General features: G+C 45.4%; 1 protein-coding gene across 1 annotated transcript; it reads left to right on the top strand.

Annotated features, from left to right (window-relative positions):
• Positions 1-36,000: 36,000 nt before the first annotated feature.
• On the top strand, positions 36,001-124,260 carry LOC143929841 (C-type lectin domain family 2 member B-like). The gene is made up of 6 exons (XM_077453816.1): positions 36,001-36,022; positions 39,338-39,391; positions 78,538-78,633; positions 102,614-102,780; positions 117,996-118,105; positions 122,811-124,260. Exons 1-6 carry the CDS (start codon positions 36,001-36,003, stop codon positions 122,932-122,934), a joined length of 573 nt encoding a protein of 190 aa, XP_077309942.1. The 3' UTR covers positions 122,935-124,260.
• The last annotated feature ends 19,919 nt before the right edge of the window (positions 124,261-144,179 follow it).

Below are 144,179 nucleotides of genomic sequence, written 5' to 3'. Positions count from 1 at the left end.
GAAAAAAGTGAATCAATACCATCTATGGTTCAGGAAATATGACCGTTTCAAGTTGAGCTCCAATTGAACCAACTTTTGAACTTTGAACTCCCATTACAGGGAAACCTTCTATACTGGTGTACCATCGAGTTGCGGGTGGACCCCCCACCTCGGCACCCCCCCCCCCCCTGAGGGGGGGGGGTGCTGAGGTGGGGAGTCATGCCAGACAGATCTCTGGCCAGCTAGAAGCAAAATGTGATCAAAGTGACTGACATTGAGCTCCTGTTTCTGGGGAACCACGTGGTGAAAACCAGCCAAAACTTTGCACACTTGCAGGGGAGACTCTTTAGCACCTATGGTGCAAATTTTGAGCCCCAATAACCTAAGGCTGACCTGTACTGACTTCCCAAAAACGGTACCCCAGGACATCAAATTTTAGCATTGGTTTCTATGTGAAAACTGGCCATGTTTGGGACCCGATTGCTCCCCCGTTTTAGGTCCCATGGGCCCAAAACTTTGCATGCATACTCCCAAGACCCTCGACTACATGGAGCCGAAAAAAGTGAATCAATACCATCTATGGTTCAGGAAATATGACCGTTTCAAGTTGAGCTCCAATTGAACCAACTTTTGAACTTTGAACTCCCATTACAGGGAAACCTTCTATACTGGTGTACCATCGAGTTGCGGGTGGACCCCCCACCTCGGCACCCCCCCCCCCTGAGGGGGGGGTGCTGAGGTGGGGGGTCATGCCAGACAGATCTCTGGCCAGCTAGAAGCAAAATGTGATCAAAGCGACTGACATTGAGCTCCTGTTTCTGGGGAACCACGTGGTGAAAACCAGCCAAAATTTTGCACACTTGCAGGGGAGACTCTTTAGCACCTATGGTGCAAATTTTGAGCCCCAATAACCTAAGGCTGACCTGTACTGACTTCCCAAAAACGGTACCCCAGGACATCAAATTTTAGCATTGGTTTCTATGTGAAAACTGACCATGTTTGGGACCCGATTGCTCCCCCGTTTTAGGTCCCATGGGCCCCAAACTTTGCATGCATACTCCCAAGACCCTCGACTACATGGAGCCGAAAAAAGTGAATCAATACCATCTATGGTTCAGGAAATATGACCGTTTCAAGTTGAGCTCCAATTGAACCAACTTTTGAACTTTGAACTCCCATTACAGGGAAACCTTCTATACTGGTGTACCATCGAGTTGCGGGTGGACCCCCCACCTCGGCACCCCCCCCCCCCTGAGGGGGGGGGGTGCTGAGGTGGGGAGTCATGCCAGACAGATCTCTGGCCAGCTAGAAGCAAAATGTGATCAAAGTGACTGACATTGAGCTCCTGTTTCTGGGGAACCACGTGGTGAAAACCAGCCAAAACTTTGCACACTTGCAGGGGAGACTCTTTAGCACCTATGGTGCAAATTTGGAGCCCCAATAAACTAAGGCCGACCTGTACTGACTTCCCAAAAACGGTACCACAGGACATCAAATTTTAGCATTGGTTCCTATGTGAAAACTGACCATGTTTGGGACCCGATTGCTCCCCCGTTTTAGGTCCCATGGGCCCCAAACTTTGCATGCATACTCCCAAGACCCTCGACTACATGGAGCCGAAAAAAGTGAATCAATACCATCTATGGTTCAGGAAATATGACCGTTTCAAGTTGAGCTCCAATTGAACCAACTTTTGAACTTTGAACTCCCATTACAGGGAAACCTTCTATACTGGTGTACCATCGAGTTGCGGGTGGACCCCCCACCTCGGCACCCCCCCTGAGGGGGGGGGGGTGCTGAGGTGGGGAGTCATGCCAGACAGATCTCTGGCCAGCTAGAAGCAAAATGTGATCAAAGTGACTGACATTGAGCTCCTGTTTCTGGGGAACCACGTGGTGAAAACCAGCCAAAACTTTGCACACTTGCAGGGGAGACTCTTTAGCATCTATGGTGCAAATTTGGAGCCCCAATAAACTAAGGCCGACCTGTACTGACTTCCCAAAAACGGTACCACAGGACATCAAATTTTAGCATTGGTTCCTATGTGAAAACTGGCCATGTTTGGGACCCGATTGCTCCCCCGTTTTAGGTCCCATGGGCCCCAAACTTTGCATGCATACTCCCAAGACCCTCGACTACATGGAGCCGAAAAAAGTGAATCAATACCATCTATGGTTCAGGAAATATGACCGTTTCAAGTTGAGCTCCAATTGAACCAACTTTTGAACTTTGAACTCCCATTACAGGGAAACCTTCTATACTGGTGTACCATCGAGTTGCGGGTGGACCCCCCACCTCGGCACCCCCCCCTGAGGGGGGGTGCTGAGGTGGGGGGTCATGCCAGACAGATCTCTGGCCAGCTAGAAGCAAAATGTGATCAAAGTGACTGACATTGAGCTCCTGTTTCTGGGGAACCACGTGTTGAAAACCAGCCAAAACTTTGCACACTTGCAGGGGAGACTCTTTAGCACCTATGGTGCAAATTTGGAGCCCCAATAATCTAAGGCCGACCTGTTCTGACTTCCCCAAAACGGTACCCCAGGACATCAAATTTTAGCATTGGTTCCTATGTGAAAACTGGCCATGTTTGGGACCCGATTGCTCCCCCGTTTTAGGTCCCATGGGCCCCAAACTTTGCATGCATACTCCCAAGACCCTCCACTACATGGAGCCGAAAAAAGTGAATCAATGCCATCTATGGTTCAGGAAATATGACCGTTTCAAGTTGAGCTCCAATTGAACCAACTTTTGAACTTTGAACTCCCATTACTGGGTAACCTTCCATACTGGTGTACCATCGAGTTGCGGGTGGACCCCCCACCTCGGCACCCCCCCCTGAGGGGGGGTGCCGAGGTGGGGGGGTGATGCCAGACAGATCTCTGGCCAGCTAGAAGCAAAATGTGATCAAAGTGACTCACATTGAGCTCCTGTTTCTGGGGAACCACGTGTTGAAAACCAGCCAAAACTTTGCACACTTGCAGGGGAGACTCTTTAGCACCTATGGTGCAAATTTGGAGCCCCAATAATCTAAGGCCGACCTGTTCTGACTTCCCAAAAACGGTACCCCAGGACATCAAATTTTAGCATTGGTTCCTATGTGAAAACTGGCCATGTTTGGGACCCGATTGCTCCCCCGTTTTAGGTCCCATGGGCCCCAAACTTTGCATGCATACTCCCAAGACCCTCCACTACATGGAGCCGAAAAAAGTGAATCAATGCCATCTATGGTTCAATGCCATCCAATTGAACCAACTTTTGAACTTTGAACTCCCATTACTGGGAAACCTTCCATACTGGTGTACCATCGAGTTGCGGGTGGACCCCCCACCTCGGCACCCCCCCCTGAGGGGGGGGTGCTGAGGTGGGGGGGTCATGCCAGACAGATCTCTGGCCAGCTAGAAGCAAAATGTGATCAAAGTGACTCACATTGAGCTCCTGTTTCTGGGGAACCACGTGTTGAAAACCAGCCAAAACTTTGCACACTTGCAGGGGAGACTCTTTAGCACCTATGGTGCAAATTTGGAGCCCCAATAATCTAAGGCCGACCTGTTCTGACTTCCCAAAAACGGTACCCCAGGACATCAAATTTTAGCATTGGTTCCTATGTGAAAACTGGCCATGTTTGGGACCCGATTGCTCCCCCGTTTTAGGTCCCATGGGCCCCAAACTTTGCATGCATACTCCCAAGACCCTCCACTACATGGAGCCGAAAAAAGTGAATCAATGCCATCTATGGTTCAGGAAATATGACCGTTTCAAGTTGAGCTCCAATTGAACCAACTTTTGAACTTTGAACTCCCATTACTGGGAAACCTTCCATACTGGTGTACCATTGAGTTGCGGGTGGACCCCCCACCTCGGCACCCCCCCCTGAGGGGGGGTGCCGAGGTGGGGGGGTCATGCCAGACAGATCTCTGGCCAGCTAGAAGCAAAATGTGATCAAAGTGACTCACATTGAGCTCCTGTTTCTGGGGAACCACGTGTTGAAAACCAGCCAAAACTTTGCACACTTGCAGGGGAGACTCTTTAGCACCTATGGTGCAAATTTGGAGCCCCAATAATCTAAGGCCGACCTGTTCTGACTTCCCAAAAACGGTACCCCAGGACATCAAATTTTAGCATTGGTTCCTATGTGAAAACTGGCCATGTTTGGGACCCGATTGCTCCCCCGTTTTAGGTCCCATGGGCCCCAAACTTTGCATGCATACTCCCAAGACCCTCCACTACATGGAGCCGAAAAAAGTGAATCAATGCCATCTATGGTTCAGGAAATATGACCGTTTCAAGTTGAGCTCCAATTGAACCAACTTTTGAACTTTGAACTCCCATTACTGGGAAACCTTCCATACTGGTGTACCATCGAGTTGCGGGTGGACCCCCCACCTCGGCACCCCCCCTGAGGGGGGGGGGTGCCGAGGTGGGGGGGTCATGCCAGACAGATCTCTGGCCAGCTAGAAGCAAAATGTGATCAAAGTGACTGACATTGAGCTCCTGTTTCTGGGGAACCACGTGTTGAAAACCAGCCAAAACTTTGCACACTTGCAGGGGAGACTCTTTAGCACCTATGGTGCAAATTTGGAGCCCCAATAATCTAAGGCCGACCTTTTCTGACTTCCCAAAAACGGTACCCCAGGACATCAAATTTTAGCATTGGTTCCTATGTGAAAACTGGCCATGTTTGGGACCCGATTGCTCCCCCGTTTTAGGTCCCATGGGCCCCAAACTTTGCATGCATACTCCCAAGACCCTCCACTACATGGAGCCGAAAAAAGTGAATCAATGCCATCTATGGTTCAGGAAATATGACCGTTTCAAGTTGAGCTCCAATTGAACCAACTTTTGAACTTTGAACTCCCATTACTGGGAAACCTTCCATACTGGTGTACCATCGAGTTGCGGGTGGACCCCCCACCTCGGCACCCCCCCCTGAGGGGGGGTGCCGAGGTGGTGCCGAGGTGGGGGGGTCATGCCAGACAGATCTCTGGCCAGCTAGAAGCAAAATGTGATCAAAGTGACTCACATTGAGCTCCTGTTTCTGGGGAACCACGTGTTGAAAACCAGCCAAAACTTTGCACACTTGCAGGGGAGACTCTTTAGCACCTATGGTGCAAATTTGGAGCCCCAATAATCTAAGGCCGACCTGTTCTGACTTCCCAAAAACGGTACCCCAGGACATCAAATTTTAGCATTGGTTCCTATGTGAAAACTGGCCATGTTTGGGACCCGATTGCTCCCCCGTTTTAGGTTCCATGGGCCCCAAACTTTGCATGCATACTCCCAAGACCATCCACTACATGGAGCCGAAAAAAGTGAATCAATGCCATCTATGGTTAGGAAATATGACCGTTTCAAGTTGAGCTCCAATTGAACCAACTTTTGAACTTTGAACTCCCATTACTGGGAAACCTTCCATACTGGTGTACCATCGAGTTGCGGGTGGACCCCCCACCTCGGCACCCCCCCCCCCTGAGGGGGGGTGCTGAGGTGGGGGGTCATGCCAGACAGATCTCTGGCCAGCTAGAAGCAAAATGTGATCAAAGCGACTGACATTGAGCTCATGTTTCTGGGGAACCACGTGGTGAAAACCAGCCAAAATTTTGCACACTTGCAGGGGAGACTCTTTAGCACCTATGGTGCAAATTGTGAGCCCCAATAACCTAAGGCTGACCTGTACTGACTTCCCAAAAACGGTACCCCAGGACATCAAATTTTAGCATTGGTTTCTATGTGAAAACTGGCCATGTTTGGGACCCGATTGCTCCCCCGTTTTAGGTCCCATGGGCCCCAAACTTTGCATGCATACTCCCAAGACCCTCGACTACATGGAGCCGAAAAAAGTGAATCAATACCATCTATGGTTCAGGAAATATGACCGTTTCAAGTTGAGCTCCAATTGAACCAACTTTTGAACTTTGAACTCCCATTACAGGGAAACCTTCTATACTGGTGTACCATCGAGTTGCGGGTGGACCCCCCACCTCGGCACCCCCCCCCCCCTGAGGGGGGGGGGGTGCTGAGGTGGGGAGTCATGCCAGACAGATCTCTGGCCAGCTAGAAGCAAAATGTGATCAAAGTGACTGACATTGAGCTCCTGTTTCTGGGGAACCACGTGGTGAAAACCAGCCAAAACTTTGCACACTTGCAGGGGAGACTCTTTAGCACCTATGGTGCAAATTTTGAGCCCCAATAACCTAAGGCTGACCTGTACTGACTTCCCAAAAACGGTACCCCAGGACATCAAATTTTAGCATTGGTTTCTATGTGAAAACTGGCCATGTTTGGGACCCGATTGCTCCCCCGTTTTAGGTCCCATGGGCCCAAAACTTTGCATGCATACTCCCAAGACCCTCGACTACATGGAGCCGAAAAAAGTGAATCAATACCATCTATGGTTCAGGAAATATGACCGTTTCAAGTTGAGCTCCAATTGAACCAACTTTTGAACTTTGAACTCCCATTACAGGGAAACCTTCTATACTGGTGTACCATCGAGTTGCGGGTGGACCCCCCACCTCGGCACCCCCCCCCCCTGAGGGGGGGGTGCTGAGGTGGGGGGTCATGCCAGACAGATCTCTGGCCAGCTAGAAGCAAAATGTGATCAAAGCGACTGACATTGAGCTCCTGTTTCTGGGGAACCACGTGGTGAAAACCAGCCAAAATTTTGCACACTTGCAGGGGAGACTCTTTAGCACCTATGGTGCAAATTTTGAGCCCCAATAACCTAAGGCTGACCTGTACTGACTTCCCAAAAACGGTACCCCAGGACATCAAATTTTAGCATTGGTTTCTATGTGAAAACTGACCATGTTTGGGACCCGATTGCTCCCCCGTTTTAGGTCCCATGGGCCCCAAACTTTGCATGCATACTCCCAAGACCCTCGACTACATGGAGCCGAAAAAAGTGAATCAATACCATCTATGGTTCAGGAAATATGACCGTTTCAAGTTGAGCTCCAATTGAACCAACTTTTGAACTTTGAACTCCCATTACAGGGAAACCTTCTATACTGGTGTACCATCGAGTTGCGGGTGGACCCCCCACCTCGGCACCCCCCCCCCTGAGGGGGGGTGCTGAGGTGGGGGGTCATGCCAGACAGATCTCTGGCCAGCTAGAAGCAAAATGTGATCAAAGCGACTGACATTGAGCTCATGTTTCTGGGGAACCACGTGGTGAAAACCAGCCAAAATTTTGCACACTTGCAGGGGAGACTCTTTAGCACCTATGGTGCAAATTGTGAGCCCCAATAACCTAAGGCTGACCTGTACTGACTTCCCAAAAACGGTACCCCAGGACATCAAATTTTAGCATTGGTTTCTATGTGAAAACTGGCCATGTTTGGGACCCGATTGCTCCCCCGTTTTAGGTCCCATGGGCCCCAAACTTTGCATGCATACTCCCAAGACCCTCGACTACATGGAGCCGAAAAAAGTGAATCAATACCATCTATGGTTCAGGAAATATGACCGTTTCAAGTTGAGCTCCAATTGAACCAACTTTTGAACTTTGAACTCCCATTACAGGGAAACCTTCTATACTGGTGTACCATCGAGTTGCGGGTGGACCCCCCACCTCGGCACCCCCCCCCCCTGAGGGGGGGGTGCTGAGGTGGGGGGTCATGCCAGACAGATCTCTGGCCAGCTAGAAGCAAAATGTGATCAAAGCGACTGACATTGAGCTCCTGTTTCTGGGGAACCACGTGGTGAAAACCAGCCAAAATTTTGCACACTTGCAGGGGAGACTCTTTAGCACCTATGGTGCAAATTTTGAGCCCCAATAACCTAAGGCTGACCTGTACTGACTTCCCAAAAACGGTACCCCAGGACATCAAATTTTAGCATTGGTTTCTATGTGAAAACTGACCATGTTTGGGACCCGATTGCTCCCCCGTTTTAGGTCCCATGGGCCCCAAACTTTGCATGCATACTCCCAAGACCCTCGACTACATGGAGCCGAAAAAAGTGAATCAATACCATCTATGGTTCAGGAAATATGACCGTTTCAAGTTGAGCTCCAATTGAACCAACTTTTGAACTTTGAACTCCCATTACAGGGAAACCTTCTATACTGGTGTACCATCGAGTTGCGGGTGGACCCCCCACCTCGGCACCCCCCCCCCCTGAGGGGGGGGGGTGCTGAGGTGGGGAGTCATGCCAGACAGATCTCTGGCCAGCTAGAAGCAAAATGTGATCAAAGTGACTGACATTGAGCTCCTGTTTCTGGGGAACCACGTGGTGAAAACCAGCCAAAACTTTGCACACTTGCAGGGGAGACTCTTTAGCACCTATGGTGCAAATTTGGAGCCCCAATAAACTAAGGCCGACCTGTACTGACTTCCCAAAAACGGTACCACAGGACATCAAATTTTAGCATTGGTTCCTATGTGAAAACTGACCATGTTTGGGACCCGATTGCTCCCCCGTTTTAGGTCCCATGGGCCCCAAACTTTGCATGCATACTCCCAAGACCCTCGACTACATGGAGCCGAAAAAAGTGAATCAATACCATCTATGGTTCAGGAAATATGACCGTTTCAAGTTGAGCTCCAATTGAACCAACTTTTGAACTTTGAACTCCCATTACAGGGAAACCTTCTATACTGGTGTACCATCGAGTTGCGGGTGGACCCCCCACCTCGGCACCCCCCCCTGAGGGGGGGGGGGTGCTGAGGTGGGGAGTCATGCCAGACAGATCTCTGGCCAGCTAGAAGCAAAATGTGATCAAAGTGACTGACATTGAGCTCCTGTTTCTGGGGAACCACGTGGTGAAAACCAGCCAAAACTTTGCACACTTGCAGGGGAGACTCTTTAGCATCTATGGTGCAAATTTGGAGCCCCAATAAACTAAGGCCGACCTGTACTGACTTCCCAAAAACGGTACCACAGGACATCAAATTTTAGCATTGGTTCCTATGTGAAAACTGACCATGTTTGGGACCCGATTGCTCCCCCGTTTTAGGTCCCATGGGCCCCAAACTTTGCATGCATACTCCCAAGACCCTCGACTACATGGAGCCGAAAAAAGTGAATCAATACCATCTATGGTTCAGGAAATATGACCGTTTCAAGTTGAGCTCCAATTGAACCAACTTTTGAACTTTGAACTCCCATTACAGGGAAACCTTCTATACTGGTGTACCATCGAGTTGCGGGTGGACCCCCCACCTCGGCACCCCCCCCCTGAGGGGGGGTGCTGAGGTGGGGGGTCATGCCAGACAGATCTCTGGCCAGCTAGAAGCAAAATGTGATCAAAGTGACTGACATTGAGCTCCTGTTTCTGGGGAACCACGTGTTGAAAACCAGCCAAAACTTTGCACACTTGCAGGGGAGACTCTTTAGCACCTATGGTGCAAATTTGGAGCCCCAATAATCTAAGGCCGACCTGTTCTGACTTCCCCAAAACGGTACCCCAGGACATCAAATTTTAGCATTGGTTCCTATGTGAAAACTGGCCATGTTTGGGACCCGATTGCTCCCCCGTTTTAGGTCCCATGGGCCCCAAACTTTGCATGCATACTCCCAAGACCCTCCACTACATGGAGCCGAAAAAAGTGAATCAATGCCATCTATGGTTCAGGAAATATGACCGTTTCAAGTTGAGCTCCAATTGAACCAACTTTTGAACTTTGAACTCCCATTACTGGGTAACCTTCCATACTGGTGTACCATCGAGTTGCGGGTGGACCCCCCACCTCGGCACCCCCCCCTGAGGGGGGGTGCCGAGGTGGGGGGGTGATGCCAGACAGATCTCTGGCCAGCTAGAAGCAAAATGTGATCAAAGTGACTCACATTGAGCTCCTGTTTCTGGGGAACCACGTGTTGAAAACCAGCCAAAACTTTGCACACTTGCAGGGGAGACTCTTTAGCACCTATGGTGCAAATTTGGAGCCCCAATAATCTAAGGCCGACCTGTTCTGACTTCCCAAAAACGGTACCCCAGGACATCAAATTTTAGCATTGGTTCCTATGTGAAAACTGGCCATGTTTGGGACCCGATTGCTCCCCCGTTTTAGGTCCCATGGGCCCCAAACTTTGCATGCATACTCCCAAGACCCTCCACTACATGGAGCCGAAAAAAGTGAATCAATGCCATCTATGGTTCAATGCCATCCAATTGAACCAACTTTTGAACTTTGAACTCCCATTACTGGGAAACCTTCCATACTGGTGTACCATCGAGTTGCGGGTGGACCCCCCACCTCGGCACCCCCCCCTGAGGGGGGGGTGCCGAGGTGGGGGGGTCATGCCAGACAGATCTCTGGCCAGCTAGAAGCAAAATGTGATCAAAGTGACTCACATTGAGCTCCTGTTTCTGGGGAACCACGTGTTGAAAACCAGCCAAAACTTTGCACACTTGCAGGGGAGACTCTTTAGCACCTATGGTGCAAATTTGGAGCCCCAATAATCTAAGGCCGACCTGTTCTGACTTCCCAAAAACGGTACCCCAGGACATCAAATTTTAGCATTGGTTCCTATGTGAAAACTGGCCATGTTTGGGACCCGATTGCTCCCCCGTTTTAGGTCCCATGGGCCCCAAACTTTGCATGCATACTCCCAAGACCCTCCACTACATGGAGCCGAAAAAAGTGAATCAATGCCATCTATGGTTCAGGAAATATGACCGTTTCAAGTTGAGCTCCAATTGAACCAACTTTTGAACTTTGAACTCCCATTACTGGGAAACCTTCCATACTGGTGTACCATTGAGTTGCGGGTGGACCCCCCACCTCGGCACCCCCCCCTGAGGGGGGGTGCCGAGGTGGGGGGGTCATGCCAGACAGATCTCTGGCCAGCTAGAAGCAAAATGTGATCAAAGTGACTCACATTGAGCTCCTGTTTCTGGGGAACCACGTGTTGAAAACCAGCCAAAACTTTGCACACTTGCAGGGGAGACTCTTTAGCACCTATGGTGCAAATTTGGAGCCCCAATAATCTAAGGCCGACCTGTTCTGACTTCCCAAAAACGGTACCCCAGGACATCAAATTTTAGCATTGGTTCCTATGTGAAAACTGGCCATGTTTGGGACCCGATTGCTCCCCCGTTTTAGGTCCCATGGGCCCCAAACTTTGCATGCATACTCCCAAGACCCTCCACTACATGGAGCCGAAAAAAGTGAATCAATGCCATCTATGGTTCAGGAAATATGACCGTTTCAAGTTGAGCTCCAATTGAACCAACTTTTGAACTTTGAACTCCCATTACTGGGAAACCTTCCATACTGGTGTACCATCGAGTTGCGGGTGGACCCCCCACCTCGGCACCCCCCTGAGGGGGGGGGGTGCCGAGGTGGGGGGGTCATGCCAGACAGATCTCTGGCCAGCTAGAAGCAAAATGTGATCAAAGTGACTGACATTGAGCTCCTGTTTCTGGGGAACCACGTGTTGAAAACCAGCCAAAACTTTGCACACTTGCAGGGGAGACTCTTTAGCACCTATGGTGCAAATTTGGAGCCCCAATAATCTAAGGCCGACCTTTTCTGACTTCCCAAAAACGGTACCCCAGGACATCAAATTTTAGCATTGGTTCCTATGTGAAAACTGGCCATGTTTGGGACCCGATTGCTCCCCCGTTTTAGGTCCCATGGGCCCCAAACTTTGCATGCATACTCCCAAGACCCTCCACTACATGGAGCCGAAAAAAGTGAATCAATGCCATCTATGGTTCAGGAAATATGACCGTTTCAAGTTGAGCTCCAATTGAACCAACTTTTGAACTTTGAACTCCCATTACTGGGAAACCTTCCATACTGGTGTACCATCGAGTTGCGGGTGGACCCCCCACCTCGGCACCCCCCCCTGAGGGGGGGGTGCCGAGGTGGTGCCGAGGTGGGGGGGTCATGCCAGACAGATCTCTGGCCAGCTAGAAGCAAAATGTGATCAAAGTGACTCACATTGAGCTCCTGTTTCTGGGGAACCACGTGTTGAAAACCAGCCAAAACTTTGCACACTTGCAGGGGAGACTCTTTAGCACCTATGGTGCAAATTTGGAGCCCCAATAATCTAAGGCCGACCTGTTCTGACTTCCCAAAAACGGTACCCCAGGACATCAAATTTTAGCATTGGTTCCTATGTGAAAACTGGCCATGTTTGGGACCCGATTGCTCCCCCGTTTTAGGTCCCATGGGCCCCAAACTTTGCATGCATACTCCCAAGACCATCCACTACATGGAGCCGAAAAAAGTGAATCAATGCCATCTATGGTTCAGGAAATATGACCGTTTCAAGTTGAGCTCCAATTGAACCAACTTTTGAACTTTGAACTCCCATTACTGGGAAACCTTCCATACTGGTGTACCATCGAGTTGCGGGTGGACCCCCCACCTCGGCACCCCCCCCTGAGGGGGGGGTGCCGAGGTGGGGGGGTCATGCCAGACAGATCTCTGGCCAGCTAGAAGCAAAATGTGATCAAAGTGACTGACATTGAGCTCCTGTTTCTGGGGAACCACGTGTTGAAAACCAGCCAAAACTTTGCACACTTGCAGGGGAGACTCTTTAGCACCTATGGTGCAAATTTGGAGCCTCAATAATCTAAGGCCGACCTGTTCTGACTTCCCAAAAACGGTACCCCAGGACATCAAATTTTAGCATTGGTTCCTATGTGAAAACTGGCCATGTTTGGGACCCGATTGCTCCCCCGTTTTAGGTCCCATGGGCCCCAAACTTTGCATGCATACTCCCAAGACCCTCCACTACATGGAGCCGAAAAAAGTGAATCAATGCCATCTATGGTTCAGGAAATATGACCGTTTCAAGTTGAGCTCCAATTGAACCAACTTTTGAACTTTGAACTCCCATTACTGGGAAACCTTCCATGCTGGTGTACCATCGAGTTGCGGGTGGACCCCCCACCTCGGCACCCCCCCCTGAGGGGGGGTGCTGAGGTGGGGGGTCATGCCAGACAGATCTCTGGCCAGCTAGAAGCAAAATGTGATCAAAGCGACTGACATTGAGCTCATGTTTCTGGGGAACCACGTGGTGAAAACCAGCCAAAATTTTGCACACTTGCAGGGGAGACTCTTTAGCACCTATGGTGCAAATTTGGAGCCCCAATAAACTAAGGCCGACCTGTACTGACTTCCCAAAAACGGTACCACAGGACATCAAATTTTAGCATTGGTTCCTATGTGAAAACTGGCCATGTTTGGGACCCGATTGCTCCCCCGTTTTAGGTCCCATGGGCCCCAAACTTTGCATGCATACTCCCAAGACCCTCGACTACATGGAGCCGAAAAAAGTGAATCAATGCCATCTATGGTTCAGGAAATATGACCGTTTCAAGTTGAGCTCCAATTGAACCAACTTTTGAACTTTGAACTCCCATTACAGGGAAATCTTCTATACTGGTGTACCATCGAGTTGCGGGTGGACCCCCCACCTCGGCACCCCCCCCCCTGAGGTGGGGGGTGCTGAGGTGGGGAGTCATGCCAGACAGATCTCTGGCCAGCTAGAAGCAAAATGTGATCAAAGTGACTGACATTGAGCTCCTGTTTCTGGGGAACCACGTGGTGAAAACCAGCCAAAACTTTGCACACTTGCAGGGGAGACTCTTTAGCACCTATGGTGCAAATTTGGAGCCCCAATAAACTAAGGCCGACCTGTACTGACTTCCCAAAAACGGTACCACAGGACATCAAATTTTAGCATTGGTTCCTATGTGAAAACTGACCATGTTTGGGACCCGATTGCTCCCCCGTTTTAGGTCCCATGGGCCCCAAACTTTGCATGCATACTCCCAAGACCCTCGACTACATGGAGCCGAAAAAAGTGAATCAATACCATCTATGGTTCAGGAAATATGACCGTTTCAAGTTGAGCTCCAATTGAACCAACTTTTGAACTTTGAACTCCCATTACAGGGAAACCTTCTATACTGGTGTACCATCGAGTTGCGGGTGGACCCCCCACCTCGGCACCCCCCCCCCCCTGAGGGGGGGGTGCTGAGGTGGGGGGTCATGTCAGACAGATCTCTGGCCAGCTAGAAGCAAAATGTGATCAAAGCGACTGACATTGAGCTCCTGTTTCTGGGGAACCACGTGGTGAAAACCAGCCAAAATTTTGCACACTTGCAGGGGAGACTCTTTAGCACCTATGGTGCAAATTTGGAGCCCCAATAATCTAAGGCCGACCTGTACTGACTTCCCAAAAACGGTACCCCAGGACATCAAATTTTAGCATTGGTTCCTATGTGAAAACTGACCATGTTTGGGACCCGATTGCTCCCCCGTTTTAGGTCCCATGGGCCCCAAACTTTGCATGCATACTCCCAAGACCCTCCACTACATGGAGCCGAAAAAAGTGAATCAATGCCATCTATGGTTCAGGAAATATGACCGTTTCAAGTTGAGCTCCAATTGAACCAACTTTTGAACTTTGAACTCCCATTACAGGGAAACCTTCTATACTGGTGTACCATCGAGTTGCGGGTGGACCCCCCACCTCGGCACCCCCCCCTGAGGGGGGGGTGCCGAGTTGTGGGGTCATGCCAGACAGATCTCTGGCCAGCTAAAAGCAAAATGTGATCAAAGTGACTGACATTGAGCTCCTGTTTCTGGGGAACCACGTGGTGAAAACCAGCCAAAATTTTGCACACTTGCAGGGGAGACTCTTTAGCACCTATGGTGCAAATTTTGAGCCCCAATAACCTAAGGCTGACCTGTACTGACTTCCCAAAAACGGTACCCCAGGACATCAAATTTTAGCATTGGTTTCTATGTGAAAACTGACCATGTTTGGGACCCGATTGCTCCCCCGTTTTAGGTCCCATGGGCCCCAAACTTTGCATGCATACTCCCAAGACCCTCGACTACATGGAGCCGAAAAAAGTGAATCAATACCATCTATGGTTCAGGAAATATGACCGTTTCAAGTTGAGCTCCAATTGAACCAACTTTTGAACTTTGAACTCCCATTACAGGGAAACCTTCTATACTGGTGTACCATCGAGTTGCGGGTGGACCCCCCACCTCGGCACCCCCCCCCCTGAGGGGGGGGTGCTGAGGTGGGGGGTCATGCCAGACAGATCTCTGGCCAGCTAGAAGCAAAATGTGATCAAAGCGACTGACATTGAGCTCCTGTTTCTGGGGAACCACGTGGTGAAAACCAGCCAAAATTTTGCACACTTGCAGGGGAGACTCTTTAGCACCTATGGTGCAAATTTTGAGCCCCAATAACCTAAGGCTGACCTGTACTGACTTCCCAAAAACGGTACCCCAGGACATCAAATTTTAGCATTGGTTTCTATGTGAAAACTGACCATGTTTGGGACCCGATTGCTCCCCCGTTTTAGGTCCCATGGGCCCCAAACTTTGCATGCATACTCCCAAGACCCTCGACTACATGGAGCCGAAAAAAGTGAATCAATACCATCTATGGTTCAGGAAATATGACCGTTTCAAGTTGAGCTCCAATTGAACCAACTTTTGAACTTTGAACTCCCATTACAGGGAAACCTTCTATACTGGTGTACCATCGAGTTGCGGGTGGACCCCCCACCTCGGCACCCCCCCCCCTGAGGGGGGGGGTGCTGAGGTGGGGAGTCATGCCAGACAGATCTCTGGCCAGCTAGAAGCAAAATGTGATCAAAGTGACTGACATTGAGCTCCTGTTTCTGGGGAACCACGTGGTGAAAACCAGCCAAAATTTTGCACACTTGCAGGGGAGACTCTTTAGCACCTATGGTGCAAATTTTGAGCCCCAATAACCTAAGGCTGACCTGTACTGACTTCCCAAAAACGGTACCCCAGGACATCAAATTTTAGCATTGGTTTCTATGTGAAAACTGACCATGTTTGGGACCCGATTGCTCCCCCGTTTTAGGTCCCATGGGCCCCAAACTTTGCATGCATACTCCCAAGACCCTCGACTACATGGAGCCGAAAAAAGTGAATCAATACCATCTATGGTTCAGGAAATATGACCGTTTCAAGTTGAGCTCCAATTGAACCAACTTTTGAACTTTGAACTCCCATTACAGGGAAACCTTCTATACTGGTGTACCATCGAGTTGCGGGTGGACCCCCCACCTCGGCACCCCCCCCCCTGAGGGGGGGGGGGGTGCTGAGGTGGGGAGTCATGCCAGACAGATCTCTGGCCAGCTAGAAGCAAAATGTGATCAAAGTGACTGACATTGAGCTCCTGTTTCTGGGGAACCACGTGGTGAAAACCAGCCAAAACTTTGCACACTTGCAGGGGAGACTCTTTAGCACCTATGGTGCAAATTTGGAGCCCCAATAAACTAAGGCCGACCTGTACTGACTTCCCAAAAACGGTACCACAGGACATCAAATTTTAGCATTGGTTTCTATGTGAAAACTGACCATGTTTGGGACCCGATTGCTCCCCCGTTTTAGGTCCCATGGGCCCCAAACTTTGCATGCATACTCCCAAGACCCTCGACTACATGGAGCCGAAAAAAGTGAATCAATACCATCTATGGTTCAGGAAATATGACCGTTTCAATTGAGCTCCAATTGAACCAACTTTTGAACTTTGAACTCCCATTACAGGGAAACCTTCTATACTGGTGTACCATCGAGTTGCGGGTGGACCCCCCACCTCGGCACCCCCCCCTGAGGGGGGGGTGCTGAGGTGGGGGGTCATGCCAGACAGATCTCTGGCCAGCTAGAAGCAAAATGTGATCAAAGCGACTGACATTGAGCTCCTGTTTCTGGGGAACCACGTGGTGAAAACCAGCCAAAATTTTGCACACTTGCAGGGGAGACTCTTTAGCACCTATGGTGCAAATTGTGAGCCCCAATAACCTAAGGCTGACCTGTACTGACTTCCCAAAAACGGTACCCCAGGACATCAAATTTTAGCATTGGTTTCTATGTGAAAACTGGCCATGTTTGGGACCCGATTGCTCCCCCGTTTTAGGTCCCATGTTCCCCAAACTTTGCATGCATACTCCCAAGACCCTCCACTACATGGAGCCGAAAAAAGTGAATCAATGCCATCTATGGTTCAGGAAATATGACCGTTTCAAGTTGAGCTCCAATTGAACCAACTTTTGAACTTTGAACTCCCATTACTGGGAAACCTTCCATACTGGTGTACCATCGAGTTGCGGGTGGACCCCCCACCTCGGCACCCCCCCCCTGAGGGGGGGGGTGCCGAGGTGGGGGGGTCATGCCAGACAGATCTCTGGCCAGCTAGAAGCAAAATGTGATCAAAGTGACTGACATTGAGCTCCTGTTTCTGGGGAACCACGTGTTGAAAACCAGCCAAAACTTTGCACACTTGCAGGGGAGACTCTTTAGCACCTATGGTGCAAATTTGGAGCCCCAATAATCTAAGGCCGACCTGTTCTGACTTCCCAAAAACGGTACCCCAGGACATCAAATTTTAGCATTGGTTCCTATGTGAAAACTGGCCATGTTTGGGACCCGATTGCTCCCCCGTTTTAGGTCCCATGGGCCCCAAACTTTGCATGCATACTCCCAAGACCCTCCACTACATGGAGCCGAAAAAAGTGAATCAATGCCATCTATGGTTCAGGAAATATGACCGTTTCAAGTTGATCTCCAATTGAACCAACTTTTAAACTTTGAACTCCCATTACAGGGAAACCTTCTATACTGGTGTACCATCGAGTTGCGGGTGGACCCCCCACCTCGGCACCCCCCCCTGAGGGGGGGGTGCCGAGATGGGGGGTCATGCCAGACAGATCTCTGGCCAGCTAAAAGCAAAATGTGATCAAAGTGACTGACATTGAGCTCCTGTTTCTGGGGAACCACGTGGTGAAAACCAGCCAAAATTTTGCACACTTGCAGGGGAGACTCTTTAGCACCTATGGTGCAAATTTGGAGCCCCAATAATCTAAGGCCGACCTGTTCTGACTTCCCAAAAACGGTACCCCAGGACATCAAATTTTAGCATTGGTTCCTATGTGAAAACTGGCCATGTTTGGGACCCGATTGCTCCCCCGTTTTAGGTCCCATGGGCCCCAAACTTTGCATGCATACTCCCAAGACCCTCGACTACATGGAGCCGAAAAAAGTGAATCAATACCATCTATGGTTCAGGAAATATGACCGTTTCAAGTTGAGCTCCAATTGAACCAACTTTTGAACTCCCATTACAGGGAAACCTTCTATACTGGTGTACCATCGAGTTGCGGGTGGACCCCCCACCTCGGCACCCCCCCCCTGAGGGGGGGGTGCTGAGGTGGGGGGTCATGCCAGACAGATCTCTGGCCAGCTAGAAGCAAAATGTGATCAAAGCGACTGACATTGAGCTCCTGTTTCTGGGGAACCACGTGGTGAAAACCAGCCAAAATTTTGCACACTTGCAGGGGAGACTCTTTAGCACCTATGGTGCAAATTGTGAGCCCCAATAACCTAAGGCTGACCTGTACTGACTTCCCAAAAACGGTACCCCAGGACATCAAATTTTAGCATTGGTTTCTATGTGAAAACTGGCCATGTTTGGGACCCGATTGCTCCCCCGTTTTAGGTCCCATGTTCCCCAAACTTCGCATGCATGCACTGGTGTACCATCGAGTTGCGGGTGGACCCCCCACCTCGGCACCCCCCCCTGAGGGGGGGGTGCCGAGGTGGGGGGGTCATGCCAGACAGATCTCTGGCCAGCTAGAAGCAAAATGTGATCAAAGTGACTGACATTGAGCTCCTGTTTCTGGGGAACCACGTGTTGAAAACCAGCCAAAACTTTGCACACTTGCAGAGGAGACTCTTTAGCACCTATGGTGCAAATTTGGAGCCCCAATAATCTAAGGCCGACCTGTACTGACTTCCCAAAAACGGTACCCCAGGACATCAAATTTTAGCATTGGTTCCTATGTGAAAACTGGCCATGTTTGGGACCCGATTGCTCCCCCGTTTTAGGTCCCATGGGCCCCAAACTTTGCATGCATACTCCCAAGACCCTCCACTACATGGAGCCGAAAAAAGTGAATCAATGCCATCTATGGTTCAGGAAATATGACCGTTTCAAGTTGAGCTCCAATTGAACCAACTTTTGAACTTTGAACTCCCATTACTGGGAAACCTTCCATGCTGGTGTACCATCGAGTTGCGGGTGGACCCCCCACCTCGGCACCCCCCCCTGAGGGGGGGGGGGTGCCGAGGTGGGGGGGTCATGCCAGACAGATCTCTGGCCAGCTAGAAGCAAAATGTGATCAAAGTGACTGACATTGAGCTCCTGTTTCTGGGGAACCACGTGGTGAAAACCAGCCAAAATTTTGCACACTTGCAGGGGAGACTCTTTAGCACCTATGGTGCAAATTGTGAGCCCCAATAACCTAAGGCTGACCTGTACTGACTTCCCAAAAACGGTACCCCAGGACATCAAATTTTAGCATTGGTTTCTATGTGAAAACTGGCCATGTTTGGGACCCGATTGCTCCCCCGTTTTAGGTCCCATGTTCCCCAAACTTCGCATGCATACTCCCAAGACCCTCGACTACATGGAGCCGAAAAAAGTGAATCAATGGCATCTATGGTTCAGGAAATATGACCGTTTCAAGTTGAGCTCCAATTGAACCAACTTTTGAACTTTGAACTCCCATTACTGGGAAACCTTCCATACTGGTGTACCATCGAGTTGCGGGTGGACCCCCCACCTCGGCACCCCCCCCCTGAGGGGGGGGTGCCGAGGTGGGGGGTTCATGCCAGACAGATCTCTGGCCAGCTAGAAGCAAAATGTGATCAAAGTGACTGACATTGAGCTCCTGTTTCTGGGGAACCACGTGGTGAAAACCAGCCAAAACTTTGCACACTTGCAGGGGAGACTCTTTAGCACCTATGGTGCAAATTTGGAGCCCCAATAATCTAAGGCCGACCTGTTCTGACTTCCCAAAAACGGTACCCCAGGACATCAAATTTTAGCATTGGTTCCTATGTGAAAACTGGCCATGTGAAACTGGCTATGTGAAAACTGGCATGCATACTCCCAAGACCCTCCACTACATGGAGCCGAAAAAAGTGAATCAATGCCATCTATGGTTCAGGAAATATGACCGTTTCAAGTTGAGCTCCAATTGAACCAACTTTTGAACTTTGAACTCCCATTACTGGGAAACCTTCCATGCTGGTGTACCATCGAGTTGCGGGTGGACCCCCCACCTCGGCACCCCCCCCTGAGGGGGGGGGGGGTGCCGAGGTGGGGGGGTCATGCCAGACAGATCTCTGGCCAGCTAGAAGCAAAATGTGATCAAAGTGACTGACATTGAGCTCCTGTTTCTGGGGAACCACGTGGTGAAAACCAGCCAAAATTTTGCACACTTGCAGGGGAGACTCTTTAGCACCTATGGTGCAAATTGTGAGCCCCAATAACCTAAGGCTGACCTGTACTGACTTCCCAAAAACGGTACCCCAGGACATCAAATTTTAGCATTGGTTTCTATGTGAAAACTGGCCATGTTTGGGACCCGATTGCTCCCCCGTTTTAGGTCCCATGTTCCCCAAACTTCGCATGCATACTCCCAAGACCCTCGACTACATGGAGCCGAAAAAAGTGAATCAATGGCATCTATGGTTCAGGAAATATGACCGTTTCAAGTTGAGCTCCAATTGAACCAACTTTTGAACTTTGAACTCCCATTACTGGGAAACCTTCCATACTGGTGTACCATCGAGTTGCGGGTGGACCCCCCACCTCGGCACCCCCCCCCTGAGGGGGGGGTGCCGAGGTGGGGGGTTCATGCCAGACAGATCTCTGGCCAGCTAGAAGCAAAATGTGATCAAAGTGACTGACATTGAGCTCCTGTTTCTGGGGAACCACGTGGTGAAAACCAGCCAAAACTTTGCACACTTGCAGGGGAGACTCTTTAGCACCTATGGTGCAAATTTGCCCCAAACTTTGCATGCATACTCCCAAGACCCTCGACTACATGGAGCCGAAAAAAGTGAATCAATACCATCTATGGTTCAGGAAATATGATCGTTTCAAGTTGAGCTCCAATTGAACCAACTTTTGAACTTTGAACTCCCATTACAGGGAAACCTTCTATACTGGTGTACCATCGAGTTGCGGGTGGACCCCCCACCTCGGCACCCCCCCCCCTGAGGGGGGGGTGCTGAGGTGGGGGGTCATGCCAGACAGATCTCTGGCCAGCTAGAAGCAAAATGTGATCAAAGCGACTGACATTGACATTGACATATGGTGCAAATTTTGGACATCAAATTTTAGCATTGGTTCCTATGTGAAAACTGGCCATGTTTGGGACCCGATTGCTCCCCCGTTTTAGGTCCCATGGGCCCCAAACTTTGCATGCATACTCCCAAGACCCTCCACTACATGGAGCCGAAAAAAGTGAATCAATGCCATCTATGGTTCAGGAAATATGACCGTTTCAAGTTGAGCTCCAATTGAACCAACTTTTGAACTTTGAACTCCCATTACAGGGAAACCTTCTATACTGGTGTACCATCGAGTTGCGGGTGGACCCCCCACCTCGGCACCCCCCCCTGAGGGGGGGGTGCCGAGTTGGGGGGTCATGCCAGACAGATCTCTGGCCAGCTAAAAGCAAAATGTGATCAAAGTGACTGACATTGAGCTCCTGTTTCTGGGGAACCACGTGGTGAAAACCAGCCAAAATTTTGCACACTTGCAGGGGAGACTCTTTAGCACCTATGGTGCAAATTTTGAGCCCCAATAACCTAAGGCTGACCTGTACTGACTTCCCAAAAACGGTACCCCAGGACATCAAATTTTAGCATTGGTTTCTATGTGAAAACTGGCCATGTTTGGGACCCGATTGCTCCCCCGTTTTAGGTCCCATGGGCCCCAAACTTTGCATGCATACTCCCAAGACCCTCCACTACATGGAGCCGAAAAAAGTGAATCAATGCCATCTATGGTTCAGGAAATATGACCGTTTCAAGCTGAGCTCCAATTGAACCAACTTTTGAACTTTGAACTCCCATTACAGGGAAACCTTCTATACTGGTGTACCATCGAGTTGCGGGTGGACCCCCCACCTCGGCACCCCCCCCTGAGGGGGGGGTGCCGAGTTGGGGGGTCATGCCAGACAGATCTCTGGCCAGCTAAAAGCAAAATGTGATCAAAGTGACTGACATTGAGCTCCTGTTTCTGGGGAACCACGTGGTGAAAACCAGCCAAAATTTTGCACACTTGCAGGGGAGACTCTTTAGCACCTATGGTGCAAATTTTGAGCCCCAATAACCTAAGGCTGACCTGTACTGACTTCCCAAAAACGGTACCCCAGGACATCAAATTTTAGCATTGGTTTCTATGTGAAAACTGGCCATGTTTGGGACCCGATTGCTCCCCCGTTTTAGGTCCCATGGGCCCCAAACTTTGCATGCATACTCCCAAGACCCTCGACTACATGGAGCCGAAAAAAGTGAATCAATACCATCTATGGTTCAGGAAATATGACCGTTTCAAGTTGAGCTCCAATTGAACCAACTTTTGAACTTTGAACTCCCATTACAGGGAAACCTTCTATACTGGTGTACCATCGAGTTGCGGGTGGACCCCCCACCTCGGCACCCCCCCCCCCTGAGGGGGGGGGTGCTGAGGTGGGGAGTCATGCCAGACAGATCTCTGGCCAGCTAGAAGCAAAATGTGATCAAAGTGACTGACATTGAGCTCCTGTTTCTGGGGAACCACGTGGTGAAAACCAGCCAAAACTTTGCACACTTGCAGGGGAGACTCTTTAGCACCTATGGTGCAAATTTGGAGCCCCAATAAACTAAGGCCGACCTGTACTGACTTCCCAAAAACGGTACCACAGGACATCAAATTTTAGCATTGGTTCCTATGTGAAAACTGACCATGTTTGGGACCCGATTGCTCCCCCGTTTTAGGTCCCATGGGCCCCAAACTTTGCATGCATACTCCCAAGACCCTCGACTACATGGAGCCGAAAAAAGTGAATCAATACCATCTATGGTTCAGGAAATATGATCGTTTCAAGTTGAGCTCCAATTGAACCAACTTTTGAACTTTGAACTCCCATTACAGGGAAACCTTCTATACTGGTGTACCATCGAGTTGCGGGTGGACCCCCCACCTCGGCACCCCCCCCCCTGAGGGGGGGGTGCTGAGGTGGGGGGTCATGCCAGACAGATCTCTGGCCAGCTAGAAGCAAAATGTGATCAAAGCGACTGACATTGAGCTCCTGTTTCTGGGGAACCACGTGGTGAAAACCAGCCAAAATTTTGCACACTTGCAGGGGAGACTCTTTAGCACCTATGGTGCAAATTTTGAGCCCCAATAACCTAAGGCTGACCTGTACTGACTTCCCAAAAACGGTACCCCAGGACATCAAATTTTAGCATTGGTTTCTATGTGAAAACTGACCATGTTTGGGACCCGATTGCTCCCCCGTTTTAGGTCCCATGGGCCCCAAACTTTGCATGCATACTCCCAAGACCCTCGACTACATGGAGCCGAAAAAAGTGAATCAATACCATCTATGGTTCAGGAAATATGACCGTTTCAAGTTGAGCTCCAATTGAACCAACTTTTGAACTTTGAACTCCCATTACAGGGAAACCTTCTATACTGTCATGCCAGACAGATCTCTGGCCAGCTAGAAGCAAAATGTGATCAAAGTGACTGACATTGAGCTCCTGTTTCTGGGGAACCACGTGGTGAAAACCAGCCAAAACTTTGCACACTTGCAGGGGAGACTCTTTAGCACCTATGGTGCAAATTTGGAGCCCCAATAATCTAAGGCCGACCTGTTCTGACTTCCCAAAAACGGTACCCCAGGACATCAAATTTTAGCATTGGTTCCTATGTGAAAACTGGCCATGTTTGGGACCCGATTGCTCCCCCGTTTTAGGTCCCATGGGCCCCAAACTTTGCATGCATACTCCCAAGACCCTCCACTACATGGAGCCGAAAAAAGTGAATCAATGCCATCTATGGTTCAGGAAATATGACCGTTTCAAGTTGAGCTCCAATTAAACCAACTTTTGAACTTTGAACTCCCATTACTGGGAAACCTTCCATACTGGTGTACCATCGAGTTGCGGGTGGACCCCCCACCTCGGCACCCCCCCCTGAGGGGGGGGGTGCCGAGGTGGGGGGGTCATGCCAGACAGATCTCTGGCCAGCTAGAAGCAAAATGTGATCAAAGTGACTGACATTGAGCTCCTGTTTCTGGGGAACCACGTGTTGAAAACCAGCCAAAACTTTGCACACTTGCAGGGGAGACTCTTTAGCACCTATGGTGCAAATTTGGAGCCCCAATAATCTAAGGCCGACCTGTTCTGACTTCCCAAAAACGGTACCCCAGGACATCAAATTTTAGCATTGGTTCCTATGTGAAAACTGGCCATGTTTGGGACCCGATTGCTCCCCCGTTTTAGGTCCCATGGGCCCCAAACTTTGCATGCATACTCCCAAGACCCTCGACTACATGGAGCCGAAAAAAGTGAATCAATACCATCTATGGTTCAGGAAATATGACCGTTTCAAGTTGAGCTCCAATTGAACCAACTTTTGAACTTTGAACTCCCATTACAGGGAAACCTTCTATACTGGTGTACCATCGAGTTGCGGGTGGACCCCCCACCTCGGCACCCCCCCCCCTGAGGGGGGGTGCTGAGGTGGGGGGTCATGCCAGACAGATCTCTGGCCAGCTAGAAGCAAAATGTGATCAAAGCGACTGACATTGAGCTCCTGTTTCTGGGGAACCACGTGGTGAAAACCAGCCAAAATTTTGCACACTTGCAGGGGAGACTCTTTAGCACCTATGGTGCAAATTTTGAGCCCCAATAACCTAAGGCTGACCTGTACTGACTTCCCAAAAACGGTACCCCAGGACATCAAATTTTAGCATTGGTTTCTATGTGAAAACTGACCATGTTTGGGACCCGATTGCTCCCCCGTTTTAGGTCCCATGGGCCCCAAACTTTGCATGCATACTCCCAAGACCCTCGACTACATGGAGCCGAAAAAAGTGAATCAATACCATCTATGGTTCAGGAAATATGACCGTTTCAAGTTGAGCTCCAATTGAACCAACTTTTGAACTTTGAACTCCCATTACAGGGAAACCTTCTATACTGGTGTACCATCGAGTTGCGGGTGGACCCCCCACCTCGGCACCCCCCCCCCTGAGGGGGGGGTGCTGAGGTGGGGGGTCATGCCAGACAGATCTCTGGCCAGCTAGAAGCAAAATGTGATCAAAGCGACTGACATTGAGCTCCTGTTTCTGGGGAACCACGTGGTGAAAACCAGCCAAAATTTTGCACACTTGCAGGGGAGACTCTTTAGCACCTATGGTGCAAATTTTGAGCCCCAATAACCTAAGGCTGACCTGTACTGACTTCCCAAAAACGGTACCCCAGGACATCAAATTTTAGCATTGGTTTCTATGTGAAAACTGACCATGTTTGGGACCCGATTGCTCCCCCGTTTTAGGTCCCATGGGCCCCAAACTTTGCATGCATACTCCCAAGACCCTCGACTACATGGAGCCGAAAAAAGTGAATCAATACCATCTATGGTTCAGGAAATATGACCGTTTCAAGTTGAGCTCCAATTGAACCAACTTTTGAACTTTGAACTCCCATTACAGGGAAACCTTCTATACTGGTGTACCATCAAGTTGCGGGTGGACCCCCCACCTCGGCACCCCCCCCCCTGAGGGGGGTTGCTGAGGTGGGGGGTCATGCCAGACAGATCTCTGGCCAGCTAGAAGCAAAATGTGATCAAAGCGACTGACATTGAGCTCCTGTTTCTGGGGAACCACGTGGTGAAAACCAGCCAAAATTTTGCACACTTGCAGGGCAGACTCTTTAGCACCTATGGTGCAAATTGTGAGCCCCAATAACCTAAGGCTGACCTGTACTGACTTCCCAAAAACGGTACCCCAGGACATCAAATTTTAGCATTGGTTTCTATGTGAAAACTGGCCATGTTTGGGACCCGATTGCTCCCCCGTTTTAGGTCCCATGTTCCCCAAACTTCGCATGCATACTCCCAAGACCCTCGACTACATGGAGCCGAAAAAAGTGAATCAATGGCATCTATGGTTCAGGAAATATGACCGTTTCAATTTGAGCTCCAATTGAACCAACTTTTGAACTTTGAACTCCCATTACTGGGAAACCTTCCATACTGGTGTACCATCGAGTTGCGGGTGGACCCCCCACCTCGGCACCCCCCCCCTGAGGGGGGGGGGTGCCGAGGTGGGGGGTTCATGCCAGACAGATCTCTGGCCAGCTAGAAGCAAAATGTGATCAAAGTGACTGACATTGAGCTCCTGTTTCTGGGGAACCACGTGGTGAAAACCAGCCAAAACTTTGCACACTTGCAGGGGAGACTCTTTAGCACCTATGGTGCAAATTTGGAGCCCCAATAATCTAAGGCCGACCTGTTCTGACTTCCCAAAAACGGTACCCCAGGACATCAAATTTTAGCATTGGTTCCTATGTGAAAACTGGCCATGTTTGGGACCCGATTGCTCCCCCGTTTTAGGTCCCATGGGCCCCAAACTTTGCATGCATACTCCCAAGACCCTCCACTACATGGAGCCGAAAAAAGTGAATCAATGCCATCTATGGTTCAGGAAATATGACCGTTTCAAGTTGAGCTCCAATTGAACCAACTTTTGAACTCTGAACTCCCATTACAGGGAAACCTTCTATACTGGTGTACCATCGAGTTGCGGGTGGACCCCCCACCTCGGCACCCCCCCCTGAGGGGGGGGTGCCGAGTTGGGGGGTCATGCCAGACAGATCTCTGGCCAGCTAAAAGCAAAATGTGATCAAAGTGACTGACATTGAGCTCCTGTTTCTGGGGAACCACGTGGTGAAAACCAGCCAAAATTTTGCACACTTGCAGGGGAGACTCTTTAGCACCTATGGTGCAAATTTTGAGCCCCAATAACCTAAGGCTGACCTGTACTGACTTCCCAAAAACGGTACCCCAGGACATCAAATTTTAGCATTGGTTCCTATGTGAAAACTGGCCATGTTTGGGACCCGATTGCTCCCCCGTTTTAGGTCCCGTGGGCCCCAAACTTTGCATGCATACTCCCAAGACCCTCCACTACATGGAGCCGAAAAAAGTGAATCAATGCCATCTATGGTTCAGGAAATATGACCGTTTCAAGTTGAGCTCCAATTGAACCAACTTTTGAACTTTGAACTCCCATTACTGGGAAACCTTCCATACTGGTGTACCATCGAGTTGCGGGTGGACCCCCCACCTCGGCACCCCCCCCTGAGGGGGGGGGTGCCGAGGTGGGGGGGTCATGCCAGACAGATCTCTGGCCAGCTAGAAGCAAAATGTGATCAAAGTGACTGACATTGAGCTCCTGTTTCTGGGGAACCACGTGTTGAAAACCAGCCAAAACTTTGCACACTTGCAGGGGAGACTCTTTAGCACCTATGGTGCAAATTTGGAGCCCCAATAATCTAAGGCCGACCTGTTCTGACTTCCCAAAAACGGTACCCCAGGACATCAAATTTTAGCATTGGTTCCTATGTGAAAACTGGCCATGTTTGGGACCCGATTGCTCCCCCGTTTTAGGTCCCATGGGCCCCAAACTTTGCATGCATACTCCCAAGACCCTCCACTACATGGAGCCGAAAAAAGTGAATCAATGCCATCTATGGTTCAGGAAATATGACCGTTTCAAGTTGAGCTCCAATTGAACCAACTTTTGAACTTTGAACTCCCATTACTGGGAAACCTTCCATACTGGTGTACCATCGAGTTGTGGGTGGACCCCCCACCTCGGCACCCCCCCCTGAGGGGGGGGGTGCCGAGGTGGGGGGGTCATGCCAGACAGATCTCTGGCCAGCTAGAAGCAAAATGTGATCAAAGTGACTGACATTGAGCTCCTGTTTCTGGGGAACCACGTGTTGAAAACCATGCCAAAACTTTGCACACTTGCAGGGGAGACTCTTTAGCACCTATGGTGCAAATTTGGAGCCCCAATAATCTAAGGCCGACCTGTTCTGACTTCCCAAAAACGGTACCCCAGGACATCAAATTTTAGCATTGGTTCCTATGTGAAAACTGGCCATGTTTGGGACCCGATTGCTCCCCCGTTTTAGGTCCCATGGGCCCCAAACTTTGCATGCATACTCCCAAGACCCTCCACTACATGGAGCCGAAAAAAGTGAATCAATGCCATCTATGGTTCAGGAAATATGACCGTTTCAAGTTGAGCTCCAATTGAACCAACTTTTGAACTTTGAACTCCCATTACAGGGAAACCTTCTATACTGGTGTACCATCGAGTTGCGGGTGGACCCCCACCTCGGCACCCCCCCCAGAGGGGGGGGTGCCGAGTTGGGGGGTCATGCCAGACAGATCTCTGGCCAGCTAAAAGCAAAATGTGATCAAAGTGACTGACATTGAGCTCCTGTTTCTGGGGAACCACGTGGTGAAAACCAGCCAAAATTTTGCACACTTGCAGGGGAGACTCTTTAGCACCTATGGTGCAAATTTTGAGCCCCAATAACCTAAGGCTGACCTGTACTGACTTCCCAAAAACGGTACCCCAGGACATCAAATTTTAGCATTGGTTTCTATGTGAAAACTGGCCATGTTTGGGACCCGATTGCTCCCCCGTTTTAGGTCCCATGGGCCCCAAACTTTGCATGCATACTCCCAAGACCCTCCACTACATGGAGCCGAAAAAAGTGAATCAATGCCATCTATGGTTCAGGAAATATGACCGTTTCAAGTTGAGCTCCAATTGAACCAACTTTTGAACTTTGAACTCCCATTACAGGGAAACCTTCTATACTGGTGTACCATCGAGTTGCGGGTGGACCCCCCACCTCGGCACCCCCCCCTGAGGGGGGGGTGCCGAGTTGGGGGGTCATGCCAGACAGATCTCTGGCCAGCTAAAAGCAAAATGTGATCAAAGTGACTGACATTGAGCTCCTGTTTCTGGGGAACCACGTGGTGAAAACCAGCCAAAATTTTGCACACTTGCAGGGGAGACTCTTTAGCACCTATGGTGCAAATTTTGAGCCCCAATAACCTAAGGCTGACCTGTACTGACTTCCCAAAAACGGTACCCCAGGACATCAAATTTTAGCATTGGTTTCTATGTGAAAACTGGCCATGTTTGGGACCCGATTGCTCCCCCGTTTTAGGTCCCATGGGCCCCAAACTTTGCATGCATACTCCCAAGACCCTCGACTACATGGAGCCGAAAAAAGTGAATCAATACCATCTATGGTTCAGGAAATATGACCGTTTCAAGTTGAGCTCCAATTGAACCAACTTTTGAACTTTGAACTCCCATTACAGGGAAACCTTCTATACTGGTGTACCATCGAGTTGCGGGTGGACCCCCCACCTCGGCACCCCCCCCCCTGAGGGGGGGGTGCTGAGGTGGGGGGTCATGCCAGACAGATCTCTGGCCAGCTAGAAGCAAAATGTGATCAAAGCGACTGACATTGAGCTCCTGTTTCTGGGGAACCACGTGGTGAAAACCAGCCAAAATTTTGCACACTTGCAGGGGAGACTCTTTAGCACCTATGGTGCAAATTTTGAGCCCCAATAACCTAAGGCTGACCTGTACTGACTTCCCAAAAACGGTACCCCAGGACATCAAATTTTAGCATTGGTTTCTATGTGAAAACTGACCATGTTTGGGACCCGATTGCTCCCCCGTTTTAGGTCCCATGGGCCCCAAACTTTGCATGCATACTCCCAAGACCCTCGACTACATGGAGCCGAAAAAAGTGAATCAATACCATCTATGGTTCAGGAAATATGACCGTTTCAAGTTGAGCTCCAATTGAACCAACTTTTGAACTTTGAACTCCCATTACAGGGAAACCTTCTATACTGGTGTACCATCGAGTTGCGGGTGGACCCCCCACCTCGGCACCCCCCCCCTGAGGGGGGGGGTGCTGAGGTGGGGGGTCATGCCAGACAGATCTCTGGCCAGCTAGAAGCAAAATGTGATCAAAGCGACTGACATTGAGCTCCTGTTTCTGGGGAACCACGTGGTGAAAACCAGCCAAAATTTTGAACACTTGCAGGGGAGACTCTTTAGCACCTATGGTGCAAATTGTGAGCCCCAATAACCTAAGGCTGACCTGTACTGACTTCCCAAAAACGGTACCCCAGGACATCAAATTTTAGCATTGGTTTCTATGTGAAAACTGGCCATGTTTGGGACCCGATTGCTCCCCCGTTTTAGGTCCCATGTTCCCCAAACTTCGCATGCATACTCCCAAGACCCTCGACTACATGGAGCCGAAAAAAGTGAATCAATGGCATCTATGGTTCAGGAAATATGACCGTTTCAATTTGAGCTCCAATTGAACCAACTTTTGAACTTTGAACTCCCATTACTGGGAAACCTTCCATACTGGTGTACCATCGAGTTGCGGGTGGACCCCCCACCACGGCACCCCCCCTGAGGGAGGGGGTGTGCAGAGGTGGAGGGGTCATGCCAGACAGATCTCTGGCCAGCTAGAAGCAAAATGTGATCAAAGCGACTGACATTGAGCTCCTGTTTCTGGGGAACCACGTGGTGAAAACCAGCCAAAAATTTGCACACTTGCAGGGGAGACTCTTTAGCACCTATGGTGCAAATTTTGAGATCCAATAACCTAAGGCCGACCTGTACTGACTTCCCAAAAACGGTACCCCAGGACATCAAATTTTAGCATTGGTTCCTAGGTGAAAACTGGCCATGTTTGGGACACGATTGCTCCCCGTTTTAGGTCCCATGGGCCCCAAACTTTGCATGCATACTCCCAAGACCCTCCACTACATGGAGCCAAAAAAAGTGAATCAATGCCATCTATGGTTCAGGAAATATGACCGTTTCAAGTTGAGCTCCAATTGAACCAACTTTTGAACTTTGAACTCCCATTACTGGGAAACCTTCCATACTGGTGTACCATCGAGTTGCGGGTGGACCCCCCACCTCGGCACCCCCCCTGAGGGAGGGGGTGTGCAGAGGTGGAGGGGTCATGCCAGACAGATCTCTGGCCAGCTAGAAGCAAAATGTGATCAAAGCGACTGACATTGAGCTCCTGTTTCTGGGGAACCACGTGGTGAAAACCAGCCAAAACTTTGCACACTTGCAGGGGAGACTCTTTAGCACCTATAGTGCAAATTTGGAGCCCCAATAACCTAAGGCCGACCTGTACTGACTTCCCAAAAACGGTACCCTAGGACTTCAAATTTTAGCATTGGTTCCTATGTGAAAACTGGCCATGTTTGGGACCCGATTGCTCCCCCGTTTTAGGTCCCATGGGCCCCAAACTTTGCATGCATACTCCCAAGACCCTCGCCTAAGTGGGTGCCTAAGGCCCAATTTTTCTGCCCCTGTTTAACAGGGACATGTAATTACAATTCTTGATATAATATTTCACAGGAGGGCCCGTTCCTGTGCCCACCCAGAGTAACTGTGAGGACCACAACCACCAAAGGTCAATTTTTCTACCACTGTTCAACAATGGCATGTAATTACAATTCTTGATATAATCGTTCACAGCAGGGCACTCCAGCACCCACCAAGAGTCACTTTCAGGGCTTACAATGTTGTGGCAAAACCAACACCTTGTTCCGCCATTTCTGCAGTGCATATAGGGCAGACCCCTACTTTCAAACATCCAACTTACAAACATCTCCTACTTGCAAACGGAAGGAGACAACAGCAAGTGAGATGAAAAAAGATGGACGACAAAACAAATTATTCAGGGGTGATAACTAGGGGTGCACCGAATGGGTTTTTTGGTGCCGAAACCGATACCGAAAATGAAAAATACACTAGGCCGAAAACCGAAACCGATACCGAAACAGCACCGATACCGAAAATGACTGTTTTTAAAAAATATTTTCATACATCAGATGGTCAGAGACTGAGGACATATTACAGGAGCTGGTCAGAGACTGCAGGCATGGTACAGGAGATGGTCAGAGACTGCAGGCATGGTACAGGAGATGGTCAGAGACTGCAGGCATGGTACAGGAGATGGTCAGAGACTGCAGGCATGGTACAGGAGATGGTCAGAGACTGCAGGCATGGTACAGGAGATGGTCAGAGACTGCAGGCATGGTACAGGAGATGGTCAGAGACTGCAGGCATGGTACAGGAGATGGTCAGAGACTGCAGGCATGGTACAGGAGATGGTCAGAGACTGCAGGCATGGTACAGGAGATGGTCAGAGACTGCAGACATGGTACAGGAGATGGTCAGAGACTGCAGGCATGATACAGGAGCTGGTCAGAGACTGCAGACATGGTACAGGAGATGATCAGAGACTGCAGACATGGTACAGGAGATGGTCAGAGACTGCAGACATGGTACAGGAGATGGTCAGAGACTGCAGACATGGTACAGGAGATGGTCAGAGACTGCAGACATGGTACAGGAGATGGTCAGAGACTGCGGACATGGTACAGGAGATGGTCAGAGACTGTGGACATGGTACAGGAGATGGTCAGAGACTGTGGACATGGTACAGGAGATGGTCAGAGACTGCAGTCATGGTACAGGAGATGGTCAGAGACTGCAGACATGGTACAGGAGCTGGTCAGAGACTGCAGGCATGCTACAGGAGCTGGTCAGAGATTGCGGACATGCTACAGGAGATCAATGCAGCCTTACTGTGCCAGCAGCCTACCAGTGCCCGCCATGTAGCCTGCCTGTGCCTCACCAGTGCATATAAACATACACATATAAAAACGCGTGCACACACACACACACACACACACATATAAAACATACAACACACATATAACACATACATGCGCACATACACACTTAACACACATACATATAAACATGCACACACAACATACATACATACATATAAACATGCACACACAACATACATACATATAAACATGCACATACATACATACATATAAATATGCACATACATACATATACACATGCACATACATACATATACACATGCACATACATACATATACATATATATATATATATACATACATACATACATACATACATGCACACATATAACACACATACATACAACACACACAACACACAGGCATACAGGCATACAAACATATATAGACAGTCTTTTTTTTAAATTGGCAGCTGCAGCTCTTCATTAATCTCCATGCTGGGTACTGCACTCTAGGGGGAGGCAGAGAGCACAGTACACACTGCTAGACGCCTCTGCTTTGGTTTCACTTTCACAGTGAAGTGAACATCGTGCCCAGCTCCTGCACAGCCGATTTACACATCGGCTGAGGAGACATATGCAGCCACCGCTGTGGAGAGGGGGACTTTAGAGCGAGACCCCACAGGCTGACTGCAGCATAGGTGAGGAGGGAGGGGAGCAGGAGAGCTAAAGATAGAAGGACACCCCCCGTGATGGGTGGCACCGGGGGCGGGGCCAAGCCCCGCAAGCCCCGCCCCATTTTCAGCACCAGTATCGGCGGAAATTCTCTTTCGGCTTTTTGCCGAAAGGGCCATTTTCGGCCGATATGTTTCGGCGGCCGAAATTTCGGTGCATCCCTAGTGATAACCCTTCCCTATGTTTTCCAAAAAGCGTAAAAATAGTTTTTTTGACTGGAGCTACACTTTAAAAATGTACCAGTTGAAAATTACAAACAGATTCAACTTAAAGCGGAGGTCCACCCTAAAATGGACCTCCGCTCATCGGAATCCCCCCCCCTCCGGCGCCACAATCGGCACCTTTCAGGGGGGAGGGGGGGTGCAGTTACCTGGATAATCCAGGTAACTGCACCCACTTCCGGGTTAGCTCTCTGCGGAAAGGGGCGTACGTTACGCCCCTTTCCGCAAGCGCCCGCCCCCTTCAGCAAGTGCCCCGCTGCCTGCTGGGAAACACACAGCTCCCAGAGGCAGCGGGGACCGTCCGGATTGCGCCGCGCGGCTCGCGCATGCGCAGTAGGGAACCGGGAAATGAAGCCGAAAGGCTCCATTTCCTGATTCCCATACCCAAGATGGCGGCAGGACCCGATAGACGAGCGAGCGAGCGGCTTCGGGTGCCGACATCGCGGGCGCGCTGGACAGGTAAGTGTCACTGTTTAAAAGTCAGCAGCTGCTGTATTTGTAGCTGCTGGCTTTTAAAAAAAAAAAAAACGCGGCGTCCCGGTGGACTCCCGCTTTAACACAACAAACCTACACAGTCCCTGTCTTGTTTGCACCGCCTGTATACTGCTGTTCTGAGTATATTGGGCCTGGGGGCCACACGCATTTCCTTTTTTTAATATGGGTACGGGGTTCCCCTTAATATGCGTACAAGATCCAAAGGGGCTGGTAATGGGCAGGGAGGGCTACCCATACCATTTTTCTCAATGATTTTCAACCATATTGCAGGAACCAGATATAACTTTAAAACTGCAAGCAGTTTTCAATGATGTTATTTCTGTTAAATGTCATTTTGTGCAGGGACTGTTCTAAACACAGGAAACACGTGGCACTTCACAGGCATACTACAGACACCCCCCAGGCACCATATTTAAAGGAATATTTCACTTTTTTTTTCACTTTAATCGTCATTAAAATCAGTGCTCCTGCCAAAACTGCCATTTTTAAAAACATTTTAGGCATTGACCCATGTCCCCTGGGGCAGGAGCCAGGTCCCCAACCCCTTTTTAGGACAGTATCTTGCATATTAGCCGTTAAAATTAGCACTTTTAATTTCGAAAGTTCGAGTCTCATAGACTTCAATGGGGTTCTAAAGTTCGTACGAATTTGGGGACCGTTCGAAAGTTCTGGTGCGAAACCAAACCAGGGGGTGTTTGGCTCATCCCTAATCAGGAGCATTTCCTCACATGCTCATGATGGGATCCATAGTGTAGACACAAAAAATAAGACCGCTATCTACAAGCACACCGCGCTCTCTCTGTTGCTTTCTCTTCTCTCACAGAATGACTGAAATAGTTAATACTACTTGTTTATCATGCATGTGGGCATTTGGGAGGGTCTCCTGAGGTTATCTTTAAAAAACGCTTCTAACCTCAAACGCTCCTAACTTCTGCTAAACTCATATAAACTCGATATGTAAAAGCTGTAAAACAAATGTTTTTCACCGTCGTCAGTTTCCACCGGTCGAGTTTCCAGCATTCAGAAAAGGTTTTCAACTGCCCTGTATACATGAGGCTTTATGAAGATTTTTTCCATGAAAGGTGATGTTTTAGTTGTGCGGCCAACCAGAAAAATGTTTTCTTTCCTGGGGCTCGCAGGCTGTTTTTATGATAAAGTTTCATGTGGCACATTATGATTGGTTGTCAAGACATACGTCAATGTAATTCTATCCCAATAAAATTTCTTCCAGTAAATTTGTGTCTGTCATAAACAAAACAAAAAAAAAAGTACCACTAAGGGCCGGTTCACACAGGGGGCGACACGAGGCGACACGACTTGCCGTGACGCGACCTGACAAGTCGCCCCCGTTCTGTACAATGGAACCGTTCTAAGAGGAGCGACTCGAGTCGCTCCGACTCAGAAAAAAGGTTCCTGTACTACTTTTGGGCGACCTCGGGGCGACTTGCATTGACTTCTATACAGAAGTCATTTGCAAGTCGCCGCTGAGGTCGCGGCAGGTCGCGGCGAGGCAAGTCGTGTCGCCTCGCATCGCCCCCTGTGTGAACCGGCCCTAAGAAGTAAGAGAGGTCACCTAAAATTCAACTTTTAAATGTACACATACAGTTATGCCCTGTACACACGGTCAGACACTCCGACCACAAAATCCGTCAGATTTTTCAGACGGATTTTGTCCAAAACTTGTGTTGCATACACACGGTCGGACAAAGTTTTCGGGAAAATCCGATCGTTCAGAATGAGGTGACGTTCGTTGCGTACGACGGGACAACGTAGAGGCTAGTAACAAATAGCTTTGGTCTCGTAATTTAATCTGAGCATGCGTGGCACTTTGTCCATCGGAATTCTCTACAAACGATTGGAAAAAGTCAGATCGGATTTTTTGGTCGGAAAATTTTAGATTCTGCTCTCAAATTTTTTCAGACGGAAAAGCTCCGATAGAGCCTACACACAATCGGATTTTCCTACAATATAATCCAATAGGACCTTTTCCGTCGTGTGTAAAAAGCATAAAACCTTGGATTGCGAGCATAATTCATTCCAGAAACATGGTTAATGTACTAAAGTGGGGTAATTGGCGCTACCTGGTAGATGGTCATATAACTTATGTCCTAGACTTTTCCAATAAAGCACAGTGGGATTAGAGGTTATATATATATATATATATATATATATATATATATATATATATATATATATATATATATATATATATATATATATATATATATATATATATATATATACACTGTAAGGGATCTTCCCGGGGTAGGGTGTGTTTGGACACAGTTCACAGCAGACTTGGAATTTATAAAGCAGATCTTGGCGTTTATTCGTGGTACAAACAGTCCAGCAAACAAAATATACAGCAACACCGTGCTTTCTAAGTACAACAAAAATAAAAGTCCTAGCCCGGCTGGGCGCTTACTAACAGGTTCTGCTCACCTATCTGACACTTACAAACACAGCGTCTTTCGCCTGGATATCGCAGGGTGAGTTTTAGCTCCAGCAGTGACTGTGCTTGCAGCTTCCTTCAACACACAGATTGTTCATTCCCTGGCTGAGAGCAATCACCTGCAGACCCTGCAGATCCTTTAGCTTCCCAGGCTAATTAGGATCAAAGCTCACCTGATCCCAAACCCAGAACTGGATCGGGGGATGTGGAATGACAGGTCCCTCTACCAAACCTACCTGCCATTCCATATAAATCCAGGCCCGGCAAAATTAAATAACAACTCAGCAGCATATCGCTGCTGAGAAACTGATCCATCCTGGATTTACCATCTCACACTGTGTAGCAACCTAGGTGAGATGTACACCCGCTCAACCACTTCTCCAGTGACATGTCTACAACACAGATTAATCTGATTTTATAAAGAGTATTTTACCTGGCAGTATGGGGGTCCAGGGTCTATTTTATACCATATATATATACACGTCTCAATGTTTACAAAAGTATATCAAAAATTCCTTTGTTCCCAAGGGGTTGCACTTGAACCTACTATGGATATATTATGGCTATTGCAGGTGCCAGATTATTCTCCCAGTCAGGGGCTATTATACTATCTACTTGCTATTATATAGTGGAATACCTTCATGTACATATACTAGGTCATACAGCTCCAGTTTCTGTACCTCCACTAATGTATATTACAAAGGCCGTTTATGTAAGAAGGTCAGTGATATCCAATTGTATATAATTAATATTAGAATATAATTAATATCAGTGTTAATATAATTAATATTCTATGATAGAGTGCAAAAAAAAAAGCTTAAAAGTGATTGATGATAAAGTGCAAATAGTGCTTGAAAATCTTATGTACCCTGTACGTGCTAAAATATAGTGCAATGATCAAATAAGAACAATAGTAAGAGCCCTAGCTCAAAAGATATATATGTGAGTGCCCTATAGGACCATTAATAATAAGTAATCAAAAACAATAAAAACAAAAAAATAATAAAAATAATAAAAATAATGAAAGGGCAAGCAGAACAAAAATAATGATAACATTAGGTTAATGTCCACAACACAGTTCTTTGATTGTGCAAAATCCAGCAAAATAATATTTTCATAAAGTGACTTTCGTACTCATGTACTCTTCAAGTGACTCGAGTGCTCCTCCACAAGGGTCCCCACTCACCAGATGTCCCTGCAGGGGTAGTGTGCATGTAAATCAGCTCCTTTAAGTGTATCTCAGCTTCAAGTACCATGCGATTCCGGGGGTCAGATCCAAGAAAGGTATATTCCTTCTTTATAAATATCAAGCTCAATAGTCTCCAGTGTTTTTCTGGCAATGTCTGCACACATGTTCCCACCAGGCCATAAATATTCTAATCAGTTTTGTTCTGTAAAGGCAAGCTAAAATGGGCTTGCGGCTGTTAGTCCCGCCAGGGCCTTGATTCAAAGAGATGGCGGCTCCCAAATGCTTGCTATAATGAAGCAGGAACACACAGCAAGCAGCCAAGGGGACTCGATCATTCAATGGTCTCGATTGAGATCACAGTTCGAGAAAGTACTCATTGATTGATGCTTGTAATCCAAAGCACTCGTATATAAAAGCAAATTTCCCTATAAGAAATAATAGAAACTCAGATGATTCGTTTCACAACCATTTATTCATAAGTGCTTCAGTTTATATTCCATATAAAAAGATTATAGCAATGTGACCAGGTTGTGTAACCATAAAATGTCCATCCACAAATGGAAGCCTCCACAAGGGGATTAGAAGAAAAATTCAGCAGGAACTACAGAGTATAAAAGAGAAGAGAGGAGCCTCTAAGTATAACAATATGGTTAAATTTAATGAAGGTACAACATTTAGCAACTCACATGGTTGATGATTAAAAGAGGCACATCAAGTATCCGGGGTAAAGCTGTCCAAATAGACCATCCCACGCACCGCCGGCTCTCACCGCTGTCACTTGCAATTGTGACCGGGAAGACTACCCTGCAGTAGAGCGATCTGAAAGCGAGGTTTGAAGCGCTCGTGGATCGTAGTGTGGAAGGGATGACGTCGATGGTGGTGAGGAGGCCAATCTATGTGGACTGCTTTACCCTGGATGCCTGCATCCTTAGATGCACCTGTTTTAATCATCAACCATGTGAGTTGTTAAATGTTGTAACCATATTGCTACACTAATGCCCTGTACACACAATCGGAAATGCCGCCAGCAAAAGACTGATGTGAGCTTTTGGTCGGAAAATGCGACCGTGTGTACGCTCCATCAGACTTTTGCTGGCGGCATTTCCGCCAGCAAAAGATTGAGAGCAGGTTCTCTATTTTTCGGTCGGAAAAAGTTCCTATCCGAAAATTCGTTCGTCTGTAGCAATTCCGACGTGCAAAATTCCTCCTACTCATGCTCGGAAACAATTCAACGCATGCTTTGAAGCACTGAACTTCATTTTCTCGGCTTGTCGTAGTGTTGTACACGTCACCGCGTTCTTGACGGTCGAGAACTTTTGTGTGTCCGTGTGTATGCAAGACAAGCTTGAGCGGAATTCCATCTGAAAAACTATCCAAGATTTTTCTGACGGAAATTCTGCTCGTGTATACCGGGCATTAGAGGCGCCTCTCTTCTCTTTTATACTCAGTTGTGATGTGACCCTACTCATATATCAAGGCATCGCTTGTATATCAAGTCAAAATTTCTAAAAATAAATAATTTGCTCGTCTTGCAAAACACTCGTAGACCAAGTTACTCTCAATCCAAGATTTTACTCTACATCTGAACTCATTATTTGGAGAGATATCCACAAATGTTTGGCCATATTGCGTAGTTGTGTACTTTTCTTTGCTGCTCCTATACTGTACATTGATATATTGCTGACCTAACAGTAGATAATTTATGTTTTTATGAAATTTTTTTTTTTCTCTCTCTGTACAGGAGATGCATTGATCCAAACATACATAGATCCCAAACGTGTTACAACTGAACAAGGTATGAAAAAAGTGTACGTATGTATGACTGTGTACTGAGCTGTATGGATGTTCCTTTGCTGAGTGTTTGTTTTAGGCTGGGTTCACACCAGTGCGAATTGAATGAGGGTTTCCCCACATCCAATTTGCATAGCAGGAGATTGTCACCAGCTCTCTATGGAGCCGGTTCACACATCTCCGGGTGGCTGCGGAGAAGCTTGCACAGGAGTCCTGTGCGTCTTTGGCTCAGTTTCAGGGCCGGGTTCAGGCAAAAAATTGGCCCCGATTCCTCCTTAAAGTTGGGAACAGGGATGCACCAGACCTAGGGTTGCCACCTTTTTTCAAGCCAAACACTTTAGCAGCGCACAGCAATTTTATTTTTAAGGGGAACACTGTGGACTCTGGTGTAAAGGGGAACTCTGATGTAAAGGAGTTACTGCTCACCAGACCTCCAACTTACATCAGAGTTCCCAGCAGTCCCCCTTAAATTAGGGTCCTTGAAGCCCCCCTTGCATCAGAGTCCACAGGGCACCCCTTACCTTAGTGTTCTCCCTTGCTTTGAGGCAGGAGTGAGCTCACTCACCTGAGGATGGAGGCTCAGGCATCGACACCTTCCATCCACCATGTATCTGAGCGGAGTTGTTGAGCTTCAAACTTCCAGCCCACACATCCCTTTCCTGAGGCACAGAACACTGGGGGTTGGAGCGTGGATGGGCAGGCAGAGGGGTTAGGGGTGGGAAGGGGAGCAGCAGATCAAGCCCTCTCTCCTGTCTGTGTATGGGAGTGGGGCCCCTGTGTGCACTTGGCATTTGTGATACTTGATTGCTTGGGGAGCCACAGTCCATTCAGAATATTGTGTCCAGGTTTCAGATGGTCTGAAATCCGGACACATGATTCAAAACTCAAACTGTCCAGGCGAATCCCGGACAGGTGGCAACCCTAACCGGACCCCCTGCTGCATCTGGCTCTAGTGTGAACCCAGCCTTAGTTTGGGATGGTTCTGTTTTAACATGCCTAGCTATTTCCATTGAAACTATACAAAAATGGCAACCACCCCAATTTCTACCTAGATTTTGAAGTAAGGTGCGCATGGAAGGGTGTTTCAGCATATTATTTTATATTTACATTTTTTTCTGTAGCCCAAGAGATATGTAAACCAGTATATCCTGAAAACCTCTATCTCTTTGTGATGTGAAAAAGGAAAAACAAAAATAAGTAAAGTGACTTTCCATTAACTACAGATCATGAACTGTTGTTCTGTCAAACATTTCCATCAGGAATTATTATCACTATATCAATCCAGCCAATGCAGTTTTAAAATGGCAAATCCCTACCTCCAATCAGATCCCTACACACAATTTGTTCTGAAGAGAGGGCGATAAGGGAGTCATGTGGAGGGGCCTGTCAGGTCTGGAGTAGTAAGATGGCACTTGTTCTAAGTTCCTCCTAATATGGAACCGTGACAGAAGGGGGCAGTTGGATCGCCATCAAGGCAAACATTGGCCGGGAATTTGAGAGCACAGGATCATCACTACTTTGAAGCTGATAAGTGTGCTAATATTAAAACAGATTTCATATGGTGGTTCACATTAATGGCTTCCTCCCAGAACACTTCTTAGCCCTTGTACACACGGTTGGACATTCCGATGGACAATGTCCGATAGGACCGTGTTGTCGGATAATCCGACAGTGTGTGGGCTCCATCGGACTGTTTCCATCAGAGTATCCGACGGACCAAGTTTTCCAGCTGAGCTATAAAATTTTCAAACAACATGATCCGATCGGACTTTGTCCGATCATGTGTAGAGAATTCCGATCAGACAAAGTGCCACGCATGCTCAGATCAAATTCCTAGACCAAAGCTATTGGCTACTAGCCTGAGCGTAATCCCGTCCTAACGAAATAACGTCATCACGTTAAGTACGATCGGATTTTCTGACAACTTTGTCTGACTGTGTGTATGCAACAGTTTTGGACAAAATCTGTCAGACAAAATCCAACGGATTTGGTTGTCGGAATGTCCGACCGTGTGTACAAGGGCTAATAGTCCATCGGGCTTCTTATTATACATTACTGTAGATATGATGGGAAAAAAATTCAGCATTCAAAAGCACAAATTTTCAGAATGTTTCAGTGAAGAACTTCTTAATGACTTCAATGCAGGGCCATCTTAAGAGTATTATAGGCCCCCAGGCAATACAGTGCACTGGGGCCCTGTCTATACAATCACGCACGAGAATAAAAATGCAAATTATCAATCAATCCAGTGTAATCCAGCTAGATTGGTACTGAAACCATCATTTGGCAAAAAATTAGCCCTAAAACCTAACTATGGCTTTAGGAATATTAATTTTCAAACATATAGCCCGTGCTCGTCAGAAGCCGGCGCTCCACAAGAAATTACAGATTGAAATGAGACAGTACAAAAGCACTAATTATTTATTAAATTTGCGATACTTCTTTGTAGAGAATTCCTTTATAATTGGCTTGAAGTCAATGGTTTCTCTATACATGGGTGAAAGCCAGTTCAAACACTGCTGCCCCATTGTGCTTTTGATGGGCACAGTGGGAGCGTTTGATGAGCACAGTGGCTGCTTTTGATGGGCACAGTAGCTGCTTTTGATGGGCACAGTGGCAGCTTTTGATGGGCACAGTGGCTGCATTTGATGGGCACAGTGGCAGTGTTTGATGGGCACAGTGGCAGAGTTTGATGGGCACAGTGGCAGCTTTTGATGGGCACAGTGGCTACGTTTAATGGCACAGTGGCTACATTTAATGACACAGTGGCAGTGTTTGATGTTTGATCTCCTTTCGCTTTCCACAAGCACTGCTGACAGACAGCACTAACCAGGTAAGCATGGAAATGTTGACACCAGGTATGTTTATACTTACACCCTCTAGTGGTAAACACAGGCATGACATCATCCACTCATTTAAAGCGGGGTTCCACCCTAAATGGAACCTCCGCTGATCGGAACCCTCCCACCCTCCGGTGTCACAATTGGCACCTTACAGTGGGGAGGGGGGTGGAGATACCTGTCAAAGACAGGTATTTACACCCACTTCCGGGCATAGACTCCCGTGGGAGTCTATGTCATATCCTGTCCTGCCGCGCTGTCTGCTGGTACACACACGGGTCCCAGTGACAGCGCGGAGAATTTCTATTGAGCTGCGCGACTCGCGCATGCGCAGTAGGGAATCGGGAAGTGAAGCCGATTCGCTTCACTTCCTGATTCCCTCACCTAGAATGGTGACGGCAGCAGCCGAGGGCCGAGCGATCGATCGGCCTCGGCTGCCGGCATCGCTGGAACCCGGGACAGGTGAGTGTCCATTTATTAAAAGTCAGCAGCTGTAGTATTTATAGCTGCTGGCTTTTAATATTTTTTTTTTAGGTGGAATCCCTCTTTAAGAAGTCCATAAGAGTTTCTCAGGATCTTCTTTAACTTACCATTCCCGCCGCAGAATACTGCTGGAAAAATCGCAGACAGACCCAATTTTCTTCACCCAATCATGGCGGGTCCTGTCATGACAGACCTCCAAGGACCAGCTCCCCTTTGCATATAGGGTCCACTCCCTTCTTTGTTTCTGGTTCTTTGAATGGATCCGATTGCATAGCCCCCTGTTCCTTATCCAGGATCACCTGTGGAGCTCTTCTTAGCACTTTATTAACCGTGACCAACACCTTAGACACTGTCGAAAAAACGGAGGTACTCCCTGTATGGTTTTAAATAGAGGGGGACTTCCTGTCTTTGATTATGACAGTGTCCAGTCACCTATAGGTGGCGTATAACCCACATAGTAATGACTATGGTGCACTGTGTCCCATGATGTACGATAAAGAAATATGGTTTTGTGGGTCTTTCACAAATTCTGAAAACTGTTAGGGAAAAATGAAAACCTTCAGATTTTTTGAGAAATTTGGATAGTTCCCATTTTGCGTACGTTAGATTTTCACCATTTTGCAAAAAGGCGTAATGTATTTATTTATTAACTCCATAAGTGTTAAGCTTTTGTACTTGGTAAGACATTAGTAGAAATTTTTATCTGCTAATAATGGTTTTAGTGTATTTTTTGCAAATATATTGGTTTGATAAACATTTGCGCAAATACAGCGGGGTCTAAAAAATCAGTAACACCTCCTTTTTTTCACTGGTCATGTGCTTTCTGAAAATATATAGTTTGGGGGGTCTTTTACAAACTTTGAAAGCTGTGAGTGAAAAATAAAAAAGCAAAAGGAAGAATTTCAAAAATGGTCTGGCCACCTGTACAAAATAGAGCACAGGGCCTGGCAGTGAAAGGGTTATATCAACTTTGCTTTGTTTTGGAGATATTGCAGGTACGAGATACACACATACATGCAGGGCATCTGTCAAGCTTCAACAAAGCTTCAAAAGAGCATCACGAAAACATCACTGATGCTTCAGCGAAGCATCACCAAAGCTTAATCGAAGCACCACCGAAGCATCAAAAACACATCATAAAAGCATGTTGAAGGTAGGTGCTTTAGTGTACGTTGAAGTCAAAGCAAGTGTAAATGATCCCTTCCCAGATATCAAGCAATTATGCTGCAAGTTTAAAAATGACTTGTTAAAGGGGAGGGCCACCCTGAAAAACAAAAAAATGTTAAAAATTACAAAAAATCTAAAAAAAAAAAATGAAAAAAAATATTTTTTTTACTTACCAGAAATGCCTGTTGCTAGGCACTTTCTCCTAATCTTCCTCTTCCTCCTCCGCGGAGATCTTCTGTCTTCTGTCTTCGTCGCGGCGTCTTCTGGGTAATGAGTCGCGCTGTGTTCTGGGAACTGTGTGTTCCAGAACACAGCGCGTCCCATTCAGAAAGCGCTGCGGGACTCGTGCATGCGCAGTAGCTGCGGGACTCGCGCATGCGCAGTAGGAAACGGGCAGTGAAGCCATAAGGCTCCGCTGCCTGTTTCCCTTACAAGGGATGGCGGCGCCGGGACCCGAGAGCCGAGGGACGGGTCGGCCTCGGGCGGCCGACATCGCGGGTGCCCTGGACAGGTGAGTGTGTTTATTAAGTCAGCAGCTGCAGTGTTTGCAGCTGCTGACTTTTTTTTTTTTTTTTTTTTTTTTTTTTTATAACCGGCCCTCCGCTTTAAGCTATTGCTAGACTTGCCAGGCTTCACAAGTTTGTTGCACAATTGCAGCAAGTCCACATTGCGTGACTCCAGATCAACATTCATTGCAAACATTCTGCATGTTCTGGTTCAGTTATGTTGTGCAATAGTCATCCCACAACAGGGGTCACTGTGGCTGAATTTTCATGCTGTAGTCTTGCAGAGCTCTTGCTGTAGACTCAACACTGCAACTTTGCTTTTGCTAGAGACTTGCCACGCAAATGTTCTACAAATTGTAAAAGTGCTAGAACTTGTGCTGCTTGTGCTCTGCAAGTGTACAACTTATGGCAAGTTATCCCTGGGTTATTCCTCATATCACTTAAAGTGTTAATTGTTGAAGTGTTAATTGCCGTAATTCAATCACATAAGTCATATATACCATTCCACTGTATTTTTATTTTATTTTTTAAATCCTCTAAGTACATTATTGCTGCAATGATGTTGTGTGGTCACGTGACCATTCCTTGTTTTTTTATCATCTGCAGGGAAAGATCCTCAGGGGAGGGGCTTCTATTACTCTGCTGATGTATGCTCTCCACATTGTGAGTCTATGTCTGGCCAGCCCTAATTGGTGCTGGTCACATGACTAAAAAATAAAACCAGAAGAGCAATTCAAATTAGACTATAAATATTAACCACTTCCCGTCCACCCTAAAGCTACTTTTGCTACTACCACTGCTGCGGCTCACTTTCGCTGTCATTACACACAGCGGAAGCTGAACGGCCAGTGCCAGGTACTGTTTACAGTTCCCTATAAACCTAATAAACCCAAATGTAAGTAACCCACATAGTGTTTAGCAATAGGAGGACATGGAGGAGGGACAGAGGAGAGTGTTATTTACCACTGTATATACACCCACATGTGTGACTTCATAGTCACGTGGTCTGCATAGATAAGAAAAAGGAGGAAATTAAGAGCTTAGAAAGGAAATGAAGCTAGGAGCATGCTCAGTAGAGGACAACAGCTGATCAACACAATCTCAGGCTGCTATGGGGACACAGAAGATGGGAGGGACAGCTGAAGGCAGGATCAACCAGGCATATTTCACTCTAAACAAAACAAATGCTTTAGTGGCTTTGTGAGTATGCACACTCTGTTATATAGCATGTAATGAGAGTTTTTCATAGTCTGGGTTTAATGACAGCTTGCGGCATGCAGTTGAGAAGGTGAAGTGAGCATTAACTTTGCACTGCAAGTGCACTTGGAAGTGCAGTCGCTGTAAATCTAAGGGGTAGATCTGAAATGAGGGGAAGCTCTGCTGATTTTATCATCCAATCATGTGCAAGCTAAAATGTTTTTTATTTTCCTTGCATGTCCCCCTCTGATCTACAGCGATTTTACTTCCAAGTGCATGACATCTGTAGGACTCTAAGCCCAGTGTATTATAAACCTTTTACTCCTCCAAATACCCTTAACCACTTCCCGTAACCCAACTTAAACAAACGACTGGACTACATATGGATTAAATGGCCATCCGGCCGTATTTTATTTAACAAATCTGTTTCATAAATAACATAAATAACTTTAAAATAACCGTAAACCTTCCCAGCCTTTCAACGGGTCATGGGTAGTAGCATAATAACATACTGGTCACTGCGAACGACTTTTGAACTTTGACCTCTTGACCTCCAGACAGAAACCCCTGTCTCGGAGGCTATACCTAAATCGTCGCAGTGACCTACCCCTTTTAACCCTTCCAGGTTAACCCCTCGTAACCTGGAAGTACCAATAAACCACCCCCATCCATGGATGGGTACAACAGTTTACTACCCGTACCTCCCATTATTACTTTAAAACTGCCAAAGAACCGCCTGGCTCCCCTTGGAGCACCCAAAAAACCTCCCAACAAACGACCCTCACTCCACAACTAGGGAGGGTGGGTGGGGATCACTTCCTCCTCCGCTCTGTGACTGAGCGCAGCACGTCCTGGAATCACGGAGCTACGCGCTGGCTCCGCCCCCTGGCTCCGCCCACCTGGCCTCCTTAAAGCGGCCCTGATTTTCCTAAAAACGGCGACTGTGCAGTCCAGCACATGTCATGCCGTCCCTGCGCCCACCCCCTACGGCTGCTAGCTCCGGGACTCTCTATTCTGTGCACTTTCAGTGCAAAGTGGATTTGCCTTTAGTAAATAACTCCCACTGTCTGCTAACACCTTTTCCTTCCCAGTACTAAAGTGAGACTCAGACTGCACTGTTTGATATTCTCTTAGGCCCCTTTCACACCGAGGCGGTTTTCAGGTGCTACAGCGCTAAAAATAGCGCCTGAAAAAAAAACTACCTACCCAGCGTGATTATACCGCCGGCAAAGCGGCGCTGCATTGGCGCTTTGCGGGCGGTTTTAACCCCACTAGCAGCCACATACCGCCGCTAAAAATAGCGGCACTTTACCGCCGACGCCCCACCGCCCCAGTGTGAAAGGGGCCTTACTAGTTGTGACAGGAGTACTAATAGTATACAATGCAATACTGTCTGCAGCCATGAATGATACAGCCACAGCACCTGTGAAACTCAGTGTGATCAGCAGCATGATAATAATGATCACATGTGCTGTGGCTGTATCATTCATGGCTGCAGACAGTATTGCATTGTATACTATTAGGGCCCTTTCACGCGGGCGGATCTGTTTTTAGACATCCGCTTGCTGAGGGGAGATCGCTCAGTTGATCCCCGCTAAGCCAGCGGATGACAAGTCCATCTCCGCTCACTGTGCAGAAATGGACCTGTCAGAGCCCAGCTCTCATCTATGGGGGGGGATTGGATGAAAACGGACTGCCTGTCCATTTTCATCTGATCTGATTTGATCCGCCAGATGGATGGAAAATAAGGTTTCCATCCGTCTGGATTTAGTGGAGCGGGTTGGATCGGGGCAGATCGGGTGTCAGCGGACATGTCAACGCTGACATTCATCGCTCCATAGAGATGTATAGAGCGTCTGTTCAGGTCCACCTGACCTGACAGGCGGATCTGAACTGTCCAACCATCTGAAAGAGCCCTAACTCAGGGTTTCTTTTTTCAGCTGAAATGTAGTACACCCTAAACCCTGGACCCTGTACGTAGCACACCCTGGACCCTGTACCCTGTGCGTAGCACACCCTGGACCCTGTACCTAGCACACCCTGGACCCTGTGCATACCACACTCTGGACCCTGTGCATACCACACCCTGGACCCTGTGCATACCACACTCTGGACACTGTGCATACCACACCCTGGACCCTGCGCATACCACACTCTGGACACTGTGCACACCACACCCTGGACCCTGTGCATACCACACCCTGGACCCTGTGCATACCACACCCTGGACCCTGTGCATACCACACTCTGGACTCTGAGCATACCACACCCTGGACCCTGTGCATACCACACTCTGGACACTGTGCATACCACACTCTGGACCCTGTGCACAGGGCCGGACTGGCCTACCGGGATACCGGGAAATTTCCCGTTAGGCCGTCTGTACTCGGTGCCCTGGGGCCGCTTTTGTCCCTGTGCTGGCTGGCGTCAGCCCAATAAACTGCAACTTCTGATCTGGCTCCGCCTCCGTCCATTGATATGCCTGAGAGTGAGGGGAGGAGCATGAGAACGCTGACTCCTAATTGAATTTCAGCCCGTGCGGCGCCAGCACCGCTGATTTCTTCTGCTTTGACTCGGCCCGCCCACTAGACGTCTGCACGAGGAGAATAGGAGGACGGCCGCCCCTGGATCAGAACAGAAGAACCCCTGCCCTGAGCACTGTGTCACTCTGTCTCTCTCCCTCCCCCTGTCTCTCTTCTTTCTCTAATTTTTTGCAAGTAAAAAAGAGTGCATTTTTTCAATTGTTTTTGCAGTTTTTTTTGGGGGGGGTGCAAAGTACTGAAAAGACAAACAAATATCAATTGCCACCACTGTACCCATCAAACGCAGACACTATGCCAAACGCAGCCACTGTGCCCGTCAAACGCAGCCACCGTGCCCTCCAAACGCAGCCACCGTGCCCTCCAAACGCAGCCACCGTGCCCTCCAAACTCAGCCGCCGTGCCCGTCAAACGCAGCCGCCGTGCCCGTCAAGCGCAGCCGCCGTGCCCGTCAAACGCAGCCGCCGTGCCCGTCAAATGCAGCCACCGTGCCCATCAAATGCAGCCACCGTGCCCATTAAACGTAGCCACTGTCTCTCTCCCTGTCTCTCTCCCTGTCTCTCTCTCTCTCTCTCTCTCTCTCATTTTTTGCAGCTAAAAAAGTGCTTTTTTAAATATATTTTTGCAGTTTTTTTTTGGGGGGGGGGGCGCAAAGTACTGAAAAAATAAAATAAAACTCAATTGCAGCCTCACTGTGCCCATAATTTGCCACCACTGTACCCATCAAACACAGCCACTGTGCCCTCAAACGCAGCCACCGTGCCGACCAAACGCAGCCACTCTCTCTCTCCCCGTCTCTCTCCCTGTCTCTCTCTCTCTCTCTTTCTCTCTCTCATTTTTTGCAGCTAAAAAAAGAGTGCTTTTTTAAATATGTTTTTGCAGTTTTTTTTGGGGGGGGGCAAAGTACTGAAAAAATAAAATAAAACATCAATTGCAGCCTCACTGTGCCCATAAATTGCCACCACTGTACCCATCAAACTCAGCCACTGTGCCCGTCAAATGCAGCCACTGTGCCCTCAAACGCAGCCACTGTGCCCTCAAACACAAACATTGTGCCCTTCAAACTAAGCCACTGTGCCCTTCAAACTCAGCCACTGTGCCAAACGCAGCCACTGTGCCATCAAACGCAGCCACCCTACCCATAAATTGCCGCCCCTGTGCGCATCAAACGCAGCCACTGTGCCATCAGACGCAGCCACCGTATCCATAAATTGCCAACACTGTGCCATCAAATGCAGTAACTGTGTCATCAAACATAGCCGCTGTACCATCAAACACAGCCATTGTACCCATAAATTGCCACCACTGTGCCATCAAGCGCAGCCACTGTGCCACTGCCATCAAACGCAGCCACTGTAACCATCAAATGCCACCAGTTTGCCCCATCAAATGCTGCTAGTGCCCCCCCCACCTGGCACTTACCTCGGGTCAGCGCTGTCCTCCACGCTCCCCACCTTCCACGCTCCCTCCAAGTCCTCAATGTCTTCTCCCGTCCTCTCTTGCTATGATTGGACGCCTGATAGGCATTCAATCACAGCGCCTGTCGCTTCAGCCAATCAGGTGACAGGTAACCAGACCCGATGCACCTGATTGGCTGAGAGGCGGGTCAGTGTTAGGGAACCAATTTATTTGATTCTCTAACACAGTGCTGTGTCATCAAACGTAGCCGCTGTATCATCAAACACAGCCACTGTACCCATAAATTGCCACCACTGTGCCATCAAACGCAGCCACTGTATCCATAAATTGCCATCACTGGGCCATCAAGCTCAGCCACTGTGCCACTGCCATCAAATGCAGCCACTGTGTCATCAAACGTAGCCGCTGTACCATCAAACACAGCCACCGTACCCATAAATTGCCACCACTGTGCCCATCAAACGCAGCCACTGTGCCATCAAACACAGCCACCGTACCCATAAATTGCCACCACTGTGCCATCAAACGCAGCCACTGTTCCAAAAGCAGCCCTTGCGCCCGTCAAAAACGCAGCCCTTGCGCCCGTCAAACTCAGCCACTGTGCCCGTCAAACGCAGCCACTGTGCCCGTCAAACGCAGCCACTGTGCCCGTCAAACGCAGCCACTGTGCCCGTCAAACGCAGCCACTGTGCCCTCAAACGCAGCCACTGTGCCCGTCAAATGCAGCCACTGTGCCAAACGCAGTTTTTTTGGGGGGGGGGGCGCAAACTGAAAAAAATAAATAAATAAAACATCAATTGCAGCCTCACTGTGCCCATAAATTGCCACCACTGTACCCATCAAACGCAGCCACTGTGCCCTCAAACGCAGCCACTGTGCCAAACGCAGCTCTTGCGCCGTCAAACGCAGCCTCTGTGCCTGTCAAATGCAGCCTCTGTGCCTGTCAAACGCAACCACTGTGCCTGTCAAACGCAACCACTGTGCCTGTCAAACGTAACCACTGTGCCTGTCAAACGCAACCACTGTGCCCATCAAATGCGGCCACTGTTCCAAACGCAGCCACTGTGCCCGTCAAACGCAGCCACTGTGCCCCTCAAACGCAGCCACTGTTCCCCTCAAACGCAGCCACTGTGCCCCTCAAATGCAGCCACTGTGCCCTCAAACGCAGCCACTGTGCCCGTCAAATGCAGCCACTGTGCCAAACGCAGTTTTTTTTTGGGGGGGGCGCAAACTGAAAAAAATAAATAAATAAAACATCAATTGCAGCCTCACTGTGCCCATAAATTGCCACCACTGTACCCATCAAACGCAGCCACTGTGTCCTCAAACGCAGCCACTGTGCCAAACGCAGCCCTTGCTCCGTCAAACACAGCCACTGTGCCCGTCAAACGCAGCCCTTGCCCATCAAACGCAGTCACTGTGCCAAACGCAGCTCTTGCGCCGTCAAACGCAGCCTCTGTGCCTGTCAAATGCAGCCTTTGTGCCTGTCAAATGCATCCTCTGTGCCTGTCAAACGCAACCACTGTGCCCTCAAACGCAGCCACTGTGCCCTCAAACGCAGCCACTGTGCCCTCAAATGCAGCCACTGTGCCCATCAAACGCAGCCACTGTTCCAAACGCAGCCACTGTGCCCGTCAAACGCAGCCACTGTGCCCGTCAAACGCAGCCACTGTGCCCGTCAAACGCAGCCACTGTGCCTGTCAAACGCAGCCACTGTGCCCTCAAACGCAGCCACTGTGCCCGTCAAATGCAGCCACTGTGCCAAATGCAGTTTTTTTTGGGGGGGGCGCAAACTGAAAAAAAAAAATCAATTGCTGCCTCACTGTGCCCATAAATTGCCACCACTGTACCCATCAAACGCAGCCACTGTGCCCTCAAACACAGCCACTGTGCCCTCAAACGCAGCCCTTGCCCATCAAATGCAGCCACTGTGCCAAACGCAGCCCTTGCTCCGTCAAACACAGCCACTGTGCCCGTCAAACGCAGCCCTTGCCCATCAAATGCAGCCACTGTACCAAACGCAGCCCTTGCGCCATCAAACGCAGCCCTTGCGCCATCAAACGCAGCCTCTGTGCCTGTCAAACGCAGCCACTGTGCCTGTCAAACGCAGCCACTGTGCCCTCAAACGCAGCCACTGTGCCGTCAAATGCAGCCACTGTGCCAAACGCAGTTTTTTTTGGGGGGGGGGGCGCAAACTGAAAAAAAAAAATCAATTGCTGCCTCACTGTGCCCATAAATTGCCACCACTGTACCCATCAAACGCAGCCACTGTGCCCTCAAACACAGCCACTGTGCCCTCAAACGCAGCCCTTGCCCATCAAATGCAGCCACTGTGCCAAACGCAGCCCTTGCTCCGTCAAACACAGCCACTGTGCCCGTCAAACGCAGCCCTTGCCCATCAAACGCAGCCACTGTACCAAACGCAGCCCTTGCACCATCAAAGGCAGCCCTTGTGCCATCAAACGCAGCCTCTGTGCCTGTCAAACGCAGCCACTGTGCCTGTCAAACGCAGCCACTGTGCCCTCAAACGCAGCCACTGTGCCGTCAAATGCAGCCACTGTGCCAAACGCAGTTTTTTTTGGGGGGGGGGGGGCGCAAACTGAAAAAAAAAAATCAATTGCTGCCTCACTGTGCCCATAAATTGCCACCACTGTACCCATCAAACGCAGCCACTGTGCCCTCAAACACAGCCACTGTGCCCTCAAACGCAGCCCTTGCCCATCAAATGCAGCCTCTGTGCCTGTCAAACGCAACCACTGTGCCCTTAAACGCAGCCACTGTGTCCATCAAATGCAGCCCTTGCCCATCAAACGCAGCCACTGTTCCAAACGCAGCCCTTGCGCCATCAAACGCAGCCACTGTGCCCGTCAAATGCAGCCACTGTGCCCTCAAACGCAGCCACTGTGCCAAACGCAGCCCTTGCACCGTCAAACGCAACCACTGTGCCCATCAAACGCAGCCACTATGCCCGTCAAACGCAACCACTGTGCCATCAAACGCAGCCACTGTGCCCTATGTATATATATATAATGCACTTTTCAAATGTGCTTTAAAATGTATGGTTTTCTTTTTATGAAGAAGAAAATAATGACGTTATGCTGCTGGGCTGGTATAATAATGCTATGGGGCTGGTATGAAATTATTTCCAGGGCTGGTTTTCATTCCCAGTCTGGCCCTGCCTGTGCATACCACACTCTGGACCCTGTGCATACTACACTCTGGACCCTGTACCTAGCACACCCTGGACCCTGTACCTAGCACACCCTAAACTCTGCACTCTGTACGTAGCACACCCTGAACCCTTCACTCTGTACGTAACGCTTCCTGAATTCCATAGATTGCACACCCTTAACCCTTCACTCTGTATGTAACTGGGTACTCAAGGCTGAACCCCCCACCCAGACTTTTTTTTATCTACAGCCCTACGCAAACCTTCTGCTGCACTGGACAGTGAATAAATAGGGAGTGCTCTGTGCTAAGCGACTTCCTGTTCATTCACAAACTGAAGCAAATTAAACATATTTTACTATGCTTCAGTTATGATTAAACACAGTGGGGGTTATTTACGAAAGGCAAATCCACTTTGCACTACAAGTGCAAAGTGCATTTGAAATCGCACTGAAAGCGCACTTGGAAGTGCAGTCGCTGTAAATCTGAGGGGTAGATCTGAAATGAGTGGAAGCGCTGCTGATTTTATCATCCAATCATGTGCAAACTAAAATGCTGTTTTTTTATTTTCCTTGCATGTCCCCCTCGAATCTACAGCAACTTTACTTTCAAGTGCACTTGCAGTGCAAAGTGGATTTTCCTTTAGTAAATAACCCCCACTGAGTGGGATCATTGTGTTCATTCAGAAAAGGAAGGGGCTAGTAAATGGCATATTGATTAGCCCCTTCTCCATCCTGAATTATCCCAGCAGCACTGTGGTGGGGGGCACAATACGCGTTGAAGCCCAGGCAGTAGGGCTAATTGGCACTGCCCAGAGTGAACAAGGTGTGCCCAGGCAAACCTGGAACACCCCCTGAACACTCCTATGGTAGTTGTGCTCTCACACGTGCTGCTCAGGGATCATGAGCCTTGTTGATTAGAGCACGGTACACAGGGTCGGATTTATAAAGGGACAGTGTATGAATCAATCGGTTCTGATGACGCAGGTTTACTAACCTGACAGCTGAGTATTCTAAATAGGAAACCTTAAATTTTGTTTGTAAATATTAAAGATTCTAACTACCAGCAAGAATAAGTCCTTACATTTAAAGAGCATCTGTCATTTCAGATCCATCCTGGCAGCACCTGTTAGCGGGCGTCCACTCACCCGCTGCCACCACATCCCTCACCTTGTTGTGTCACCACCACATCACCAGCCGTCCCATTAAAGTGAATGGGAATGTCGGTGAGTCCCCAGCGGGACAGAGGAGGAGCTACTGTGGGACAGAGATGACAGTTGCTCTTCAAAAATTATGATTTAAAATCGAGTTGATTTAAATCAAGCCTTTTTACTAGTGATTTAAATCAAATCCACCCTGGCCAGTATGGTATGTCCCTTGGCGGGAATGTCGCTCAGGCGGTTTTCAGGCGTTTTAGCTCTAAAAATAGCCTCTACATAACATCTGAAAACCGCCTCTAATTCATTTCAGTGTGTCTTTTCACACCGGGGCGGTGCGCTTGCGGGACGTTCTGAAAAGTCCTGCAAGCAGCATCTTTAGGGTGGCTCGGGGGGGCTGTATAAAGCTCTCCCAAACCGCCCTGTCCATTGAAATGAATGGGCAGCACTGCCAAAGGGCCTACAGAACGCTTCGGCAGCGCCACAACATGGGCGCTTTTAACCCCTTCTTTGGGATTAAAAGCGCCCCGCTACCGCCCGAAAAGCCGAGCTGGAAAAGCGCAGCCAAAACAAGTGGCGCTTTACCCCGACCGCTGGGTGGCCCTACTGTGAAAGGGGTCTAACTCAGTCTAGCCTGACTATGAGCCTGACCATTAGGAGGAGTTTTCAGAAGGAGGTTAGCAACAGTGTTCATTTTGTCCACTAAAACCGACTAAAACATTTTATTCGACTAACTTAGGTTCGGTTCACACTGAGGCAGCATGACTTGCAGTGCGACTGCCTCAGGTGACCTGCATCCATCTTCAGCGGCGGCTTGCAAATCGACTTCTGTATAGAAGTCAATGCAAGTCGCCTGAGGTCGCCCCAAAAGTAGTACAGGAATCTTTTTCTAAGTCGGAGCAACTTGTGTTGCTCCTATTAGAACGCCTCCACTGTACAGAATGGAGCGCGACTTGTCAGGCGGCTAAGTCGCCTGACAAGTTGCCCCAGTGTGAACCGAATCTGAAAGTGATACTATAGGTTCACATTTAAAAAAAAAAAAAAAAAAACATACATATACTTACCTCCACTGTGCAGTTAGTTTTGCACAGAGTGGCCCTGATTGTCCTCTTCTGGGGTCCCATGGCAGCTCTTGCGGCTCCCCGCATTAGATAACCCCCTTTGGGAAGCTCTCTCCCGAGGGGGTTACCTTGCAGGCATGCTCCCGTATCATACACTCGGAGTACATAGCCACCGAGTTTATGACTCAGCCTAGCCCCCCTGCATTTGATTGACAGAAGCGGGAGCCAATGGCTGCGCTGCTATCAATCTATCCAAGGAAGAGCCGAGAAGTCGTGGGGAGAACGACACTGGATCGCTCCCACAGAAGTTCTGGGTTCAGGTAAGTAAAATGGGGGCTGGGGGGGGGGGCAGAAAGTGCAAGGTGTTTTTTCACATTAATGCACAGCATGCGTTAAGGTGAAAAAACACAAGGCTTTACAACCCATTTTAATACCATTTTAGTCGACTAAAACTAAAACAATTGAGATGATTAAATAGGATTAAAACTAAAATGGCATTTTAGTCAAAAGACTAAGATTAAAACTAAATTGAAATTTGACGTCAAAAACTAACACTGGTCTGTAGTGCATGTTCACACCTCAATACCATAAATAATAACATATTACATGTTTCACTCCAGCAGTATATAAAGAGTTTGGAAATTGTAAAGAAATGCTTAAATAATGCATTACAACTTAACTGCACCCATTAGATTTTAGATGACTAAAATGTCCTGAAGATTTAGTCGACTAAATACGACTAAAACTAAATTGCAGAAGACTAAAATGGGACTTAGGACCCTTTCACACAGGCCTAAGACCGATTCAGGTCCGCCTGTCAGTTTTCTAGGTGGACCCGAACGTATGCCCCATACAGGTGTCAGCAGTGACATGTCCGCGGCCTTCTGACCCGCTTCGATTGGATGAAAACGGACTCTACGATCGGTCTTCATCCGATCCCCTATAGAGGAAAGCGGTGCTCTGACAGGTCGGTCCTTTGCACAGTGATCGACAGAGCAATCCCCCACTGAGCAGAGCGGAGCCCGTACACAGGCACGTTTTTGTGAAAGGGTCCTAAGGCTGCATGTACACGGGACGTTTTTACAACCTCTCCTGAACAATTTAAATTGACAAATAGTACCTCACATTTAAAACGTCCGTTTTGCTGCGTTTAGAAGCATTTAAAAAATAATAATTTATATATATTTTATATATATATATATATATATGATGAGCAGACGCTATTGTTTTTTTCTTAAATTTAATTACCTGAAGCTGTAGTTTGGCTCAGACTAATTTCTCTAAAGTTCTGGTTTCTGTACCAGTCCAGCTGGGTTGCACCGGTTCCCACCTGACCGTAGGTGTTGCTGTCACTGTCGGTGGGTGTGGAACAGCAGCAGGCTGGATGCATTGAATGCCACCTCTTGCTCAGAAATGGTTCAGTGGGTGTGATTTCCCTACTGTGCATTCTAGGAGAGGGTATTTAAGGTACAGACGCAATTTGTTTAGGTTCGTCCGTTGTTTCTGGGGTCCGTGATCCCAACCCCAGGACCCTCCTGGCCTGGGGTCTGTGTCGCATGGTCTTGCGCCTCGGGGCCAGCTGGTCCAAGGTTCTGCAACTGAGAGTGTAGGCCCAGGAATGTCTTGGGGCCTGCTGATCCAGGGGTGGTCCTGTGCTGTCTCGCCTGCAGGGAGAAGCCGAGGAAAGCTGAAGGATCCAGGGGAGGACTTTTCCAGTGGAGGACCGAGTGCAAGGCTGGTGTCTCTGGAGGAGCCTGGAAACTCAGTTTGAGGACGCAACCCGGATCAATATCCTTACAGTATCGCCGGGTCGGCTGAAAGAATCTGGTACTGTATGGTAGTTCTTCCTAAAAACTCTCAAGAATGTCTAAGTTCAACTAACAAGCCTGTGGCAGAGACTTTGTTTGGCATATCATCGGCTGCTGGGTCAAGTGAGAGGGGCCTATAAGGTGACTGTTGGATCCAGTCTGTGGAGCTGTTTGTCCTCTGGATCTGACTGATACCTCTAACCTGCAATTACCAGGTGCCTTAACTCCCCCTTATCCTCTAACCCTCTATTGAAGGGCTGTGTCTTGTGTCTTTCTTTGGTGTTACCCCTAAATAAATCTTCAAAAAAAACGCGTGTCTGATATATCTTAATTTGGGCTACTTTCCATGGGACCCCCTTTGATGAAGAGGCGAGCAGAAGAGGTAACAGTAAGCCCGAATAAAACCAGCAGCTCCTTCGGGGGTTAGTGGTACATATTCATATATATATATATATATATATATATATATATATATATATATATATTGAGCGGGTAAATGGAATCGCCGTTTATTTATATACAATTTTGTCATGATTATCAAAAACATGTATTCTGATTAAGCAAGTGTATTTGTTTCAAATACACAGGATGTGTTTTCAAAGCTGTCTTGATAGTGTCTAAATGCCAATCACACCTCCAGCTGTGAATGGCATTTTCCCAGAGAATCTGGAAGTGACACCTAGGTGCGAAGTGACCATCCCTTTGTGAATATAAATACAATTACAACTTGATTAGACCTTCAAAGAGACGCACAAGACTTCCCCCCCCCCTTTTTAGAATGTATAAATATAGTCAGATGCCTAGCTTGTGTCAGAACAACATATTTGAATGTATACCATGCACTGTACAAAGTTTGTTCTCCCTGCCTATGGCTAAAACCATAGGCTTGAATATTAAATACATCTTTTATAATGTGGTTCAGCAGTCAACATGTTATTGGAATCCCCTAACTTCTGGGGGTTCCCTAGCAATTGGTCCTTCGAGCCGGAAATAAAACTCTACAGACATCGCAAAGAAATGGAGCAGCACAAGCTGGGAATTAACTTCTGCTGGTAAAGGTAAGCTAATTTTTTGCTTACTGCAACTTCACCTTGTGCTGTGCCTATTTCTGTAAGTTGGTGTCATGTAGAAGTACTCTTTCCAAGAACCTTGACTGTTGAATTTTGTTATGTTTCTTTTTACTTTCCATACTATCTGTACTTATTACTGTCCTTGCAAGTGTGTGTTCTGTGTGAATGACTTGCCCTATTTCAGGTGCAATGTGTGCTTAGCTAGGATTTTTGCATTTCCTGCGTCTGGGTGACCAGCCAGGTCAAGAATCGGGTCTTCGGACTCAAGGGATCATTCATAGGCTGTGGCTGATAAGGTACTATGTGTGGTGAGGCCCTGGTTTATTGCTGAGGGTGACGACCTGCTTAAAAAACAGTGCTGCTTGAAACCATAGTACCAGTTTTGAATGAAATTCTATTTTTCGTTTCGCGTCTGCGTAGTTCTCCATAAAACGACACCATGAGCAGATGTACTATCTCTCCTATTCTGCACAGTGCCTATAAGCTGATGTGGAAGACTTTAGGAAGCAGAACTATCAGATTCTATACTCTAGAATTTTCTCCTATTGACATGTTTTTGTTACTGTACTGCCCCATTTGTTGGAATATGTGATGCTGTGTGACCTGCATGAGTGGCTTGTCTAAAGGAGTGCTTGTTACATTTGTGAACTGTTTTAATCTGTCTGTGTGACCCTATTCAGTTGTGTGCCTATCATATGTGCTGCCATGTATCTTGCATATAAGTGAACTGTTTCCTTTTTAGAAAGGAGTGTGTTACATCTTCCTTCTTTTTTTTAGCAGCTTCTGTGACTAACACCCCCCCTCAGTTGTGTGCCTGTCGGTCTGTGTGACTGATTAGTACAGTGTATAGTCTGGTACATATCCTTGGCCAGGATTGGAGGCCAGATATACAGTTCCTGCTATTATTAAGTAAAATTGTGTCTGTGTGACCATTGGATTTAATAATAGATGAATTCTTGAGGAAGTCTCACCACCGTGTGAGATGGGGAATTGTACCACCGAGTACACCTCAGATTGGGGTCTGTGTGATCCCACAGCTTCTCCTGGATTGCCAAAGATTCACCTTGGGAACAGGAGTGGCTGAGTCCCTCAAGGAATGGAACAAAAGCACACAGGGGTGTTGTACCACTAAAAGGCTATAAAAAAAAAAAGAGAGGAAATGAAAGAAACTTATTGTCCTGCATAATATTTTTGTCTACAGGGTAAATGTGAGAGTTATGTTTGTTGTATATATGTGTATGAGATCCATGGATTGTTATGTCATGTTAGTTGTATTAACATGCCCAAAGTTCTGTATCAGCAAAACAGTTGATTCAAACCACAACTTTACCTACATGGAGTTTGTGTGTTCTCCCTGTGCCTGCATGGGTTTCCTCCGGGTACTCCAGTCTCTTCCCATACTCCGGGGAAATGCTGGTAGGTTAATTGTATACTGTCTAAATTGTCCCTAGTGTATGTATGAATGTGAGTTAGGGACCTTAGGATTGTAAGCTCCTTGAGGTTAGGGACTGATGAATATGAAATAATAGTAACACAGTATGAATATGGATGGCATGATGATTTGTTTTGATGTTTGTGATGTATGTTTTAAAGTGACGGGACATTGCCACAAGGGCAATTCCAGGTAACAAGTCACTGAAACATTTAGAAGCAAGAAAAATATTTTGTCAGTAAAGTGTAAAAATTTATTAAAATTATAGAGACTAAAATTTTTATTTCTAACTTAAAATCGTGAACAATTTGATCTATATAATTTGGGTAAATATTGACTTAAAATTGTAAAACCATGTGCACTGTGTAGTTATTTTGCACTGTGGTAAATTTAATATGAAAACAAACGTAAAAATATTATATTTGCTTATTCTAAAAGAAAAGGTAATCTATATACTGTGAGCTAAAAATCTTTAATTTAAAATGCTTGCTGGGTGGCTAATAATGTGGTCATTGAAGCCACACCAAATACACTTAATAAAATTGATAAAAATAATTAAAGTAAAATGTTAAAAAGATTAATGACGTAAAGAAAGCCTTTTACTGATCATTAAAGTTTAAAAACAAGGGAGGTGATTGGGCTGGTCTATTACAAACAAGCCAGGGTGCGAATGAGACATGTGATATGTTCTTTCAAAGGATGAGTGAGCAAGTTGCTGCATGTTGTCAGAATGCAAATGAGGAAGTGATTGATGGTATCCTTAGAAGTGCTTTGATGAGTGGGTTTAACAAAAAAGTGAGTGACAGAATAAAGATAAGACCAGAATGGAGGTCAATGGGGTCCTTTTCTGTAATGGATTTGGCTAGAAACATAGAAAAGAGAAAGCCAGACCACAGAGAGTAATGTATGTATGGTAAATTTGTACCTGAAAATAGTGGTCATAAAAAAAATCAAGAATGATCAAGCTAAACCTCAAAATGAACCTGAACTAGAACAAAGGGAGTCCTCTTACCTGGGTAGATATTGACAAGAAGGCCAACCAGTGTCTAATAAAGCTTTTGAGAAAATTATGTATGCTGATGTTTCTCTCAAAGGTAATAACAGTCAAGATGCTTTTGTACCCCTTACTTTTTCTAATTTTCCACATGTTAATTTTGACTGTTTGGTGGATTCTGGGGCGGCCAAAGCGGTTCTAAAAGCAGAAAATATACCTTCTAGTATACTGAGAGGAAAAATAATTAATGGAATTGGACTGGGAGGAGTTCCATGCCCACTTCAAGAAACCAAACCTGTTAAACTGAAATTAGGAAACCAAACAGAGATCATTACTAGTCTCTTAGTGTCCTCATCTACTCCTGAGAATCTTCTAGGGTCGGATGTCACAAATACAGGCCTGCATTCAGTATACACCTGATGGAATTAAAGTAACAACCCCCCTATCTGATGAGGTGTTAAATCAAGCTTCTGCTGCCATACTACTAGCTAAATGTGTAGATACAGCTGACATTCCTGGCTTGAGTCAAGTACCTAAGACTCTATGGGCAATTGACAGGTATGATGTTGGATTGTTGAATGTGACACCTGTACATGTCAAACCTAAAGGAAGGAGCTCACCTTCCACGTAAGCCGCTGAATCCACAACAGATAGGAGGGATACAATCAAAACTTGACCGATATCTGGAAAAGGATGTAGTTGCCAAATGTACTTCACCTGCAAATACTCCTCTACTTCCAGTTAAAAAAAAAAAAAAAAAGGGGTGAACCAAGACAACCAACTGTATATCGGTTGGTACATGATTTAAGGGAGGTAAATAAGCTAATAGAAGAAGATACCCCTATTGTTCCAAATCCACACACTCTGCTGACTCAAATTCCTCCCACAGCTACCTGTTTTTCTGTTATTGATTTGGCTAATGCATATTTTTCTGTTCCTATTACCATAGAGTGTCAGCATTATTTTGCATTTACTATGGCCGGCTAGCAGTATACCTGGAAGAGGCACCCTCTGGGTATGATCCAAACTCAGACCCAGGAGCTCATACTCTAAACCCAGGAGATTGGGTGGTGGTAAAGAAACACGTACGAAAAGGGCTTGAACCCAGGTACGAGGGCCCATTTCAGATGCAACTAGTGACACACACAGCAGTGAAACTCTAATCCAAAGACTCCTGGATACACACTAGCCATTGCAAAAAGGTCACAGAACCTGCAGAATGAAGGTGGTATTACTCTCATGTTGTTTTTACAACACTAATCTCTGCTTTACATGTTGATCAAAATCATTATTTCTCCTTACTTAATGTAACTGCCTTTATGCTAAACAAGACCAACTGTTGGATTTGTGGGGCACAGCTAGAGCATGGTAAGCAAGGCTATCTGCTGACTACAACTCCATTTTACTGGGATAATGAGACTAGTGAGTTTAACATTAATATTAGAGATGTATGTAAAGCCAATTTTTCTATTGAACAATATAGATTAACACTCCAATATCCAGGTAAAGGGAAATACTGCTATAGGAGAACAGACGAGAGTACATTTGTACCGGGGAGTAATACTACAATCACAGTTAGAGGTAAACAAAAAAAAAAAAACAATCGTAATTCCTGATAAAAATACTACTGTGTATCAACTAGGGCATGGCAAATGTCAATATAAATTGAAGAATTGTACTAACACACCATCTAACTGCCAGTGTGTGAATGAATGAATGAATGAATGAAATACTTATATAGCGCACAATGCGAACTGAATCGCCTCTAGGATTGAAGATCAATCAAGAAGAAATAAATTACACTGTTAATTGGACTTGTATGAATGAGCCCATGGAGGCATGGATGGAAAATGGTAATGTCGAAGTAAACGTATATGATTGTCTTCAATGTCTGAATATAAGTGATAATCAGACTCAGAAAAATATTGTATTCCAGGCCCATTTAATGCTAAAATACTATGAGTGCACCATACTCCCCTTAAACGTATTCTTTATATGTGGAAATAATGCTTACCGATTTATCCCTAAATAATTTCAAGGCACCTGTTATTTAGGATATGTGCCTCCACAAGTAAGCTATTTTAAGCACCTCCCAACAGGAAGTTCCCAAAGGCACTCTAGAAAACATAGAGATGTACCTGTCAGCAATCATCTCCTTAAAGGGACTGATGGAGTCTGGGAAGACGGATATGTACCAGACCATTTTGATATTAGTGAAGGTGATAGATTAGCAGCTATAATACTTCCCATGTATGGCCCAGCCAGAGCTATACAAATGATAAGGAGACTGGCACGAATAATGGAAAAAAATAGTGAATGAAACGACCGAAACTGTTATCCTCCTAAATGAAGAACAAAAACAGCTTCGGATAGTGGCCCTACAAAATAGAATGGCCCTCAATTACTTGTTAGCTGAACAAGGAGGAGTATGTGCATTAATTAATGACACTTGCTGTACGTATATACCGTATATACTCGAGTATAAGCCGAGATTTTCAGCCTCTTTTTTGAGGCTGAAAGTGCCCCCCTCGGCTTATACTCGAGTCATCGCTGTCTGCCTGCTCGATCAGCGTGTCGAGCAGACAGACAGCGGCCATTCTATAATTCAAAAGCCGCGCCTCCGGCTCCGCCTTCGCCTGTGATAGGCGGAACACTGAATTTCCCAGCAGCCTGTGTTCCGCCTATCACGGACATCGTCTCATCCTCGTACTACGGACGAGGATGAGACGATGTCCGTGATAGGTGGAACACAGGCTGCTGGGAAATTCAGTGTTCCGCCTATCACAGGCGAAGGCGGAGGCGCGGCTTTTGAATTTTACAATGGCCGCCGAGGCGCCGACGAAGAGCAGCGATCCTGGCAAGGCACGGGACGGAGGCAAGGCAAGGCACGGCACGGGACGGGATGGAGGCAAGGCACGACACGGGACGGAGGCAAGGCACGGCACGGGACGGAGGCAAGGAGGCAAGGCACGGGACGGAGGCTCGGGACACAGGCTCGGGACACAGGTAGGCTGGACACACACACACACACACACACACACACACACACACACACACACACACACATGGACACACACACACAGGGATGGATGGATGGAGACACACACACACAGGGATGGATGGATACACACACACACAGGGATGGATGGATGGATGGAGACACACACACACAGGGATGGATGGAGACACACACACACAGGGATGGAGACACACACACACAGGGATGGATGGATGGATGGACACACACACACACAGGGATGGATGGATGGATGGACACACACACACACAGGGATGGATGGATGGATGGACACACACACACACAGGGATGGATGGACGGACACACAGGGATGGACGGACACACAGGGATGGACGGACACACAGGGATGGACGGACACACACACAGGGATGGACAGGCATGTCTCACCCTCGGCTTATACACGAGTCAATAAGTTTGCCAGTTTTTTTGGGGGTAAATTTGGGGGCCTCGGCTTATATTCGGGTCGGCCTATACTCGAGTATATACGGTACCTGACTATAGTATTAATATAACTGATCACATCAATAAGGTAAAAGAAGCTGTGGCAGCCTTAAGGAGAAGGTCTAAATCCATGCTTGATGGTATTTCTGATAGTATCAAGGGCTGGTTTAACAATCTTTTTGGTAATCTCGGTAAATGGCTTTCTGATATTCTGTATTCTATTGGAACTGTCCTCTTCTATGTCATGGGTTTCTTCCTGGCAATATATGTTTCTTATCATTGTCTTAAAATATGTATTACTAAACTCCTTAGATGTGCTACTAAACCAGCTTCTAATCCAAGGTTGGTGCCTTCCTCCTCATATCAGCACCTCCAGGATCCACATATGGGTAAGCCATACATGCTTTTAATAGTTACCAAAAGTGAATGTGATGTGGAATCACCACACGGGAACAGCGTAACGGAAACCGCTACACTGTCAATGGTCAGAGGCTTAAGTGTTCAACACAATTAGTGTGAAATATAATATTGCTTAAAGGTTAAATACCTCCTAATAATGTTTATTTACATGTTTGTGTGTATTAATGGTAATCTTTGTTTCCATAGACTGTTTTTGAAGAAGTTTTCCAATATGCTCAGTATGGTGATGTATAACTGTCGACAAAGAGGAACTTATAAAAAAAAAAAAAAATAATCAGTTTTTTTTTTTTTTTTGAGCTGCTCATTTTTTTTTTAACCATGGTGAATAATAGTTTTTTTTATAGTAATGGTATACCATACATAAAATCCACGTGGTAACATTTAGTTTGACATCAAACAATTTTTTTGGGGTATGAGAAAAAGTGCACTGGTAAAATATCTAAGAAAGAAAATGTTAAATATCTCTAATGTTTGTTTTATTTTTAGGAGGAAAATATAATGTGTTTTGTTACTAAAATGTTGATGCTTATTCCTCAGATTAGTTCTATGTCCTGAGTTGATTTATTTAAGGTCTTCAGAACAGGAGACCACAGCCTTCAAAGACAATTCAACAATGGAAGTATTGTTCTAAAATGTTTTTTTATTTTCATATGTAAACATTTATGGGTTTCACTCCCCCCACTAGCTAAATATTGGTGCAGCCATCTGAGTCTATACTGCCCAGTTTCTTGTTCCTATTTACAGTATGAAGTGTTAAATCTTTTTTTGTTGTGTTATGATCTGACGTATATGAGTTTTGAAATTTTAAGAGTTTCAATGCCCTAGATCACAGGTGTCAAACAAGGCCCACGGGCTGAATCCGGCCCTCCAGGCCATTTCATGTGGCCCTCGCACCTCTCCTGCAGCTGCAGGAGAGCTCCAGCCCTCCTCTAGTCCTCCTTCAGACCCTGTACTTTCTGCTTTCAAGCAATGCATGCAGCTTCTTCCCAGCAGTAGCATAAGGAAAAGGGTTGCACTGTGATGTTAGGGAGAGTAGAGGACTCAACTTCTTATGGTGGGGTGGCTCTTGACATCTAATGTAAGGGGAGGGGATGTGTTGGACATCTAATCGTACAGATACAACCGGCCCTTTTGAGGACAATCATAATGCTGATGGGGCCCACGATGAAATTGAGTTTGGCACCCCTGGCCTAGATAATTAAGCATCTCCTGTCTTAGACTACGTTTCCACTATAGTGACCCCCAAAGTCACGTAATTCAGAGACTCTGGAGTGTGACTTTGATTCATCTCCACAGTCTCTAGATCAGAGTCGCATCAAGGTAGCGCAAGAACCTTTTCAAAGTTTCTGCAACTTTAAGTCGCAATAGTGGGAACTGAGCCTTATATAGTTTTTGTATATTATTTTTATGATGAAAAGTTTTTATTAAGATTGAATTGAATAATTGCTGCTCTAGTTTAACCACTACAATACAGGGCACTTTCACCCCCTTCCTTCCCAGCCCAATTTTCAGCTTTCATCACTCTCGCGCGGTCATGCTACACTGTACCCAAATGAAATTGTTATCATTTTGTTCGCACAAATAGAGCTTTATTTTGGTGTTATTTATTCACGACTCCGTTTTTATTTTTTGCGATATAAGCGCAAAAAAAGCGGAAATTTGGAAAAAAAACAATATTTTCTTTTTTCTATTTGAAAAGAAATCCAATAAAATCAAATTTTGTCATAAATTTAAGCCAAAATGTATTCTGCTACATGTTTTTGGTAAAAAAAATTCCGATACCGGATAATAATTGGTTTGTGTGATCACGGACATATGTACGCAAATGATCATGTACATATGTGTGCAGATAATCATTGGGACATGTGATTTTAGTGGGACATATGTGGGGGACATGTTTTTATTATTAGGGACATGTGTTTTTATTATTTGGGGACATGTATGTTTTGGGGACATGTGTGGTTTGGGGACATATGTGGGGACTGTGTTTGTACTGTGTGGTGTGTTGTGTGTTGACACTAGACTGATGATCAGTGAGTAAAAAGCTGTAAAAAGCAGCCCATACTCACTGATCATCAGCCGGCTGCAGCGTTCTGCTCTCCTCTCCTCAGCGATGACTTCCGTGTGAGGAGAGGAGAGCCGATTGCCTAGCAACCGGCTGTTTGTTTACATCACATGACGGCCGTGATTGGACACGGCCGTCATGTGATCAGGAGGGCCAATCACAGAGCCCTCCTGCCGATCTCAGATGTGCCGTGTCCGGGTGACACGAGCACATCGGGATCGTGCCGCTGCGCGGGCACGCGCGCGCGCGATCCCGCTACTTCTGAATGACGTTCAGGAACGTCCTATCAGGAGTAGACGGCTCCCACCCGGCCGTATGTATGCATTGGCCGGGTGGGAAGTGGTTAAACAACTATGATGACAAAAAAAAAAAAAAAAAAGTAATGAATGTATTATTACTACATGTATGTCAGTATTACTACATTGAGTGTTAACATTACTTGGGTATTATTAAGATTTTGAATCAGACCTGTCACAGATCTTCTGCTTTTCTATAGATCTGTCCCCTCTATTCTCAAAGATCAGTAGGTATGCTGGCATTACATAGTAGGTGAGGTTGAGAAGTCCATTAAGTCCAACCTATGTGTGTGATGTATTACTATTGGCATTTAGTTCCAATGCTTTAACTTATAAGGTCTGCGGTTGAGATTAGACCTCCTGTTAATTGAATTAGCTACTTGCCCAGCCAGTACTGCCTTTTCAAGCTGAAGCAGATTGCCTTAGCCTTTGAATAATAATGTCCCAAGCAAGTCTGCCTTTGTGTCTCCAAGTCTATTTTAAGCTAGTTTCCTGTTCGGTGACACCATGCAACTTCACTTATAGATTCCTGTGTGACTGTTTGCATGGCTATTCATTTCTAGCCGTCTTATGTGTCTTTGTGTATCTGTCCCCAATGTCTGTGTGTGTGTCCAGGCACAAACCTGGGTGAGTAAGAGGGCCACAACCGGGGAACTGTTTGCAGCACAACCCATCTCTACCATTAAGAGCTCTGGAGAAGACAAGGCAGTTCCTTAGACTCTGCGCCTCGGCTCTTTCAAGGGCCCTCACCATTCTTGCATGTGCGGACATGCTGTGTTCTCCCCAGATAGTACCATTAGGTATTCTTCCTGCCTTAGAACCCTTGTATATCAACTGTATCTTGTGAAACTGACTTCCTGTGAACCCTGAACCCCAGTACTGCACTATACCCCTGTCATTCTTGTAAATCCTGTATTCTGTGCTCTCTTTTCTACGTTCCTGTAGGATCACTGATCCAAGATGTATATGATAGCAGCCCCCCTCTGAGAAGCCTATTGTTCATGATAAATGTTTCATTGAATTCAGGATAGTCTAGATTAAATGACAGTTGAATAATATTTTATACTGAATGATAATGGTTTACGTTTTTCTTTTTTCTAGATCGTATTTGCCTCTAGAACATAAATTTACTTCAGCAGTAAAAAACTCAACGGCTTTATGGGCATTTTTGTTAAATGATCAAATGTTGGACTAACAATCTGAGTGACGCCATCTTCATAAATTTCCTCCCTGATTTCGTGGCTTTTTGACATCAGCCACAAACAGCATTGATGGAAAAGAGTGCTTTCAAAAGCTTTGTAAATGTCTGAAGAACTTTGATACTTATCATGTCAGCTGTCTAAGAAGAAAATCAAAAAGATCTGCACACCTACCGGAAGTTTCTTGTCATGTGGACTGCGATAGTCCTGAAGAAAAGAAGATTATGCGTTCTTAAGGTGTTGCAGTGGAGTCTTATAGACTAGCTGTCAAAGTTACAGCGGAGGAATCAACTAAAGACCTGGCGTTCTTCATACATTGTTAGATCAACGTGTAATTTTTATTTTAGTCATTTTTTTGTATTTTTACATTTTTGTTTAGCCTTCAAAAAGCAAAATGAGGTTTTTCTGCAGAAGTAAATTGCGTACATAAATTAGGAGAAATATGAACTAGAAAAATATATATTTCAACTAAGATTAGGCAGTTAGAGAGATGTTGGAGCGATTGATAGGAATTGTAGTTGTATCTGCTTTTCTTTAAAATGCCATTTGTGTTAGGTTTTATATGTGTTATGAGACTTCGTTTTTTCCATCTTCCCCATTATCTTGACAATTAATATTCACATCTAGTTAGGCCCTACACAGCTTTAACTGTCACCAAAAGAATCTCTACACTGAATAGTCAAGAACCCAACTGTCCACAACCACTATGTGAATTGTTTGGTTTAGTGCTGTTATCTTATGTTTTGTTAGTTATGTGGTCAATTTTTAATTTGACCAAAAGATGGGATTGAGCGGGTAAATGGAATCGCCATTTATTTATATACAATTTTGTCATGATTATCAAAAACATGTATTCTGATTAAGCAAGTGTATTTGTTTCAAATACACAGGATGTGTTTTCAAAGCTGTCTTGATAGTGTCTAAATGCCAATCACACCTCCAGCTGTGAATGGCATTTTCCCAGAGAATCTGGAAGTGACACCTAGGTGCGAAGTGACCATCCCTTTGTGAATATAAATACAATTACAACTTGATTAGACCTTCAAAGAGATGCACAAGACTTCCCCCCCCCCCTTTTTAGAATGTATAAATATAGTCAGATGCCTAGCTTGTGTCAGAACAACATATTTGAATGTATACCATGCACTGTACAAAGTTTGTTCTCCCTGCCTATGGCTAAAACCATAGGCTTGAATATTAAATACATCTTTTATAATGTGGTTCAGCAGTCAACATGTTATTGGAATCCCCTAACTTCTGGGGGTTCCCTAGCAATATATATATGTATATATATTTTTTTTTTTTATGGGCAAAAACAAAAAGCGCCTATTTTTGGGTTACGGCGTTTAGAAGCGTTTGGCGCTTGAAATGCCTCTAAACTCAGCGTCTGAACTCATTTTTTTGCTTTCCAAAAAAAGCCTCTAAACTCAACTGCCTAGAAACGACTATAAGCGGCCCTGTGTACATGCACACATAGGATAACATTGAATGAGTTCAGGGGCAGGTGAAAAAAGCGTCCAGCTGCCTCTGAATGTCCGTTTAGCAGCAGCCGTGTACATGAGGCCTAAAACTAAAATGCCATTTTAGTCCTAAGACTAATGGCCCATACACATGATCCGAATATCGCACAACCTTTTTTCGCTTAATAGTCGCAAGTGGAAATTGAATAGGTAAATAAGAAATGAAAGAAAGGGGGTAGGTCGCGCTATGGAATTTTTTGTACTAAAAGATATAATGTTGGTAAGAGCAGCCTCAATTAATTTCCACCCAATGTATGGAACAGTAAGACAGATAAGAAAAGGAAATAGATTTGGCGCTATACCGTTTAAACCAACTAAAAAATAGAAAAATGTATACATTTTCCAGCGTGCTGGCAGATAATTTAAAGTAGAGATATAAAATCAGTAAAAGATAAAAGAATAATGGTGTAATACTCTAAAATGATATTAATCAATCAATCTTGAATAGTGAATACAAAAAATATATATATAAGCAAGTATGCTATTTCTTTACATGCAACTGCTAAGGTGCTAGTGACTGTGACAAAAACAAGTGTCTTTGTTTAAATACACAAAACCAAAACAAATATCCAATCATGAAGTAAGTGTCCAGCCATAAAATGAAAAAAATGAAAAATGAAAAAATGAAAAAAAGTGAAAAAATGAAAAATAGTGAAAAAATGAAAAATAGTGAAACAAGAAAAAAAAAAGTAATTTTTATGTTGATTGAAATAAATTGATATTTTAAACATACTACACCATGGATAGTCCTCTTTCCTGTCATATGTAAACGAGGTACAACACACCCACGGAGGAATGAGGGAACCCCCCCCCCCCAGCACCACAGCAGAGGCAGCCCAGGAAGCGACACAGTGGCTTATACTGTGAAGGCTGATCCACCCCGGATGGGGTCATACCTCTGGTGAGAGCAAAATTCATAAATGGTCACCGGGCACTGGGAACAGAAATTGAAGTCACCCCCTCCACTCCTCCCTTATACATAGAAGATTTTTTTTTCACCACTTGATTTTATTTATATTCATTTTATATTTCTATCACTGCTTTTTTTTTTATCATCACATTTTTTATCACCATATTTTTTAGCAATACTTTTCACCTTTTGGACTCAAATTTCTATAATTTTTTGCAATTTTTATAGCTTTTATATTTTTATATTTTTTTTCCACTAGTTTCCACTTGTTTCACTATTTTTCATTTTTTCACTTTTTTTCATTTTTTCATTTTTTTCATTTTATGGCTGGACACTTACTTCATGATTGGATATTTGTTTTGGTTTTGTGTATTTAAACAAAGGCACTTGTTTTTGTCACAGTCACTAGCACCTTAGCAGTTGCATGTAAAGAAATAGCATACTTGCTTATATATATATTTTTTGTATTCACTATTCAAGATTGATTGATTAATATCATTTTAGAGTATTACACCATTATTCTTTTATCTTTTACTGATTTTATATCTCTACTTTAAATTATCTGCCAGCACGCTGGAAAATTTATACATTTTTCCATTTTTTAGTTGGTTTAAACGGTATAGCGCCAAATCTATTTCCTTTCCTTATCTGTCAATAGGTAAATAAGGTCCCGAAAATTCTCATAAGACAGGAAAAAAAAATCAGAAGTGATGTCGTGTGTTGTAATGTATTTGTATTGTATTTTCGGATGGCAACTAAACTGATTACCGTATTTATGGGCATATAACACGCAACCCAAGTTTAGGAGGGAAGTTTAAGGTAAAAAAACTTACCTTTTAAAGGCCCATCAATGCAGCCCTGCACACTGTCCACTTGCAGCCTTCCCCAAAATTGCAGCATGTTTTCATTTTAAATTTAGCGCCGCTGCTGCCGAGATCTTCGGCTCCTCTCGCCGCCGACACAGACCGAGCCAAGCCAAATGTACTTGTGTATTCGGCCACTCGGCTCCACTCACAGTAACGCCCCCGTCCCGCCCCTTGGCCCGACTCCTATAATGGACACAACAGCGGTCCAAAGGAGGGACGTAAAGGCTAGGAGGTGGGACTGGGCATGACTGCGAGCGGAGCCGAGTACACAGTACACTTGGCTCGGCTCGGTAAATGTCAGCGGCGCTCCACAGACAGCGCAGATCAGCGGGGGATTGGCATATAACACGCACCCACGATTTCCCCCTGATTTTAAGGGGAAAAAAGGTCATGTTATACGCCGATAAATACGGTAAATGAAAATAATCTCACCATTTGGAATCATACAAGGAAATTTTGCGTGCTTGTCCGATTTAACAATATCAGATGAACTGTCGTGATTGGCTGTCGAAAGTAGTGTACACACAATCCGAAAATCGTACGATTCTTCCTCGGATGACAGTTTTCGTACTAAAACTAAATCGAAATTTGCTGCCAAAATTAACACTGGTTAGCAATACAGCATCTGTGCTTCACTCGGTGTGGGTTTCTTGTGAGCAAGGAAGTGAAGCTCCAGCAGTTACTGTAGGAGAATGCAAACAATTTGGCTACAATGGAAAAGAGAAAAGCCCAGGAGCCAAAGCAGCATTGTGTGATTACATTGTCATATACCAACCTCTACTCTGGAGAACAGTGTACAGATTTATAAATGTGTGCCTGTAACAATTTCCTTACTACTGTGCTCCCTTAAGGACCCCGTTCAGTGGCGACTGGTGAAGTTTTAAGATGGGGGGGCGCTAAACCCTCCCACTTCTCATAAGCCACACCCCTTATAGAATCCACCAACTCCGTCCACTGTAGTACATCATATACTAGGCTGTACATTATACACAGGGCTCTGTACATCATATACCAGGCTGTACATTATACACAGGGCTCTATACTTCATATACCAGGCTGTACATTATAGACAGGGCTCTGTACATCATATACCAGGCTCTACATTATACACAGGGCTCTATACTTCATATATCAGGCTCTACATTATACACAGGGCTCTATACTTCATATACCAGGCTCTACATTATAGACAGGGCTCTGTACATCATATACCAGGCTCTACATTATACACAGGGCTCTATACTTCATATACCAGGCTCTACATTATACACAGGGCTCTATACTTCATATACCAGGCTCTACATTATAGACAGGGCTCTGTAAATCATATACCAGGCTGTACATTTTACACCGGGCTCATTACATCATATACCAGGCTCTACATTATACACTGGGCTCTGTACATCATATACCAAGCTCTACATTACACACCAGGTTCTAATGACACATCAATCTGTCTGACAGCCCAGTCACACTCCTCGTTCCGCAGAGAAAAAAAAACAGGAAACACAAAAAAAGGTGCTCGGGAATAGGCAGAGGTCACCGCAGACAATGAAGTACAAGAAAGCCTAATAAAATAAAACAAATACAGTCATCACATTCAGGGACTGCAATAATGCAATATCTTACATGTTTGCCTTTGGTGGTGGGATCAGAGGGATGGTGGTGATCAGGGACAGAGGAATGGAGGTGGGGTGGGGAGTTGGATCAGGAACAGAAGGATGGTGGGTGGGATGGGATCAGGGACAGAAGGATGATGGCTGGGGTGGGATCAGGGACAGAAGAATGGTGGGTGGGATGGGATCAGGGACAGAGGGATGGTGGGTGGAATGGGATCAGGGACAGAGGGATGGTGGGTGGAATGGGATCAGGGACAGAGGGATGGTGGGTGGGATGGAATCAGGGACAGAGGGATGGTGGGTGGGATGGGATCAGGGAAAGAGGGATGGTGGGTGGGATGGCATCAGGGACAGAGGGATGGTGGGTGGGATGTGATCAGGGACAGAGGGATGTTGGGTGGGATGGGATCAGGGAAAGAGGGATGCTGGGTGGAATGGGATCAGGGACAGAGGGATGGTGGGTGGGATGGGATCAGGGACAGAGGGATGGTGGGTGGTATGGGATCAGGGACAGAGGGATGGTGGGTGGGATGGGATAAGGGACAAAGGGATGGTGGGTAGGATGGGATCGGGGTAGGGGGGATGGCGGGTGGGATGGATCAAGGACAGAGGGATGGATCAGGGACAGAGGGATGGTGGGTGGGATGGATCAGGGACAGAGGGATGGTGGGTGGGATGGATCAGGGACAGAGGGATGGTGGGATGGATCAGGGATAGAGGGATGGTGGGTGGGATGGGATCAGGGACAGGGGCAGCTAGCACAGTGAAGCTGATGGCAGATTAGCCTGGTGTTAGGTTTCCTGGAGAGATCGGCTCGGCTGTGTCAGCTGCAGCTGTTCTGTGACTGAATGGCTGTGACAGGGATGCTCAGTAGTATGCACAGATCTCCTGTTCACTGAGTTAGGCCGCGTACACACGCGCGGACTGTTTGCCCAACCTTGTTCGTCAAACAGTTTCGGCAAACAGTCCGCTCAAAATTTGCATGAGCGGACTTGCCCACACACGAGCGGACTGTTTGACGAACAAGGTTGGGCAAACAGTTCGCTCAACTTTTGAAATGAACGGACTCGCCCACGTAAGGAGGAGGCAAATCCGCCCATTTCGAGCGCGTGTACAGGTAGGCGGGGCCCGCGAAGGAGACGTCGCGGGCTCCGCCGCCTGGAATGGGCTTAAAGGGGAACCCCAACGCCGAAAAAAATCGGCGTGGGGGTTCCCCCAAAGTCCACACCAGACCCTTGTCCGAGCACGCTACCCGGCCGGCCAGGAAAGGGGGGCGAGCGAGCGCGCCCCCCCTCCTGAGCCGTACCAGGCCGCGTGCCCTCAACATGGGGGGGTGCCTTGGGGAAGGGGGGGCCGCGCGGCCCCCCCACCCCAAAGCACCTTGTCCCCATGTTGATGAGGACAAGGGCCTCTTCCCGACAACCCTGGCCGTTGGTTGTCGGGGTCTGCGGGCGGGGGGCTTATCGGAATCCGGGAGCCCCCTTTAAGAAGGGGGCCCCCGGATACCGGCCCCCCACCCTATGTGAATGAGTATGGGGTACAATGTACCCCTACCCATTCACCTGTGAAATAAAGTACAAAAAAAAACACAACACAGGGGAAAAAATATTTTATTGCACAGCTCCGGGGGTCTTCCGTCTTCGGGGGTCTTCTCGCCGGACTCCTCCGCTATGTGTGTGTAGCTCTTTTACTAGCGGAGGAGTCCGGCTTTCTTCCTCCCCGCCGCCGGCCTCTTCTCCCGACTTCGGGGGTCTTGTCCCCCTCTTCGGTTCTTCTGCCGGGCCACCGCGCCTTCTTGTAGCTCTTTTGCAGGCGGTGGCCCGGTCTTCTGTCGCCGCTGCCTTCCGTTCTTCTGTCGCCGCCTTCGGTTCTTCTGCCGGGCCACCGCGCCTTCTTGTAGCTCTTTTACAGGCGGTGGCCCGGTCTTCTGTCGTCGCCGCCGCCGCCGCCTTACGTTCTTGTTCTTCTTCTTCTTCTTCTTCTTCTTCCCCAGGAGATGTTGACACGTTGCTCCCTCCGGCCGGAATGCCAGAGCCGCGCTGTGCGGTCACTTATATAGTGACAATGGGGCGGGGTCACATGGTATATGTCACATGGGTTGGTCACATGGGTTGATGTCACATGGGGACTATGACATCGTAAGGGGGCGGGGTCACCATGTGACCAACCCATGTGACATATACCATGTGACCCCGCCCCATTGTCACTATATAAGTGACCGCACAGCGCGGCTCTGGCATTCCGGCCGGAGGGAGCGACGTGTCAACATCTCCTGGGCAAGAAGAAGAAGAAGAAGAAGAACAAGAAGAAGAACAAGAACGGAAGGCGGCGGCGGCGGCGGCGGCGACGACAGAAGACCGGGCCACCGCCTGTAAAAGAGCTACAAGAAGGAGCGGTGGCCCGGCAGAAGAACCGAAGAGGGGGACAAGACCCCCGAAGTCGGGAGAAGAGGCCGGCGGCGGGGAGGAAGAAAGCCGGACTCCTCCGCTAGTAAAAGAGCTACACACACATAGCGGAGGAGTCCGGCGAGAAGACCCCCGAAGACGGAAGACCCCCGGAGCTGTGCAATAAAATATTTTTTCCCCTGTGTTGTGTTTTTTTTTGTACTTTATTTCACAGGTGAATGGGTAGGGGTACATTGTACCCCATACTCATTCACATAGGGTGGGGGGCCGGTATCCGGGGGCCCCCTTCTTAAAGGGGGCTCCCGGATTCCGATAAGCCCCCCGCCCGCAGACCCCGACAACCAACGGCCAGGGTTGTCGGGAAGAGGCCCTTGTCCTCATCAACATGGGGACAAGGTGCTTTGGGGTGGGGGGGCCGCGCGGCCCCCCCTTCCCCAAGGCACCCCCCCATGTTGAGGGCACGCGGCCTGGTACGGCTCAGGAGGGGGGGCGCGCTCGCTCGCCCCCCTTTCCTGGCCGGCCGGGTAGCGTGCTCGGACAAGGGTCTGGTGTGGACTTTGGGGGAACCCCCACGCCGATTTTTTTCGGCGTTGGGGTTCCCCTTTAAGCCCATTCCAGGCGGCGGAGCCCGCGACGTCTCCTTTGCGGGCCCCGCCTACCTGTACACGCGCTCGAAATGGGCGGACTTTCCGAGCGGGAACAGTCCGCTCATTTCGAAAGTACAGCGGACAAGCCCACACACGGGCGGACTGTTCGCTCAAACACAGTTTCAGCGGACAGTTTTTCGGAATTTCCGAAAGACTTTGTCCGTCCAACTGTCCGCTGAAACTGTCCGCTGAAAGCCCACACACGAGCGGACTGTCCGCCCAAACACTGTTCAGCGGACAAGGTTGGGCGAACAGTCCGCCCGTGTGTACGCGGCCTTAGTGATATTCAAAGCTGCTCTCCTACCTGACAGCTCCACCCCATGCAAAGAAAGGAGCTGCCGACGTCACTTTCGGTTTTAATTTAGTCCACGAATTCCGGAAGTAACCTCTAAATGTAAACAACAATGCTCTCGCCCGTAGTTATTTTACGGGCGGAAGCTAATTGGCGCTTTGCATTGCGCCACAAGGCGCAAATGAAGCGCCATGGATGCAATCTTGTGATTGCATCGACGTGGCGCTCCTCATAGTGCACTGTGACCGGCGCCACAGTGCACTTAAATTACTTTCTTTTTTTTTTAAACGTCTTAAAGGGACCTTTTTTTTTTCTGACACTACAGGAATGGGAGCAGGGCCCGGTCGCCCCCTATGGACAGGCCGCCACTGCTTATAAAATGCTCAGCTCTGAAGCTCCAAAACACCCAACAAGCAAAATCTTATTCATTTCAATGTCCCCTTGTTAACATCTGAGTGTTCTGTTGCCTGAAGCAAAATGCCTGAAGCTCCAAAAATTGCATGACCAGTGTAGTTCAGAGGTAGCCAACCTGCCTCATACTGCTATACCACTTGTACTCCAACATCCTCATTTCTTACCCTTCTAAAATGATGAGACCACACCTTAATTTTGGAGTATAAATGGCCACAGCAGCCTATTTATTATTCACACCATATAAATAAATCCAATATCAAATATATACCAAAATATCATCTCCGGGACAACTTGTTTAACTCCAATCTGTTGGTCTTGGACGGCACCCCCGAAATCCAACACATATTCCACCAATGCACTGCAGGACCTTTTTCCACATGATAGGCCTCCAGTGGATAATCAGCTCGGAGACTGGCAGCTTCTTCAGCCGCCCCGATGCGGAAGGAGTGTGAGGTGCATTCTGCACCATCCAATAGATGCAAGGAGTAAGCCCCTGTGTTTTCGATGCCTGCAACATGAATAGCATATAGAAAATGTTCAACTGCACCTAACGCAACACAAAACGGCGTAGCCACCGTATGACCAGTTGTGACAACGCGGACATGTGGTTGACCACATAAACCACACCCACATAATCACAATTCAGCTCCATGTCAGGTTCCTGCATGACCCTTACCCCAGCTCCAAAAATTCCAATAGTACCCGTTTACGAATGAGCACCCCACTTCCACCCAACAAAACTGGGGCCAAAGTTCCTCACTCTATTGCCCCTGAAAGAAAAATTTCCCCCAAACCTGTTTACCCCGCCTTGTTCGTGACCTCTTTTTCCATCGACCTTACTCACATACAACACGTATGACGGACTAGAAAAAGGAAGTTCAATAGCCAGTAGCCAATAGCTTCTGTCTCGTAGTTGAATCTGAGCATGCGTGATTTTTGGCGTGTTCGGAATTGCATACACACGATCGGAATTTCCGATAGAACGTTTTTCCATTGGGAAAATTGAGAACATGCTGTCAATTTTTGGCTGGCGGAAATTCGGACAGCTAAATTCTGATGGAGCGTACACACGGTCGCATTTTCCGATGAAAAGCTCTCATCTGTCTTTTTCTGCCCGGAATTCCGATCGCGTGTACGCGGCATTAGGCTAAACACCAAAAAATACACCAATTGTGGGGTTTACTAGGTGGTAAGTGCCTTGGGAAATATTTTGTTTGTAGTGTGCAATGCCCTTCTATCTGCACCTTACTTCAACAACTAATGCCGCGTACACACGATCGAACTGTTTGAGGTACTTAGTCCGTTGAAACACATTTCAGCGGACAATCCGCTCGTGTGTGGGCTTCAGCGGACTTTTTCAGCGTGCAGTCCGGAGTACTAAGAATTTCGGTTTTTCCAAAAATCTGTCCGTCGTACTTTGGTTTCAGCGGACAATACGGTCGTCAGTAAGCTAGTCCGACGGACTAAGAATGGCGCATGCCCAGAAAGGATTTACAGGGCTTTGCTGTGTCTTGGACTTCCTATTTCTAGTCCCGTCATACGTGCTGTACGTCATCGCGCAAGCTTTCGTCGGACTGTTTGGGTATCCGTGTGTGGTCAAGTCCGTTCAGTGGAAAGTACGTCGGATTGTATAACGGACTAAGTACGTCAAACAGTTCGACCGTGTGTACGCGGCATAAGTTATACGTTTGGGTGATTGCCATACTTGTATTAATGCAGATTTCTATTCATTTATACATAGTTTTTTTTTAATGGGAGCAATGTAAATACCTGAATATGACCTGATATCAACCCGTTGAAGTCCCTGTACAGCAGAGTACAGACTGTGGGAGGAAGAAGCAGAAAAAGGAACCAATCAGTTGTTCTCATGTGCTGACAAGAAGAGGCCGGTAGTAACGTCAAGGGGGGGGGCAATAAAATCTTGCTGGTTGGGTGTGATGGCTCACTGGGTGCCCCAACCCCTAGGCACTATATATTTAGCAGCAGGACAGGTTGATTTTCTCCATGAAGCAGTGGACACTCAACTCCCTTCACTCTGAGCTCTTCTATAAGATATAGAAGATGATCAGATGTGTTATATTCATCTGTGACTCCATTATGTTCTGTTCTAATTTCTACACCAATTATAAACATCAGACTTTATGAACCGCTAATGTCTGATCTCTGTATTGTTTTTAGGAATTCGTCAGAAAGTAACAGTTCTTTTACTCAGTGCTCTAGTTGGATTATTAGCAATTGTGGTAATCATCCTTGTTGCTCTTCTGTCTCAAAGAGGTAAGTCTTGCTATGAACGCTACAGAATTTTTATTAATACATTTTTATGTATAATAATTATAATAATAAGAAAAAAGAAAACCAGGCAGATCTGGCAAAAGAAAATCAATGATTCAAAGAACAATCCTTACAAAATTGTTATTGTTAATAGTAACACTGTGTTTGTATACTTGTTTATGTCAAGACAGAAGAGGAAAGCCTAAGCCCTTGTACACACAGTCGGAGATTCAGACGGAATGTGTCCGATCGGACCTTTTTGTCGGATATTCTGACTGTGTGTGGTCTGCATCAGACTGTTTCTGTTGGAGTATCCGACGGACTAACTTTTCCAACTTGCCGGTAAAATTTTCCGACAAAATGCTCCAATCGGACATACTCCGATCATGTGTAGAGAATTCCAATCGGACAAAGTGCCACGCATGCTCAGATCAAATTCCTACACCAAAGTTATTCGCTACTAGCGTGAACGTAGTCCCGTCGTAACGAAATAACGTCATCACGTCGGATTTTCCGACAACTTTGTCTGACAGTGTGTATGCAACAGTTTTGGACAAAATCCGTCTGACAAAATCCGACGGATTTGGTTGTCAGAATCTCTGACCGTGTGTACAAGGGCTAGTCTGAATAAAACGGCCCCAAGTTTGCATGCAAGCTGGCAGATTGTGCCACCTTTTTTTCATTTTTCCTAGCTTCGGGGTCTTTAACCACTTGCTTACTGGGCACTTAAACCCCCTCCTATCCAAACCAATTTTCAGCTTTCAGTGCTGTCGCACTTTGAATGACAATTACTGAGTCATGCAACACTGTACCCATATGAAATTTCTGTCCTTTTTTTCACCCAAATGGAGTTTTCTTTTGGTGGTATTTAATCACCGCTGGTTTTTTTTTCTTTTGTGTGCTATAAAAGAAAAAATGCATTTTTCTTCGTTTCTGTTATAAAATTTAGCAGATTACTAATTTTTCTTCATAAATTTTGGCCAAAATTTATACTACTACATATCTTTGGTAAAAATAAGTACAAATTGGTGAATATTATTTGGTCTTTGTGAAAGTTATAGAGTCCACAAGCTATGGTGCCAATATCTGAAAATTGATCACACCCAAAGGACTGACGGCCTATCTCATTTCTTGAGACCCTAACGTGCCCGAAAAGTACAAATACCCCCCAAATGACCCTTTTTGGAAAGAAGACATTCTAAGGTATTTAGTAAGAGGCATGGTGAGGTTTTTGAAGTTGTCATTTTTTCCTACAATTCTTTGCAAAATCAAGATTTTTTTTCCTTTTTTTTCTTTTTCACAAAATTGTCATATTATCAGGTTATTTCTCACACACAGCATATGCATACCACAAATTACACCCCAAAACACATTCTGCTATTACTCCCGAGTACGGCGATACCACGTGTGAGACTTTTACACATCGTGGCCACATACAGAGGCCCAACATGCAGGGAGCGCCATCAGGCATTCTGGAGCACCCAGGACAATTCTGACATTTCTCTCCTGCATGTAAAAATCATCATTTATTTGCTAGAAAATTACATAGAACCCTAAAACATTATATATATATATATATATATATATATATATATATATATATATATATATATTTTTTAGCAAAGACCCTAGAGAATACAATGGTGGTCGTTGCAACTTTTTATCCCGCATGTTATTTGCGCAGCAATTTTTCAAACTGTTTTGTGCTTAAAAAAAAAAAAAAATAGTAAAGTTAGCCCAATGTTTTTGCATGATGTGAAAAATGAAGTTTTGCTGAGTAAATAGATACCCAACATGTCACCCTTCAAAATTTCACATGCTCGTGGAATGGCACCAAACGTCGCTACTTAAAAATCCCCATTGGCGAGGCTTTACATTTTTTTACTGGTTACATGTTTTGAGTTATAGAGGAGGTCTAGGGCCAAAATTATTGCTCTCGCTCTAACGTTCACAGTGATACCTCACATGTGGGCGGGACTTACGTATGCGTTCACTTCTGCATGCGAGCACATGGGGACAGGGGCGCTTTAAAAAAAAATTATTTTTTATTGTTCATTTTACTTTATTTTAGTTTGACATTTTTTTCCCCAAAAATACATTTTTTGATCACTTTTATTCCTATTAAAAGGAATGTAAACATCCCTTGTAATAGGAATATGGCATGACAGGTCCTCTTTATAGTGAGATGCAAGGTCAATAAGACCCCACATCTCACCTCTAGGCTGGGAAGCCTGAAATAAAAAATTAAAAAATGGCAGGGTATTGCACAATATTGGCAGAGTATTGCAGAGTATTGGCAGGGTATTGGCAGGGTATTGCAGAGTATTGGCAGGGTATTGGCAGGGTATGGCAGAGTATTGGCAGGGTATGGCAGAGTATTGGCAGGGTATTGCAGAGTATTGGCAGGGTATTGCAGAGTATTGGCGGGTATTGCAGATTATTGGTGGGTATTGCAGAGTATTGGCAGGGTATTGGGTATTGCAGAGTATTGGCAGGGTATTGCAGAGTATTGGCAGGGAATTGAGGGGTTAAATTTCGGTGAACAGCGATGTGGGCACTGCAGATGCAGCCCACAGTGCTGCTGACACCGATCTCTTCCCCCTCCGCTGTACCGATCGGTACAGAGAGGGGAGGGAGGTTTGTTTACAAGTGATCGCTCCGTCATTTGACGGAGCGATCGTGTGGTAAACGGCACCATGAGCAGCTGTTTACCATGATCCGTGATGCGCAGGGTCCTGTGGACCCGGCGGTCACGGATGCTCTCGAGTGCGCGCCCCAGGGGACGTGCGAGAGCGGAATTCTGGGAGGCCGTTATTTAATGGCCTCTCAGAGTTAAACAACTGCCCTTAAGCCATTATTCGGCTATGGGCCGGTTGTTAAGTGGTTAACTTAAAAAAAAAAAGAAAAAGTTAATAAATTCAAACTGTGTTAGACCCTCTGGAATATATGGAAAAAAACTGAAATTTAAAAAAGAATTATAAAATAGAAATTAAATTGTGTGCTTATGTGTACGTGATGGTTATATAAGTTAAACCTAGCTCGTGCTCCAAAACTTCTAATGAATCCGGAGTGAAATACAAGCAAGAGTAAAAGGCGATTACAACCGAAAAAATATATAAATTCAATTAAAGTGCTTACGTTTTTGCTCAATATAAAAAAAAAACCTTTGTGCATACAGTATATACAAAAAGATAAGATATAAAATATATATATATATATATATATACAATGGTGGTCGTTGCAACTTTTTATCCCGCACGTTATTTGCGCAGCAATTTTTCAAACTGTTTTGTGCTTAAAAAATAAAAAAAATAGTAAAGTTAGCCCAATGTTTTTGCATGATGTGAAAGATGAAGTTTTGCTGAGTAAATAGATACCTAACATGTCACCCTTCAAAATTTCACATGCTCGTGGAATGGCACCAAACGTCGCTACTTAAAAATCCCCATTGGCGAGGCTTTACATTTTTTTACTGGTTACATGTTTTGAGTTATAGAGGAGGTCTAGGGCCAAAATTATTGCTCTCGCTCTAACGTTCACAGTGATACCTCACATGTGGGCGGGACTTACGTATGCGTTCACTTCTGCATGCGAGCACATGGGGACAGGGGCGCTTTAAAAAAAAATTATTTTTTATTGTTCATTTTACTTTATTTTAGTTTGAAATTTTTTTCCCCAAAAATACATTTTTTGATCACTTTTATTCCTATTAAAAGGAATGTAAACATCCCTTGTAATAGGAATATGGCATGACAGGTCCTCTTTATAGTGAGATGCAAGGTCAATAAGACCCCACATCTCACCTCTAGGCTGGGAAGCCTGAAATAAAAAATAAAAAAATGGCAGGGTATTGCACAATATTGGCAGAGTATTGCAGAGTATTGGCAGGGTATTGGCAGGGTGTTGCAGAGTATTGGCAGGGTATGGCAGAGTATTGGCAGGGTATTGCAGAGTATTGGCAGGGTATGGCAGAGTATTGGCAGGGTATTGCAGAGTATTGGCGGGTATTGCAGATTATTGGTGGGTATTGCAGAGTATTGGCAGGGTATTGGGTATTGCAGAGTATTGGCAGGGTATTGCAGAGTATTGGCAGGGAATTGAGGGGTTAAATTTCGGTGAACAGCGATGTGGGCACTGCAGATGCAGCCCACAGTGCTGCTGACACCGATCTCTTCACCCTCCGCTGTACCGATCGGTACAGAGAGGGGAGGGAGGTTTGTTTACAAGTGATCGCTCCGTCATTTGACGGAGCGATCGTGTGGTAAACGGCACCATGAGCAGCTGTTTACCATGATCCGTGATGCGCAGGGTCCTGTGGACCCGGCGGTCACGGATGCTCTCGAGTGCGCGCCCCAGGGGGTGTGCGAGAGCGGAATTCTGGGAGGCCGTTATTTAATGGCCTCTCAGAGTTAAACAACTGCCCTTAAGCCATTATTCGGCTATGGGCCGGTTGTTAAGTGGTTAACTTAAAAAAAAAAAGAAAAAGTTAATAAATTCAAACTGTGTTAGACCCTCTGGAATATATGGAAAAAAACTGAAATTTAAAAAAGAATTATAAAATAGAAATTAAATTGTGTGCTTATGTGTACGTGATGGTTATATAAGTTAAACCTAGCTCGTGCTCCAAAACTTCTAATGAATCCGGAGTGAAATACAAGCAAGAGTAAAAGGCGATTACAACCGAAAAAATATATAAATTCAATTAAAGTGCTTACGTTTTTGCTCAATATAAAAAAAAACCTTTGTGCATACAGTATATACAAAAAGATAAGATATAAAATATATATATATATATACAATGGTGGTCGTTGCAACTTTTTATCCCGCACGTTATTTGCGCAGCAATTTTTCAAACTGTTTTGTGCTTAAAAAATAAAAAAAATAGTAAAGTTAGCCCAATGTTTTTGCATGATGTGAAAGATGAAGTTTTGCTGAGTAAATAGATACCTAACATGTCACCCTTCAAAATTTCACATGCTCGTGGAATGGCACCAAACGTCGCTACTTAAAAATCCCCATTGGCGAGGCTTTACATTTTTTTACTGGTTACATGTTTTGAGTTATAGAGGAGGTCTAGGGCCAAAATTATTGCTCTCGCTCTAACGTTCACAGTGATACCTCACATGTGGGCGGGACTTACGTATGCGTTCACTTCTGCATGCGAGCACATGGGGACAGGGGCGCTTTAAAAAAAAATATATTTTTTATTGTTCATTTTACTTTATTTTAGTTTGAAATTTTTTTCCCCAAAAATACATTTTTTGATCACTTTTATTCCTATTAAAAGGAATGTAAACATCCCTTGTAATAGGAATATGGCATGACAGGTCCTCTTTATAGTGAGATGCAAGGTCAATAAGACCCCACATCTCACCACTAGGCTGGGAAGCCTGAAATAAAAAATAAAAAAATGGCAGGGTATTGCACAATATTGGCAGAGTATTGCAGAGTATTGGCAGGGTATTGGCAGGGTGTTGCAGAGTATTGGCAGGGTATGGCAGAGTATTGGCAGGGTATTGCAGAGTATTGGCAGGGTATGGCAGAGTATTGGCAGGGTATTGCAGAGTATTGGCGGGTATTGCAGATTATTGGTGGGTATTGCAGAGTATTGGCAGGGTATTGGGTATTGCAGAGTATTGCAGAGTATTGGCAGGGTATTGCAGAGTATTGGCAGGGAATTGAGGGGTTAAATTTCGGTGAACAGCGATGTGGGCACTGCAGATGCAGCCCACAGCGCTGCTGACACCGATCTCTTCCCCCTCCGCTGTACCGATCGGTACAGAGAGGGGAGGGAGGTTTGTTTACAAGTGATCGCTCCGTCATTTGACGGAGCGATCGTGTGGTAAACGGCACCATGAGCAGCTGTTTACCATGATCCATGATGCGCAGGGTCCTGTGGACCCGGCGGTCACGGATGCTCTCGAGTGCGCGCCCCAGGGGACGTGCGAGAGCGGAATTCTGGGAGGCCGTTATTTAATGGCCTCTCAGAGTTAAACAACTGCCCTTAAGCCATTATTCGGCTATGGGCCGGTTGTTAAGTGGTTAACTTAAAAAAAAAAAGAAAAAGTTAATAAATTCAAACTGTGTTAGACCCTCTGGAATATATGGAAAAAAACTGAAATTTAAAAAAGAATTATAAAATAGAAATTAAATTGTGTGCTTATGTGTACGTGATGGTTATATAAGTTAAACCTAGCTCGTGCTCCAAAACTTCTAATGAATCCGGAGTGAAATACAAGCAAGAGTAAAAGGCGATTACAACCGAAAAAATATATAAATTCAATTAAAGTGCTTACGTTTTTGCTCAATATAAAAAAAAAACCTTTGTGCATACAGTATATACAAAAAGATAAGATATAAAATATATATATATATATATATACAATGGTGGTCGTTGCAACTTTTTATCCCGCACGTTATTTGCGCAGCAATTTTTCAAACTGTTTTGTGCTTAAAAAATAAAAAAAATAGTAAAGTTAGCCCAATGTTTTTGCATGATGTGAAAGATGAAGTTTTGCTGAGTAAATAGATACCTAACATGTCACCCTTCAAAATTTCACATGCTCGTGGAATGGCACCAAACGTCGCTACTTAAAAATCCCCATTGGCGAGGCTTTACATTTTTTTACTGGTTACATGTTTTGAGTTATAGAGGAGGTCTAGGGCCAAAATTATTGCTCTCGCTCTAACGTTCACAGTGATACCTCACATGTGGGCGGGACTTACGTATGCGTTCACTTCTGCATGCGAGCACATGGGGACAGGGGCGCTTTAAAAAAAAATTATTTTTTATTGTTCATTTTACTTTATTTTAGTTTGAAATTTTTTTCCCCAAAAATACATTTTTTGATCACTTTTATTCCTATTAAAAGGAATGTAAACATCCCTTGTAATAGGAATATGGCATGACAGGTCCTCTTTATAGTGAGATGCAAGGTCAATAAGACCCCACATCTCACCTCTAGGCTGGGAAGCCTGAAATAAAAAATAAAAAAATGGCAGGGTATTGCACAATATTGGCAGAGTATTGCAGAGTATTGGCAGGGTATTGGCAGGGTGTTGCAGAGTATTGGCAGGGTATGGCAGAGTATTGGCAGGGTATTGCAGAGTATTGGCAGGGTATGGCAGAGTATTGGCAGGGTATTGCAGAGTATTGGCGGGTATTGCAGATTATTGGTGGGTATTGCAGAGTATTGGCAGGGTATTGGGTATTGCAGAGTATTGGCAGGGTATTGCAGAGTATTGGCAGGGAATTGAGGGGTTAAATTTCGGTGAACAGCGATGTGGGCACTGCAGATGCAGCCCACAGTGCTGCTGACACCGATCTCTTCACCCTCCGCTGTACCGATCGGTACAGAGAGGGGAGGGAGGTTTGTTTACAAGTGATCGCTCCGTCATTTGACGGAGCGATCGTGTGGTAAACGGCACCATGAGCAGCTGTTTACCATGATCCGTGATGCGCAGGGTCCTGTGGACCCGGCGGTCACGGATGCTCTCGAGTGCGCGCCCCAGGGGGTGTGCGAGAGCGGAATTCTGGGAGGCCGTTATTTAATGGCCTCTCAGAGTTAAACAACTGCCCTTAAGCCATTATTCGGCTATGGGCCGGTTGTTAAGTGGTTAACTTAAAAAAAAAAAGAAAAAGTTAATAAATTCAAACTGTGTTAGACCCTCTGGAATATATGGAAAAAAACTGAAATTTAAAAAAGAATTATAAAATAGAAATTAAATTGTGTGCTTATGTGTACGTGATGGTTATATAAGTTAAACCTAGCTCGTGCTCCAAAACTTCTAATGAATCCGGAGTGAAATACAAGCAAGAGTAAAAGGCGATTACAACCGAAAAAATATATAAATTCAATTAAAGTGCTTACGTTTTTGCTCAATATAAAAAAAAACCTTTGTGCATACAGTATATACAAAAAGATAAGATATAAAATATATATATATATATACAATGGTGGTCGTTGCAACTTTTTATCCCGCACGTTATTTGCGCAGCAATTTTTCAAACTGTTTTGTGCTTAAAAAATAACAAAAATAGTAAAGTTAGCCCAATGTTTTTGCATGATGTGAAAGATGAAGTTTTGCTGAGTAAATAGATACCTAACATGTCACCCTTCAAAATTTCACATGCTCGTGGAATGGCACCAAACGTCGCTACTTAAAAATCCCCATTGGCGAGGCTTTACATTTTTTTACTGGTTACATGTTTTGAGTTATAGAGGAGGTCTAGGGCCAAAATTATTGCTCTCGCTCTAACGTTCACAGTGATACCTCACATGTGGGCGGGACTTACGTATGCGTTCACTTCTGCATGCGAGCACATGGGGACAGGGGCGCTTTAAAAAAATATATATTTTTTATTGTTCATTTTACTTTATTTTAGTTTGAAATTTTTTTCCCCAAAAATACATTTTTTGATCACTTTTATTCCTATTAAAAGGAATGCAAACATCCCTTGTAATAGGAATATGGCATGACAGGTCCTCTTTATAGTGAGATGCAAGGTCAATAAGACCCCACATCTCACCACTAGGCTGGGAAGCCTGAAATAAAAAATAAAAAAATGGCAGGGTATTGCACAATATTGGCAGAGTATTGCAGAGTATTGGCAGGGTATTGGCAGGGTGTTGCAGAGTATTGGCAGGGTATGGCAGAGTATTGGCAGGGTATTGCAGAGTATTGGCAGGGTATGGCAGAGTATTGGCAGGGTATTGCAGAGTATTGGCGGGTATTGCAGATTATTGGTGGGTATTGCAGAGTATTGGCAGGGTATTGGGTATTGCAGAGTATTGCAGAGTATTGGCAGGGTATTGCAGAGTATTGGCAGGGAATTGAGGGGTTAAATTTCGGTGAACAGCGATGTGGGCACTGCAGATGCAGCCCACAGCGCTGCTGACACCGATCTCTTCCCCCTCCGCTGTACCGATCGGTACAGAGAGGGGAGGGAGGTTTGTTTACAAGTGATCGCTCCGTCATTTGACGGAGCGATCGTGTGGTAAACGGCACCATGAGCAGCTGTTTACCATGATCCATGATGCGCAGGGTCCTGTGGACCCGGCGGTCACGGATGCTCTCGAGTGCGCGCCCCAGGGGACGTGCGAGAGCGGAATTCTGGGAGGCCGTTATTTAATGGCCTCTCAGAGTTAAACAACTGCCCTTAAGCCATTATTCGGCTATGGGCCGGTTGTTAAGTGGTTAACTTAAAAAAAAAAAGAAAAAGTTAATAAATTCAAACTGTGTTAGACCCTCTGGAATATATGGAAAAAAACTGAAATTTAAAAAAGAATTATAAAATAGAAATTAAATTGTGTGCTTATGTGTACGTGATGGTTATATAAGTTAAACCTAGCTCGTGCTCCAAAACTTCTAATGAATCCGGAGTGAAATACAAGCAAGAGTAAAAGGCGATTACAACCGAAAAAATATATAAATTCAATTAAAGTGCTTACGTTTTTGCTCAATATAAAAAAAAAACCTTTGTGCATACAGTATATACAAAAAGATAAGATATAAAATATATATATATATATATATACAATGGTGGTCGTTGCAACTTTTTATCCCGCACGTTATTTGCGCAGCAATTTTTCAAACTGTTTTGTGCTTAAAAAATAAAAAAAATAGTAAAGTTAGCCCAATGTTTTTGCATGATGTGAAAGATGAAGTTTTGCTGAGTAAATAGATACCTAACATGTCACCCTTCAAAATTTCACATGCTCGTGGAATGGCACCAAACGTCGCTACTTAAAAATCCCCATTGGCGAGGCTTTACATTTTTTTACTGGTTACATGTTTTGAGTTATAGAGGAGGTCTAGGGCCAAAATTATTGCTCTCGCTCTAACGTTCACAGTGATACCTCACATGTGGGCGGGACTTACGTATGCGTTCACTTCTGCATGCGAGCACATGGGGACAGGGGCGCTTTAAAAAAAAATTATTTTTTATTGTTCATTTTACTTTATTTTAGTTTGAAATTTTTTTCCCCAAAAATACATTTTTTGATCACTTTTATTCCTATTAAAAGGAATGTAAACATCCCTTGTAATAGGAATATGGCATGACAGGTCCTCTTTATAGTGAGATGCAAGGTCAATAAGACCCCACATCTCACCTCTAGGCTGGGAAGCCTGAAATAAAAAATAAAAAAATGGCAGGGTATTGCACAATATTGGCAGAGTATTGCAGAGTATTGGCAGGGTATTGGCAGGGTGTTGCAGAGTATTGGCAGGGTATGGCAGAGTATTGGCAGGGTATTGCAGAGTATTGGCAGGGTATGGCAGAGTATTGGCAGGGTATTGCAGAGTATTGGCGGGTATTGCAGATTATTGGTGGGTATTGCAGAGTATTGGCAGGGTATTGGGTATTGCAGAGTATTGGCAGGGTATTGCAGAGTATTGGCAGGGAATTGAGGGGTTAAATTTCGGTGAACAGCGATGTGGGCACTGCAGATGCAGCCCACAGTGCTGCTGACACCGATCTCTTCACCCTCCGCTGTACCGATCGGTACAGAGAGGGGAGGGAGGTTTGTTTACAAGTGATCGCTCCGTCATTTGACGGAGCGATCGTGTGGTAAACGGCACCATGAGCAGCTGTTTACCATGATCCGTGATGCGCAGGGTCCTGTGGACCCGGCGGTCACGGATGCTCTCGAGTGCGCGCCCCAGGGGGTGTGCGAGAGCGGAATTCTGGGAGGCCGTTATTTAATGGCCTCTCAGAGTTAAACAACTGCCCTTAAGCCATTATTCGGCTATGGGCCGGTTGTTAAGTGGTTAACTTAAAAAAAAAAAGAAAAAGTTAATAAATTCAAACTGTGTTAGACCCTCTGGAATATATGGAAAAAAACTGAAATTTAAAAAAGAATTATAAAATAGAAATTAAATTGTGTGCTTATGTGTACGTGATGGTTATATAAGTTAAACCTAGCTCGTGCTCCAAAACTTCTAATGAATCCGGAGTGAAATACAAGCAAGAGTAAAAGGCGATTACAACCGAAAAAATATATAAATTCAATTAAAGTGCTTACGTTTTTGCTCAATATAAAAAAAAACCTTTGTGCATACAGTATATACAAAAAGATAAGATATAAAATATATATATATATATACAATGGTGGTCGTTGCAACTTTTTATCCCGCACGTTATTTGCGCAGCAATTTTTCAAACTGTTTTGTGCTTAAAAAATAACAAAAATAGTAAAGTTAGCCCAATGTTTTTGCATGATGTGAAAGATGAAGTTTTGCTGAGTAAATAGATACCTAACATGTCACCCTTCAAAATTTCACATGCTCGTGGAATGGCACCAAACGTCGCTACTTAAAAATCCCCATTGGCGAGGCTTTACATTTTTTTACTGGTTACATGTTTTGAGTTATAGAGGAGGTCTAGGGCCAAAATTATTGCTCTCGCTCTAACGTTCACAGTGATACCTCACATGTGGGCGGGACTTACGTATGCGTTCACTTCTGCATGCGAGCACATGGGGACAGGGGCGCTTTAAAAAAAAATATATTTTTTATTGTTCATTTTACTTTATTTTAGTTTGAAATTTTTTTCCCCAAAAATACATTTTTTGATCACTTTTATTCCTATTAAAAGGAATGTAAACATCCCTTGTAATAGGAATATGGCATGACAGGTCCTCTTTATAGTGAGATGCAAGGTCAATAAGACCCCACATCTCACCACTAGGCTGGGAAGCCTGAAATAAAAAATAAAAAAATGGCAGGGTATTGCACAATATTGGCAGAGTATTGCAGAGTATTGGCAGGGTATTGGCAGGGTGTTGCAGAGTATTGGCAGGGTATGGCAGAGTATTGGCAGGGTATTGCAGAGTATTGGCAGGGTATGGCAGAGTATTGGCAGGGTATTGCAGAGTATTGGCGGGTATTGCAGATTATTGGTGGGTATTGCAGAGTATTGGCAGGGTATTGGGTATTGCAGAGTATTGCAGAGTATTGGCAGGGTATTGCAGAGTATTGGCAGGGAATTGAGGGGTTAAATTTCGGTGAACAGCGATGTGGGCACTGCAGATGCAGCCCACAGCGCTGCTGACACCGATCTCTTCCCCCTCCGCTGTACCGATCGGTACAGAGAGGGGAGGGAGGTTTGTTTACAAGTGATCGCTCCGTCATTTGACGGAGCGATCGTGTGGTAAACGGCACCATGAGCAGCTGTTTACCATGATCCATGATGCGCAGGGTCCTGTGGACCCGGCGGTCACGGATGCTCTCGAGTGCGCGCCCCAGGGGACGTGCGAGAGCGGAATTCTGGGAGGCCGTTATTTAATGGCCTCTCAGAGTTAAACAACTGCCCTTAAGCCATTATTCGGCTATGGGCCGGTTGTTAAGTGGTTAACTTAAAAAAAAAAAGAAAAAGTTAATAAATTCAAACTGTGTTAGACCCTCTGGAATATATGGAAAAAAACTGAAATTTAAAAAAGAATTATAAAATAGAAATTAAATTGTGTGCTTATGTGTACGTGATGGTTATATAAGTTAAACCTAGCTCGTGCTCCAAAACTTCTAATGAATCCGGAGTGAAATACAAGCAAGAGTAAAAGGCGATTACAACCGAAAAAATATATAAATTCAATTAAAGTGCTTATGTTTTTGCTCAATATAAAAAAAACCTTTGTGCATACAGTATATCCAAAAAGATAAGATATATATATATATATATATCCCTCGTGCAATAACCCACTCCTTAAATATAAACAAGTGAATAAAGTCACTGGTGCTTAGTAGAATGAACAAAGTTTTGTGCTCAAAAAAAGGGCCCCGGTTTAAACAACTTTTTTCAGGAAAAATTTCTTCTCATATGAGTGGTGCTTAGTGCTGTGGTTCTTATCCGTGCTCCTATTACAAATGCACTCACCGGAGCCCCTCACCCCTCCAGGGGTACTTCACATTCACAGTATGTGCCACTGTGTAGCAATCTGCGGCCCCTGAGCTCCTGTGTGATGGCGCTGATTTTACTAGTATCTCATTTAGTCACCACATGAGAGAAAAAAGGGGATGCCCATAGTGTGAATCCATTTTAAATAGTATAGGATTAGAGGGCTTAGGTGAAAAGTCCAGGTACTCTTAATGTCAAAGACAGTATAGGAGAACTCTCTTACTTTGAACAAATCCAGAGAATAAACATTCACAGCTAGATCTTCACCCTAATTGGATAGTCCTTCTCTCACCAGGCCTAGCAGCCAACAAGGTGCTTGAGTCAGGAACAAGTCTCTGCCACAGACTTTGTTAAAGAACAGTGTAGCGGCCATAACCCTTGGCAGGGCGGCCTTAACTTTTGGGCTTACAGGTTACCTCCGCTTGGCTGGTTCTTCCACGTCTAGGGGTTCCCAAAGTTAGTACCCAACAACTTTGGACGCTGACACCATAAAAGTCCTTTAGAAAAGGTTTTTATTTGCAGGGATAACATCCAACAAACACAGTCTCGTATGGGAACAGAGGGCAAGGGTGAAGAAACTCAGGCACCTTGAACCGCTAATATCAGAAAGTCTCTAATACTTTCTGAGTAGCAGAGAGTAGCCACTCGCAGCTGTGAGCTTCAAGGCTGAACAAATCTCTAGCCAGAGATTATGGCAGTCAGCACTTTGATCCAGAACTTGTGAAATCTTTCACCTTGAGAAACTGGTAACAGAAGTGAACAGGAAGCTTTTTCCTCAGTACCTGGAATGTTCTCTGCCTCCTTGGCAGTACTGTAAAAAGTGTGAATTTGTCAGTGTCCTTCACAACTCAGCAACCAGGCACTTCTCAGGATGCCAGCTTGTTGGCCCTCCTCCAAAGAGTCCTCCCCCAGTCACTTACACGAGCTGCGGTGCCCCTCCAAGCCGAGAGCACACCGGGACTTCTTGAATCCTCCCTCAGTTACTGCGCCTCGGACCAGCCGGTTCCGAGACTTGGGAACAGACAGATCCCTACCCCAGACCAGGCGGGTTTATTGGGGTTAGCCAACCGAAGCATGTTGCGGAGCGACGAACGCTACCGTGACCGGGTCCCCTCAGGGGGCTACCCCGGTCCAGAATCAGGAACAGACCGCTAAGGCCTCATGAGCGAACCTAGAACACGTGACTTCCACATCTTAAGTACCCTTCCCTCCTCAGCGGGGCCCGGCGCACCCACTAATTGGCTCCGGGAAAGCTGATACCTAAAACGTTCAAGGAGGCCTGGTTCTGAGCCTGTCATATGCACCTAACTGTACACATGACAAGGCAGAACTCTAACACAGCCCAGACAAACTGATGTCAAAGTTAAACCTACACAATTAACCCTGAGAACCCCTTTACTGTTCTGAGGCAAAAACTAAATTTGTACATCACAGACACTTTGTCCAAAGTGTCATCGCTACAACAGGAAAAAGGAAACTTGAATACTTGTAGAACACTCGTGTGGTACCAGTATCTTGGAGCCAGTCCGACGATACCACACGAGATTGGATTCGCTTAGGTCCTACAGCTTTACCAGGCTCTTGTTGAGAAGCCAACCCTTGCGTGGACTTCTCCGGAAGAGTCCTCCCCTGGATAACTTCGAAGTTGCTGGGCCTCTCCACAACCTGAGACGGCACCAGACCACCTCCGAATCCTTCTTTTAGTTTCCTCGCCTTGGGCTAGCCAGCCCCGAGACGTAAAGTCTGGTGGATCCGCACCCCAGGCCATAGGCGACCTGGGGGCTGGTCAGGACGACCAGGACCATGCAGTCAGAACATACTTCTGGACCGGAAACCCCAAAACACGTGACATCCGCATCTTAAGTACCCTCTCCTACAAGGCACAGCAAGAGTGACACTCCCACTGGGCTGACTCCGAGAGAAAATAACCTTAAAGCACCCAACCAGACTGTGCTACCATGCCTGCCAGAAGTGACAGTGCCCCCCATGGCCAGGCAGAACATCTTGTAGCTTAGTCAGACTGATACTGAGTTCACAATTTGGAGTAATCAAACCCAAACCAAACTGCGGTTCAGATTAAACATTAAATTTCAAAAACACATAGCTCTTCAGGAGCCGGCACTACATATACATACACACACACACATACATATATATACAGTGGTGTGAAAAAGTGTTTGCCCCCTTCCTCATTTCCTGTTCCTTTGCATGTTTGTCACACTTAAGTGTTTCGGAACATCAAACCAATTTAAACAATAGTCAAGGACAACACAAGTAAACACAAAATGCAATTTGTAAATGAAGGTGTTTATTATTAAAGGTGAAAAAAAATCCAAACCATCATGGCCCTGTGTGAAAAAGTGATTGCCCCCTAAACCTAATAACTGGTTGGGCCACCCTTAGCAGCAACAACTGCAACCAAGCGTTTGCGATAACGTGCAATGAGGCTTTTACAGCGTCCTGGAGGAATTTTGGCCCACTCATCTTGCAGAATTGTCCTAATTCAGTTACATTAGAGGGTTTTCGAGCATGAACGGCCTTTTTAAGGTCATACCACAACATCTCAATAGGATTCAGGTCAGGACTTTGGCTAGGCCACTCCAAAGTCTTCATTTTGTTTTTCTTTAGCCATTCGGTGGTGGACTTGCTGGTGTGTTTAGGATCATTGTATAACTGGGGGGTGGGTTGCGCTATGGATCCTTAAGAGTGAATGTAGAAAGGAAAAGAAAAGAAAAGTTAAAAGGTAAGAGCAGCCTCTATTGATTTCCACCCACGGGTGGAACGATGCAAAGACAAAGGGGGGTAATAGATATGGCGCTTATACCTATATGTGGGGACTAGTAGTGTGTTGGTGTATAAAAATGTATTGTATTGTATAGGTCAATTTTCACATGTGTGGCAATATATAATTCTTAAAGTGCTGACTAATTTTGGGCCAAAGTGTATATAATATATATTTTCCAGCGTGCTGGTTCAAAACCCAAAATTTTAAAATTAAATGAAAATTAAATAAAAATACAATAAACTCAAAGTGCACGCCAATGGCAACAGGTTACAATGTAGCAAACCATATAACTTATTAATCTAAATAGCAATATGCAGTTATTAAAGTATTAATCTAAATGGCAATATGCAGTTATTAAAGTGCGCGTGCAAATAAATTCTTACAGACCTATAGGTGAAGACTAATTGTGATAGCTGGTGGATTAGTCGTGAAAAAAGAATATTAAAGTATATTACGTATACTGTGGTGCCAAACTATAATAAATAAACATATATGAAATATCACGGTGGTAGCATAAACTGGTCTGATAGTGATGCTTTACATAAATTAGTATAAAATTAATAAAAATTAAAAATTAAAATACCATCTACATGAAGCATAAATGTGCTAAAATGATAAAACACAGAAAAATTAAATAAAATTAAAAAATCCAAAAAAACGTGCAAAATTAGTGCAAGAAAATGTGCAAACAATGCAGGCAAATTTTAAACATTGGACGTGATGGAGCAAGTCTCTATTGGGTGGCGGAAAAAACCGCAGGTGCAGAAAAGGAGGGGGGTGATGTTTTCCAACTGTGTTCTTCACATTCGGTGGCTTAAAAGGGTGTTAAAATTATTATGCTCTCACCAGAAGGAGGACCCCATCCGGGGTGGATCAACATTCACAATATTAGCTATTGTGCGGCTCTCTGGCTTCCTTCCACTTTAAAGATTAGGGATCCCTCGTTCCTCCGTGAGTAGCAATAAGCCCCGTTTATATGGAGTAGAGAAGAGGCACAACCATAGTGTGATACCGTTTTTAAAGAATTTTATTGCAGAAAATAGTTAAAAAATTACTCACAAACAACTGGTTTAAAAGTGCGGTGTGTACAGCTTTTAAAATTCCCGCTGAATTCCCGCGGGAATTTTAAAAGCTGTACACACCGCACTTTTAAACCAGTTGTTTGTGAGTAATTTTTTAACTATTTTCTGCAATAAAATTCTTTAAAAACGGTATCACACTATGGTTGTGCCTCTTCTCTACTCCATATAAACGGGGCTTATTGCTACTCACGGAGGAACGAGGGATCCCTAATCTTTAAAGTGGAAGGAAGCCAGAGAGCCGCACAATAGCTAATATTGTGAATGTTGATCCACCCCGGATGGGGTCCTCCTTCTGGTGAGAGCATAATAATTTTAACACCCTTTTAAGCCACCGAATGTGAAGAACACAGTTGGAAAACATCACCCCCCTCCTTTTCTGCACCTGCGGTTTTTTCCGCCACCCAATAGAGACTTGCTCCATCACGTCCAATGTTTAAAATTTGCCTGCATTGTTTGCACATTTTCTTGCACTAATTTTGCACGTTTTTTTGGATTTTTTAATTTTATTTAATTTTTCTGTGTTTTATCATTTTAGCACATTTATGCTTCATGTAGATGGTATTTTAATTTTTAATTTTTATTAATTTTATACTAATTTATGTAAAGCATCACTATCAGACCAGTTTATGCTACCACCGTGATATTTCATATATGTTTATTTATTATAGTTTGGCACCACAGTATACGTAATATACTTTAATATTCTTTTTTCACGACTGATCCACCAGCTATCACAATTAGTCTTCACCTATAGGTCTGTAAGAATTTATTTGCACGCGCACTTTAATAACTGCATATTGCCATTTAGATTAATACTTTAATAACTGCATATTGCTATTTAGATTAATAAGTTATATGGTTTGCTACATTGTAACCTGTTGCCATTGGCGTGCACTTTGAGTTTATTGTATTTTTATTTAATTTTCATTTAATTTTAAAATTTTGGGTTTTGAACCAGCACGCTGGAAAATATATATTATATACACTTTGGCCCAAAATTAGTCAGCACTTTAAGAATTATATATTGCCACACATGTGAAAATTGACCTATACAATACAATACATTTTTATACACCAACACACTACTAGTCCCCACATATAGGTATAAGCGCCATATCTATTACCCCCCTTTGTCTTTGTTTAGGATCATTGTCCTGCTGCAGAACCCAAGTTCGTTTCAGCTTGAGTACACGAACAGATGGTCGGACATTCTCCTTCAGGATCTCTTGGTAGACAGCAGAATTCATAGTTCCTTTTATCACGGCAAGTCTTCCAGGTCCTGAAGCAGAAAAACAGCCCCAGACCATCACACTACCACCACCATATTTTACTGTTGGTATAATGTTCTTTTTACGAAATGCAGTGTTCCTTCTACGCCAGATATACTTGGACACACACCTTCCAAAGAGTTCCACTTTTGTCTCATCGGTCCACAGAATGTTGTCCCAAAAGTCTTGGGGATCATCAAGGTGTGTTGTGGAGAAATTGAGACGAGCTTTGATGTTCTTTTTGCTCAGCAGTGGTTTTCTCCTTGGAACTCTGCCATGCAGGCCATTTTTGCCCAGTCTTTTCCTGATGGTGGAGGCATGAACGCTGACCTTAACTGAGGCAAGTGAGGCCTGCAGTTCCTTGGACGTTGTTGTGGGGTCTTTTGTGACCTCTTGGATGAGTCGTCGCTGCGCTCTTGGGGTAATTTTGGGCGGCCGGCCACTCCTGGGAAGGTTCACCACTGTTCCATGTCTTCGCCATTTGTGGATAATGGCTCTCACTGTGGTTCGCTGGATTCCCAAAGCTTTGGAAATGGCTTTATAACCCTTTCCAGACTGATAGATCTCAATTACTTTCTTTCTCAATTGTTCCTGAATTTCTTTGGGTCTCGGCATGATGTGTAGCTTTTAAGGATCTTCTGGTGGACCTTACTGTGTCAAGCAGCTCCTAATTAAGTGATGCCTGGATTGTGAACAGGTGTGGCAATAATCAGGCCTGGGTGTGGCTAGAGAAATTGAACTCAGGTGTGGACAACCACAGTTATAGTATGTTTTAAAAAAGGGGGGCAATCACTTTTTCACACAGGGCCATGATGGTTTGGATTTTTTTTCACCTTTAATAATAAACACCTTCATTTACAAATTGCATTTTGTGTTTACTTGTGTTGTCCTTGACTATTGTTTAAATTGGTTTGATGTTCCGAAACACTTAAGTGTGACAAACATGCAAAGGAACAGGAAATGAGGAAGGGGGCAAACACTTTTTCACACCACTGTATATATATATATATATATATATATATATATATATATTTTATAGTCAGGTCCATAAATAAAATATTGGGACATTGACACAATTCTAATATTTTTGGCTCTATACACCACCACAATGGATTTTAAATTAAACAAACACGATGTGCTCTTTAACTGCAGACTTTCAGCTTTAATTTGGAGGGTATTTCTATCCAAATCAGGTGAACAGTGTTGGAATTACAACGGTTTGTATAAGTGCCTCCCACTTTTTAAGGGACCAAAAGTAATGGGACAATTGGCTGCTCAGCTGTTCTATGGCCAGGGATGCGTTATTCCCTCATTATCCCATTTACAAGGAGCAGATGAAAGGTCCAGAGTTCATTTCAAGTGTGCTATTTGCATTTGGAATTTGTTGCTGTCAACTCTCAATATGTCATCCAAAGAGCTGTCACTATCAGTGAAGCAAGCCATCATTAGGCTGAAAAACAAAACAAATGCATCAGAGGGATAGCATAAACATTAGGTGTGGCCAAATCAACTGTTTGGAACATACTTAAAAATAAAGAACACAGTGGTGAGCTCAGCAACACCAAAAGACCTGGAAGACCACAGAAAACAACTGTGGTAGATGACCAAAGAATTCTTTCCCTGTTGAAGAAAACACCCTTCATAACAGTTGGCCAGATCAATAACGCTCTCCAGGAGGAAGGTGTATGTGTGTCAAAGTCAACAATCAAGAGAAGACTTTAGAATATAGAGGGTTCACCACAAAATGTAAACCATTGGTGAGCCTCAAAAACAGGAAGGCCAGATTATAGTTTGCCAAACAACATCTAAAAAAGCCTTCACAGTTCTGGAACAACATCCTATGGACAGATGAGACAAATATCAACTTATACCAGAGTGATGGGAAGAGAAGAGTTTGGAGAAGGAAAGGAACTGCTCATGATCCAAAGAATACCACCTCATCAGTGAAGCATGGTGGTGGTAGTGTCATGGCGTAAGCATGTATGGCTGCCAATGGAACTGGATGAATTCTGGAGTGTTTTGGGCAATATTATCTGTTCATATTCAGCAAAATGCTTCAGAACTCATTGGACGGCACTTCACAGTGCAGATGGACAATGACCCGAAGCATACTGCAAAAGCAACCAAAGTTTTTTAAGGGAAAGTAGTAGATCGTTACGCAATGGCCAAGTCAATCACCTGACCTAAATCCGATTGAGCATGCATTTCACTCGCTGAAAACAAAACTGAAGGAAAATGCCCCAAGAACAAGCAGGAACTGAAGGCAGTTGCAGTAGAGGCCTAGCAGAGCATCAGCGGGAATGAAACCCAGCATCTGGTGATGTCTATGCATTTCAGACTTCAGGCTGTAATTGACTGCAAAGGATTTGCAACCAAGCAGTAAAAAGTGAAAGTTTGATGGATGATTGTTAATCTGTCTCATTAATTTTGGTCCCTTAAAAAGTGGGAAGCACATATACAAACTGTTGTAATCCTTACACCGTTCACCTGATTTGGGTGTAAATACCCTCAAATTAAACCTGAAAGTCTTGACACCATTCACTGCCACATACCACCCACCCCCTTCCCCAGGAGCACTGTGGCAAAATATTAAAAAGGTTGGGGGATGGTTTGCGGGCGCGAAGCGCCACCTCCCTGAAATGAGTTTTTCAGGTTGGGGTGTGTATATATATATATATATATATATATATATATATATATATATATATATATATATATATATATATATATATATATATATATATATGCGTTCCAAAAGTTTTACCGCAATACAGAGCAGTGAAGCCGTCAGATAATGTCACGGAGGTGACGTTACACACAATACAAACATTGCGGCGGGAGCGCGCACGGCTACAGCTTAATGAAATTATGTCAAATCAAATGAACATTAGTAAGGAGCTTGCACATATAATGTTATTACATAGCACCAGTGGTCATGTTGAGGGGAGGTGCAATTTAATCCTGCTAAACACACACAATCTATTACAATTAAACATCTGATTGCTGTCTTGCAGCAGTGGGTGTCTCGCTGCGGTGGCTGTCTCTCTGTCTCGCTGCAGTACTTGTCTGGCTGCCGTGGATGTCTCCATGAGCAGCTCTTCTGTAAATGGTGCAGAGACAAAATCACCAGTGCCGTTGCTACCAGTGATGAAGGGCTGCTGTGAAAGGGGGATCACGGCCTACCAAGGGGCACATCGTTTGCAACTCCAGCCCGGAGGAACAGATTGTCCATGCTGGAGAAGGATGCCCTGCAGTAACTCAGAGACTGAGCGCCACTGCGACTCACCTGTATCCAAGAGTGACGATCAATTGTCTGTCTGAGGATCGCTGATTGCATACAGGATCTGGGGAGAGGGCTGTGCCCAGGAACCTTTATTGCTTTTCATAAGACACCACATCTAAATAACGTGCACATGCGCCTGTTATCTGGATCACACAGAGAACTACTACATCACAGCATCAGCTATTCCACATTCTTTCTCATCACCCCGTTGTATTGAGGGATCCTTTTTCACAGAGCTCCTACATTGCCGGTGAATACGGAAAGCTTTGCTCATAGAACATTGTTGCTGTTGCTCTTAAAGGGAACACACCACGGGTATTGAAATTACTTCATTGCGTGTAATAGAGACATCATAGGCTGGCCTGGGGTTCCCCTTTAGTCATAGCATTTCACATACATCAAAAGCTTGTTATAGGAGCCTATTTAATCTGTGCATATTGTCCTTTATTTCTTTTATTTTTGCATAGCGTTGCTGACTGTTTTCTTTGAACTGTTCCAGTCTTGGGTATTTACACAGGTCTTGACTGATTGAAAACTTGAAATACAGCATTGTGTTGTGTCTTGTTATCAGGTTATCCTGTTTACCACCAGCTAGGTGTGCCAGAGGGGCTGGGATGGTTGGCTGGGGTTGAGAGGTGAGAACAGTGGATTGAACCAATAATCAAAAGCAGCTCCTCCGGGGTATATATATATATATATATATATATATATATATATATATATATAGTCATGGCCGAAATTGTTGGCACCCCAGAAATTGTTCCAGAAAGTCAAGCATTTCTCACAGAAAAGTATTGCAGTAACACATGTTTTGCTATACACATGTTTATTCCCTTTGTGTGTATTGGAACAAAACAAAAAAGGGAGGAAAGAAAGCAAATTGGACATAATGTCACACAAATCTCCAAAACCGGGCTGGTCAAAATTCTTGGCACCCTTTCAAAATTGTGGATAAATAAGATTGTTTCAAGCATGTGATGCTCTTTTAAACGCACGTGGGGCGAGTAACAGGTGTGAGCAATATAAAAATCACACCTGAAAGCAGATAAAAAGGAGAGAAGTTCACTTATGCTGGCCATACATTATACAATGTTATTCTATAGATTTCCTTTAGATTTACCAAAACCATATAATATGAGGTCAAATCTAAACACTTTCAATTTGTGCTCAATCAGACAGGTCCTTGTACCACACAGTTGAAGGTAAATCTAAAGGAAATTGAATAAGAAAATTGTATGGTGTATGGCCAGCTTTAGTCTTTGCATTGTGTGTGCCACACTAAGCATGGACAACAGGAAGAGGAGAAGAGAACTGTCTGAGGACTTGAGAACCAAAATTGTGGAAAAATATCAACAATCTCAAGGTTACAAGTCCATCTCCAGAGATCTAGATTTGCCTTTGTCCACAGTGCGCAACATTATCAAGAAGTTTGCAACCCATGGCACTGTAGCTAATCTCTCTGGGACGTGGACGGAAGAGAAAAATTGATGAAAGGTTGCAACGCAGGATAGTCCGGATGATGGATAAGCAGCCCCAAACAAGTTCCAAAGAAATTCAAGCTGTCCTGCAGGCTCGGGGAGCATCAGTGTCAGCGCGAACTATCCACCAACATTTAAATAAAATGAAACGCTATGGCAGGAGACCCAGCAGGACCCCACTGCTGACACAGAGACATAAAAAAAGCAAGACTACAGTTTGCTAAAATGTATTTGAGTAAGCCAAAATCCTTCTGAGAAAACGTCTTGTGGACAGATGAGACCAAGATATAGCTTTTTGGTAAAGCACATCATTCTACTGTTTACAGAAAACGGAATGAGGCCTACAAAGAAAAGAACACAGTACCTACAATGAAATATGGTGGAGGTTCAATGATGTTTTGGGGTTGTTTTGCTGCCTTGAATGTGTGCAAGGCATCATGAAATCTGAGGATTACCAAAGGATTTTGGGTTGCACTGTAGAGCCCGGTGTCAGAAAGCTGGGTTTGCGTCCGAGATCTTGGGTCTTGTAGCAGGACAATGACCCCAAACATATGTCAAAAAGCACCCAGAAATGGATGGCAAAAAAGCGCTGGAGAGTTCTAAAGTGGCCAGCAATGAGTCCAGATCTAAATCCCATTGAACACCTGTGGAGAGATCTTAAAATTGCTGGGAAAAGGCGCCCTTCCAATAAGAGAGACCTGGAGCAGTTTGCAAAGGAAGAGTGGTCCAAAATCCTGGGTGATAGGTGTATGAAGCTTATTGATGGTTATAGGAAGCGACTGATTTCAGTTATTTTTTTCCAAAGTGCGTGCAACCAAATATTAAGTTAAGGGTGCCAAGAATTTTGGCCAGCCTATTTTTGGAATTTTGTGTGAGATTATGTCCAATTTGCTTTTTTACCTCATTTTTTTGTTTTGTTCCAATATACACACAAAGGAAATAAACATGTGTATAGCAAAACATGTGTTACTGCAATACTTTTCTGTAAAAAAATACTTGATTTTCTGGAAAAATGTCTGGGGTGCCACCAATTTCGGCCATGACTGTGTGTGTGTGTGTGTGTGTATATATATATATATATATATATATATAATTTTTTTTTTTTCTTTTAAAACTATTGTTAATTTACATATTTGTCTAATAGTTAAGCACAAAACTGGTAAAATAAACTCATCTCATCTATTTGTAGGAAAGACATCTGAAGAAAAAGCGGTTGTTCAGTGTATGGATGACTGGATCTTATACAGGGGGAAATGTTACTATATGTCACACAAGATTGATACATGGAACAAAAGTCAGAACTTCTGCAAATCACACAATTCATCCCTGGCAATTATTAATGATGAAAAAGAAATGGTAAGTAATGATAAACCCATTTCCACCCATCACCTAACCCAATGTGATCATAATACAATTCCGCTATGTAATATACCAGAATAGAACCTTAAAAGATAAGTACACCTTTTTGGGCAGAATTTCACTTTTCCTGACCCAACCCTCCCAATGTGCTTTTCTCTCTCTTACCTCATTCACATGACATTTAGAATCTTGTCATTTTTGTTGTATCTTTGAATGGATTTTCAGATGACATCACTTCCTGTTGGGTAATCTCCCAGGAGCCTTCACTTCCTTGTTGCATCACAGAAGGCGACCGGGTGTGTTCTCTGGGCCACATCTCCCTCATTATAATACCACCCTCCACCCACTTTCTATACAATCTGATTGTATAATTTCCTTTAGATCTCCCATCAGCTATGTAGTACAAGGGCAGGGCTGGTGCTACCACTAGGCAGCCACCTAGGGCGCCCTGCTACAAAAAAACAGGGGTTTGTAGCGCTGTTGCCGAATGAAATAAAAACTCAGAATGTCCACTTAAAATCAGTCTATGAGGTATATTAATGAGGAACAATATTTATGGGGTAAAAGTGAGGGGAAAAAAAACCTTTTGTGTAAACGAACCGACAGTCCATACTCCAGGGCAAGCTTTTCAGGGGAAGCCAGAAGCCAGCTCCAAAAACATGTAAAAACAGACAGAAAAAAGCGCCACCAGGTCAGGATAGATCAAGTTTAACCACTTAACAACCGGCCCATAGCCGATTAACGGCTTCAGGGAGGTTGTTTAACTCTGAGAGGCCGTTAATTAACGGCCTCCCAGAATTTCGCTCAAGAGCATCCGTGACCATCGCAGCCGTTTACCATGTGATTGCTCCATCAAATGACGGAGCGATCACTTGCAAACAAACCGGCGTCATGTTTTACGACGCCGGTTCCTCCCTCCCCTCTCTGTACCGATTGGTACAGCGGAGGGGGAAGAGATTGGTGTCAGCAGCGCTGTGGGCTGCATCTGCAGCATCTGCAGTGCCCACATCGCTGCTCACCGAAAATTAACCCCTCAATTCCCTGCCAATACTCTGCAATACCCTGCCAATACTGTGCAATCCCCAATACCCTGCCAATACTCTGCAATACCCTGCCAATACTCTGCCAATACCCTGCAATACTCTGCAATACCCTGCCAATACTCTGCAATACCCAATACCCTGCCAATACTCTGCCAATACTCTGCAATACCCTGCCAATACTCTGCCAATACCCTGCAATACTCTGCCAATACCCTGCAATACTCTGCCAATACCCTGCAATACCCTGCCAATACTCTGCAATACCCTGCCAATACCGTGCCAATACTCTGCAATACCTTGCCAATACTCTGCAATACCCAATATCCTGCCAATACTCTGCCATACCCTGCCAATACTCTCCAAAACCCTGCCAATACTCTGCAATACCCAATATCCTGCCAATACTCTGCAATACCCAATACCCTGCCAATACTCTGCAATAACCCGCCATTTTTTTTATTTCAGGCTTCCCAGCCTAGAGGTGAGATGTGGGGACTTATTGATCCCATATCTCACTGTAAAGAGGACCTGTCATGCCATATTCCTATTACAAGGGATGTTTACATTCCTTATAATAGGAATAAAAGTGATCAAAAAATGTATTTTTTGGGGAAAAAATGTCAAACTAAAATAAAGTAAAATGAACAATAAAAAAGAAAAAAAAATTAAAGCGCCCCTGTCCCCATGAGCTCGCATGCAGAAGCAATCACATAAATAAGTCCCGCCCACATATGAAAACGGTGTTCAAACCACACATGTGAGGTATCGCTACGAACGAGAGCAATAATTTTGGCCCTAGACCTCTGTAACTCAAAACATGTAACCAGTAAAAAAAATTCAAGCGTCGCCCATGGAGATTTTTAAGTAGTGACGTTTTGGTGCCATTCCACGAGCGTCTGCAATTTTGAAGGGTGACATGTTGGGTATCTATTTACTCGGCGTAACATCATCTTTCACATTATGCAAAAACATTGGGATAACTTTACTGTTTTGTTTTTTTTAAACGCGTGATAAAAAGTTGCGACAACCCCCATTGTATTCTCTAGGGTCTTTGCTAAAAAAAACCCATATATAATGTTTTAGGGTTCTATGTAATTTTCTAGAAAATAAATGATGATTTTTAAATGTAGGGGAGAAATGTCAGAATTGTCCTGGGTGTTCCAGAACGCCTGATGGTGCTCCCTGCATGTTGGGCCTCTGTATGTGGCCACGCTGTGTAAAAGTCTCAAACATGTGGTATCGCCGTACTCAGGAGTAATAGCAGAATGTGTTTTGGGGTGTAATTTGTGGTATGTATATGCTGTGTGTGAGAAATAACCTGATAATATGACAATTTTGTGAAAAAAAAAAGTAAAAAAAATCTTGATTTTGCAAAGAATTGTAGGAAAAAATAACAACTTCAAAAACCTCACTATGCCTCTTACTAAATACCTTGGAATGTCTTCTTTCCAAAAAGGGGTCATTTGGGGGGTATTTGTACTTTTCTGGCTTCTTAGGGTCTCAAGAAATGAGATAGGCCGTCAGTACTCCGGGTGTGATCAATTTTCAGATATTGGCACCATAGCTTGTGGACTCTATAACTTTCACAAAAACCAAATAATATCCACCAATTTGTACTTATTTTTACCAAAGATATGTAATAGTATAAATTTTGGCCAAAATTTATGAAGAAAAATTCGTAAGCTGCTAAATTTTATAACAGAAACTAAGAAAAATTCATTATTTTTACAGAATTTTCTGTCTTTTTTCTTTTTTAATTTCTTTTTTTATAGCACTAAAAATAAAAAACCCAGCGGTGATTAAATACCACCAAAAGAAAGCTCTATTTGTGTGAAAAAAGGACAAAAATTTCATATGGGTACAGTGTTGCATGACTGAGTAATTGTCATTCAAAATGTGAGAGCACCGAAAGCTGAAAATTGGTCTGGTTATTAAAAGTGACCAGTGGTCAAATGGTTAATTAATACACAAAAGTATATGTTCACTTACATAGTGGTTAAAATGAGTTCAGCGCTATAGATCCTCCATTAGTGGCATCTCCCAGCGTGGTGCTAGGTCAATGTTGTATCCGTCCATAGGCAAACAAAACAGAGTCCCATCCAGCAGGAAGTTATAATGCAGACCAATGGAGCTGAGAGTGAGACTTGGCTCTCAGTCAGCTGTGAGTAGCAGAGGCCCAGCGCAGTGAGGTCACTAATGATGCGACAATGTTTCGGCGCATGAGCACCACAGGAGCGCGCCTTCCTCAAGCATAGAGAACCAAGGCTACTACAGGCCTTATATGTGCTGATGTTGGGCGCCATCTGGTGGAGGCAGTGTATAACACGATCACATGCAAACACACTAGATGGACGCCTAATGGGGCTAAAAATGTAACATGAGATAGTGGTCTGAAACAAAAAGAATAAACTAAACAATAAATGGAATCAATTCACCAGCAACCACCCCGCCAGACCCCGGTAGCCATTGCAATCCCAAACATATATAAAAATCTATAAAAATAAATCATATTTATTTAACCACTTTCAGACCGGACCATTTTGCTGGCTTAAGACCAGACCACTTTTTGCGATTCGGCACTGCGTTGCTTTAACTGACAATTGCGCGGTCATGCGACGTGGCTCCCAAACAAAATTGATGTCCTTTTTTCCCCACAAATAGAGCTTTCTTTTGGTGGTATTTGATCACCTCTGCGGTTTTTATTTTTTGCGCTATAAACAAAAATAGAGTGACAATTTTGAAAAAAACGCATCATTTTGAACTTTTTGTTATAATAAAGATCCCCCAAAAATATATAAAAAAAATGTTTTTCCCTCAGTTTAGGCCGATACGTATTCTTCTACATATTTTTGGTTCAAAAAAAATCGCAATAAGCGATTATTGATTGTTTTGCGCAAAAGTTTACAAAATAGGGGACAGTTTTATGGCATTTTCATAATTTTTTTTTTACTAGTAATGGCGGCGATCAGCGATTTTTATTGTGACTGCGACAATATGGCGGACACATTGGACATTTTTGACACATTTTTGGGACCATTGTCATTTATACAGCAATCAGTGCTATACAAATGCATTGATTCCTGTGTAAATGACACTGGCAGTGAAGGGGTTAACCAGGGGGTGGCAGTGTAAGGGTTAAGTGTTCCTAGGGGCGTGTTACTAACTGTGGGGGGCTGGGCTTTGTTTTAGTGAACACTGATCTCTGCTCCAATCACATGGAGCAGAGATCAGCATCACTTGTTGCTAGGCAGAACGGGGAGATGCTGTTTACAATGGCATCTCCCGGAGAGATGACGTGTGTGTGTGTGTACATATCAAAAAAAAAAATACGTTGTCGCATCATTAGTGACCTCACTGCGCTGGGCCTCTGCTACTCACAGCTGACTGAGAGCCAAACCTCACTCTCAGCTCCATTGGTCTGCATGGATTCATGAAAGACAGAAGTTGTCAGACAAACCTGATTTCTTTTTTGAGTCCACCAGCTGGAAGGCTTGGGCCAAATTTCTTTCGACGGTTTAGCAATTGGGGTAGGGAAATTTGCCTGTTAAAAACGGATGATCGCGTACCGCTAGTAGATTGGCCGGAAGTACTTGGGACACCTATTTCTATACCTTCATTCCTCTAAGTGCAGGTTTCTGAGAGGACTGGAGGTATAGTGGGGTTGGAGATCACAGCTGATGAAGAGCAAGGAGAGGTCCACCTTGTTCTTTCATGTGGGTTTTTTAAGTGCTGTTGCCAACGGACTGCATGGGAGGTCGTCATATGTCTGGTCAAGCATGTGGTGCCCAAGCGGATGCTGTTTTGGCCACGCTTGATACGCCTTCAGGCATATGTTGCAAACAGCAATGGTGTGATTTCCTGCACACGTGCCAAAGGCCCACACCAAAGAACCTTTCAAAATATGCGGGGAGTCAGCAGCGCCCTGCACCTGCTTAGCTCTGTGGTGTGATGCAATAGGGTGGCTGCCCTTAAGGGCATCCTGCCTCGTTGATGTGCCTCCTCCTCTCTCCTATGAGGCACCCAAGTAGAGTCAGTGACCTCATCATCCCCTCCCTCCTTGTCACTGGAGCAAACTTGGCAGTATGCTGCATCTGGGGGAACATGACTGCCAGTTTCTTGTCCTTCTTGGGAACCCCTCTCTCTAGGCTCACGTTATTCCCTTCCTCAACCTAGATACCACCATCAGAGCCTTCAAATTTCTGCGCATCCTCCTGCAGCACGTACCTGACACTGTGGTCGAATAGTTCGGGAAGGATTGGCTGTTGACATGGAGCCGATGGAATAGGCTGCTTTGGCAGGCAAACTACTCTAAGCCTGGGTGACAGAGGATGATGACGGCTTTGTTATCCATTTCACCAACTCTTCTGCATGTGTGGCTCAATAACACGGCCAGCTGCAGAAAAAAGAAAAATCGTGCCCCGTGGCAACGTGCTGAGGATGCACCGTGTCCACGACCAGCACTGTTGACTGTAGACACAGAGCCTGCTTGCCCTCTTTTAGTGGCCTGTGAGAGTCTGCTTCTCCTTGGTGGCCTTCCAGACATACTGTAAATTTTGGTTAGCAAAACCACACTACACTGTATTGTGTACTGTGTGCAACTCCAGAAAAGTAGTAGCAACTGCCCTAGGGGTGCACGGTACTGTGTACACCACCATAGGTGTAATAGCAACTATGGGTGCACTGTATTGTGGACTGTGCACACCACCAGAAAAGTAGTAGGAACTGCACTATGGGTGCATGCTACTGTGTACACCACCAGATGTGTAATAGCAACTATGGGTGCACTGTATTGTGTACACCGCCTGAAGTATATTATAAAAAGAAAAGTGCACCAGGAATTGCCTGCAGTCAGATATAGGCTACACTGGATGTAGTGTGTATATGTGTGTATATATATATATATATATATATATATATTTCCTGGACCTCCCCATGTCAGCCTACTATGGGTCAGCTCCACCCCCTCTGACCCCTCCAGGACCACCTTTTTCTTAGCCCATAAAGGGTGGTTGTCTGCCCACGCCAGTCTTCTTTTTTCGTCCTCGCTCCGGACGCCTTTTAACGTTTATTTATTTATTTATTTTTTTCTCCATCCACCATCCATCCTGCTCGGGTTCAGTCTCTCCCGGATCAGAAGACCCCCCCCCCATATAGGCTGTAAATCTCCTGAGGAGGTGGGTTCCTGTGGTGCTGGGATTGTATGGTACAGTATAAATGTCTGTGTATTACTGGCAAAGGTCACTGGCAGTATAAATGACTGTATATACCTTTGTTAGGCAGGTGCTGACACTCTCTCCTTCCATGTTTTTGTGTGTTCGAGCAGTGGTTTGGCTCACTGGGACTTGTAGTTCACCACCTCCACATGTATTCCTTTCAGGAAGCTCAGAGTTGAGCAGGTGAGGTCAGAGGTAGCTTCCTCTTGGATTGCCTAGCAAACACCAGAATGCTCTCTGCTGATTTGCAGCAGGCTCTGTCCTCTAGGTTAATCTCAGCCTCCAGCTGATCAATCTGCTACTCTTCTCTGGTAAACCTGATTTCCAGGACTCTGATTACTTCTGTGTTACTTGTCTGTCAGGGTGTTTTTATTATCCTGTGCCTTTATATCTGGGGAGTTTTGCCTGCCTGCCTGCTTAGCTGCCTTAGCACTGAAGATTTGGATGGAGAAGTTTTATTTTATATATATATATATATATATATATATATATATATATATATTATATTATTTTTATTTTAAAATAGAGCACGTCCTCTGTTTTACAGAGAGAAGGTCCCAGTGTGAGCTAAACACCCGCAAAGAGGTTCCTAATCAGCATTCCAGCCTTAAAGGAATAAAAAAGGGACTAGACATGACAAATCGCAGAGTCGCATGCAGCTGGATAGACGCCTGGTGTCACAGCATTCCAGCTCTCCCTCACCTCACTTTAGTCGCTCGGACCTGAGCCAAGAGAGGTCAAGACATCAGAAAGCCTCTAGAAAGAGCAAATCCGGGTGTAGACAGAGAAGAAGATCCTCTTCTTCGGATAGGTCTTTATCGCCAGCCCAGGCAGAAGAAGGATCCTGTTGCGCTTGCTCAGTTGAGGTCATCAGAGGAAAGCGGGTGTGCATCTTGTGTCTAGGAGGCGACTCAGGAAAATGCTGTGAATGCACGCTAGGTTAAATCCTACATTGGGCGGTTTAGTGGAGACATTATTACAGGCTCGTAAGAGGTCCACGAATGTAACCTATCACCAGATCTGGAATACTACAGAAAGGGGTTGGGACCTTGGATCTCCTTCAGTATTTAACATTTTGGAGTTTCTGCAGAGTGGTCTCAAAGGGTTAGCTTATAATTCCCTGAAGGGTCAAATCCCTGCTTTGTCGGCTATGTCATGTACAAGATATGCAAGATATTTTTTTTTTTTTTAGAACCTAACCCTGACTTGTACTTCTCAACGAAATTGTCCCTTGCTTGTTTGGAGAGTCTTTATGGTAGTGTTTGGTTAGTGGTGCCTCTTTTTTAGGTGTTGCAGCCTCTGGGGCCTTTCAAAAAGGTGTGTCTATGTAATGACAGATTATGTGACACTTAGATTGCACACAGGTGGACATCATTTATGTGACTTCTGAAGGTAATTGGTTGCACCAGAGCTTTTTATGGGCTTAATAACAAAAGGGATGAATACATACACACATGCCAATTATCAGTTTATTTCTGAAAAAGTTTTCTGTATATATTTTTCTAATTTTACTTCCCCAACTTAGACTATTGTGTTCTGATTAGGGTTGAGTGAACCGAACTCAAACAATTGACTGTATGTTCAGGTTCGGGTCCGGTGTTCGGGAACGTAATGGCGCATTTTAAAAAGCTCTGCAGCGGCCAATCAACATTCGTTTAACTGGTGTGCCCTTAGAAGCCATCACAGCCATGCCTACTAATGGCATGGCTGTGATTGGGCAGTGCAGCATGTGACCCAGCCTCTATTTAAGCTAGAGGCACACAGCACAGCACATCACTCTGCTTTAGTCAGTGTAGGGAAAGGTTCCTGGCTGCTGCTGCTGTGAGGGAGAGAATAACATGATAGGAGTGTGTTAGTTGTGTTTTACACTGCACTGAGAGAAAAGATAGACAGTGTAGGGCAAGGTTCCTGTTGCTGCTTTGAGGGAGAGAGAAAAGATCCTGGCTTCGATCATATCGGCGAGTTGGTAGAAGCACCGGAGGGCAGCGGGAGGGGGGGGATGTCCCCTCTCGCCTACCGTAAGAATGATCAAGCAGTGGAACAGCTGCTATGATCATTCATATGGTGTAGGGAATCGCCGGCTGAAAAAGCTGATATCTGAATGGTGCCTGTAGCTGCACCCATCATTCAGATATGCTTGCATAAATTCAAGGATGTCATATGACGGCCGGCGGGAAGTAGTTAAAATGCATTTATTTTTTTTAACAAATAGATGTCCATTTATACAATATTTCTAACATATAGCATGTACATACCAAAAATGACACCCCAAAATAGATTCTCCTACTCCTCTTGAGTACGGCGATACCACATGTGTGAGACTTCCACAGCCTGGCCACATACAGAGGCCGAGTACAGCCGAGCATGGCTGCCACGATCTCTCCCCTCTCACACTGTACCGATCGGTATAGAGAGGGGAGGGAGGAACCGGCGTCATGACATGACACCGCTTTGTTTACAAGTGACCGCTCCATCATTTGACGGAACAATCACATTGTAAACAGCCGCGATGAGTGATCCATGATCACGGATGTTCTCGGGTGGGCGCCCAAGGGGGCGCGCGAGAGCAAGATTCTGGGAGGAAGTGGAAGTGTTTAAATCCTGACGCATTTGGACAGAGGTACGGGGGTGCCAGTGACACCCGGAATGGTTCGGAGCCATTCTGAGCCGTTCAGAAATACTACATAATCCAAGGTTCCACTGTAACTTCGTTTCATAGATTCGTTTCGGAATGTGCTTTAGTTTTTTAATTTTCAACAAATTCTAAATTTTTGGAACAATTCGAATCAGTAGGATGCATTAAGGTGAAAAAAACAGGAGGGTTTACAACCCCTTTAAGGTGCTTGTTTGTATCTCACCACCTCCAGCTACCATTGTCACCATCCCGACATTGTCCTCCATATTGCCGTATAACCACTGAAGCATTTCATCACTTTCTGTGATGAAACGCATTGGTGTGTGGCTATATGGCAATCTGTAGGACAGTGACAACGGTAGCTGGAGGTGGTGAGACACAAACTAGTACCTTACAGTACTATTGGCTGACAGCTGATCACATGGTAAGGGGCCGGGACCGGATCGGTGATCACCCGAGTCTCAGCGATTGGGTGATTGCAGGGCGTGTGCAGGGAGCGTGCACAGGGGAGGACGTCCTATGCGGCCTCCCGGAATTTGAGGTCCACGCTGTAGCCATCATTTGGCTATGGCCCGGACCTCAATTGTTTAAATAAAGTCATTGGACATTTGGTTACTGTACCATTGAAGGCATTTTCTTTTATATGGGATACTTTAATTCATCCACCCCACAGAGAAACTCCATGAGATTTGCTTAAGGAGCTAACCGATTCAATATTATTATGCTTGATACGCCAACCATGAGAATGGAAGGCATATGTTTCTGGTGAGTTCCTGTCTATTGGGAGAGGGATCACGTGCACAGAAGGTGTTTTTCTCTGGAAAGAACACAAAGTGGAATATTGATTTGTATGGTGGACTTTTTCAGCACATCGCACTGGGTGGAATTATTTGGGCTATTTACTTAAAAAAATTCAAAATTTTGGACTTAGGATCTTTTTTTCATGAATTGCATACACACGTGATGTTGATTACATGTTCAGGTGATACTCGAAAAATTAGAATATTGTGCAAAAGTTCATTTATTTCACTAATGCCACTTAAAAGGTGAAACTAATATATGAGATGAACTCATTACATTAAAAGCAAGATAGTTCAAGCCGTGATTTGTCATAATTGTGATGATTATGGCTTACAGCTCATGAAAACCCCAAATCCACAATCTCAGAAAATTAGAATATTACATACAATCAATAAAACAAAGATTGTACATAGAGCAATATCAGACCTCTGAAAAGTATGCATGCCTGTATACTCAGTACTTGGTTTGGGCCCCTTTTGCAGTAATTACTGCCTCTATGCGGCGTGGCATGGAAGCTATCAGCCTGTGGCACTGCTGAGGTGTTATGGAAGACCAGGATGCTTCAATGGCGGCCTTCAGCTCTTCTGCATTATTCGGTCCCATGTCTCTCATCTTTCAGTTGGCAATGCCCCATAGATTCTCTATAGCAGTGATGGCGAACCTTGGCACCCCAGATGTTTTAGAACTACATTTCCCATGATGCTCTACTTCACTGCAGACTGCATGAGCATCATGGGAAATGTAGTTCCAAAACATCTGGGGTGCCAAGGTTCGCCATCACCGCTCTATGGGGTTCAGGTCAGGCAAGTTTGCTGGCCAATCAAGCACAGTAATCCCATGGTCATTGAACCAGGTTTTGGTGCTTTTGACAGTGTGGGCAGGTGTCAAGTCCTGCTGGAAAATGAAGTCAACATCTCCATAGAGCTTGTCTGTGGAAGGAAGCATGAAGTGCTCCAAAATCTCCTGGTAGACGACTGCGTTGACCCTGGACTTAATGAAGCACAGTGGACCAACACCAGCAGATGACATGGCTCCCCAAATCAACACAGACCGTAGAAACTTTACACTGGACTTCAAGCACCTTGCAGTTGTGCCTCTCCATTCTTCCTCCATACTCTGGGTCCTTGGGTTCCAAATGAGATGCAAAATTTGCTCTCATCAGAAAAGAGGACTTTGGACCACTGAGCAGCAGACCAGGTCTGTTTTTCTTTAGCCCAGATAAGACGCTTCTGACATTGTTTGTTGTTCAGGTGTGGCTTGATGAGAGGAACACGACATTTGAAGCCCATGTCCAGGATCTGTCTGTGTGGTGGTGGCTCTTGATGCACCAACTGCAGCCTCAGTCCACTCCTTGTGAAAGTCCCCAACACTTTTGAATGACCTTTTCCTGACAATCCTCTCCAGGCTGCGCTCATCCCTGCAGCTTGTGCACCTTTTTCTTCCACACTTTTCCCTTCCACTTTCTATCCAACTTTCTATTAATGTGCTTTGATACAGAACTTTGGGAACATCCAACTTCTTTTGCAATTACCTTTTGAGGCTTTCCCTCCTTATGGAGGGTGACCAATGATGGTTTTCTGCACAACTGTCAGGTCAGCAGTCTTTCCTATGATTGTGATTCCTACTGAACCCGACTGAGAGACCATTTAAAGGCTCAGGAACCCTTTGCAGGTGTTATGGCTTAATTAGCTGATTAGAGTGGAACACATTGAGCCTACAGTGCGACCCAAAATCCTTTGGTAATCCTCAAGCCGCGTACACACGTGGCGGACTCTCTGGCCAACTTAGTCCATCAGACAATCCGACGGACAGTCCATCATACTTTCGAATGAATGGACTTGCCCACACACGGCACTTTTTGAGCGGACTAATACGGCGGACTAAGTCCGCCATACTATCCGCCCTACTTTTGAAATGAACGGACTCGCCCACACACGCGGAGGAAAGTCCGCTCATTTCGAGCGCGTCTCCAGGTAGGCGGGGCCCGCGAAGGAGACGTTGCTGGCCCCGCCGCCTGGTATGGACTTAAAGGGGAACCCCCAACGCCGAAAAAAATCGGCGTGGGGGTCCCCCCCAAGTCCACAACAGACCCTTGTCCGAGCACGCTACCCGGCCGGCCAGGAAAGGGGGGGGCGAGCGAGCGCACCCCCTCCTGAGCCATACCAGGCCGCGTGCCCTCAACATGGGGGGGTGCCTTGGGGAAGGGGGGGCCGCGCGGCCCCCCCACCCCAAAGCACCTTGTCCCCATGTTGATGAGGACAAGGGCCTCTTCCCGACAACCCTGGCCGTTGGTTATCGGGGTCTGCGGGCGGGGGGCTTATCGGAATCCGGGAGCCCCCTTTAATAAGGGGGCCCCCGGATACCGGCCCCCCACCCTATGTGAATGAGTATGGGGTACAATGTACCCCTACCCATTCACCTGTGAAAAAAAGTACAAAAAAAACACAACACAGGGTTAAAATATTTTATTGCACAGCTCCGGGGGTCTTCTGTCTTCGGGGGTCTTCTCGCCGGACTCCTCCGCTATCTTCTTGTAGCTCTTTTGCTAGCGGAGGAGTCCGGCTTTCTTCCTCGCCGCCGGCCTCTTCTCCCGACTTCGGGGGTCTTGTCCCCCTCTTCGGTTCTTCTGCCGGGCCACCGCGCCTTCTTATAGCTCTTTTACAGGAGGTGGCCCGGTCTTCTGTCGCCGCCGCCTTCCGTTCTTCTTCTTCTTCTTCTCCAGGAGATGTTGCCTCAACGCTCTCTCCGGCCGGAATGCCAGGGCCGCGCTCCGCTGCCACTTATATAGGGACAATGGGGCAGTGTCACATGGCTTTATGTCACATGGGTTGGTCACATGGTGACCCCGCCCCCTTACGATGTCATAGTCCCCATGTGACATCAACCCATGTGACATAAAGCCATGTGACACCGCCCCATTGTCCCTATATAAGTGGCAGCGGAGCGCGTCCCTGGCATTCCGGCCAGAGAGATCGTCCAGGCAACATCTCCTGGAGAAGAAGAAGAAGAAGAAGAAGAACGGAAGGCGGCGGCGACGGCGGCGACAGAAGACCGGGCCACCGCCTGTAAAAGAGCTATAAGAAGGCGCGGTGGCCCGGCAGAAGAACCGAAGAGGGGGACAAGACCCCCGAAGTCAGGAGAAGAGGCCGGCGGCGAGGAAGAAAGCCCCCCACTCGCCCCCCTTTCTTGGCCGGCCGGGTAGCGTGCTCGGACAAGGGTCTGTTGTGGACTTGGGGGGGACCCCCACGCCGATTTTTTTCGGTGTTGGGGTTCCCCTTTAAGTCCATACCAGGCGGCGGGGCCAGCGACGTCTCCGTCGCGGGCCCCGCCTACCTGGATACCCGCTCGAAATGAGCGGACTTTTCTCCGGGCGGGAAAAGTCCGCTCATTTCAAAAGTACGGCGGACTGGCACACACACGGGCGGATTGTCCGCCCAAATGCGAGTCCAGCGGACAGTATTTCCAACATTCCGAAATACTTAGTCCGCCAGACTGCACGCTGAAAAAGTCCGCTGAAGCCCACACACGAGCGGACTGTCCGCTGAAATGTGTTTCGGCGGACTAAGTAGGCCAGACAGTCCGCCCGTGTGTACGCGGCTTCAGATTTCATGATGCCTTGCACACATTCAAGGCACCCAGTGCACCCAGAGGCAGCAAAGAAACCCCAAAACATCATTGAACCTCCACCATATTTCACTGTAGGTACTGTGTTCTTTTCTTTGTAAGCCTCACTCCATTTTTGGTAAACAGTAGAATGATGTGCTTTACCAAAAAGCTCTATCTTGGTCTCATCTGTCCACAAGACGTTTTCTCAGAAGGATTTTGGCTTACTCAAGTACATTTTGGCAAACTGTAGTCTTGCTTTTTTTATGTCTCTGTGTCAGCAGTGGGGTCCTCCTGGGTCTCCTGCTATAGCGTTTCATTTTATTTAAATGTCAACGGATAGTCCGCTCTGACACTGATGCTCCCTGAGCCTGCAGGAGAGCTTGAATTACTTTGGAACTTGTTTGGGGCTGCTTATCCACCATCCGTCTATCCTGCGTTGCAACCTTTCATCAATTTTTCTCTTCCGTCCACGTCCCAGAGAGATTAGCTACAGTGCCATGGGTTGCAAACTTCTTTATAATGTTGCACACTGTGGACAAAGGCAAATCTAGATCTCTGGAGATGGACTTGTAACCTTGAGATTGTTGATATTTTTCCACAATTTTGGTTCTCAAGTCCTCAGACAGTTCTCTTCTCCTCTTTCTGTTGTCCATGCTTGGTGTGGCACACACAGACACACAATGCAAAGACTAAAGCCCCATACTATCAGATGTTCTGCTGATTTTCGTCTTCAGATTTACCAAAACCATGTAGTGCAATGGCCTGCCTGATTGCATACACATTGAAACTCCTAAGGTTTGACCTCATATTATATGGTTTTGGTAAATCTGAAGGAAAAAAATCAGCAGAATAATCGGATAGTGTGTATGGGGCATTAATGAACTTCTCTCCTTTTTTTTTTATCTGCTTTCAGGTGTGATTTTTATATTGCCCGTATCTGTTACTTGCCTCAGGTGAGTTTAAAGGAGCATCACATGCTTGAAACAATCTTATTTATCCACAATTTTGAAAGGGTGCCAAGAATTTTGACCAGCCCATTTTGGAGATTTTGTGTGACATTATGTCCAATTTGCTTTTATTCTCTCTTATTTTGTTTTGTTCCAATACACACAAAGGGAATAAACATGTGTATAGCAAAATATGTGTTACTGTAATACTTTTCTGCGAGAAATACGTTTTTCGGGAAAAATTTCTGGGGTGCCAACAATTTCGGCCACGACTGTGTGTATATATGTGTATATATATATATATATTTATCGTGAGTATAGTTGTGCTTTTAAGCCCTGTAGGTGGGGCAAAAGATGTCAGAGAAGCATAGCCAGGAGTAATTCAGGCTGAAGACGTATCTTTACCTCTCTATATACAGTGGAACCTTGGATTGTGAGTAACGCGGTTAACAAGCATTTCGCAATACGAGTGTTTTTTTTTTTTAATCCTGACTCAGTTTGCGAGTTTTGTTTCGCAAAACGAGCAGGATTCAAGCCTCTGCGGTGTGCAGTACCGCATTTGGCCAGAGGACACTCAGAGCTGTTCGGAAATACTCCATTTCTGAGTGTATCTGAGCCATCTCCGAGTATTTCCGAGTCTCTTCGGTGCCCCCCCACCTATGGCCACATGCGGTATTATTGACTTCTATGGGGAAACTCGCTTTGATATGCAAGTGCTTTGGATTACAATCATTCTCCTGGAACATGCATATAATCCAAGGTTCCACTGTAGTTATATTATTCAGCCCTTTCAGCTTTAAAGTTTTATGGATAACCGATCTAAAAAAAATCAATAAATCTGTATAAATAGTCCCTATGCGTAAAGCAGCGTGGAAATTTATTCCAGTTCAGTCGTTTTGTTTTAATGGGCGGGGGGGGGGGAGAATGTCTATCTGTTATTTTAATGGAATGTCTTTCTGTCTTGCAGAGCTTTTTACATCTCCTGAAATGTAATCCTCCATACTGGATTGGATTGAGCAGGACACACAATAACTCAGGCTGGGTCTGGACCGATGGAACATTCCATTCAGAAACAACGTAAGTCACACATCTAAAATGTAAAGGTCATCACCGATATTTCAGATTTGGCTCTGCGTTAGTCTGTTGACTCGCCCCTCCCTTTTATTTCATGAAAGTTTCTATGCAGTAATTTGTAGTGTGTGCCAAGTCTTTTTGGCCTCACCAGTGAGCAATGAAACCAGTGCAAAGTTATTATAATTAGACCTACTGATCCCAGTCTGGCACTGGTAGGGAACTCCTCTCCTCTGCTAAGGAGAGAGAGAGGCTCTACATGCCTATTAAGCACAGAGATACTTTTAGGGTCCTTTCACACAGGGGCAACACAACTTTCAACATGACTTTTGGAGGCAACTTGGACACGACCTGAACACGACTTGGGGCGACTTACAACACGACTTTAAGTCGCCCCAGGCCAGGCGACTTTTGCTGCTGCCAATCAGAGAATGAGCTCTCAAAGGAAAACTCCACGCCAAATTTTTTTTCATAAATTTGGCGTGGAGTTCCCTCTTGAGAGCTGATAATTCTGTGAGAGTCGCCTCCGTATAGACTGAGATCCGACTTGGAGGCGTCCTCCATTGAAATCAATGGGTACCGGTCGCCTACAAGTCGGATTGAAGTAGTACAGGAACCTTTTCTGAAGTCGGAGCGACTTCAGTAGTGTGCATTAAGACGGCTCTCATTCACATACATTGATTTTTAAATGTTGTCCGACCTGAGGTGACTAGGGGCGACCTGAAGTCAGATCTGAGTTGCCCCTGTGTGAACGGACCCGTAGGATTGTTCAGAGATCATACAATCAAGACTGCAGATGAATTATCCAGAATCTGTTGTTATGAACATATATTGGATCTGCATTATCAGAGTTGGATCTACATTTTTTGTTAGAAATCTGAGTCAGCCTTGGTTCACACTGAAGCCTGGTTTTAAATCGTGCGAGTTCAGGTAAACTCGCACGATTTCAAACCCGCATTTCAGTCCGGCTTCCGGAGCGATTTTTAGAGACATCTGCGTGGGTTCATGCACAGATGTCTGTTACAATCGCCCCCCGAAGTCGCCAAAAGTAGTGCAGGAACTTCTTTTGGGAATCGGTGCAGCACAGCAAAGTCAGCATTGCACCGATTCGAGTATGTATGTATGAATGTGGGCTAAATGGACATCTTTCAGCAAGGATAAGGATGAACAGGTAAACGTGTGAAAAGGAGACTACAGCTCCACCATGCTGCTCTATATATGCTATTATCTACAAAATAATTTATATGCTATATTTCATACTCACCTGACAGAAACATTTTTTTATTTGGATTTATTTTTTAACCCTGGCTATAAAAGACATAGAAGAAAAATAATTGGAAAACCACTATATATGTCGCACCCTAGAGTTTAGGCAGGGTTGCTCCTCTTGCCAGGAATAATTATCCTGGTTGAGTAATAGAGATCTATTGATTTCTCTCTAAGTTTGGCCTTGTTGGACTTGACATATGTAGGGCCTAAGCCCATTCATTGACCACCTTACCCAACCTAGCCCCTAAATAACATATGACTCGACAAGGGTGTGGAGTAAATGGCCAGCCGGCTTTTTATTAATACAATATATAAAATTTAATAAATACCTTTTTTAACTTTTTTTACCGTTACTTCAAAACCTTTTTAAATGGGTCATAAACAAAGTGCAACCACCAAACCACTGATCACTGTGAACAACTATCTGAACTTTGAACTCTTTCCTCCAGTCGGAAACCCCGGACTCGGAGGCGATACCCAACGTGTCACAGTGACCTACCCCTTTTTAACCCTTCCAGGTTAACCCCTCATAACCCGGAAGTACAATAACCACCCCCATCCCATGGATGGGTACTACATGTTCCATACATGTACCTCTCCTTCACCTCCTCCAACGACCCAAAAGACTGCCATAGCCTAATAAACCCTTTTCATTCCTGAAAACCACTATTCCCCCAAAAACACCGGGCGGGTGGGTGGGAATCTCTTCCTCCTCTGCTCGAGACTGACGTCATATCCTCCCTCCAGGCACGTTAATTTTTGCCTGCGTGCCACCCAGCCCCTGACCACTCCCCCTTTCTTAAAGTTCTGACATCCCTTACTCTTAAAGCGGTACTGTGCTATTCCCAGCACTGTCATGCCGTCCCTCCACCTATGTCCTTGTGTCTTCTGCTCCGTAACTCTCTTTTCTCTTCTATCACTAGGTGGCCAGGTACTTGGTGGTACTAGATATGAGAAGGGCAACACAAGGTCATTTTATGGGTATATGGGGTATCTCAACCAATGGGCAGGGCTTTTCTTGCATCCCTTGGCCTCCTGGGAGAGCCTATTTATTTGGGTGAGGTCAGGTGATCTGTGTTCTGTGCCACCTGGACAGCTGTCTGGGTGGACGTGTGTTGTATTGCTCGGGGCTGCTAGGCCGGAGATGGGGCCTATCCTTGGCACATCTGGCTGCTAGGCTGTCTGAGGGCATGTCCAGAAGCAAGAGAGAGCAGCGCAGGGTGGGGATTGCGGCTTGAAATTCAACCAGAAGTGACGGTTCTGCCAGCTGGAGAACCTGTAGTGGTCAGAGGTAGAGGGGAAGCTGTCGCCACTAAGGGACTTTCTGCCTTATTACCAGGGACCACTGTGAGTAACTGAAGCAAGTACCAGGGCAGTATTCTCACCAACCAAGGACGGTGAAGAATCGGGAAACTGCAGTGGGTATAAAGCCAGGGACCCAGCCAGCAGAGGTGACTATTGCAGAGCAGCCTTGTGTCCCAAGCCAGGGACCGAGCAGACCAGCGTGGGCGATGCTTGAGAGGTATCTGGAGTGCCAAGCTAGGGACCCAGCAGAGAAGCGGGGGTGACGTTTGAGGAAGATACCACCGTGAAGATTGGAGGAGCTCAAGGGATTCAGTGTCAGTGGGCCAGAGGGTCTAGTGAGAGACCGGGAGCTCAGTGGGCTGAACTACAAGGAGAGATCGCAGTGGAATAGAAAGGAACTGTTTAGCTTTGTGTTAGGAACTGTTAAAAACTGTTGCCATAGGAGACAGCATTCCAGCACGTGCAGATGTGGCGTCTTGCTGGATGCCTTACCCTGTATGGCTGTCCTCCTATTGAAGTCTCGTAGTCTGCCAATTAATTTTGCAACTACCTAAGGGTGTGCTGGCCCTAACCCTCTCTCCCCCAAAAAGTTTAAGCCCTTGTACACGCGGTCGGACATTCCGACAACCAAATTTTTTGTCTGACGGATTTTGTCCGAAACTGTTGCTTAAACACAGTGGGACAAAGTTGTCAGAAAATCCAATCGTACTTAACGTGATGACATTATTTTTGTTACGACGAGACTATGTTCAGGCTAGTAGCCAATAGCTTTGGTCTAGGAATTTGATCTGAGCATGCATGGCACTTTGTCCGATCGGAATCCTCTACACAAAGTCCGATCGGAGCATGTTGTCGGAAAATTTTATAGCCCAGCTGGAAAACTTGGTCCGTCGGTTACTCCGACGGAAACATTCTGATGTAGCCCACACACTGTCGGATTATCCGACAACACTTTGGTTTGTGGGTTTCCTCCCACAAACCAAAGACATGCAGGTAGGTTAATTGGCTTCTGTCCAAAATTGGCCCTAGTATATGAATGGGGACCTTGGATTGTGGGCTCCTTGAGGGTAGGGACCAATGTGAGTGTGTAGTGTACAGGGATAGGGACAATTGTAGACACTCAGGTTGAACTGGATGGACTGGTGTCTTTATTCAACCTTACTAACTATGAAACTATGAAACTATGAAACACGGTCCTATCGGACATTGTCCATCGGAATTTCCGACCGTGCGTACAAGGGCTAAGAGAAATAAACATACTTTTGCATTCAAGAAGTGTCTGGCGCCCAATAACTTTAACTTCTCTACACCCACCACATACAGAAGGATGCCAGCTGTCTCTAGCCCTGGAGGTTCTCATTAGATCAAATGAGGCCTGGGAGCTTGATATATACAGGGCCGTCTTTAAGGCAGGGAAAAAGGGGCAGCTGCCCTGGGCCCTGTCATTGTTGTGGGGCCCAAAGCAGCTGCCTCATACTTGCCAACTACCCCAGTTTAAATTCCCTTGTCCCTTGAAGTTTTAGTCCTGTGCTGTGTCCCGATATCTCAGTGTGAAGTGCTGCTACTAATGCTGCCCAGCTATGCCCTATTGTTGTGTACAGATGACTCACCTGTAGACCCTGTGTTTACATGTAAATAACCGTCATTCATATGTAAATAGGGGCAGCATTTTTATGGAAATAACTGAGGTCGACGGCATTGATATGTAAATAAAGCCGGCATTCATATGTATATCATGCCCCTATGTAGTGAGGAGATGATGTGCTGTAACTTCTAGCAACCAATCAGTGAGCAGTATTATTGTACAGTAATCTTTAGCAACCAATCAACAAGCATAAATAACCTCTAATGTGTGCTGTAACCTCTAGCAACCAGTCAGTAAGTGGTAATGATATGCTGTAACCTCTGGCAACCCATCACAATCACTGCCTGATCTGATACAGTAAACTGATTTTAAGTCTAGCTGATATCTATTATATGTCTCAGAGCAGGTGGAGAGCAAAATTGCATTATGGGGGGGGGGGAATTTTTGCCCAGGGTCCAATCAATATTAAAGACGGCCCTGGATATATATATATATATATGTTATGCAATACCAACATTTTCATGCAATGTTATGTTTTGTTCTTTTTTCCAGATTTCAAATTTTGAAAAAGCCAACACACCATCTTGAATCACAGCATGTTTTCCTAAATAGTGACGGTTTTAAAAGTGAAAGTGGAAGATATTTAAAGAAATGGATTTGCAGCAAGAGGCTTTGAGGTCATCTTCCCAAGTGCATATAGAGATGTTTTAAAGTAGAACCATAGGCAAAACTTTTCATTTTGGATAGAGTAAGGAAGGGTTATAATCCCTGTCATGTTTTTTATTTTTTGTTTTTTTACATCTGTGTCCCATAGGGGAGATTTCCCATCACTTCCTGTTACATAGCCAAATGGGAAGTAAGAAGAAATCAAATTAAGGGAATTCCCTTCGACTCTAACCCCCCAGTCCAGAACTAGTGTCCCCATTGGAAGATTTCCCCACTATTACTTTTCTGGAGACATCCCAAAATTTGGTTGAGCACTACTAATCCCCCACCCAAGCCACTGGTTAAAGCGGTAGTAAACCCACACATTTTAAATTTTTTTTTAAACCTGCAAAGCAAAAGGCATAATGAGCTAGTATGCACCGCATACTAGCTCATTATGAAATACTTACCTTAGAACGAGGCCCCGACATCTGGCCCGATCCACGCCGAGGGAGCTGACATGCTCCCTTGGCGTTTCTTCCGGGTATCGCGGCTCCGGCGCTGTGAGTGGCTGGAGCCGCGATATCGTCACTCCCGCGCATGCGCGCAAGAGATTTCATTCCGGCCGCCGGCCACTGCCGGATTTTCAGGCCGAGAATCCCCTTGTGCGCATGCACCGCTGCAGTCAGCGGCGCATACCGAGGGGAATATCTCCTAAACCGTACAGGTTTAGGAGATTTTTTTTTTACCTACAGGTAAGCCTTATTATAGGCTTTCCTGTAGGTAAAAGTTTAAAAATTGGGTATACAACCACTTTAAGATGGGTCCTCTGTTCATGGCCTTGACTTCCTCAAAGATCTCAGCCCTTCTGACACACCCAGCTGAGTATACAAAAGCCCACAATAGGAAATTACTAACAGTACTAAATATCCAGTAGCAGTCCAGTCTGGGTCTCGCCCACTTGCCCTGTGTGGTATAGAAGGGGACATTAGTCCGGTGAAAGTCCCCCCCCAGAGATCCACGTGAAAGAGACCCGGTGACCACATTTCAGCCGTGGGCTGTGAGACCCGTAGGGGATGGAGACAGAAGAAGAGACCCGCAGGACTAGGAGAATCCTTCTGGTTATGGCCTGTAACAGACTTTTGACTTGGGGTTCGCCCTGAAGGCACCAACACTGGCACACGTGGGGGGGACCGGTCAAGGGAGAGGAGCTAGGAGCTCCGGCGGAACACCCGAGAAGAGGAGGATCGGGCTGTCCTATGAAAAACAACTGCAACTTTAGGTGGTTCCACAGATTCGTAATAGATTTTGGTTTCTGTTTTAAAGTAATGCTTGTAAATAAATGTTCTTTCCAACATGGCGTGTGTGTAGTCTGATTTTTACGGGTATAAAATGGAAAGTGGTTGGATGGGGCATAGCAGTCTTTATTGGAAAGGTTGTGGCATCTGGTCTACCCTAGTCATGTTCTTTTCACCTTTTTGTATTGTGAAAGAATAGTCACATATGGTATATTGTAGCTAGTAGTTGGTCACATTCAGGTGTTAGATGTACTAACAAATTGAAGCCCAAGTCTGGCTCACACTTTATAATCAATTACAGCAAACTGTATTTTTTTTTTTCCCTTTAGAGATAAAGGTTTTGCATAAATAAATAAAAGCTGATCAATGTTAAATGGTTTGTCTCAGCACTGTAAACTGACACATCTGGAAGACGGCTTGTTCTTTTGAAAAACAACAGACTTACTGGCTGGATCACCAGATGAAAATAGAAAGCCTCAAGGAGAAAACGAATGCAGCCATCACATTTAAGATCTGGTAAGCTGCAATATAATAAAATGTTTTCTTTTGGGTTTAATGCCGCTTTAAAGTGGTTGTAAACCCTTACAAACCACTTTGACATACAGGTAAGCCTAGATTAATGCCCTGTACACACAGTCGGAAAATCCGACGGAAAAGGGCCGATCGGATTATATTGTCAGAAAATCCGATCGTGTGTGGGCTCTATCGGACTTTTTCCGTCTGAATTTCCGACGGAAAAAATTTGAGAGCAGGACCTCAAATTTTCTGACAACAAAATCCGATCTGACTTTTTCCGATCGTTTGTAGAGAATTCCGATCGGACAAGGTGCCACACGTCCTCAGATCAAATTACGAGACCAAAGCTATTGGCTACTAGCCGCAACGTAGTCCCGTTGTAACGAAATAACGTCATCACGTTCCGAACTATCGGATTTTCCGACAACTCTGTCCGACCGTGTGTATGCAACACCAGTTTTGGACAAAATCCGTTGGAAAAAATCCAACGGATTTTGTTGTCGGAATGTCCGACCGTGTGTACGGGGGCTAAGGCTTACCTGTAGGTCCAAGAAATATCTCCTTAAAGGGATTGTAAAGTAATTTTAAATTTTTTCTTTTAAATAACAAACATGTTATACTTACCTCCACTCTGCAGCTCGTTTTGCACAGAGTGGCCCTGAACCTGCTCTTCTGGGGTCCCTCGGCGGCTATCTTGGCTTCCTCCCGCAAGTACTTCTCACGTTCATGGGAGCTCCCTCGCATGGTGAGAAGCGCTTGCGGGCGCGCTACCGTGATACAGCCGGCGGCTATAGCCGCTCGCTGTATCACTCGGCCCCGCCCCCAGCGCGCTGCATCATTGGATGTGATTGACAGCAGCGCGAGCCAGTGGCTGCTCTGCTTTCAATCCACCCACTCTAGCCAATCAGCGGCCAGGCTGAGCGGCGAAGAGGACGTCGGGGGCGAGCGCGGGACTTCCAAGGGGTCAGGTAAATAAAACGTGGGGAGGGGGGCGGGGGGTGCCGGCACTGTCAGATGTTTTTTCACCTTAATGCATAGTATGCATTAAAGTGAAAAAATATTTACCTTTACAACCCCTTTAACCTACATGGTTAAGGAGATATTTTACAAAAATAGGGCACCACTGTCTACGGCGCATGTGCGCACCGCAAAGTGAAATCAAACATGGCATCACTTATGGCTCTCGCGCGCATGCGCCGGAGTGACGTCATTGCTGCTCCGGGCCACTCACAGCACCAGAGCAGAGATGCCCCGAAAGAAGATGGACGCTCCGTACTACAGGGGACAGCGGTGACATCGCTCGCTCCTGTGTCAGGTAAGTGACACATAATGGGCTACTATGCGATGCGATGCATAGTAGCCCATTATGCTTTACCTTTGCAAGGAGACAAAGAGGAAGTAAAACCCATCATAACAACCCAAAATAGGCGGGGAGCAATATATTCATTCTTGATGCAAGCTATACAGTATACTTGTATACTCTGTCCTGTGATTCTGGGGCTGTATACTCTGTCCTCTGAATCTGTGGTTGTATACTCTGTCCTGTGATTCTGGGGCTGTATACACTGTCCTGTGATTTTGGGGCTGTATACTTTGTTCTGTGATTCTGTTGCTATATACTTTGTTCTGTGATTCTGGGGCTGTATACTCTGTCTTGTGATTCTGGGGCTGTATACTCTGTCCTGTGATTCCGGGGCTGTATACTCTGTCCTGTGATTCTGGGGCTTTATACTCTGTCTTGTGATTCTGGGGCTGTATACACTGTCCTGTGATTCTGGGGCTGTATACTTTGTTCTGTGATTCTGTTGCTGTATACTTTGTTCTGTGATTCTGGGGCTGTATACTCTGTCTTGTGATTCTGGGGCTGTATACTCTGTCCTGTGATTCTGGGGCTGTATACTCTGTCCTGTGATTCTGGGGCTGTATACTCTGTCCTGTGGTTCTGGGGCTGTATACTCTGTCCTGTGGTTCTGGGGCTGTATACTCTGTCTTGTGATTCTGGGGCTGTATACTCTGTCTTGTGATTCTGGGGCTGTATACACTGTCCTGTGATTCTGGGGCTGTATACTCTGTCTTGTGATTCTGGGGCTGTATAATCTGTCCTGTGATTCTGGGGCTGTATACACTGTCCTGTGATTCTGGGGCTGTATACACTGTCCTGTGATTCTGGGGCTGTATACACTGTCCTGTGATTCCGGGGCTCTGTCCCGTGATTCTGGGGCTGTATACTCTGTCCTGTGATTCTGGGGCTGTATAGTCTGTCCTGTGATTCTGGGGCTGTATAGTCTGTCCTGTGATTCTGGGGCTGTATACTCTGTCCTGTGATTCCGGGGCTCTGTCCTGTGATTCTGGGGCTGTATACTCTGTCCTGTGATTCCGGGGCTGTATACTCTGTCCTGTGATTCTGGGGCTGTATAGTCTGTCCTGTGATTCCGGGGCTGTATACTCTGTCCTGTGATTCCGGGGCTCTGTCCTGTGATTCTGGGGCTGTATACTCTGTCTTGTGATTCTGGGGCTGTATACACTGTCCTGTGATTCTGGGGCTGTATACTTTGTTCTGTGATTCTGTTGCTGTATACTTTGTTCTGTGATTCTGGGACTGTATACTCTGTCTTGTGATTCTGGGGCTGTATACTCTGTCCTGTGATTCTGGGGCTGTATACTCTGTCCTGTGATTCTGGGGCTGTATACTCTGTCCTGTGATTCTGGGGCTGTATACTCTGTCCTGTGATTCTGGGGCTGTATACTCTGTCCTGTGATTCTGGGGCTGTATACTCTGTCCTGTGGCTGTATACTCTGTCCTGTGATTCTGGGGCTGTATACTCTGTCCTGTGATTCTGGGGCTGTATACTCTGTCCTGTGGTTCTGGGGCTGTATACTCTGTCCTGTGGTTCTGGGGCTGTATACTCTGTCCTGTGGTTCTGGGGCTGTATACTCTGTCCTGTGGTTCTGGGGCTGTATACTCTGTCTTGTGATTCTGGGGCTGTATACTCTGTCTTGTGATTCTGGGGCTGTATACACTGTCCTGTGATTCTGGGGCTGTATACTCTGTCTTGTGATTCTGGGGCTGTATAATCTGTCCTGTGATTCTGGGGCTGTATACACTGTCCTGTGATTCTGGGGCTGTATACACTGTCCTGTGATTCCGGGGCTCTGTCCCGTGATTCTGGGGCTGTATACTCTGTCCTGTGATTCTGGGGCTGTATAGTCTGTCCTGTGATTCTGGGGCTGTATAGTCTGTCCTGTGATTCCGGGGCTGTATACTCTGTCCTGTGATTCCGGGGCTCTGTCCTGTGATTCTGGGGCTGTATACTCTGTCCTGTGATTCCGGGGCTGTATACTCTGTCCTGTGATTCTGGGGCTGTATAGTCTGTCCTGTGATTCCGGGGCTGTATACTCTGTCCTGTGATTCCGGGGCTCTGTCCTGTGATTCTGGGGCTGTATACTCTGTCTTGTGATTCTGGGGTTGTATACACTGTCCTGTGATTCTGGGGCTGTATACTTTGTTCTGTGATTCTGTTGCTGTATACTTTGTTCTGTGATTCTGGGACTGTATACTCTGTCTTGTGATTCTGGGGCTGTATACTCTGTCCTGTGATTCTGGGGCTGTATACTCTGTCCTGTGATTCTGGGGCTGTATACTCTGTCCTGTGATTCTGGGGCTGTATACTCTGTCCTGTGGTTCTGGGGCTGTATACTCTGTCCTGTGATTCTGGGGCTGTATACTCTGTCTTGTGATTCTGGGGCTGTATACACTGTCTTGTGATTCTGGGGCTGTATACACTGTCCTGTGATTCTGGGGCTGTATACACTGTCCTGTGATTCTGGGGCTGTATACACTGTCCTGTGATTCTGGGGCTGTATACACTGTCCTGTGATTCTGGGGCTGTATACTCTGTCCTGTGATTCTGGGGCTGTATAGTCTGTCCTGTGATTCCGGGGCTGTATACTCTGTCCTGTGATTCCGGGGCTCTGTCCTGTAAAACTGGGGCTGTATACTCTGTCCTGTGATTCTGGGGCTGTATAGTCTGTCCTGTGATTCCGGGGCTGTATACACTGTCCTGTGATTCTGGGGCTGTATACACTGTCCTGTGATTCTGGGGCTGTATACTCTGTCCTGTGATTCTGGGGCTGTATAGTCTGTCCTGTGATTCCGGGGCTGTATACTCTGTCCTGTGATTCCGGGGCTCTGTCCTGTGATTCTGGGGCTGTATACTCTGTCCTGTGATTCTGGGGCTGTATAGTCTGTCCTGTGATTCCGGGGCTCTGTCCTGTGATTCTGGGGCTGTATACTCTGTCCTGTGATTCCGGGGCTGTATACTCTGTCCTGTGATTCTGGGGCTGTATACTCTGTCCTGTGATTCCGGGGCTCTGTCCTGTGATTCTGGGGCTGTATACTCTGTCCTGTGATTCCGGAGCTCTGTCCTGTGATTCTGGGGCTGTATACTCTGTCCTGTGATTCTGGGGCTGTATACTCTGTCCTGTGATTCTGGGGCTGTATACTCTGTCCTGTGATTCTGGGGCTGTATAGTCTGTCCTGTGATTCCGGGGCTGTATACTCTGTCCTGTGATTCCGGGGCTCTGTCCTGTGATTCTGGGGCTGTATACTCTGTCCTGTGATTCTGGGGCTGTATACTCTGTCCTGTGATTCCGGGGCTGTATACTCTGTCCTGTGATTCCGGGGCTCTGTCCTGTGATTCTGGGGCTGTATACTCTGTCCTGTGATTCCGGAGCTCTGTCCTGTGATTCTGGGGCTGTATACTCTGTCTTGTAAATCTGGGGCTGTATACTCTGTCCTGTGATTCTGGGGCTGTATACTCTGTCCTGTGATTCTGGGGCTGTATACTCCTGAAACTATGGGGGAAGAAAGTGGAATACAGGGGACGGAGTGAGTGGATTCTATAAGAGGCGGGGCTTATGTGAAGTGGGAGGGGTCAAAAAGGAAGGGTGGGGTCTGGCGCCCATCCTAAAACTTCACCAGCCGCTACTGAGTTATATTAACATATACAAAACAGACACTGCAAAAAAAAAAAAAACAATAAAGGGCCATAAAGGATCATAATCAACAATTAATGACATCTTCCACCTATTCCACACTTGGGCAAATGTGAAGTCTGCCAACACAAGAAACTCTGCTAGTAGACAACACGTATGTCCTGAACAAGGCCCATAGGAAGAGGTGACACAATTATTATAGATGTAACAGATAATAAAACATCATACAAAATAAAAATATTAATGGAAACAAGGCAATCATGGAAAATATGACTATAGCAAGGGTGTCCAACCTTTTGACCTTCCTGGGTCACATTGGAAGAAGAGGAATTGTTTTGGGCCGCACATAAAATACACCAACAAGCCGATGAGCAGAAAAAGTCAGGCAGATCAGAAGTTACCGATCACTGATATACATAATGTATCTATCGGAGTAATAAAACTTCTTTATTTATTTTTTTTACGTAAAAGAAGGAAACATAAAACTAGTGCGATATTTTGATAAACGAACACATCGATATCTGGTTGTGTGGAGTAGTAATTCTCAAGGTGCTCATCAGATATTTTAGTTCTAATTTTGCCCTCCGTGTTCTTCTTCTTCATCCCTGAAAATAGTTGTTCACAAATATAGGTGCTGCTGAAAACTGATGACATAAATAAGGAATGATTGTGAAGAGTGCAACATTTTTTTTCTTTGGGAAGATAAAACAAACATTTTATCTTCTGCTGCATTTGTTCGCTAAGTGTAAACACATTTTTAGAAGAGATTACAAAAAATCTCAACATTTTTAAGTAAGTGTACGATTTTGTGTTGAGTTGCATTCATGTCTGTATTGGGCCGCAGGTTGGATACCCCTGACCTTTGGGAAGGGTTTGTAAAGTGTCAGGAGGTATCATGGCTCAAGGCAATAAAGCCTCACAATGCAAGATCATTTTCTTGTGTTGAGGGTCAGAAAGGATATGCAGGACAAGATAATTATGTTTCAGGCCAACATGTATTCCTATAGGTGTGGATAGCTATTGTGATATGTAGTCCTGATGTGTCATATCATGGTCATGTGTATAGCTAGCATGATATGGTAGACTTGATTGGATACATAAGAATGAGGCAAAAGGGCACACAAGTAAAAATATGCTAACTACTGTACATGGTGGAACAAGAGTAGAAAAAAAATAGTCCAATAAAGTCCATAAAGGGTTAACACAATCATTGCAGCTACTTGGAGACTGAAGAAATCTCTGTAAATATATAAATGAACACCAGAGGGCACTAATCGGAGCGTATTAATACATAAAGACTTTATTGGATAAAAGCAAAGCAGCAACTCACATGTGGCAGTAAACAGGAGCACCTGATGACAAAGAAGCTCAGCAGCTCTGAGACATGTAGCCACGCCTCTTCTGGTTTCCAGTGCTGATGTCAATTCCGGTAGGCTCTGTACACTCTGCTCTGTGCACTTCCTGCTGCCTATAGGCCAGTTGACAAGTGGAGATGTCTGTGTGTGTATATATATATATATATATACATACACACACACACACACACACATACACATATATATATATATATATATATATATACAGTGGGGCAAAAAAGTATTAAGTCAGCCACCAATTGTGAAAGTTCTTCCACTTAAAAAGATGAGAGAGGCCTGTAATTGTCCATAGGTATATCTCAACTATGAGAGACAAAATGTGGAAACAAATCCAGACAATCACATTGTCTGATTTTTGAAAGAATTTATTTGCAAATTATGGTGGAAAATAAGTATTTGGTCTCCTACAAACAAGCAAGATTTCTACCTCTCACATACCTGTATCTTCTTCTATAAGAGACTCCTCTCTCCTCCACTCATTACCTGTATTAATGGGACCTGTTTGAACTTGTTATCACTATAAAAGACACCCGTCCACAACCTCAAACAGTCACACTCCAAACTCCACTATGGCGAAGACCAAAGAGCTGTCGAAAGGACACCAGAAACAAAATTGTAGACCTGCACCAGGCTGGGAAGACTGAATCTGCAATAGGCAAGCAGCTTGGTGTGAAGAAATCAACTGTGGGAGCAATAATTAGAAAATGGAAGACATACAAGACCACTGATAATCTCCCTCGATCTGGGGCTCCATGCAAGATCTCACCCCCTGGGGTCAAAATGATCACAAGAACGGTGAGAAAATTTCCCAGAACCACATGGGGGGACCTAGTGAATGACCTGCAGAGAGCTGGGACCAACGTAACAAAGGCTACCATCAGTAACACACTACACCGCCAGGGACTCAGATCCTGCAGTGCAAGACGTGTCCCCCTGCTTAAGCCAGTACATGTCTGGGCCCGTCTGATGTTTTCTAGAGAGCATTTGGATGATCCAGATGAGGATTGTTTGGAGGAGAGAGAATGCTGAGTTGCAACCAAAGAACACCATACCTACTGTGAAGCATGGGGGTGGCAACATCATGCTTTGGAGCTGTTTCTCTGCAAAGGGAACAGGGCGACTGATCCGTATACATGAAAGAATGAATGGGACCATGTATTGTGAGATTTTGAGTGCAAACCTCCTCCCATCAGTAAGGGCATTGAAGATAAAACATGACTGGGTCTTTCAGAATGACAATGATCCCAAACACACCACCCCGGGCAACGAAGTGGCTTCGTAAGAAGCATTTCAAGGTCCTGGAGCGGCCTAGCCAGTCTCCAGATCTCAACCCCATAGAAAACCTTTGTAGGAAGTTTAAAGTCTGTGTTGCCCAGCGACAGCCCCAAAAACATAGAGGAGATCTGCATGGAGGAATGGTCCAACATACCAGAAACAGTGTGTGACAACCTTGTGAAGACTTACAGAAAACATTTGACCTCTCTCATAAAAATGGTTGCAGTTCCTAAAATTTGTACTTGATATTTACGTTCAAGCCCTTGAATTAAATCTGAAAGTCTGAACTTCAAATTAATTTGGATTGTTTTGTTTTAATTTTACTCTGGTGGCATACAGAGTCAAAAAGTATGAAAATTGTGCCTGTGTCCAAATATATATGGACCTAACTGTACTTAGTTCATGAGATACTGTAAATTATATCAGTGGTAGGACAGTCAACAAAATGCCTAGGTTTATGGTACCTCCAATCAACCAAGAGAATGGTCTCCTCTTCCCTTATCTCAGAGCATTGTTCTACATTTGTATGTGCCTCTTTGTTTATATTGATCCCCACTCCAAAACCCACACCCCTACTAGGACAACATAAACAAGATAAGACCATGGAACCCCACTCCTCTCCAATTCTACATAACAGAGGGTCTGGGTTCTGTAGTCCTTGGTGATAGTGAAGAGCAATGTAATTGATAAAGGTCAGCACAGGAAGTTATCAACTCACAAGATTCCAGGCACTATAGGGTATTTTCTGCACTTATCAAACAGATACAACAAAACACTTTCAATGGTATATTTACCAGACTAAAATTCATGAAATGTTACATTTATGTATTTGGGTTTAGTTATGCTTTAATTGTGCATTTCCAAAGAGATAAAAAGGAAAGATCAAACTTAAAACCATAACTCCATGCAGATATATAAAGATTAGGAGTATTAATTGTTAAGACTGATTTAAATGAACCAATCTTTATATTAGAAGCCCCGGGTAGTAGTAATAACCTAAATTACTATGTCCTCCTTATAGTTTGGGGCTGACGGCTTTACCCTGCACTATAAACATTTATTTTTTTGGAACTGAAACCCCTTTAGATCCTTTCCCTTGACATCATGTTAACTCATAGCAGACACGCTATTGATTGTTATTTTCTTCTGTTTGAAAATTAGGAAGAAGAAAGAAACCACAAACGTCATTAGGTAGAATTTTAGGTGACCACACAGCAAGTTTGTATGTACAGTATATTTGTCTCAGAAGTTAAATAACTACCGTTATTACTGTTACCACTTTTATGTTGGAATTGCAGCCCATCTATCTTAGTGTGAAAATGGGGGGGATTTACCAAAAATAAATAAATACATTTAGATGAGCTAAGCTAAATCATGTGGACTTCAAACGGCCAACCATACCATATTGGAGGCTGAAGGCCTATTATACTACGGGTTTTGTATGTGGTGTGGGGGCTTAGCTCAAGTGGGGATCCCGGGGGAAAAAAGGCAGTCAATACGGTAGGTCTTGTCATCATTTTTTTTTAAAAGGTTGCATCAAAACAAACACAAACAGAAAAAAAATCATTGCCATCAAATCACCACCTACACCAGCCTTTCTCAACCTTTTCAACACAGAGGAAGCCTTGAAATCGTTCTCCAGGCTCGAGGAACCCCTGCTAACAATTAGATATCTACAACTCATGATACATTAGTGTGCTGGTCAGTGGGAAGAATGGTCCTTATGCTTGTGGTCATTGGGAAGAATTACCTCCTTACAGATAGCTAAAAAGATCAATGGTGTCAGTGGGAACTTATCTGAGAGGCAGAAATGGCCCAATGCTGAAGGAACCCCTAGCAACCTCTGGAGGAACCCTAGTTGAGAATCACTGATCTAAACAGTTCAGATTCCTCTCCGGCAGGTGAAGGGCTTGTCACAGTCACCAAGTAAAAGAAAACAATTTTGCAAACCTTTTGGTTTTCCACTTGTAGCTCTCTCAGGCAGCTTCCCGAGTTCCAGGCCAGAGCAGCCTTTTGTTTATTTGCAAGACAGCACAGTTGTAGGGGATATATAACAGCATTGAGTTGCTGCCGATAGATACCAATCAGGGTTCAGCTTTTTTCAAATGAGGACACGCATGCCAGAAGACCAGGTCAAAGTGCAAAAAAGAAAAGAACCGGAAATTGTGGGACTTTCGGGGCACTAAACCAATAATCAAACATATATATAGATTAAAAAAAATACCATTTATTGAAAAATGATTTTTACTTAAAAAAATTAAACAAACATAAATGTGTATAACCCCAATTGCAAAATAAGCTGTTAGCATAGCCACCCCTCAGGCTATAGGTAGAGAGCCTCCAAAATGCGCATACAGCGAATTGCCAATTATGGCTAAAGGCCCATAATACTTAGTAATCACAAAGGGCTATGGCTGTCGAGGGGTGAGTAGCACCGGTTACATTGAACGGTTCAACACGTTTCGCGTTTTCACAGAACGCTTCTTCAGGAACTCAAAGGGTTTATTTAAATTCTAGACCCTGTTAGGGGTAAACATAAGCATTTTAATAACCAAAAATGTATTTACAGTAATACATAAAATACAGAAAAAATAGAAAAAATAAATAAGCTGCGCTAAACCATAAATATACCACAAGGCTAAAGCCTACCATGCATATACTTCACAAATAATGTGACAAAGTAATGTACACTTTATCTTACCCCTAACATATGGGTAATAAAGAAAATTCAAACTTAAATACATAAAATACAGTTTATTCAATTATCATTAATCTGAATATGTAAAACATGGTAGATAACTGTAATTTGCTCACAGAGACAGACGTGGATCAAGTGGAACAAGTGACAGAGCAGATGGTGCAAACAGGCCCACCACAGAAGGCAGTTATGGGGACACACCTGTGTAAGTAGTGTATAATTTCATATTAATAGGGTAGTACAGATATTAAGATGTATATACATTTCTAATTATATAGATATGCACAAGATCAGAGAGGTAAGTTTCCATAAGGAATGTATAACTAGGAAGGTTGGGGGTCTTACCGTATTGGTGGTTGAAGGTCAGATGGGCAGGGAGGGACCACAAGAGTTGTTCCATTGAAGGTTGCTGGGTACACATACCAGAAGAAGCCAGTGAAGAGGGAAGTTTTTTTCCCACCTACAAGACGAGCTGTAGAGGGGAAAAAAAACCAGCAGCACCTGGTGCATGATATCATACGATGACCACATAGAGATACAGAAGAAAATGTCCAAACCAACTCACCCTACATGTTCTCTCATTGGGTTGCAAGATCCATGTGTTTCTCCACAATCTCAAGTTTAAGTTGATGACCACATCCGTAATACAAAAAAATATAATGAGGACGCAGAGGGACTGGACAAACAGAGATCGAATGGCAAGAATTTTCTTAAAATATGAGGGTTCTTCAAAAATTTTCTACACTTTTTTTTAACTCTATTAAATCTAAAAAAGTGTGGATGTTTTTTGAAGACCTTTTGTACATGTAGAACACTTTCACAGAAGTTAGTAATATATTTTGTTATCAGCAGATTTAACTATATTTAGCATGTTTGTTATTTAGATGCAATTCCTGTATTAAAATTAAAAAGTAGGTGAGGTAATACTGGTCGCTGATGTACAGACAATCTTGTCCATTTAGTGCTATGGTGGCCCAGGTCCTTGATGCTTCTAAGGGAGTATGGAGTCCTCTGCATATTGGTCCTCCCTTTGATACAGGACTAGCCAAATTCATAGAGCATGATGAGTTTTTTGCCATGAGGTGCCATGCTGAACTTCCAGTGACCAGTATAAGAAAGTGAGAACAATGACACCAAATTTAACAGACCTGCTCCTCATTCATACCTGAGACCTTGTAACACTAATGACTCACATGACTCCGGTTGGGAAAATGGCTAATTGGGTCCAATTTGGACATTTTCACTTAGGGGTATACTCACTTTTGTTGCCAGCGGTTTAGACATTAATGGCTGTGTTGAGTTATTTTGAGGGGACGGAAAATTTACACTGTTATACAAGCTGTACACTCACTACTTTACATTGTAGACAAGTGTCATTTCTTCAGTGTTGTCACATGAAAAGATTGAAGAAAATATTTACAAAAATGTGAGGGGTGTACTCACTTTTGTGAGATACTGTATGTTTTTATAAACATTTTGTTTTAAAGTTTTTCTAATTGTGTTTGTTTCTTTTTTTTCTATTTTCTATTTATTTAGTTTAATAACTCATTTAAGTTTGGTGTAATCCAGGGATATGCAATTAGCGGACCTCCAGCTGTTGCAGAACTACAATTCCCATGAGGCATAGAAAGACTCTGACAACCACAAGCATAACACCCAGAGGCAGAGGCATGATGGGACTTGTAGTTCTGCAACAGCTGGAGGTCCGCTAATTGCATATCCCTGGTGTAATTGGTCTTGAAGTTTGCGTCCTCTTCCAGTGCTGTGGGTTTTATTGCAGGTGAAAGTGCCAAACTTTAAATATTTGCTGCAGGGTAAATCATGCTGTCAGGGTGCAAGGGAAACCCGGGCAACAAGTGCACAGTGGTGCGCAGGCATGGACATTCCAGAAGAAGAAAAGACAAGAAAAGACATCTAGCTCGTCGGTGTGCGCGTGCGCGCATTGGCGCCAGTCCGCCTATTTAAACCTGCCAGTGACATACACACCTTGATGAGTGGTCTTTTCAAGTAGTGTTTGCTTACCCGATCTAAACCAGTTTTCTGCATCCTGACCCGGCTTGTCTGACCCACCTCTTGACCTCAGCCTGCCTACTTGTGACCTTGGCTTGTGTTTGACTCCGCTTCCGCCTGATGTTCCTGTGCCTCATTGCCCGACTGTGTACCGAACCCGGCCTGTGTCTCGTCTTTGCCTCTGCCTCACGTCTCGGTACCTGCTATGCCCGGCTGTTGATGAACCCTTGGCTTACCTTCTGGCTACGCTTCCAGCTGGTGATTATTCAGTTCCGGCCCAGTGCTCTCAAGTCACCTGGTCCCTGCCAAAGTACAGCCAGAGTCATCTGCTACATAGGACCTCGTGCCACTCTGTGTCCTCCACTCCCTGTCATTACTACTAGGGGTGTTGGACAGGAGGTGCAAGAGAAGACCCCTCTATAGCTCGATCTCCACCAGGTACGTGACACAGGGAAATAATCGGAGGACACTGTGGCCAATACCCAGCATGGCCACATCTTGCGCGTGCCCATGCGCATTGGTGCACGCGTGTGCCAGTGCACAGGGCGCAATAGATTCTGGCACCCATTGGCCTTTAAAAGGACAGCAGCCATATTTACTGGTTGCTGGACATTTGTCAGCCCCCCTGTGTTCCTGTGTATGCGGTTATTGGATTTCCTGTTACTGACTGACCCGTCTTGTCTCTATTCCTGACCCCTGGCTTGTTCTACTGACTGCTGCTGCTGCCTGATCACCTGTGTATGACCCCAGCTTGTTCCTGCTTCTGTTCCTGACTGATCTCCTGTGCATGACTACTTGCCTGGCTCCTGACCCTGTTTCCTGCCTTGCCCTGCTGTCACGTATTACCTGCCACTTCTGAGTGACTCCTACCCTGCAGTTAATCCTGCTTGTCCTGCTGTCATCTGGTGATCATCATCTCAGCTCTTCAGGCTACCACAGCTGGCAACCCATGCTTGTTTTGGTGCAGAATCTCCTGTTATCACCTTCAGGGGTACTTTGCACTCAGCCGCAAGGGCAGACCTCTCAGCACTCCCGCCTCCGACCAGGAATGTGACACCTGCTTTGTGTCTCCAAGTTGTGTCCTATTGCAGTGTCCAGGCACTATTTAGGTGTCCCACAATGTTTCCAAGGCTGCACCTCCGTGTTCATATTTAATGTTTTCAGCAGGGTAACTCCTGTGTTGTTCCTTAACCACTTCAATACAGGGCACTTTCACCCCCTTCCTTCCCAGCCCAATTTTCAGCTTTCATCGCTCAGTGACAATTGCGCGGTCGTGCTACACTGTACCCAAATGAAATTGTTATCATTTTGTTCGCACAAATAGAGCTTTATTTTGGGGTTATTTATTCACGACTCCGTTTTTTATTTTTTGCGATATAAGCGCAAAAAAAGCGGAAATTTGGGAAAAAAAACAATATTTTCTTTTTTCTATTTGAAAAGAAATCCAATAAAATCAAATTTTGTCATAAATTTAAGCCAAAATGTATTCTGCTACATGTTTTTGGTAAAAAAAATTCCGTTAAGTGTATAATAATTGGTTTGTGTGATCAGGGACATATGTACGCAAATGATCATGTACATATGTGTGCAGGTGATCACGTACATATGTGTGCATATAATCATTGGGACATCTGAGGGACATGTTTTTATTATTAGGGACATGTGTTTTTATTATTTGGGGACGTGTATGTTTTGGGGACATGTGTGTTTTGGGGACATATGTGGGGACTGTGTTTGTACTGTGTGGTGTGTTGTGTGTTGACACTAGACTGATGATCAGTGAGTAAAAAGCTGTAAAAAGCAGCCCATACTCACTGATCATCAGCCGGCTGCAGCGTTCTGCTCTTCTCTCCTCAGCGGTGACTTCCGTGTGAGGAGAGGAGAGCCGATTGCCTAGCAACCGGCTGTTTGTTTACATCACATGACGGCCGTGATTGGACACGGCCGTCATGTGATCAGGAGGGCCAATCACAGAGCCCTCCTGCCGATCTGAGATGTGCCGTGTCCGGGTGACACGAGCACATCGGGATCGCGCCGCTGCGCGGGCACGCTCGCGTGCGATCCCGCTACTCCTGAAGGACGTTCCTGAACGTCCTATCAGGAGTAGAGGGCTCCCACCCGGCCGTATATATGCATTGGCCGGGTAGGAAGTGGTTAAAGTATGTGGTCTATTCTGGTGCTCTAGCAGCCAACAATAGTTTTGGTTATCTTCTCCTTAGCTAATACACTGCAATTTTTTTTCCTATTTATCATGAACAAGGATGAGCTCAGGCATGTTCGCAACCGCACGTGCAGAGCCTGCCAGGAAGTCGGCACTGCACAGTGCTAATCACAGGCAGTGAGACATTTCCCGATCTCTGCAGCCATGGATTGGGACAATGTCTCACTGCCTGTGATTAGTGCTGTGCAGCTGTCTAGCAAAGTACTTTAAAAACCTGTGTTGTGTTTTTTTTTGTTAACACTTTTTTCCCCAGGTGAATGGGTAGGGGTACATTGTACCCCATACTCATTCGCATAGGGTAGGGGGCCGGAACCTGGGGGCCCCCTTTTTAAAGGAGGCTCCCGGGTTCTGATAAGCCCCCCACCCGCAGACCCCCCCATGTTGAGGGCACGCGGCCTGGTACGGTTCAGGAGGGGGAGGGGGCACTCGCTCGTCCCCACCCCCTTTCCTGACCGGCCGGGCTGCGTGCTCGGATAAGGGTCTGCTATGGACTTTGAGGGGACCCCCATGCAGTTTTTTCGGCGTAGGGGTTCCCCTTTAAATCCATTCCAGGTGACAGGGCTCACGAGGTGTCAATCTCGCCGATGGAGGCGGCGACATTCTCTTCCTTCACTAGTCTATAGAGTAAAAAAAGAAAAAGTCACAGTTAGTTACTTTGCTGAGTAACTAATTACTTTTCCAATGTAGTAACCGAGTTACTAACGCAATTACTTTTTGGGAGAAGTCATTTGTAACTTAACTAATTACTTTTTTAAAGTAAGATGACCAACACTGATGACCAGGCAATTTTTTTGCAATACTGAACTGCGTTACTTTAACTGACAATTGCACGGTCCTGAGACACTGTACCCAAATAAAACGTATGTCCTTTTTCCCCACAAATAGAGTTTTCTTTTCTTTTTTTGGAAATTGGATTCAGGTATTCCAATCACCTCCATGGCCACAGGTGTATAAAATCGCACACCTAGGCATGAAGACGGCGTCTACAAGCATTTGTGAAAGAATGGGTCGCCCTCAAGAGCTCAGTGAGAGCATGGTGCCGTGATAGGTTGCCACCTGTGCAATAAGACCATCCGTGAAATCTTCTTGCTACTAAATATTCCACGGTCATCTGTCAGTGGTATTATAACAAAGTGGAAGCAACTGGGAGTAAGAGTAAATCAGCCACAAAGTGGTAGGCCATGTAAAATTACAGAGCGGGGTTCAGAGCATGCTGAAGCTCACAGTGCACAGAAGTCACCAACTGTCTGCAGAGTCAATAGTTACAGAGCTCCAAACTCCGGATGGCCTTCAGATTAGCACAACAACAGCACATAGAGAGCTTCATGGAATGGATTTCCATGGCCGAGCAGCTACATCCAACCACGCCTTACATCACCGAGTGCAATGCAAAGGGTTGGATGCAGTGGTGTAAAGCCCACCACCACTGGACTCTAGAGCAGTAGAGAAGTGTTCTCTGGAATGACCAATCACGCTTTTCTGTTTGGCAATCAGATGGACGCATCTGGGTTTGGTAGTTGCCAGAACAGTACTTGCCTGACTGCATTATGCCAAATTTAAAGTTTAATAAAGGGGGTATTACTGTGTGGGGTTGTTTTTTAGGGGTTGGGCTTGGCCCCTTAGTTCCCTGTGAAGGGAACTTTTTTTTTTTTTTTTTAATTATAATTTTTATTAAATTTCACAGTTACAAATGGAGTGTTGAACAGGATCACTTGAATAATACATTGTAACATTCAAAATAAAATAAAATAAAATAAAATACATTGAAACCGAATGAGAACATTACCATTGGAACATACATGTGATGTTTGCAATGAACCGTGTACTGCGGTCACTCCAACTGGAATTCACGTCTTAAGGGACATGCCCGAACCTCTCTAGCGCCCCAATTGGGATCACACTGCGCCAGAGGAGGTCCATTGTTTGGGGTTGAATAAACATATATTCCAGTTGGAAGATCGCCTATAAAAGGATTAAAAAATAATTGACTTCCTAAACGAACAACTTGCTTCCACTACCTGGTAAATGACGTGGACAATAGGTTTTTAGGGACGTCAACGGCCATACCATTCTTTCCAACAATTCCAGTTTTTGTCAAAAGTCAAGCAAGAATTATTTCTAATCGATAATAATCTTTCATAATGGTAGTTGATATTTACTTGAGCCGTTACCTCAGAGGGATTCGGAGAAAGGGTATTTTTCCAGTGCCTGGCAATTATCAGTTTTGCTGTGGTTAGGACATGCGTCACAACCGTCCGGAATTGATAAGGGTAGTTATGTAAACCTATATGGAGAATAGCCAGAGCTGGGTTTGGATTCTGTAATATGCCGGTAATTTCGGCCAGGATCGTGAATATTTTTCTCCAGAAACTAGTTAGATTTTTACACTGCCAGAAAATGTGTAGAATTGTTCCGGGTGACTCACAATTTCTCCAGCATAATTGGGAATGCGTAGGGAACATTCTAGCTAATTGAAAGGGTGTCCTGTACCATTTAGTGAGGATTTTTTGGGTCAGTTCCCAGTGATTAATGCAGTGCGTGACTTTGTAATTGTAATGCAGGGCTACTCGCCAATGGTCAGGGTCAACTGTTATGTCCAGATCTTTTTCCCAGGACAGTATGTTTGGAGTTTTGAGGAACTCGAGTTTGGATTGTAATAAATTGTAGATAAGGGATATGCCTCTTCGTTTGCTGTGTTGTGACGTAAGGAACTGCCATACCTGGGTGTTTATTTGTATAGCCGGAAGGGAATGTTTAGTTAAGAATGATGAGACTTGCTTATACAACATAATGTGAGAGGTAGGTAGATTGTATTTACTCTGTAAAATGTTAAATGACATCAAAGTGCCATTGTCAAGAAGTTCCTCCACTGTTTCTATTCCTAAATCTGTCCATTTATGAATATGACTATAGGAAAGAAGTATACTTAGTGTCTGCAATGGTATTTTTAAGGTGGTGAGTTTATATTCAAGTTTAGGTTGAGACATAAGATACCTCCACGCAAGAAGTGTGGCCTTAGTGGTTGGGGACAGGGATGTAAGCGACAGCTGTTTCCAGGAATCTGCTATCAGTAGCAGACTTAAAGGATACGCCTTATTGACAAATGCTTCTATATTCACCCATAATGGGAGAGAAGATTCCTGGAACCAGCTTTTGGACTGTGCAAGAAGAGAAGCCCAGTAATAGTCTTTTAGATCCGGGAGCCCCATCCCCCCTCCTTTCTTATGCCGAGTAAGAATAGCATGTGAGCAGCGAGCTCTTTTCCCTTGCCAGATAAACAACTTGAGGGATCTGTTCAGTTCGTTGAAATAGGAGGCTTTAAATGGAATGGGAAGTGTTCTGAACACGTACAATATTTTGGGGAGAATGATCATTTTATAGGATGCAATTCTGCCCGCCCAGGAGAGTTCAGTTTTGGCCATATTGTCCAGTAATTTCCGAATTTCCGAAGTTAACAGTTTAATATTAATCTCGGCTATCTGTGAGGTATTGGCTGCAAGCTGAACACCCAAGTATGGAATGGATTTCTCTGCCCACATATATGGGAAGGCAGATTTTAAACGAGTTTTAGTAAGATGGTGAACGCCTAAATCTAATATTAGGGACTTATTGAAGTTTACTTTATAGTAAGATAATTTACCAAATTCATTGAGAATGTTGTGGGCGAATTGGAGTGAGAGAGAGGGATTGGTAAGCAATAGTATAACGTCGTCCGCAAAGAGACTTATGACGTGGTTAACCCTATTGAGTTTAAAGCCTGATATATGGGGATGGGTACGAATGGTGTCCGCCAGGGGCTCCATCATTAGATTAAAAATTGATGGCGATAATGGGCACCCCTGGCGGGTTCCATTCGTAATTTTAAATTCCTTCGATAATAGTCCTGATGTGTAAACCTGTGCTATTGGGTTTGAATAAAGGGCCATAATAGCTGATAGGGATTCTCCTTGGAAACCGAACTTCCGCAAAACCGCTTCCATATAGCCCCAGTGGACCCTATCGAACGCCTTCTCCGCATCCACTGATAGGAGCAGAGAAGGCGTTCCCCGGGTCCCTGCCTGATCAATGATATTCAAAAGGCGTCTTGTGGCATCTGATGCCTGACGGCCTTTGGTGAAGCCCGTCTGGTCGGGTTTCACCAGGTCTGGGATAAGATCATATAATCTGTTAGCGAGCAACTTTGCGTAAATTTTTACATCTCCATTGAGAAGAGAGATGGGGCGGAAATTGGCTGGCGTGTCGGGGGGTTTGCCTGGCTTTGGTAGTGTGATTACATAAGCTTTTAACATTTCAGGTGGGAAGGATCCTTTTTTCCTGGCCTCATTGAATAGTGATATGAGGTTTGGGGTCAAAATCTTGATAAAGGCTTTGTAGTATCCATTGGATAAGCCGTCTGGACCGGGAGCTTTATTAAGGGGGTGGGACTCTATGGCCTTTTTTAATTCTGGGATAGAGAAAGGGTCGTTCAATATTTGAAGCTGGGACTCTGATAGTGAGGGTAGTTTGATAGTAGCTAAAAAATTGGCTATATCCTCTCTATTTGGTTGGGTGACATTGGGGTCGTTTCTTAAGTTATATAGTGACGAGTAGTAGTCCGCGAATGCATTAGCAATTCCCTGTGGATTTTCTATTTTCTTGGAGACGTCGGGGTAGTGCAGATGGGGAATTACCGTTTTGGATCTTCTTTGTTTTAGTCTATTCGCTAGAAATTTACCTGCCTTGTTGTTATTAGCATAGTAGTTTAATTTTAGCTTGTTCATATATTGGTCGTGTTGAGTGCAAAATAGTTCCCTGAGTTGTGAGCGAGTATTGGCTAGGTTCGAGGCAGTGGCAGTTGTAGGTGTGAGTTGGTTCTCTTTTTCAAGCTTACGTAGTGCAGCTGTGAGT

The sequence above is a fragment of the Lithobates pipiens genome, unplaced genomic scaffold (assembly GCF_037356315.1).
Source record: "Lithobates pipiens isolate NorthernLeopardFrog02 unplaced genomic scaffold, aLitPip1_a1.2 Scaffold_25, whole genome shotgun sequence".
Taxonomy (NCBI): Eukaryota; Metazoa; Chordata; class Amphibia; order Anura; family Ranidae; genus Lithobates; species Lithobates pipiens.
Note: the sequence above shows the minus strand (reverse complement) of the source record. Positions and strands in the feature narration are given on the sequence as shown.

What these genes read in the sequence shown, in the direction of transcription:
- LOC143929841 (XM_077453816.1), top strand. Translation starts at nt 36,001, where the DNA reads ATGGTTAATGTACTAAAGTGGG. An exon ending in ACGTGTTACAACTGAACAAG is followed by an intron (nt 39,392 to 78,537) that starts GTATGAAAAAAG and finishes TATTGTTTTTAG; the next exon opens with GAATTCGTCAGAAAGTAACA. An exon ending in TGCTCTTCTGTCTCAAAGAG is followed by an intron (nt 78,634 to 102,613) that starts GTAAGTCTTGCT and finishes ATCTATTTGTAG; the next exon opens with GAAAGACATCTGAAGAAAAA.